The 143,452-nt window shown below is 45.0% G+C and overlaps 6 protein-coding genes and 1 long non-coding RNA gene across 10 annotated transcripts in view; 2 read left to right on the top strand and 5 right to left on the bottom strand.

Moving 5' to 3' along the window:
* Positions 1-8,000, bottom strand: part of ABCG4 (ATP binding cassette subfamily G member 4) — a 24,059-nt gene extending 16,059 nt beyond the window's left edge. The window contains exons 1-2 of the mRNA XM_032780647.2: positions 7,452-8,000; positions 4,955-5,180 (exon numbers count right to left, since the gene is read on the bottom strand). Coding sequence (XP_032636538.1) covers positions 4,955-5,171 — 217 coding nt within the window. The 5' untranslated portion in view covers positions 5,172-5,180; positions 7,452-8,000. The remainder of the gene's footprint in view (positions 1-4,954; positions 5,181-7,451) is intronic.
* An 8,496-nt stretch (positions 8,001-16,496) lies between these two features.
* On the bottom strand, positions 16,497-21,155 carry LOC116824974 (seizure protein 6-like). 2 transcript variants are annotated; one of them, XM_032780662.2, is made up of 5 exons: positions 20,754-21,155; positions 19,656-20,108; positions 19,309-19,476; positions 18,560-18,763; positions 16,497-17,753 (listed from the first exon to the last, which is right to left on the bottom strand). In XM_032780662.2, exons 3-5 carry the CDS (start codon positions 19,439-19,441, stop codon positions 17,740-17,742), a joined length of 351 nt encoding a protein of 116 aa, XP_032636553.1. In that variant the 5' UTR covers positions 19,442-19,476; positions 19,656-20,108; positions 20,754-21,155; the 3' UTR covers positions 16,497-17,739. The 2 variants fall into 2 exon arrangements, with proteins under 2 accessions (XP_032636553.1, XP_074929685.1); XM_075073584.1 differs by lacking the exons at positions 19,656-20,108; positions 20,754-21,155 and having other exon boundaries at positions 19,309-19,655.
* A 6,223-nt stretch (positions 21,156-27,378) lies between these two features.
* On the bottom strand, positions 27,379-35,598 carry HINFP (histone H4 transcription factor). 2 transcript variants are annotated; one of them, XM_032780669.2, is made up of 10 exons: positions 35,532-35,598; positions 34,778-34,957; positions 33,718-33,944; positions 33,208-33,319; positions 32,352-32,504; positions 31,450-31,527; positions 31,227-31,347; positions 30,887-31,025; positions 29,336-29,460; positions 27,379-28,688 (listed from the first exon to the last, which is right to left on the bottom strand). In XM_032780669.2, the coding sequence occupies exons 2-10, from the start codon at positions 34,938-34,940 to the stop codon at positions 28,166-28,168; spliced, it is 1,641 nt and encodes a 546-aa protein (XP_032636560.1). In that variant the 5' UTR covers positions 34,941-34,957; positions 35,532-35,598; the 3' UTR covers positions 27,379-28,165. The 2 variants fall into 2 exon arrangements, with proteins under 2 accessions (XP_032636560.1, XP_032636565.1); XM_032780674.2 differs by having other exon boundaries at positions 35,547-35,584.
* On the top strand, positions 34,939-64,451 carry POU2AF2 (POU class 2 homeobox associating factor 2). Its single transcript, XM_075073441.1, has 6 exons — positions 34,939-35,080; positions 36,699-36,938; positions 49,857-49,966; positions 61,231-61,273; positions 63,033-63,325; positions 64,050-64,451. The coding sequence occupies exons 1-6, from the start codon at positions 34,939-34,941 to the stop codon at positions 64,449-64,451; spliced, it is 1,230 nt and encodes a 409-aa protein (XP_074929542.1).
* A 5,698-nt stretch (positions 64,452-70,149) lies between these two features.
* Positions 70,150-73,598, bottom strand: LOC116825099 (uncharacterized). The gene is made up of 2 exons (XR_004373766.2): positions 72,998-73,598; positions 70,150-71,578 (listed from the first exon to the last, which is right to left on the bottom strand). It is a non-coding gene; the product is annotated as an uncharacterized LOC116825099 (long non-coding RNA).
* An 8,419-nt stretch (positions 73,599-82,017) lies between these two features.
* Positions 82,018-84,685, top strand: POU2AF3 (POU class 2 homeobox associating factor 3). Its single transcript, XM_032780690.2, has 3 exons — positions 82,018-82,308; positions 82,605-82,834; positions 84,124-84,685. The coding sequence occupies exons 1-3, from the start codon at positions 82,284-82,286 to the stop codon at positions 84,460-84,462; spliced, it is 594 nt and encodes a 197-aa protein (XP_032636581.1). The 5' UTR covers positions 82,018-82,283; the 3' UTR covers positions 84,463-84,685.
* A 7,335-nt stretch (positions 84,686-92,020) lies between these two features.
* On the bottom strand, positions 92,021-137,133 carry POU2AF1 (POU class 2 homeobox associating factor 1). 2 transcript variants are annotated; one of them, XM_032780702.2, is made up of 12 exons: positions 137,020-137,113; positions 119,381-119,508; positions 118,232-118,274; positions 117,864-118,135; positions 116,010-116,281; positions 111,686-111,791; positions 111,094-111,240; positions 106,109-106,160; positions 104,620-104,789; positions 102,507-102,623; positions 95,797-95,961; positions 92,021-94,707 (listed from the first exon to the last, which is right to left on the bottom strand). In XM_032780702.2, exons 1-12 carry the CDS (start codon positions 137,033-137,035, stop codon positions 94,636-94,638), a joined length of 1,560 nt encoding a protein of 519 aa, XP_032636593.1. In that variant the 5' UTR covers positions 137,036-137,113; the 3' UTR covers positions 92,021-94,635. The 2 variants fall into 2 exon arrangements, with proteins under 2 accessions (XP_032636593.1, XP_032636604.1); XM_032780713.2 differs by lacking the exons at positions 92,021-94,707; positions 95,797-95,961; positions 102,507-102,623; ... (2 more) ...; positions 111,094-111,240; positions 111,686-111,791 and having other exon boundaries at positions 113,942-116,281; positions 137,020-137,133.
* Between the last annotated feature and the right edge of the window lie 6,319 nt (positions 137,134-143,452).

Genomic DNA, 143,452 nt, shown 5'->3' on the forward strand with positions numbered 1-143,452 from the left:
TTGAGCAGGGGATGAGGCTCCATCCCCGTCACCCCTGAATCTCATGCTGAGTTTGGCGAAGAGCTGTCTCAGCTCTGCATGGGAACCTGAAGCCTCCACCTTAGCAGGCAGGGGTCAGGACTCCTGGGTTCTATCTCCGGCTCTGCCACTGGTCTACTGGGTGACTTTTGGCAAGTCTCCGTGCCCCAATTTCCCCTGCTTTAGACGGGGAAATAACGATGCTTGGTAAACAGACACATGCAGAAGCCATGTGGGCACCTGTCCACAGCCATGGGCACGTTGTTTGTATGAGTGTAGGGCCAGGAGCTCCGGGATGGAGCAGGAATCCATTGTGCTAGGCGTGGTACGAACACAGAATAAAGACAGTCCCTGCCCCAAAGAGCTTCCAATCAGAGTAATTCACTGGGGAGAAGGATCCTGAGCAGCCCTTTTTGAAAGGGACCAGGTACAGTATTTACCGTGGCTGGGATACACCCTGGAGCCCCTCAGTCCGGAGAGAGCCTCATTGACTCCAGCAGAGTTTTGCCTGAATAAAGAGCTAGAAACTGAGCCTGCCACCCATTGGAGCCAGAGGGACTACTTGCCTGAGTAAAGGTTGCTCATGGGAGCAAGGATCAGGCCCTGAGAAAGGCCTAACACTGTTGCCTGCTATTCTCCCACTGCTGGGTGATGGGGAGAACTCCCAGCTGATGCCAGCCCTTCCTGCCCCAGCAGAGTGGAGTGGGCTCTAGGGGAGTCAATGCAAACAGCAGGAAAGGGGCTGATCCCAGAGATACCCAGCCTGGCCTGGAGAGATGCAGAGTGACCTCACCATTATGTCTGGGACATTTAGGTTGACATCACCATTACGGGATATGCAGGGTGATAGCATCAGTATAGCAGGGGGCTAGGGTGACGTCCCGTTGCTAATAGGTGGATGACTACGCCCAGCTCATTGTTTCTGGCAGGGCTGGAAGAATTCATTCCACCTAATTCTGAACCCGCCGGAAGGAGCTGGGCGTGGATGTTTGACTCAGGCCATATGAGTCCAGAATAGATTCTGCTTAGGAGACACAGTAGGAAAAGGGAACAGACAGGAGATGGGAAAAGTCCTGATGCAATGAAACGGTTTATAGACTGTGCATACAGCCCCCATGCATACCAGTGCCAGCAACTCTGGAGGAGAGATGGGGCTCTGTCCATAACGTGGGGCACAAGCTGCATTAGTCAAGGAGAACGTATGGGGCACAGTGCAGTGAGACCCACAAGACCTGGGCCTTAGTCCTGGCCATTGACTCCCTGGGTGGCCTGGGGCAAGTCACTTGCCCTCGCTGTGCCTCAGTTTCTCCAACTGTAAAAGGGGGAATAATTATACTTGGTAAATAGACACACGCAGAAGCCATGTGGACAGATGCCCACAGCCATGGGCAAACTTTGGACCCGAAAGGCCAAATTCTACAACTTCCTAGAGGCCACGGTGGGAGGGTCTGTCTTGGGGAGATGAAGCACTCCTCAGTTTCTCTGCACAGGCTGGAATGTGGCTCATTTACAGCTGAGGACCCAGGCACCCTGAGCTTCTGCCCAGATGGGTGCATTACTGGCTGAAAGAGCTGCATAGAACCACAGCCAGCTAAGACTAGCCAGGCTGCTTCTGGTCTGGCCGGGGGACGCTCCCTTTGTCTCACCCGGTAGAGGTGATATCGATGAGCCTCACCAGAGTAGCAGTTCAAGTCTCCCTTCAGACAGAAGGGTTGTATCCACCCCAAATCCAGCCTTTGATGGGGGACCCGCCCCGATCTCTGCCCTACCAAGACCTGGTCCTTCTCCAGCTGCAGTCAACCTCCTATTAAAACCTGGGACCCGCTAGTCAGGGCTGGTGCAAGAATGTTTCATGGCCTAGACCCACCTTGCGCGCCCCCTCCTCGGCAGCTCCCCTCCTCCGCCCTGAGGCAACCCCCCTGCAGCATCTCCCCACCCCCACCCTTCTCCCTGAGGCACCCCCGCCGCCCCAGCTCACCCTTGCTCCGCGCATGAGCACCTCGAGCACGCCGTCGCTGCTTCACTTCTCCTGCCTCCCAGGCTTGTGGTGCCTAAGCTGATTGGCGCTGCAAGCCTGGGAGGCAGGAGAAGTTGAAGCAGCCATGGTGTGCTCGGGGAGGAAGCGGGGCAAGGGTGAGCTGGGGTGGGGAGTTCCCTTGCGTGCCGCCCCCGCCCCCTTACTTGCTGCAGGCGGCCCTCCCCGCACTCCCCTGCCCCAGCTCCCTCCGCCTAAATGCCGGCAGTAACCGGGGCAGCCGAAGATCTGGCCGCCACCATCGCTGCCGAAGAAAATGGCGCCCCTCAAATGTCAGTGCCCTAGGTGACCGCCTAGGTCACCTAAATGGTTGCACCGGCCCTGCCGCTAGTAATGTCACCCCCAAAGCACATTCCACCCAATCCTGCTCTTTCGGCAGCTGCTGTGATGTTCAGCTACCTCCTGCCGCAACCAAACCCAGGGCTCTAAAAGTGTCTTTCTTCACCCCTCCAGGAGCAGCTTCTCTTCTGCCTCCTGGAGCCATTTGATTGGCATCCCATTAATAAGGGGAGCTAATTAAAGGAGACTACCACCTACTGGCTGCCATCAGCCTCCCCCGGCTCTCTGGGGGCCCCCCCGAGTTACACACATGAAACAGAGATGCCACCAACGCATAGTTTGGTAGGAGCCGTCCTCAAAGGGCCTGAGGAGTGGGACAGTGGTGGGAACAGGAAACTAACCGCCCCCGCGCACCAACTCTCCTCTCAGCCTGCTCATGCTCTGATCTGACACATCAATCAAGGGCTTTCAAGTGCCATTTAACCCACTCACCAGGATGACACGTCTGTAGCAGCTTCCTACAGAACCAGTCTCTTGGAGGGGATCTGAAGCCCTGAGTGCTCTGTTGTCCCTGAGATTCTGGCCATGTTGGGTCATTACACAGGAGATGTCCAGTGCGGGCAATTCCATTCTGCCTCCCTAAATCCTGCCCAGGGGTTTCACTGGATTCTCCTTCACGCCTCTCCTCAACTGTTGTGTGGTATAACTGGGTGCTTTTTAACAGCTGCTGCATCCCGCCTCAGAGGTGGCTGCATTTCAGTAGTGGGTAAATAACCCCTGCAAAGTGCTTTCGGACTGAGGATGAAAGTCACCATATCAGAAAGAGGCTGGAGCAAGACCCTGGAGGCAAACTCCTCCCAACAGCCAGATTCCATGGCTTGAGCACACCCTTCTGCCATGGGCAGGGAAGGTAGATACCGGAGAAGAGGTTACTGCAGTTTATACAGCCACAGAAAGTGACACGACTTCCTCCCCTTCAAGCTCCTGTCTGGTGGTTTGCACTACACTCTATCAAACTACAGCCCCACATGAATGCTCAAAATAGCAGCAGCGGGGAAAGGCCTGTCACTCCACTCCCCACAGATGGGCTGGGCTGGCACAGAGAAAGACTTCTTGTTGTTATTCATTTTTTGTATTGGCCCAGTCCCGGCCCAGGACCCAACTGCGAGGGCCATTGTACAAACACAGAACAGAAAGACGGTCCCTGCCCGAGGTGGGGGAATCTCCACAGTCCCAGGGTTTTAGCAGAGACTTCCATAAGAGCCATGTGACCGGAACCCCACATGACCCTTTGGAAACATGCCCCCAGGGGTTCATTTAAATATAGATTTTGATATCACAGCTGGAGAGTCAAATTCAGCAACATTCACCGGCTGTGCATGGATCCTACTGCGCAAGGGCTGGAAGTGTGATGCCTGGCTTTGGCATCCTGACCTTGCTGTGCCAACTTCTTGTAATTTACCTGTTATCTCCCCCTTCTCCTGGCCACAAGCACATCCTACAACTGAAACGCGCCAGCACAGACAACCTCAGCAGCCTTGGAAGAGACTCCACACCCTCTCCCTCCAGGCGGTGCCAGAGATGTCTGGGACGTTGATTTCTGACACGAAGAACCACCAAAAGTAGAAAATCATCACCTATGGGAGCAGGGAACTGATGCTTTCAACACACACCTCCGCCCCAAGACATGGCAAACTCCACAGGATTACAAACTCAGCCATTCCTGATGGGCCCTTGCTCCCCTCCTCACCACCTTTGGTTGAGGGGCCAACGTGTCAGTTGGAGCACTGAAGGGTGGTTCGATCTTGTCTTCTGGCCATCTTGAGTGATGGGTGCTAGGATCGGCAATCAGCTCCCTGTTCCTATTCCAACCTCTCCTCCCCACCTCGCTAGCCCCAGCTCATCAGATCCCCAATGGCTGCAGAATTCAGGGAGCACCCTGACTCCACACACCTCCCCTGGTGGCTGCCAACCCGCTGTAGGAGCCAACTCAAAATCACTGCTCTTATTTTAAACACCCTTGCATGGGCTCGCTCCCACTGCATCCCCAGGATTTGTCTTCTTTTTCCTCCCCTCCCACCTGTCATCCATTTCTGTCTCTGGTGGCTACTGGCACCTCTTTGATTCCTTAAGCAAGCACTGCACTTGCATTAAACACAGAGAAGAGTTTCCAGGAAAGAAGAGACCTAAACCACCATCTAACCAACTCAGAGCCAGAGACCTTTGCTTCTGCAGCACAGGATTGTCCCCATGCTCAGCCACGGATGCAGCATAGAACATTAGTTCCAACAAAGCACTGGGTATTTTTTCCTCTCCCTCGCATGATCTACCCAATAGGAAAACAAGCAACCCACAAGGGCCTCTATGCTAGCTCATACAGACCACAGTTAACCCTTCAGCTACCAGATCAAAACAGTGCAAAACGCATATCCTAACAGTCCCTTTGCCTCTGCAGCTCCTGCCACCTGTGTCTCATCAAGACTCTGACTCACTTGATTTCTTTTCAACTCTCTCCCCTTCTGGCTGGATCTCTCCATTCCCTGGCCCCAGGAACACAACTGCCATGAAAGATATTACACTCACAGGACCATTGTGCCCTCCCCAGGGGCTGCCATGCCCTACCTCTCTTTCTCCACCAGGAGCCCTCACGGACGGAGTAGGACAGGTCAACGAACTCGATGTCCACGGCGGAACGCTTGGGCAGGTGCGAGAACCGCTGCGCCTCTGTGATGTGATTCTCCACTTTCTTCAAGAGAGGTGCGTCCTGGGAGCCAGCATTGCACACAGAGTCCTCCAAGGCGATGGAAACGCAGGTTGGGTCGATCCCCTTCTCAGCCATGGCGGCGCTCTGGAGAGGGACACCACACATGTCCACCATGGAGACAGACAGTGGCCAGTTCATCGGAGCTTGTTCTATGCTGAGCAGCCAGAAACTCCTGCCTCGAGGCGCCCTGGCTGGGAAAAAGCTGGGACTGCCCCGGGGTTATTCCTACATTGCCTCCTGCTGGGATGCAGGGGCTGGAGTCGCTGGAAGCTCCCCTGCAGCCAACTCCCATTCTACTCCTGCTAGAACAGGGCAGCTTGTCTTGGTTTTGACCAGTTGCCATGTGGTCTCTGCCTCCCCATTAAATGTTGCAGCAGCTATTAGCATCCGTGGATCAGTGGAGATTCCCAGGGGAGCTATTTGGTGTTGCTGAGTATTAATACCTTGGGCATAGGTGTGCACTGGGGTGTAGGTGTGCTTGACATGGATAATAGCCCCTTCATACCCAACCTGGAGGTGCAAACCCCTTCCAAGGCAGAGGAGAATTCAGGGGCTGATCCCATTGAAGCTATCCATGATGCTGCTCCCTTGAAGGGCTTTAGCTACAGTCTGGAGGGGAACCTCTCCCCTGTCGCCACACCCCAGTGCTGATGTAGCTCAGCCAGGTCCCAGGGAGCCGGGGGCAGACAGCCACTGATCAGCTGGGATGTCAATAATTCATGGAGCTCTGGCCATGGCTGAATCTGATGGCCAGGCCTAGTTCTCAGGCTGAGACAGCAGAGCAGGGAGCAGCAAGTTGCCCTGTGCCCCCCCGCATCCCTCCTGCTCCCCTCCTAGGCTTTCTCCCTCCTCCACACCAAGTGGGGAGCAGGGAGCAAGATCCACTCCCCAGTACCCATCCTGCTGCATCCTCACTGGGCAGGGGCAGGGATAGACTAGAGGGGATGGAGGGAGTCAGAGGAGGGATTCAGGGGCATCCCCTGTAAATCCAGCTAGGATACTTACTCAGGGAGCCTCCCAAGCTTCCAATCTGCTCCTGCCATTGGCAGGGAGCTGCTGATGTCCAAGGGGAAACCCCCGTCCTGTCTGGTAAGGGAGCAGTGGGTTGGGATGACAGACAAAGCCATGGCATTGCAATGCATCGCAATTCTTGGGGCAAAAGGCTCCCCGCCCCCATCCGTCCTGGGATAAACCAGCCTGACCCCATCCAGTCATCTGCCTCAGTCCAGTAGATCTCACGGGATCCTGGGTTGGTCTCAGCAGTCGGAGCAGCTCAGACAGGGGTGACAAGCAGGGCGCTAGGTCAGTGCTGGGGTAGCAGACCTGCATGGGAAGAGCTGCCACAGGAGGCGCTCTTCCCTACGAGCCAATCGGCCCCCGCATGTGCTGGGCTGCGGAAGGTGCCCAGGAGAACCTGGCTTTGTTCACGCTCCCCTGGCACTTTTCAGATGAGCAGCAGGTGCCCTCGTCAAAGTCTAACTGGTGTCACCCCAGCAGTAACGGGTACACCAGCCTCCTTTGCTCCCCACCCTACCCTGCAGTGCCATGTTGTCATGTGCTGGGCAGTAGGGGGTGGGCTCCACCCCAGAGCAGGCTGCAAGGAGCTGGGGTTCATGGTGGAGGTAGGCCAGGGAAGTGGGGGACACTGTTAGCACTGCCCAGGTCCCTGCACCTGGCCGCAGGAGAGCCTCAAATGGGGCAGGCCTGCCAGGGCCCTGCTGCTGGGGGAAGGGGGGAGCTGAGCCTGCAGGAGAGCAGCCAAGGCCCTCGCCCCCGCTTCCCCAAGCGTGGGGCACTAATGCCTCCTTAACCTATATTTCCCTGGGCTGCAGCCTTCAGCCACCTCCTGGCTGGAGCTGTGGGCCCGCTGGGAAATCCCGGCAGCGCATCCTTGGCAGGGCCGCTCCCCGATGCAGACAGAGCCCTTGCAGGGCTGGCAAAGCGCCCCCCTCCCCACAACTGGGAGACGGGCTCTTGGCTCGCCGGGCCCAGCGCCCCAACATGCCCAGGCGCCCCCTCCTCGCCCGGGTGGGGGGACTGCCGGAACTAGAGCATGCAAGGCAAAGTTTGGGCCAACCAGAGTCTTCGGGGGTCACCTTGACACCTCCGTGGCTCCTCGCAGGGACCGAGACACCCCCCGCCCGCATCTTTCCGACCTCACTCCCCACCCCTGGGGCGCAGATGTGCCAGGAATAGTCCTCAGCGCCCCCCCGCCCTGTCCAAACTGCAGCAACATTGATCCCCACCCCACCCATCCCCCGGTGTGTCTGGGCCGGGGCGCGGTGCTCCTGGGGGGCTTTGCAGACTGACGGCCGGGGAATAAAGGCGGGGGTGGGGGGACTTTGCAACACTCACCTTAGCGCGTTACGGGAGCCCCGCTGCTGCTCCTTGCAGAGGCGACGGATCTAGCGCCCCGCGCCGCCAGCATGTGGCAGCGTGTCTCCGTGCAAACGCCCTCACCTTCGCCTTTGCAGACAAAGAGGCGATGTCTCCTGCCTGCGGTGGCCGCGGCTCGGGGAGGGAGCGGTAGGCGCGGGCGCCCGGGCTGAACGTGCACCCTGGGAGAGGCCGGCGCAATGAGGAGGCTGCCAGGTTACTGCAGGCACCAGCCTCCCATCACATCTGCAGCTTCCCGGGGATGTGCACGTTACCCGCTGCAAGCAATCAGCCCCCAGCTGCCTGGCTTCCCCATTGTCTAGCAGGTGGGGCTGGCTGGGCTGCTTTCTCACCCAGGCAGCCGGCTAGGAACCCAGCTGCCTCCATCCATCCCTTGGGTCCTTTCCAGCAGGATCCCAGCTTCTGCGGAATGCCAGAACCAGGAGGCTGGGCTTTCCAGGCAGGTCTTGCTTCCCCAGCCAACACATCACCCTCTCTTAAAGGGGCAGTAACCCAAGCGCTGTCTAGTCCAGGTCCCTAAAGGTAAAGGCACCCCAGGGCACCTACTCCTGCAGGCCTGGGCCTGCTGTTCATCCCTGCTGGCCCACTCCCAAACAATCCCCCCTCCAGCTCTGAATGGCATGGCTGGCTCTGCTGCAGTGGCCACGGGCTGCGTTACTGACAGAACGCAGCAGCTAGACAGCACGGTTTGTACCCAGCCCCTCCAAGAAACAGGGGCCCAGTTCTCTGGAGGCTGGAGAACATGGAGTGCTGCACCCACCGCTCTGGCATCAACTGAAATTTTCTAAAGGCCGTTCCCTATAGGGATGCGCCCCTGGGATACCCACATTGCCCACTGGCTGCCAACAGAGGACAGCTACCAGCTTGGCTGTGAGGAGTTACTGGGTGTAATTAATGAGAAGTGCAACATTCAAACAGATTCTGAGGTTGATTCCTCACAAAATTCCTGCTCTATATGGACGCAAGCACAGACCCTTTGGCAAATGGCTGTTTCCATTCAGGAGAGCCCAAGGGTTGGGACAACTGTAGGAGGACTGTGTGGGAACCCTAAAATAAACCAGGGTGAGCCCCTGGGGAATGAAGTGTGTCAGCAGAGCTGTGCAGAGAGAGTAGCAGGGATTCTGCAGATTGGTGCACCAGGAAGGTGGTGGGGGCATGTCCTAGGACGGGAATACCTGGGGTCAGGAATATGTATCAGCAGAGCTGTGGTGAAGTGATGGGGGTAGAGGAGCTGAGGGATGGGGGCTGCAGGTCAGGACTGAGGTGCCTCAGCCAGGCTGTGGTGGGGTGTCTTGGAATAGAGGAATCTCACTCTCTATTCAGGCCCCCATCAATGTGGTATCAGAGCCCTGGAGTTCCTCACCAGAGCTCACGCAGCACCGGCACCTCTCTGCCTGGCTCCTGCCATCGCTGTTAGTCACACATATCACCCACAACATTTCTTAAAGCATGGAAGACATATGGAAATGAGCGGCATTAATGAGGATATTAATTAGAAAACCATCTGCTGAGTCGTGGAGTCCTTTCCTGCTGCCACAGCTAGTCATGGGGAGGGTGGGAGACAGCTGGAGACTGTGACTATGTGCCCATGGGTTGGACCAAACTCAGACTGGGAATCAGTCAGACTGAGAGTCAAGCACAAGCCATGTGTAATGGCAGGGGAGCCAGCTGCTGCCAGGGGCAGTAGTGAGGGATGGTTAAACGAGTACAGATGTCTCCAAGCTGGGCATTAGAAAGGCCAGGGAGCTGTGAATACCCCAGTGAGGGGACTTGTTTATACACAGAACAAGGCTCAGTGTGGTGAATTCTTCATTCGTTTAAGGTACGAAAATAATCAAGTTATCTTGTGGGTTTACACAAGCGCCAGAAGGGAGTTAAGTGCTTCAAATCCCATTGAAAGTCAGTGGGACCTGGGGGTGGGGGAAGTGAAGTTTCCAAAAGCTCCTAAATGACTTGAGTGCTGCTGACTTTCACTCTGACGGGCTCCCAAGTCACTTAGGCCCAGATTCACAAAGGTATTTAGGCTCCTAACTTCCACTGAAATCAATGCATGCTAGGAGCTGGGCCTTAGGCAAATCCTACCCTGGGTGCCTAACTCCCTTAGGTACCTTGGTCTATACCCAGCCTAAGACATTCCTGGGTTTGTGCGCTGGAGCCATTGAATGTTCCATGTAAGCTCACAAGCCGATTCTACGTTCTGGATGGTTTGTGTCATTTTTCTTTAACAGTAGAAGTTCAACAATTCTGGGTTTGCGTTTTGCAGAAACCACTGCCTGGCCTGTCCATCCCTTGGCTTCACTCCTGCCCTGTCAGTAGCGCTGGAAAGGGGATCCCCTCTCGTGGGCATTCCCATGTGTGAGATGAGCTTGGTGGAGTCTCAGTCCAGTCCCTAGGACGTAAGTGTCTACAGCTGAGAAATTAGCCCCCTTTCCAGCAGCTTCAGGAGTGAATAGGCTGCGGAAACTGAACTCCCCTTGGGCTAATAACACGTCTTGCCAAACTTCGGTTTTTGGGGCAGGGACTGTCTCTCATTCTGTCTATACAGCACCTAACACAATGGGGCTCTGAGCCTGGCTGGAGCCTTCGATTGCTACCACAATACAAATGATTAATAATACCTTGAGGCAGGACTGAAACGCACAGGTGAGCCGGTGGCAGAGCAGCTTGCCCAGCTGCCCATGTGGTGTGGACGAGCAGAGGATTCAGTCCCTTGGGCTGTGGCCATTTCACAAGAGGGTCCCCACTGCTGTGCTCCTGGGTGGAGCTCCCCCAGCACTGAACTCACACACATTCTGACATCACCCCACAAAACTCATCCCACCTTAGAGCCATTACTTGCTGCGGCTTGTGGGAACGGAGCTAGTCAGGAGCCATAACGCTAGCTCTGTTATTAATTTGCAGGGCAGTAGGACCTAGAGGCCCCAGCTGAGATCAGGGCCCCCTTGTGTTAGGCACTGTACAGACAGAGGAGTCTAAACAGCCCCTGCCCTGCAGGGGGGGACAGTCTGGTCTCTTTGTTGGGGAAGTGGGACCATGACTCCTAGTTAGGATCCTGCCTGCTGGCTTGGCTGTAAGAAAGAAGCTCTCTAGGCTGGGCTTTGAGCCTAGTGTTGCATTGGACACTGTGGCTTTGGTACAGCCATATGGGAAGTAAGGGGACATAGCTGTTCACAGAGGTGTGAGCCTATCGCAGTGGCTGTACTCCGAAGGGTCTGACAACAGGAACTCTCTCCCCCATCCTGGCTAAGGGATAACCTGTCCTGGTGGGTGTTGGACTGGAGTTGTGGGTGACCCATGGACCTAGCGTAGGATTAGATTGTATCCTGGGTCAGGGAGTACATCCATTGGTCTGTTAACCGTGTACCTCCTCGGGCATCTGCCGCCAGCCATGGTTAATAGCTTGTGAAACAGAGAATGGCACAAAACTCCATGCTGTATGGTGCCATAGGTGAGAATCTGTGTGCTCCTTCTGACCCTTGCATACTTGAGGTTTGGCCGTGAAGCAAAAGATCTATGCACCCTGTTTAGCGCACGTGGCACTTATGTTTTATTGAAATGGTGATTAAAATTTGCCAAGCCCTGAGTAAATCCTACTTGCAGCATGTCACTCGGTATGGGATTTTTGGAAGCACCTAAATGACTCAGGAGCACAAGTCCTAGGGACTTTCTCTGGGACTAGTGCTCTTAGGTCATTTCAGTGCTTTTGAAAACCTCACCCTCTGTGACCTCCTGCAGCAGTGGGTTCCACAGGTTGAGTATAATCATACAGAAAGAGAACACTACCTAATGGGAATGGAAGAATGGAATGATATTTCCTTTCACTGGCTCTCAGTTTAGTGCTATTAAATTGCAGCATGTGATTCCTTGTGCCTATATAATAAAATAATCATGTTTAATAATTGTTACTAGTTGTACTGCAGTAGCATCTTGGAGTCAGGTCCTGGATCAGGGACACTCTGCACAGCCGCAGAACACATAAGACCTTCTATAGTCCGTACTATCCCCATCAGGGCTCTGGAAACTGGGACAGAATGCAGAAGCTCCCCTAGGAGGTTTTTAAATTAGTGGTAGTGCTGGAAAATCACTGTGATCTTGCTGTAAACATAATTTTAATTACGCTTACAGCATGTGTGCCTCCAATTCCCTTTGCCTCTCTCTCTCTGCTGAGAGAATAATCCATTGCCTCGTCCTTTGTATTTCCAGGGCTGGAGTGGAGATAGGGTTACCCTGAGCTCTAGGAAGATTCCCGTGGGGAGCAAGAGGCTGCTTCCTGCTGGAGCCAACATAATGCGAATGGAGAGGAACCTGTGTGGCTAAAAGCCTTCACCACCCGCTTGAGCTGCTGAATATTTATTCCTACTGGCAATGAAAGGAGAGAAGAAATCTAGGCAGCTCACAGTGATTCTCCGCCTGGATGAGAAGCGCTTGTGGCAGGGGGTTGTGTTTGTGCTGCCTGCAGTCTATAAAATAGCTCATGTGGTCAGATGATGGATGTTATACAAAGGGCTTAGGCAATAGTGGCCTGTCCATCAACCCAACCCACTGCTTAGCTGGCCCCAGCTCACGTAGGAGCAGCAGTGAGGGCCACAGCGCCCACCAGCTAAACTCAGCTTATTGCTGGTCTGTTGGGATGGGGGATTGGCATAAGGTCTATGCCCTGGATGGATGTTAGGGCACAAACAGCACATGTAATTGCTCACCACAGCCCTGCCCCCAGCCCCACATTGACTACACGGCTCCTGAGCTGATCAGGTCTCTCCCTGCAGCAAGGGGACCAGAGGGGAAGAAGCTCTTGGCTCTGGCTTTGGCCCATAGGCTGCAGGGCTGGCCCTGTATCAGGTTCAGTGGATCCTTGAAGCACAGATTGCGTTGGCAGATGGGCATCTCTCCCTGCCCTGAGCTGAGGGAGAAGGTGCTGGTGCGATCAGGGGAGAGGGATTGGCCCATTTCTTTCCTGCAGAGCCCCAGACAGAGATCTAGGGACCCAAGGGGATTCCCTTTCTCTCACCCCTTCGTTCCTGGCACGATGCTCCTTGCCACAGTCTCACTCTTTCCCCACTCTAGGGGTGCACAGGTTTCATGCCAGGTTACAGATGGATGAGGCCCATCAATTCTCACCCCCTGGGGAGCCAGGCCAGGACTGTTCACAGAACAGCACATACATCTGGGCTTTGGCCAGTCTCGCTTAAATAAGTCCCACAGGCTGTCAGGGTCATTGTCAAGCCCCCTCGCCCTCCCTCCCTGCAGCTCTAACTCCCACTAGTCATTGGGGCCAAGACCTAGCACTGCCTTAGCTCTGGCCTTGGCTCGTTGAGATGCTGTCCAGACACAACAGTGTGTTCTCTGGACCACCTGAGCCCCAAGGGCTGCACCGCAGGCCACGCTGTATTCTCAGAGGGCCTGAGGTTTGCTCAGCCCCAGCCCTGCATACTCCCTTCCCCCATGCTGCAGTCACAGACCCATGTAGTTATGTTCTCCCCCGACCTCGGCCCCTCCAATGTAGTCACTTGTCAGGTGATTTGCTGTAAGAATAGAGCCCCAGGACTGAGCCCTCCTTTGCCAGCCCGGCCTCCCAGCTCGACCAGTTCAGAGAGCTGCTTTTTCCTCTTGGGGACTAGCTCCTCTTCCCGCCCACCCCCCGCCTCCAGCACAGGTCACAACAGGTCCCACCAAGTTGCTCCTCTGTTCAGAGCTCCAGCCCCAGAGCAGATCTGCCCAGTTGCAAGGCTGGGAGCACATACTAAAGTGCCTTGGAAGTAACTAAGTTAGGCAGCTGGAGGACAAGCTCTGTGTGTGTGCCTGTAGCTTTAAATTCTCTACCTGTCACTTGTGCATGCTCACAGCCTCCTCCTCTGGCAGGGAGGATGGGATGCTGCTGCTGCTGCTGCTGCAGTGAGGTTACTTGCAGTCAAACTCCAGCCACTGCTGCTCAGCTCCATTGCCTTGGAAAAACCTGCCATCCTTCCCAGCCCCCTCCCCTTCCTGCAGAGGACTGGGCAGGTGGGGGCAGCACGGGGAGGAGATACTGGGGTGAAAACGACTCCTCGTCACAGCTATTTTCAGAATCACACTGGTTCCCTCCCACCCTCGCCCCCCAGTGTTTGCACATGGCAAACAACGATAAGAACAGAGCTGCTGGTTTTTAAGTCTCCCATGGTGGTGGCAGCTTCTAGGGAGCTGAGGTTCCGCTGGGACGCTGCTGCTGGACTCCTCGGCATTTCCAACAGAGATAAGGGGCTGGTCAGAGCAGCACTGCACAGGCCCAAGCAGCATTGCACAGGCCCAAGAACTTCCCCCAGTGCCTCCTGCATGGACCCCAAGAGCCAGCAGCTGATTGTTGCTCACAGGATGACCATCCTGAGTTCTAGCTCTCTCTTGTAGGTCCTTACCTGTCTCCAGCTCACTAGTATCTGAGCACCTCACACTCTTCAGCATATTGATCCCCTCAATCCCCTCAGCCTGCCATGAGATAGGGCAGCACTCTTTGGGAACAACAAAGGTAAAAGGATTCTAGTTATTATCCACATGGGAAACTGAGGCACAGAGGGATTAAGAGACCTGTGCGAAGTGTCAGTCTGTAGTGGAGCAGGGAATTGAACGCAGGTCTCCTAAGGCCTAGGCTACAGTGCTAGCCACTATCCATCCTTCCTCCCAGTTAAATGGGGCTACTCAATGTTAACAGAGTCTAGTAGGGACCCCACCTCACACTCCGCATGACAAGCTGCTCTCTATTAGGGATTGGGATGAGACCTTGCAGGTTATCGCACGTCTAGCGACCTGGGGCTTTCTTGCACCTGCCTCTAAAGTGCCAGTGGTTGGCTTTGGTTGGAGCTGGGATAGGGAGCTAAATGAACCACAAGTCTCCTGCTTTCTGGCTGGAGAGGATAGTCAACAGGGCTGAAAAACCCTGGAACCCACAGGGTCAAATTCAGCAGCATCCATCCTTTGCCCTTCCCCGCTGGATATACTGAGGTCTGTGCAGCTACTGGAGGCTATGCACTCTCCCCTTTGCAAGGGCGTTAAAGATCCCTACCCTAGTGGCCTAGCTTCCTCCTCCCCCTACACTCGGGGAGGCACTGGCTCCCCCAGAGCTGGCTGCATTTCACAGGGTCTGGATTTCTAAGCAAAGGTGCTGCAAGGAGAATATCTTTTCCCATCTAAATCCTCTTTTCCCCGCAGATGAGCGAGTAGATCATCTCCACTGTAGAGTTGGGGGATCTCCAGCTCCGACAGGGAGGGACTGGTCCAAGGTCACAGCTGGAACCAGTACATTTCTTTTACGCAGGCAGCAGCCCAGGCATAATGGGGGTGCAGCATGCATAGGGCTGAGCAGCATGTGCAGATTTGTTTGGATGGAAGAGTTGGTGCACAGTAGGGCCTGTGGCTGTGGAGAGTCTAGGGAGGGTCTGTTGCCTCCATCTCCTTAAAGAGAAGCCTATTTCCCTCTTTGCAATGCTGCTGCAGAGAGGGATGTAAAAGGACACCTGCCTTTATAGCTAAATCCCATACTGCCCCTTGCAATGAACGGGAGTTCAGCCATCAACTTCCATGGGGTAAAGCACTGACTTTTGGAGAGGGGAAACTGGGTTCAGCATAACCCCCTGTCGCTGCCTAGCTGGGATTTAAACCATCCATCCACTCAGTGGGAGCAGACCCAGCCAGCTGGAGAATCAGGATGGAACAGTAGCTGGGACAGGCCCTCAAGGTGCTGAATTTGACCGCAAGGAGGAGCAGCCATGGATTCGCTGGAGACGGAAGGTGGTAGAGAAGCAGGCTCAGGAAGCTCTGGGTAAACAACAGCCTCCAGTCTCACCTGTGGAGGGACAGAGGAGGGGAATTGAGGTTCCCCTTTAACAAGAGAAGAGCACTGGCGGCTACAGGCACAGCCTTGCACAGTATGTGGGACATGTTCCGTGTGTGAGCCCAGTCACCAGCCCGGCTTCTCTCCTGTTGGCATGGTCCATGACTCTTTGGCCATAGCAACTGCCTTAGCTGCCTTTACTGGCTGAGTTCACCCATCAGCCTGCCCAAAGCTGAAATCAGCTGAGCTAGCAGTGTGGGCACAGAGCATTAACCATCTCCATCAATCAGCCTCATGCCTCCACCAGCTGTAGCAATGAGGAGCTCAGACTCCAGAACCTACTGGAGAGGGGTGAACACGTGAGCTGGGAAGGACGGACAGGAATACCTCAGAGAGGCAGCTGGTGGGTAGCAACATCTAAGAAGGACTAGCACTGTCTGTGTATGTCACCTCCTGGATGCAAGGCGCTACCACTCCCTGAAAGCCTGTGAACCTGCACCCAATGCCCTAGCCCTGAATTCAAGCTCCTGGCTTTGGTCCTGTTAGCTTCACAAATTTAATTCACAGTGAACACAATGTTTGGGAAATACCTAGACGAACAGCAGGCGACAGCCAGGGGAGAGGATGCTGGTTATCCTCATTTGGTGCTGCACACTACTGGCCAAACTGAGAACTGCCACCTTGGTCAGAATGCAGACTGCTCCCTGGCCAGCATGGCTCACACTAGAACTGGCCCAACGTTTTCAGTGGAAACTTTTCCATAAAAATGAATACAGTGTTTTTAACAGTGTCATTTCCAGGGGAAACATTGGCTTCCAATCATCTTTTTTCAGTGTTTCACTGAAAAAAATGACAAAAAAAAATTCACTTTTTGGACCCAAAAAGTTTTGGCCACGACCTGAAAAAAAAAAATTTGTCCCCATTTTTTTGGGACTAGCACTTGCCAAAACCCGAACAATTGGGGAGTGCTGGTTTTTCAATTAAAACTGGCCCTCTCTCTTTGATAGATTTTGTTGAAAACTATCATTTTTTTCATTGGTTTGTTTCATGGGAACAAAATCCTACTTCCCAACCAGCTCTGCCCCCAGCACGAGAGGAGAGATGGGGCTTCTGAACACAGGGACTTAAAGGGGTGGAGTGTGGATGGAAGCCAGAGGGTAAGGAGATGCCTCCAACAACATCACTGAAACACTAATCACCTCTCAACAGATTTATTGGCGCGATGGTCACAGGCTTGAAGCCAGTGGTCAGAGACAAAGCGCCTCGGGCAGAAGCAGCATTTGCCATACACAGCATTTAATCCTCACCTTCCCCATGCCTACCTCACATGTGGCGAGGAGGGAAAACTCCACTGGCTGATCCTTGTGTGTCCCGCAGACCCTCCCCACTTGCTAGGCAAGGGAGAGCATTTGACAGAGGTTTCTGGGTGCCAAGGAGTAGCATGGCACCACAGCAAAGCAGGCAAGGAAGAGGATTCCCTTCAACTGCCTTCCATTGCCCTGTGTCAGAAGAGTAAACAGGTGCCTAATCCCACATTAGGGCAGGACCAACCCTCTCCCCCACCTAGAACAGCTGCTCCCTCTCCCCTCTCACTGTGGGTGGTGCGTTCCCCCTGCTAAAGGGGGCACTTGCAGAACAATTCGCCTTTTTCTACAATTGGCCCCTGACTAAAGCTCCTTTAAGATGAAGGCCTCTGCTCCCTGCTCCTGCCCCTCTGCCTTGAGAGGGACTGGGACTCGCCAGGGGAGGCATGCAGGTGGGAGAGAGGGGCAGTCCCTTTTGGCCAGGTGGTTTGGTTCACTGCACCTGCTGTCAATGTAACCTGCTCAAGCAGACTCCACGTCTGGCCAGAGGCAGCAGGGGAGGCTGCAACAATCGGGTGGTGCTGAGATAGATAATGACGCTCTTCATTCAAAGGATGTTACAGACAGTGAACCCCAACATGCCCCCACACCCAGTGAGGGGTATTATTCATCCTCATTAAGCAGATGGGGAAACTGAGGCAGAGATCGGTGTCATCCTTTGCCTAAGGTCTCAGAGGAGGAAATACAAGTCTGGAGTCCTTGGAACACTTTCTCCCACAGTGTAACCTGCTGCAGAGTAGGGAGATGACTGTATATACCCATGCGCTTGTTCAGAACAAAGCAGGGTGCTAAGGGTTAAGTTATGGGGGAGGCAGTCCTTTCCTCTGCAGATGCTGCACCACAACAAGACAGGCTGGCAAATGGTTCCAGTCCAGGAGACAGACACAATCATGCACTTCCACGAACACATTGCCAAGAGTGTGATAGGAACAGGCGGATGGAGGACTCTGGCCTGATGGGGAGAGAGGCACAGTACGGTAGCCTATTCCGCCGCGAGCATCAGGCTGGCTGTTGCCCCTCCTGGGACGGAGCTCCCCTTCACAGCCGAACAGCTCCCCACGAATCGATCTGCCCCCGATCTCTACCTAGAGGAAGCTGTAACGAGAACACGTTCAGACAATGGGCATCTCTTTCGTGTTAGATTATCCTGACCCTCACCCTCCTACGTGCCCCATGTCAAGCCAAAGGTGCCATGGGAGCACATCTGGACTGGCATGTGACTAGCTTCTGCTCCTTGCCTCCCCTCTACTCCATGGGCCAGAGAAGAGCAACAGAGCGAAATTCACTTTCCTGCTCTGACTGTGGAGCCAACTGCAAAACCAAGTCGCCAATTTCCCAGCTCTTAGCTCAGCTGATGCCAATCGGGAGTAATGCCCGTGCAGCCAGCAGAGTCATTCTGCATTACACAAGACACAAAATGGGCAGAGAGCAGCTTTTTTCATACTGGGATCAGATTACTTAGATACTGCCCTCAGGGATGCTCTGGAAAAGGCATCCCTCTCTGGGGTGGAATCTGGCAACCGATAGCCTGCACCAACAATGCACCAGAGTTTAGGACAAGAGGTGAAGAAAGAAACTTGACTAATCCTGTGGTCACTAGTAGACCAGCCAAACCACACACATGCAGTGTCAGGCATAAAATCCAGGATCTTCAGGACCAAAGAACTACTACAGCTCAAGGAGAATCTCTATGAGGAGCGGCACATTAAGGCTTTTACTCTATAAGGAGTAGCCACTAGGGGGTGACATGATCACACATGCAGAGGAGAGCAGGTCCAATACAGTCCACCCAGCCCAGGGCAGCAATTGTGTTGCAGTAGGATGGGAACAGCAGGGAAGTCCCACCAGGTTGGCCGGGGAGGCGGCTCCCTCCGACTGCTGGATGGGGAGGAGTCACTTACAGCAGGGGACGTAGCAATCGCACTCGCAGAAGTCGCAGCGCGCGAACCAGCGGGTCCAGCCCCACTGCTTGGTGACGCAGTTGGAGATCTTGATGCAGCCGTGGTTGAGGAAGGCCCCGAGGTGAGCCTTGTCCGAGCAGGTGGAGGAGCAGCTGCCCTCTATGTCCCGCTCATTAATCTCAATTCGGCCCCGGAGGCATATCCCTGATGGGGAGAGACAGCAGCTGTTACCCCGGGGCTGCAGGTAGGCCCCGAGAACAGAGCCTGGGAGTTATTAGCATGCGGTTGGGCAAAGCAGTGAGGCTGATGAGGCATCAGGCTGCCAACAGCACCAGCACCCCGGGTTGCAATAACCTGCCCTGCAACCTTTTAGCTCACAGGTCCCCAAGCTGGGCAGACCCAGCACATTCTCCAGAGCTTACGACACCCCCAAGGGAGCACAGTAAAGCACCCCCAGGCTGACATAGGAGAGCGACCCTCCACTCTCCCCCTGCTCCTGACTGCAGAGGGGTAGGGGAGCAGAGGTATTTCCTCCATTAGCCCTCTCCCTGCCACGCATCAGGGATGTCTGAAGAGAGCTCACCCAGTGCAGCCAAACCTGCAGACTACGCCGACTCCCATGTGGAGAACGGGCAAATAAGGGACACTCCAGCCACCACTGGGATGCAGCCCCCTCTGGGGTGGAACATTAGTTCCTCCCAATCCTACCTGCTTTACTGCCCATCGGTGCTACATGGCGCAGTACTCACGGAGGCAGGTGGGTTTAGGTGTCCAGTGGCCATCGGACTGGCAAGCACTGGCCGGGTCCCCCACTAGCAGGAAGCCGGGTCGGCAGCTGTAGCGCACCACAGAGCCCACCCACCAGTCGTTGCCATAGACCATGGAATTGAAGTCTGCCTCTGGCCGCCCACAGTTCACTGAGAAGAGAAAAGTCCCGGGGGACAGTGCAGGTTGGAAGTGTGAAGGTATTGCCACCACCCCAGAGACAAAAGGGGCCCCAGAGAGCAGCATGTCATAGGTACATGCTTGGCATCATTGGGTGCCAAGGGCTGCTGGCATAATTCCACAACCCCAGAAGGATGCCAAGGGAACATACCAGATCAGGGGGAGTGTGTGGGGGGGGAGAGCATGCTGGATCCCGAAGAGATGGCAACAGCATACACTATGGATGACAAGGGTATATAGCTCCTGGGATCCGTGATAGCCAGGGTATCTGCCACAGCCTGGATGACTGCTACCAGTGCTGGTAAACTGCTCTGGATATGTGACATGGAACCTAAATGGATGCTAGGATGCCAGGGGCTGTAGGTAGATGCTCCAGATCCCAGAGAGGATCCATTAGTCCATCTCCTGGATGCCAGGAGGCCGACGATACTGAGATGTTGCAACAAGTCTGTGTCCTGGGGCAGGCTGGGGGGCTGATGCATTAACCTTGTCAGCACCTCATGACGCCAACAGCTGCTGTAATTCCTTGTCAAGGGGCCCCTCAGGAAATGCCCCATACTTCTTGCTCCCCCGATGCCCCCAAAATCCTCCAGGCCAAAGACAGCTTTTGTTGGAGAGAAGAAGGGCTTTTGGGGTCATATATAGAGAGATGTATGTACATGTTTTATGTATATAAAAACTATACACACACAAATATATATATACACACACGCATACAACAAACAGGTTTGAAGTGAACCAAAACCATTGTGTTTTTTAAAAATATCTCATCAAATAATAAAACAATTCATTTCAAATCAACCAAAATGTTTTGGGTTAACTTGACATGGAATTTGTTCATTTCAATTCACCATTTGACATTTCTATCCACCTCCCCTTTACAATTTGTTTTTAAATTGGCTAAATATGAGAACAACATGCCATGTTGAAACAAACAAACAAACAAACAAAGCATTTCAACTTCAAACAAATCTAGATTTTTCCCCGTAGAAGCTATTCATTGAATTCGACTGAAATTTGCAGATTGTTCCAGAGACACACACAAAAAAATCATGTTTTCAGCCAAATTCCCCTTCCTCAGGGGGACTTGGGACAGTAGCTGCTGTACTTGACAGTCTCTGTGTGACTTCCTCACTCACAGCCAGCCACCCCCCCCCCCCCCGCCACCAATTCAGGCATGTTGGAGTCCGCACAGTCCTTCCCCCACCAAGCTCAGCCTCTCCTTGGCTCTCCCCCGGCACTCCTGTACCTCGACAGAAGGATTTGTATCCCAGCCAGCAGCAGCTGCCATTCCCACACTGGCTCCTCTTCAGCTCCTTGTGCTTCCCTCTGCAGCCTCCCATGCAGATGGGGGCCATGCCAGACCAGTATGTGTCCAAGCTTCCTGGAGGGACAGATCAAGGCAGAACAGGGAGAGATGGGCTGGGGCCTCTCTCTTCTCCCAGGTTCTAGGCAGGGCCGGCTCTAGCCATTTCATAGCCCCAAGCACAGCGACGCTGCGGGGAGCGCTCTGCCGCTCGCTAGTCCTGCAGCTCCAGTGGATCTCCTGCAGGCGTGCCTGGGGCTGCTCCACCGAAGCCGCGGGACCAGCGGACCCTCCGCAGGCACACCCGCGGGAGATTCACCGGAGCCACCTGCCACCCTCCCGGCAACCGGCAGAGCGCCCCCCGCTGCATGCTGCCCCAACCACACGCTTGGCATGTTGGGGCCTGGAGCTGGCCCTGGTTCTGGGGCACCCCCACGATTCTGTCCCCCCCGCATCCATTCTCTTTCCCAGCTGGGCCAGGCTCCCTCAAGGCTCAGCAGCAGCACTGAGCCTGCCAGGGTGTGTCTACACTGCAGCTGGTGCAAGCCTCCCAGCTGGGTAGACGGACTCATGTCAGCCAGGCAGACGGACTCATGTCAGCCAGGCTCGAGCGAGCGTGCTAAGAATACCAGTGTGACTTGGCTAGGCGCCAGTGCCTGAGTTCCAGCCAGAGCCGTGACTTCCACCAGCCCTGGGGAAGCCGGTTGGGAGATCAAGCAGGATCCTGCTAGCTGTCACTGCAGCAGGGTCAGCCCCAGACCTTTCTAAGGGCCCCAAGTAGCATTCTGCATTCCTGTGGCCCTTCACAGCCCCACAGACCTTTACAGATGCTAAGGGGCCTCCTGGGGAGCACAGGGCAACTAAAAAGATTAGGGGTTTCAAACAGGTCCATTGAGGAGAGATTAAAGAGGCTAGGACTTTTCACCTTGGAAAAGAGGAGGCTAAGGGGGGATATGATAGAGGTATATAAAATCATGACTGATGTGGAGAAAGTGAATAAGGAAAAGTTATTTACTTGTTCCCATAATACAAGAACTAGGGGCCACTAAATGGAATTAATGGGCAGCAGGTTTAAAATAAACAAAAGGAAGTTCTTCTTCACATAGCGCAGAGTCAAATTGTGGAATCCCTTGTCTGAGGAGGTTGTGAGGCTGGACTATAACAGGGTTTAAAAGAGAACTGGATCAATTCATGGAGGTTAAGTCCATAAATGGCTATTAGCCAGGAAGGGTAAAGAATGGTGTCCCTTGCTTCTGTTTGTCAGAGGGTGGAGATGGATGGCAGGAGAGAGATCACTTGATCGTTACCTGTTAGGTTCACTCCCTCTGGAGCACCTGGTATTGGCCACTGTCGGTAGACAGAATACTGGGCTAGATGGACCTTTGATCTGACCCAGTATGACCGTTCTTATGTTCTTAAGCAGGTATTGGAGGCGATGAGGAGACAGACGCACAGACAAAGGGAACAATTTGCCCAAGGAACAAGGAATCATTGGCAGAGCTGGGGATAGAACCCAGGAGCCCTGGCTCCCATGGCATTTATGGCACATCTGATAGACAGGTCTGAGATCTGACACCCCTCCTCTTTATCCTCTGGAGAGGTGCAGCCCAGACAGCAGCAGCAGCTCAAACTGATCCTGCAAACAGGTCTCAACCCTGCCATGGCATTCCCAATGGCTTTTCTCTGACGCTGCCAACAAGGGACTCTCACTGCAGGTGGCACTTGCATTTCCTGGCTGCAGGAGGGACCCAAAGTGGGACTGGCAAAGTTGCACCCTGAGAATGCTGCAAGGGTCTGGAAGCAGTGAGGGGTGGGAGTATCAGGGCCCTGACGAGACTGCCAACACCAGCAAGTCCAGATCAGCACCAGAACCTCCCACCCAGCTCAGAGCATGCCAGGAAAGAAAAGACGGACCAACTCTTGCCCTCTCCATTGATGGGGAAGCGAAACAGAAAAGAGCACAGAACTCATCTGCCCCCGAGAGGCAGGGATTACTCAAGGCTTCCAGCCTTGCCAGACAAAACCTATGCTGAGGAGTCCGGGACTGACAAGGAGAAATGTCAGGACAGGAATGGAGGATCTTTCCCAGCTCTAGGCAAAGACTGGGGTGGGTCCAGTTACAGTGTGATGCCACCATCAGCTTTGTGCCATGGGAGAAGGGGTGACCTCCCACAGTGCCCTGTGCATGGGCTGTGACTCAAAGGGTGGGATCTGCTTAGAGCATTGCCAGCCTATGGCCCTGCAGCAAAAGGAGGGTGTCTGAGAAAGCACAAACAGCTACCACCCGCTTTCCTTGGTGGATCCCAGCAGGACGAGCTCAGTCTCTGGGCCGGGGACTCCTCTCAGACTGCAGAGCTGCTGCCCTACGACCATAGCAAAGCTGCTCTTCCCCGCAGGGACACCGACCAGGACTGGTTGGATCCCAACACAGCTAGCTCTCTCCCTAGTGGCTCTTGGGCAGCATACTGTGTGTAGCAAACACCTCCTGCTCTGTTACTTACCTTCCTCCTCACCAGAGCCAAACCCAGCCAGCGTGACTAAGACGAGGAATCCCAGCTCCACGGTGCTCATCGCAGACCCAGTCCAGTGCCCTCTCCACACGCTGCCCTGCCCTCCTTCGTTCTTCTAAGGTTCCAGTCCTTCGCCCACTGACCTCAGACTCCAGCTTTCAAAAGACCCCGAGTATTTGCTTTTCCATCTCCCCCTTGCCAGGGGATGCTGCCCCGGTTGACCTAACTGCCAGCAGGGTCTGACTCCGTTCTGACTCAGCCTTCCTATGGAGGAGGGGAACTTCGCTTCTATCTGCTCAGGACAGAGGCACCTTACAGGTCCGGTAGCAAGGGGAGGGCTTGAGAGGGGGGAGCGGGGGACTGGAGGAAGAGGCTTCCTTTAATCCCCATTCTCTCTTCTCTGCAGATAATCCTCTGGCAAAACGATTACCTTTTTGCAGCTTCTGCTGTGGCTGCAGCAATTAAATACCCCTGAAGCCACAATCCCACAGAGGAGCACCAGTAAAGTTTCCAACTGGGCCCTACAATATTTCCTGACCGCACGTTCTATTGGTCTATGCCAGGGACGGGGGGGGGGGGGGGGCACTGCCCATATATCCACCTGTGGAGACCCAGGTTCCTTGACCTATGTAGTGCCATGGAACGGAGCTGGAGACATCCCGGTTCACTGCAGCTTTTGGCACAGATTTGGTTCTGCAAGGTGCCGGCTAGGCTCTGTTGCCTGGAATGCTCTTGCTGCGAAGGCATCCTTGGTATAGCTGATCAGAACCAGGTTACGCCAAGCATGGGACACATCTAGCTGAAAGCCTTTGACCTCTGGGGCATGCACAGGTGCCTCCCTGTCCAGTCTCGTCTCAGCCTGGATGTGAGAGTTGAACCTCTGTGGAGGCACTGTTCTGCTCTCAACAGCCATGAGTGAGCACTCAAGAAAATTAAGAGCCAGCTCCGCAACCTGGAAATCCTCGGGCCATCCAAGCCACGTTTACAGCATGGGCGGGGTAGGCTTCCCCCATGCCTCCTGGCAGCATGTTTCACCCCAGCCTTGCCACTCCACCTCTGTAGGACAGTGTCCAGGGCCCATTCACACCTTTGTCCCCTCTGCAGAGGCTACATGCCAGTTGTGAAGGTGGGTGCAAGCACACGGAGCAGATCTCTGTCGATAAGGAACCAGACTGAGAAACCCATTTGACACAGGCCTCCAAACCACTCAAGGATTTTGATCATGACAGTCTGAACTATTTCCACAGGGCCTGTGTTCCCTGCCCACCTCTGCCAGGGAACGTTTTGTCCAACAGACACTCACTCTCCTTCCCACCTCCCCACTTTTACTTAGGCCTGGTCTACACTCAAAAGTTACATTGGCATAAGTACATCAGACAGAGGTGTGAAGAAACCAAGTCTGACCCGCACAGCTAGGCTGACAAAACCCCAGCGTAGACACAGCTATGTGGATGGAAGAACACTTCCATTGACATGGCTAGCTGTTCAGAGAGGTGGTGTTCCTATATAAGCCAGCTCCTTCCAGTAACATAGGCTCTTTCTATGTTATGGGGTGATGCTGGTATAATCTCCATAGCATGGGCATAGCCTTAGTATGTGAGGGACAAGAAACCAGTGCAAGCTTCTATACTCTGAATAAAGAGCATCCCTTTGGGTGCTGCCCTCCACCACCTCCTGCTGTCAGGACACAACTGTCAATTATGTTCTTACTGAGTTTGTAATTAGAAGGTGAGCAGATGGCTCGGGGTTTAATGTAAAGTGATTTCTCCACTGAAATAACCTGGAGCTCCAGTGGCTTTTGCTTTGCTGAACTACACTAGCAGGGAACGGGAAACGCAGCGGGCACCACGACACAGTGGCTGCTGAGGCCACAATCCCACTGCATTGTTGGAGGATGGTCCATTGAGCCTACACACAGTAATTGTTTCCCTGAGACATAAGCAGAGCAAGATACCTGACTTCTGTGCACCTGCTTCATGAAACCAACTCCCTGGCTCCCGTCAGGGTCCCTTAATTCAGGCCTCTCCCATGAGACAGCAAGAATCCTGCCCCAATTATTGCCACCGGCAAAACCCTAATGGCAGCCAATGGCAGAGCTACTAGGAAAATCCCCCACCGAGCATGCCAGCACTACACGCTGAGCAGGGTCCTGCAACACCTTACTCAGTTTAGGACAGGAAGTGAAGAAAAATCCTGTATCCAGTAGAAACTACAGGGAGGAAAAATGGCACCATGGGATGTTTTAATGAGCACAAGTGCATTATCCAAAAGAGGGGGCCTCCAGGTGAGGCACTTGCTTTATGGGATGAGTATCCAAATCACAGAGGTTTCCTAGAGGTCTCCCATCCAAGCCCTGACACAGGCTGGTCCTGAGCAGAAGGGCAGAGTTACACCAATTCAACTGAAGTTGTGATTTTAAACCATTTAGTTAATCCAGTGCCAAAGAGCACACGGACACTTATTAGGGTTTAAAGCAGGATTCCTGCAGTTTACCTGAAGTCAATTCAGACCATGTTTAAACAAAACCAAAATGCCTCCCTTTAACTGAAATAAGAGCTTCCCACACAGGGGTTTGCCCTGCTTTAACTGAAGCAGTGCTGATGCGCCCACTGACAGTCCCTCAGCCTACGAAGGCCTGTCAGAGCTGGGCAGAGAACAGTAATCCTGCTCAATGGAGGATCCTGACATTTCAAAATGAAAACCCCAAATATGAAAATCCTCCACAAGCTAGAATGACCATTTTCCACCTAGCAAGACAGGAGCCCCAGCTCCATAGCAGCATGCTGGGCTGGCTGGCCCAGAGCCAGGGATCTGGGCTGCTGTGAAGCCCTGAGCTGGGCTCTTAGCTCTTCTAAGCTCCCTGTCAGTCTACCAAGCAGGCAAGTGTCAGCACAAACCAAAACTTTCCAGGGCCCCAGATGCAGCTGGCAGAGGCCATCTCTTCTGCACCCTCAATAACAGGAGGCAGCTCCCCAGTAAGATGAGCTCCATAATACACTGGTTAAGGCGATTACAGCTGTCCTGGGAGAGCGCAAGGTGCCCCTGTTAGCGGGGTCATCTTGGAGCAGGGAAGGTTATTCCAGGATTAGAAAGAAGACAGCACCTCCAAGGGAACTGACCACCACCAGAGCCCGTCTACCAGTCCGAGGGCAGGACAGGGTTTCCCACTGACCTGCACTTTACAGCCACATCACAGTAGGATGGGGTCAGGCTGTCAAGCAAGCAGAACCAACCCAAGCCAGACAATAGCAATCTCCAATGGATCTGCTAAAAACTGATGTTAACCAATGTTTGGCTAGTGCCTTTCATCCAACAACCACCAACTTTAAGTGGGCCTCACTTTGTCCCTCCCTGAAATGGACCCAGCTATGGGCGGAAACACAGCACTATTTGATTCCCCACACCACCACGATATGAAGGAAGACCAGAACTGTGCCCTCCACTGAAATGACAAAGAGGATTAAAGGCTGGGGGGACCATGATTACCCGGGCCAGAGAACTCTTAACGAGCGTGGCATGTCAACACCTCACTGATGAGGACATTGAAATACAGGTAATGACGGCTTGGACTGCAGAAGGGTTGCAGAGTTGTTTCCCAAGTCTACAAACAGAAGTTTAGAACTGAGACCCCTTGGGATCCCAGGAGAGAAAGAGGCCAGCTAGCACAGCTTGGTCTTGTGGTAGAGACTTGCTTGCAAGTCGACAGTGATCCTATGTTAAAGCAAGTAAAGGTCTCTGGGTCAATTGGAATGGCTGAGTCGTCCATGAGCAGGGAAGAAGGCTGGGGGAGTGCTATCTCCAATCGGACGAGACAGCGTGCGTACGGAAAGCTATGAGAGGCACAGAGCAAAAGGAGATTCCAGCAGCATGAAGGTGGCTGTGTGTGTCACTGGACATGCCGCAGTGATGTGGTAAAAGCTCAAGTGTCACTTGCACCCTAGATATTACAAAGATCTGGTCACTAAAATCCCCAACTGCTTGGTCTGATCCCTGCACTAAGGCACGCGGGACCCACATTGATGGGACCATGGCAGACACCACACAGTCGTACCCTGACCTGGCACACAGGACTTTTATTTATTTATTATTATAAAAGCACTTACTTTGCACAGCCAGGAGCCCAGGCCCCATTGTGGGGAATTCCCTGGGCAAGAACTCGAGGGGAGGACAAAGGCCGCACAAAGGTCCCCGAATGCTGAGAAGGGCCCCCCAGCTTACACCAGCTCCCCACCATTCCATGAGGGAGGAGCAACCTGCAAAGGGACAAATGGACCCTTAGGCTGCTCCCCTGCTCAGATCAACCAGGGGATGGGGCAGTGTCAACACTGATAAGGGATCTGTTTGAACGAGCTAGAATATGGACACTCCAGTGTGTTTGAGACAGGGTCAGGGCATCTTGTTCACGCGAGGGCAACGAGATACTGGACAGAATGAGCCTGTTTAAGGCCAAACAGCATCTCAGGAGGCAAGCCAATCCACCTGCAGCTCCAAAGGAGTGGGGGAACACAGCCCAAACCTCTCCCCATGGGACGGAGGGCACTGAATCCCCAGCTTGAATCCCCTTTCTTGCCATGAGAATATGTAAGGCTGCTCCCAGCATCCGCTGACACCTTCCTCTCCCAGGCTGGTGCAAGGGAGATCGACCCCTCTCTCCCACCGGGCGCTGACCAGATGTGCTCAGAATCTTCCCGCGGGCAGCACCAACTGCTCTGGGTCTATAATCAAGGACGTGGAGGGACCCTAGCAGGGTGATGGAGAGTGCTCGTGATTCCATCCCTGCCCTCCCAAGCAGGAGAGACACCTGAATTTCTTGAAGACAAAGTGCAGAGAGGCAGTGCCAGCATCTCACATAATCTGTATCCCCAACTCCTCAGCTGTCTTCTGTAGGCGGTCCATGACATTCTCCTCCGGCTCCACGGCCAGGCCACCGGGCACCGCTGCCTGCTCCTCCGAAGGTGCATTGGCCATGACATAGTACACGGTCTCGTTCTCCCCATGCTCATTAGTCCTGTTCACCACACGGATGATGGGGCCGAGCGGGGCACTGGGCTCTGGGTCTGGTGAGGCCTCAGCTCTCGGGAAGGTGCTTTGCTGAGCTGGGTCAGGGTTGGCAGCAGCATAAACCGATGGTGGCAGTGGGGCTACTTGCGATTCCATGTCAATGGCTTCCTCCAGGGAGGCCTCTGCCGGCGGTTCCAGGATGATCCCCTGCAAGTTGCCCTCACCCTCTGTCAGCACCACGCACTCCGCCGTGCCATCCAGCAACTCGCCCTGTTTCTCCCGGTCCTTCAGCAGCTGCTCAGTCAGCTCCACACTTTCATAGCGCACTAGCTGCAGCCGCATGTAGCCGTCCTCGTGTTCCTTGTACCTGCGTAGGCCAGAGAGAGGGACGGGTGGCAAGGGTTAGAACGGGGCTGGAAGGCAGATGCCTTGTGCAGTTACCAAGGCAGGACTGACTGCTTGAAGTGCTACCCTACATGTTACCGCACCCAACTCCAGGAGATCAGTGGCAGTTGCTACCCCAAAGAGGTCATTTTGCAGCACTGATATTACTATGGGGCAGACACCCCAGCACACAGCACCCAGTGTGTTAACAGGTAGTGCAGTGGGGGAGACGTTGTTAGGGAGGGTAAATCCTTTCAACCCCAGCTGCTGGAGTTTACATCGGATAAGGCATCCTCAAAACGTGATCGGGCTTAGACTGGGGTGACACTCTCTCAGGCTGAGGAGAGCTGGGTCTGGCTGCAGCCAAGCCTGCTACTTCTACAAGCATCCCAGTAGATCCAGCTGCATTCGTGTGGTTGCTGCCCAGCAGCCCTAGTCTCTGATATGCCACTGGAGCCTGCTATCTAGGTATGATACGGCCCCTATCACCCTAGTATCAGAGAACCTAGCACCAACATCCCACCTCCGAGTGACTGTTCCCAGTGAGCCTGCTTGCCAGTCCCCCACTGCCCCCTGTGGCTTGAGAGAGGTAGCAAGCTTTGCACACAGGAGAGGCTGGAGGTCCAGTACCTGAAGCGAGGATGGCCCGAGGGCCACTTGAACTGATGTTTCTTCCTTAGGTGCACAGTGAGGTTGTTCCCACGCGTGAAGCACTTGTCACAGATGTGGCACTTGTACCGGGGCTCCGAGTCACCCTGGGGAGGGAGCGGGAAGAAAGAAAGGATCTAAGTGCCATGGGATTCAAATCCAATCTGCCTTGTGGGAAGCCAGGCTTTCCAACAGGAACACACACCCGACAAGTTTTATAGCAAGTCATTAAGGCAAAGGAGTGGGGGACTAGTAACATTTCTGATGGGCTTGGCATTTCCAATCCACAGGATGGAGGGAATCTCATTACCTAGGAGATCCCGTGCCTGGGCTGCTAGTTGTTTGGGACTGCTTTGCAAAGTGGCCACAGAATCACAGAAATGTCAGACGGGAAGGGACTTCAGTAGGTTATTTAGTTCAGTCCCCTGCACCGAGGCAGGGCTAAGTACTGGAGCCGTACCTACGTCTGTAGGAATACAGGTATTAAAATGCTTGCCCCATGCCAGGGAGCAGCAGAACACACACAGTCAGCCATGCAGGGAGGAACAGGGACAGGCAGACCCCCACCAGTGCTCCCAAGGGATTAGCCAGAAGGCGATACAAACGGACGGCTCATAAAATTAGCACAACTGCCAGGTTAGTGGATAGTGCCCAAGAATGGAAAACTCCTACTCAAACCCCATGAGCCACCAGTTATAGCCAGAAAAAAGCAGGCAAGATGCTAAACACACCACAACGCTTAAATTACTGGGTGTGTATGCCCAGTTCTGGTTAGTGTTCTCTGCGTCTTTAGTGCCTTCACTGCAGGGGCCTGCCACTTGTACTGAACACTAGGTGAGCCTTGACAAACATCTTTGCTAAATGGCCAACACTGAAGAACTGCTGCTCTTCCTGCCCTTGGCCCTGCATTGGAAGGGAGAGCAATTCCCTGTTCCCAGCCAGAGAGCAGAGATCAAAAGAGATCAGACAGCCAGAAGGAAAGTCATGAGAAACCCCTTTTCCTCAGATAACTCGTGTTGTGTCATCCGAGAATCAGAACCCGTTTAGCTATTAGCACTGCAGCAGGTGGACAGAGTGACGGAAAGGACAGAAGAGTCAATTCCTCCAAGAGCTGATGGATACCAAGCATGATCATGGACTGTTCCAAATCTATGTGGGGGTGGGAATGAAGCTAAGATTTGCATTAGGGTTTTATGGTCACCTAGAAGGCTAAGGCAGGCTTGGGAGAAAGATCGGTCGAGTGGAAGTCAGGAGATACGGATTCAATTCCCAGCTCTGCCAGACTCTCTGTATGACTTGGACAAGTCACTTGGTCTCCCTGTGTCTCACTCCCCCATCTGTCTAGCAGGGAGGAGAGTATTCCCTTCCTCTCTCTCTTTATTTAGATTGCAAGCTTTTCAGTGTAGGGCTCATCTCTCACGACATATGTGTGCAGCACCTAGCACCCTGGGCCGCAACCTTGCTTGAGGCTTCTCAACATTATTGCATTATGAACAGTGGGAACAGCAGCAGATCCCCTGGTTCCCTCCTCACCTCGTGGACTTTCCTGTAGTGCAGTTTGATGGAGCAGAGGGAACGCGCAGTGAAGCTGCAGGCTTCGAACTCGCAGCGATAGGCTGGCTCTTTGCTGTGAGTGTCCAGGTGCTTCCTCAAATCAATGAGATTTTTACAACTGAAAGAAAAGAACATGGGAATGAAGCCAAATGTGTGAGAGACCCCTATTCTATTTTCCTCTCCTGCTCATCAATGCTTCTCTCCCACCCCTAGCCCCTGACAGCCCAGCCACCCTCCCTTCCCCCCACACAGACCCAGGCCCCACCTCTGAAGGCCAGACCCACTCCACCTTAGGGAAGTACAATTGCAGGGACCCCACCTGTAGTCACAGTAGTCACACTTGAAGGGTCGCTCCTCGCTGTGCCGGAAGCGGATGTGGTTGCGCAGGGAGGAGGGCAGTGGGCAGGTCATGTCGCACAAGGGGCACTTGTAGTGGTTTACTGCTCGAGAGAAACGAGAGGGAAGCCCATCACCATGGAGTGGGGAGAGGGAACGCACTTGCCAGAGCGACGGCTGGAAGAGAGAGAAGGGCCTTTACTCACCATGGTTCCTCATGTGATCACGCAGCAGCCTCTCAGTAGCAAACCTCTTGGAGCAGTGGGAGCACTGAAACCTCTGCTCTGTAACATTGGGGAAAGGTGCGGGGAGAGAGAAGGGAGTGCACAAAGGGGGAGGGGAAGGACAGAAAGAACAAAGCAGAGAATATAGCACAGATAGCAACACACAGGACAAAGTGGGTTAGTTATATCGGAGCCAAGAGCCCTTTCTCCTCATTCACAGCCATTGATGCTGCCCCTGGGTAGAGAGCCACTGTCTTGCCTTCCAGTGAACACAGTTCTCCCAATGCTACCACTGCATGACTCAGGAAGCAACCCCAGAAGCAATTCTACTGCCTTCAAGGATGATCACAACACAAGTCTAACCAGGAATGAGACACATGGGAGCTGGGAACGTACAGGGAGAGCTGGGAATGTACAAGGGGCCCCTGCAGGGAGCTGAGGGGAGACCAGCAACTCCTCTCACTTTTACATACAGGCCCAGCCTGAAGTGGAGAATGCACAGCACAGTACTGACTCCAGCACCCAGCACGGCACAAAGGAGCTCAAGGAGATTTTAAATCAATCTATCACTGGCACAAGGGCCTGAGTGACAGCCCAAGACATTAGTCCCATGTCCACAGAACAAGAAAGGCACTAGATACAGCAAGACAAACCTCCCCCGTGCTGCCCCACTCCTGCCTGAGAGGGGAGTTCAGTCTCAATGGCCTATTCAAGCCACTGGTCTCTCTGGTGAGCCTGAGAGCCAATCAGTGCCAACACTCATAGTGGTCATGCCCTGCTAATGCCTTGCTACTAGAACAGAGAGAGCTGCTGACAAATCAAATGACTCGGCTAGAAGCAACAGGGCAGATCAGTGACAATCCCACCCCCGCTCAGGCGCTTACGATCCAGGGCGGTCTGCCGGCGGATGTGGTCAAAGAACTTGGTGTTGTTGGAGAACATCCCGCCACAGGTAGGACAGGCCACTACCTTCTCCTGTGTGTGGCTGCGCAGGTGTTCCCGCAGCTTACAGCGCCCTTTGAAGGTGCAGTCACACTCTGAACGTAAAAGGCAGAGACAATGGTTAGCTCCTTGGCAAAGGACCTGACAGCTCCAAGAAAATTTCAGTAGCACAGGCAGAGTAAAATGCCTTGCTGCCCCCAATGGGGAGCCAGGCCAGGCATGCTGCAGATAGGTAGAAGACTGGATACAGGCCTACATACAGCATAGATCTGTCATTCCACAGGACACATGAGCAGCTGAGATGATCATGGCCACGTGAAAGACAGCAGTTATTGTTAAAGTTAAACCAGCACTTCCCCCTTGCTGTTCTGTTCAGAGGCCTTGATACCATCTATTAAATTCCTCAGCTGGAATCACCAGGTATTAAGCCCGCCATGGGGACTAAGAAGCCAGAGTCCCAGGTTATATTCCTCACTCTTACACTGACACACCATGAGTACCCAGCAAGTTGCCTTTGCATTTTGATTTCTGTAACCATCCAGTGGGGAAATGGGTGAGGCAAGGCTCAGCTCAATAGTGTTTAGCAAGCCCTTTGAGAACCTCAGTGGAAAGGTGCTACAGATGTGCAAAGCCTTGCTGTTTGTCAGCTGCTGCTCCCCCGCCCCCGGAGAACTTTCAAGTTCTCACATGTGCAGGGACTGTGTTTTGTTCCGTGTTTGTACAGCACCAAGCACAATGAGGTCCTGGTCCATGACTCGGGTTCTTAAGTGCTACAGTAACATAAATAAAATCAAATACCTTTCCAGCCACAAAAGACCACATGGTTCTCCTTCCCAGCTGCCTTGTATTCTGAACAGAAGCTGTGATCCTCCACATGCCGGTAGAACCATTCAGGGTTATCAAAAGATCTCTGTTGTGGGGAGACAAAGCCAGAAGAACATGGGTCAGCACATGCATGCTAGCAGTTCTGGTACAGTTCAACTTCGACAGACCGTTCTCCCTCCCCTCCCTTGGGGCAAAGACAGAAAGCACCATCAGGGCATTCAAACTGGTTGCAGTGCTCATAATGCTGAGACCATCTCCCTACCCTAGAACCGAGACTTTGTTGGCTTGAACCACGTAAGGCCCTGTCTGTGCTCCAACTTGAACTGGGCTGAGTCCTCAAGGGTTACATCAGATTGACAGCGACTCTCCCAGTTCCTGGGCATTCACTGTGAGAGAATAAGTCCCCCTTTTTTCCTGCTCCCACCTGACTGCGCACCCACAGACAGGAGTTAGGAAGGCTGATCCCCTCTCTGTTGCTCTCACCTCACAATACTCCCACAGACACAGGAAGTTTTCCTGGATCTCAGGAATGATGTTGCGGCTCTGGAAGTCCAGCTGACAGTGGCTCACGTCTGACTGGCTCTGCAAGGCCTGCAGCCCCCACTGCTTCAGCTTAGTGTGGTAACAGTGGAAGTAAACATGGCGGACCAGGTCTGCTGAGCTCTCTGGAGAGCAGAAGCCACATTCCTGCCACAGACAAGTGTATTCTTCTGCAACACAAATAGGAAACATAGTTACTGACAAATCTGTAGAAAATGAGCGTCTCCCTGTTAAAGCTTAAGTCCCCACAAGCAAGAAAAGATGGAAGCTTTCTTCATAGCCTTCCCTCCCTACAGCTGGTGGGACCACGTACTTATGGTGAGAGGAGAACTCTCATCTTCCTATTTCTTCAGTTCTGGACTCTGGCTTATGATCCACTACAAAAGCAGCCAAGACCCTGCACTCAAGACAGTGAATATAAACATCAACTATTTACAAAAACACATCTCCTTAGCTCTGATAATAGCTCAGGTGTTCACAGATCCCAGTCCTGTGCTCACAATGCTAGACTATGTATCACCCTTTAAAAATATATAGTTAATGCTGCTAAGCATCTCATTGAGCAGATGTAATTCAATAGATGTAACTGAAGTCATGTAATGAAGAAGATTATAATGTAAGAGTTTGCTATTGTCCCTTAATTCTACAGACAATGAAGGATTGCTGTGTCAGGTAAGGGAGAACAAAACCTTCCAGGTTCTTGACACAAAGCTGTCCTGCACCACAGCCTTGAATCACGACCAGACACTCTAAGAGGTCAACTGACAGCAGAGTGCATTAGATCCATTGGAAAGTTTATTTTCTTACCAGAATGCAGAACACGTTATCACCAGTGGACACTATGTCATTACCCTCACTGGGAAATTCACTACTGAAATTTCTCCACGTCTACCAGGAGTGGTTCATAATAATGAAGGGAGCTTGATGACCCGCCTGATGGCTCTTCCAACCCAAGAGTCCAATTTTAAAGTTACAGTTTTTAATTGCACTCAGTGTCCCTTACCAAGAGGGTTCATCTCATCCCTATGTTCCCCACGAAGATGAAGCTGCAAATGCTCCGACACATGATCGCAAAACTCCTCCATCTTAGAGGCCACATAGGCGCACATCTCCCATTCACACTGAAGCACCAACTTTTCCTTATTGCCGGCCTTTCCAGGAGGCATGGTCCGACCTTTAGGCACTGAAAGATGTTACGAAGACACAAAATGTTTCTCACGCCATTCAGCCACCAAGAAAACCACCACCACCAAAGAAGATGCCCTCTACAAAGCCATGGGGCTTCCTAGATGCAGCGTAGATTATGGTACTATAACGAGAGTAGATCTATAACTGCTGTGAGGGGGAAATAACCACAACACAACGTTGTATTTTGCACACAGCCCCTCCCCGCAGGGAGAATCGGGGGGGGGGGGAGGGGTTGTGACGAGCCACATCAAGAACAAGATGCAACCCAAGTAGGAGCCCCAGGAAAACCCAGGACCCGCCACTCCCGCGAGCGGAAAATGAGGCTAAGGCAGCAGACACCAGCGTCCCGAGCGGGCCGCCAGGCGCCTGCCGCTGGAACCGGAGCGCCGGGGGCGCCGTGTGGACGCAAACCTGCTGCAGGTGGCAATGGCCGGATCGGACCCGGGGGGCGCGGCTCCCCCAGCCGCAGGAGAGGGGACCTGGGGACAGCGACCCCGAGACCGGAGATGAGCCGAGGCCGGGGGGGGTCCGGCAGGGCCTGTCCGCGGAGGGCGGGGGGAGAGAACGACCCGATCCCGCGTTACCGGCGGCTCCTCGCGCCAGTACCTGCCTCGCTCCGTACCCGCCGAGTGGGTGGGGGGGAGCCCACAGCCACCTAAAGGCCGGCCGCCTTCGCAGCCAATGGCAGCGCCGCCTCCCAGCCCGGCAGCCAATCCTAGCGAGGGGAGGGCGCGCGGGGCGTCGGGCGGGAAGGCCTCGGCCGGAAACGCCCCCCGCCAGGGCGGGACACGAAGGTTCCGGCTGCTTGTCAACACGGAAGTGCCCCGAGTTTGGCACCGGAAGCGGAAATAAGCAACGGAGACCTCGTTTTTTGGGTGTATAAGGGAAACCTTTAAATCTCCGTTTTGACCTTTGACCCCGACAGAGGTCGGTAAACTCAGTGGCTGCGACCACCTCTCGTTTGACCTTTGAACTCTGACCTATTAGTCTGTCCATGACCTTCTGAGCCCTGTGGGCCAGGAGCTGTCTTTGAGCCCTGCCGCTTGACTCCTGACCTTTGACCTTCTGAGCTGGGGCTTCAGTGGCCCTTTGACCTTCCCAGGAGCCAAGGGCAGGGCCGTAAGAGCAGTCACTGGAGGCAGAAGACACCAGCCGCTGGCAAGTGGCTGGGGGTGAGACCCAATCACTAGTTGCCACTTCTCCTCCAGCACCAAGCCCCGTCACCCCTCCTGGCACAAGGTGCAACCCGTGCAGGGATCTGTCTCTGACCCCAGTATAAACTCACATCAGTGACCCTAATGTGCCAATGACCCTTTACTCATTCTAGACCTATAGTACTAGGGCTGTCACTGCTGCAAACGCTCTACACATCACATTAACATACATACACTAATGAACACAAAATCTGCACACACTACAAATACACACAATGCTCATCAGGGGCGCCTCTACATATTTTGTCTCCCCAAGCACAGCAGGCAGGCTGTCTTCGGCAGCTTGCCTGCGGGAGGTCCTCGGTCCCGCGGACTGGACGGCCCGCCTGTGAGAGGTCCGCCAAAGCCGCGGGACCAGCGGACCCTCCGCAGACAAGCCACCAAAGACAACCTGCCTGCCACCCTTGCGGCAACTGGCAGAGCACCCCCCATGGCTTGCCACCCGAGGCACACGCTTGGCGTGCTGGTGCCTGGAGCCGCCTCTGCTGCTCATCACTTAAACATACATGCATTTTTAATAAGGAGCAAAACACTTTAAGAAAGAGGTGGAAAAACTGGAGAGAGTCCAGAGGACAGCAACTAACATGACAAAAGGTTTAGAAAACCTGACCTCTGAGGAAAGGTTAAAAAATCTGGCCCTGTGGAGTTTTCAGAAAAGAAGACTGCAGGAGGATCAAATAACAGACTTCAACTACATAAAGTGTTGTTACAGAGAGGATGGTGATCTATTGCTCTTCATGTCCACTAAAGGAAAGACAAAAAGTAATGGGCTTAATCTGCAGCAAAATGGATTAAGGTTACATATTAGGAACATTTTTCTAACTATAAGGATAGTTAAACACTGGAATAAGTTACCAAGAGAGGTTGTAGAGTCCCCATCATTGGAGGTTTTTTAGGACAGGTTGGACAATGCCTGTTAGGGATGTTCTAGATATATTTGGTCCTGCTTTAGTGCATGAGGATGGACTAGATGACTTCACTGAAGGTCCATTCCAGTCCTACATTTCTACGATTCTAGGCCCAAATCCTCAAAAGGGATTTAGGCATCTAGCTCACATTGAAATCAATGGGAATTAGGCATCTGAATGCCTCTGACGATCTGGGCCTAAAGCCTTAACGTCAGGTTAGGAAATAATATGACCTAGTCCTCATCCTCAGGAACTCTCTCATTCTCTGGGACCGATTTATGATTTATCCTTAGTGAACCTCATGGTCACTGCTTCTATTTTATCATGATTATTCAGATATAAATACACCTTTGGGCCAGAGGAGCAGGGCAGTGGGTAAGCCTCTGAAACTTACTGAATACTATTTTTATCCCCAAAATGTTAATATTTCTTATTGGGTTCATCTTTAATGTTGAATCGTGAAGGCCCATGTGAAAATTCATGCAAATAACACTAGGCAAATAAGAGGCAGAAGTTCTGAGTCAATCAATCCAAATAGTGATCCTGCTGTGAAAACAGATACACACCACCAGGACTTTGAAACGTTCCTGCAGTATCGTATTTGAGAACAATGCTTTCTATTCTTCCTGTGATGTGCATGTGTAACCTGGATTATAAATAATGAGGCAAAAAAGGTTATAACGTGTTTCTTTGGCATTCTACAATGTGTATTACATTTATTATCAGCATCTTCTATTAAAGGGCATTACAAACTGCTGTGGGCCATAATTTGAAGAACCCTTCCCCTCCCCCTTTCTCTCTCTTTGAAAAGTCCATCTAACTACTGGTGTTTTCTACCCCCTATCTGCCGCTGAATAAGGAATTCAGGATCAGGATTTTAATGTTCAATGTCATTTTTGTTAAGAAATAATATCAATGCCAGTAGCCCAGTATTTTTAGGAGTAACAACGAACAGGTGTCTACACCTACAATGGAAAGATACATATTATTGAAGGAAACATGTCTGTTGCAAACTTTCTTAAGAAAAGAAACAGTGTTAAAAATTTTTCTTGGTGGGGGAGGTATGTGGTTGGGGACAAATTGTATGTTTCATCTCTTATGCAGGTTTTTCAAGTGTTTTGCTTCCACTTGAACATTGTGGTTACTTGTTTGCTTATATATAGGACTCGAGCCAGCAAAGCCCTTGAAAAGTATTGATTTCAATAGGGCTACCCATCAGCTCTTAGTTAAGCATGTTCTTAAGTACGTTGCTGGACTGAGGGCTTATTTATATCACATCTCACAATCAGTATACCTGCCTCTCAGGGTTGTTGTATGGATTGATTAATAGGTGTAAAACAGTTTGAAGATATTAAAAGTAATGCAAGGGACCCAAACGTGTATGCATATACTTAACTTTAGGCACACTTTAGTAGTCGCTTTGGGGCCCAAGCATTGAGTATATCATGAGATTTCATGCAGTAGCTCTTTTCCCTCTGTGTAACTTGACAAAATGTGAAATCCTGCAATATATTATAACTGAAATTTACAGTTGGTTACCATGGTAAACAGGGCAAATATTGTCCTTTGTTGTATAAACAAGTAAACCCCTCTCATCCCAGAAGGCTACAATCAAATTACTGGCAGCTGGAGTTCACCGTTAAACACAGCAAATTAACTGTTTTATTATCCATTAACTTTATGCTGCATGTGTCACGCTATCTGGAGTGGCTCACAACTGTGATTGCCTACCTCAGACTGCCAGAAAACAAGGGCAGACACCCCAGACTGGTGGTATGTTTTATAATTAGATTTCACCAAGTCAGTAACAGATGTGAACTTTTGGAGCATTATACCAATCTTACCATGGAGTCATAGACCCTTAGATTCTCTAGCCTATCTTGCCACTCTAACAAACTGGACTTTGTGATAAAAGGTGACTTAAATCTAAAATCACACCACATCAGGTTTCTCCCAGTTCCAGGAGGCCAGCCACTTACCCCAGCTCAGTTGATACTCCACATCTTATACCAAAGACCACGGTGGCAACCAAATTCATAGTAAACTGACTAAAGATTTATTAGCTAAGAAAAAAGGATGAGTTATTGAGAAATTAAAGCAGGTAAAATATAACAACAGGTGAATCACAATTTGTGACATCAAAGGGTAGCAGTGGTGTAATAAACAGAATTTCCCCAAAGTCTTTCAGGGCTACCCAGCATAACTCTGGAGATCTCCATCTTCTCATTCAGTAATTCTGCCCTGTTAGAATCCAAACAGTCCAGAGATGAAGGATCTTTCTTTGGATCCATTCTTATATCTTCTCACAGAAGACGAGCTGACAGTCTCTCTACCAACATGGACTTTTCCTTTGATGACGATAAGTGAGGAATGCACTTAGTCTTTTCACACACAATGGCCGTTCTGATAAAGTCCATCATCAGCATTCCACCAGGCTTCTTTGATGCCTGATGAGTTATTTAGTTACAGGGGTATTTACCCTGTAATGTTTGCTATTACATTAGAACAGGAACAGAGAGTGAAAACATTGAATGTAACATCCCTTTCGTATTATGACCTTTAAACACCCAAAACATTAATTACTTTGATCTATACTAATCCATGAGTGAAATGACTTGAAAACACTCTAGCATGATGTGGTCAGCCAGTGTCATGGCATGTTGCAAAATAATGTTATTTAACAATAAACAGCAAAAATGCTCTCCATTTAACAATGGGTTTAAATCAAAATTTGAATTAGGGAAATAAACACTGAAATACATCTATTAGGCTAGTACTTTGTGTTAGTAATTAGGAGTATGATTATTAGAAAGGTTTGTTTTGGGGCAGGCAAATAGAATATAAAAATCAAACAGGATGGTATAAGGCGTGTAATATGACCTACTGGTCCTGTTATGGTTATAGGGCAGTACTCAATTGGCTGTATATCTGTTTCCTATTATGGATCCTGATCCTGAAAATGAAATAAATGGAAGATGTGTGCATAAAACCCCTACACTGCACTGAAAATCTCAGTCTCATGTTTTGGGAAGGCAGGTGTGTGAGAAGAACTGGGGTCTGTAGTAAGAAGCATATTGGTTGGGTTTTGATTTCATCTTTGGTTCATTATTTGCTTGACTTGGCATGAGGAGCAGCTGCAGGTTCAAATGTTTTTTTAACATAATTATTTTTAATTGCTAGGAAAGACACTTAGGCCTGGTCTACACTTGAGGTGGGGAGGGGAGGAAATCAGTCTAAGTTACGCAGCTTCAGCTATGTGAATAACGTAGCTGAAGTCCACGTACTTAGATCTATTTACGGTGGTGTCTTCACTGCTGTAGGTTGACTGTTGACGCTCTCCCATTGACTCCGCCTGTGCTTCTTGCTCCGGTGAAGTACTGGAGTCGATGGGAAAGCACTCAGTGGTCAATTTATCACTAGACGCGATAAATCGACTCCTGCTAGATCGATCACTCCGGAGGTAAGTGTAGACATCCTCCTACAGTCAATAGATCCTTCTGAAACTATATGGAGCAATCTTGGCTCCACTGAAGTCAATAACAAAACTGTCATGGGCTTCAATGGGGCCAGAATTTCACCTATATCTTTTAGATCTAAAGAAATCAAGCAAACAAGCAGGCATAAGAGGTGGAAGCAAACAGAGTTAGTGACGAGCTCTGACAATAGGTAAGCAGGTAGAAAGCTGACACTACTGCTTAGTATGCAAAAATGTATTCCTTTTACTGTGACCTAATACTCACCTCCCAAGCTTTATTGGGTCCTTGTTATTTCTTGACACAAACCTTGATTGTGAGCTCTCCGGGGCAGGGGCTGACTTTTACTACATACTTTCCTGCTAAACTCTGTTTTTTTCTTCCTTGTCCTCCCACCCATCTCCACTCTGTTGGTCTCTTCTGTTACATCTGGTCTGACTCCTAACCTATCAACTCTCTGTCTCGGGCAGCACTGTCTGTTTTGTCACATGGATGCACAGTGCCTGGCACAATGGTGCTCTGATCCCTGACTGCAACCTCTGAGCCCTAGTGTGATATAAACAACAGTGGCTTACACAGAAGTGAGTTTGAAGGAGGAAAGAAATGCAGTATATCTTTAGTAAAAGCTCCAAGCATAAGAAGCCTGTGGATGTGGAGGAAGGGTGTGGTTGAAATAAGAATCTTCCATGGCGTGGAGGAAGAAGAGATCAGTCAGCAATTACAAATTCAACAGAGAGGTCATATCTCAGACTTTTCCATTCGTGAAGTTGGCTCTGTGTTTTTATCACCACTCCTCTCTGGTCAGACTTCTGTCTTCTTGCATTATATGGCCAGACATACACTCTAAGTGATGTAGATTCAATACGTCAGGAAGGGAGTTGCAATCTTCTGTTGTTTCAGCTTCCCATGAGCTGCTTTTCTTTCTCTTGACATGCCTGACAGGAGCAACCTTTGCCAGCAGCTGCTCTCCCCTTACCCCTCTGAGAACAAATGATGGATGGAAAAATAAAAGCCCTCCTCCAATAATGCTGCCAGGGGAGTTACAAAGAGGAATGGATTTGGACTGGCAGACCCTTGAGCCGTCAACAGACTCCAGAAGAAATGAACTATTTGATTATGAAGAATGTACTGGCACTATTTCACATAGGTAAATTTAGTGTCTACTTATGCAGGACATAGTATGTTGAGCAACAACCTACTGTTCTTGTAAACAAAATACTACAGACCTTGTCCCTCTTACTGCACCTTTCCTCCTACATACTTCCATGTTGAGGCGAGTAGTGTCACACAATAATGATCTCCCAACTGATCATCAGGGCAAGTTTCTGAATCAAGGTATAAGCTACAACATTTGAAAAAGAAACAGTAAATAGAGTTGACGTTGCCTCTTGGTTCACAAAGAGCAGAAATGCAGAATTCATCAGAGTGCATTGCTATCTGCAAGGAGTCTAATACTATCCACCTAGAGACAGTGACAACAGTGCATTAGTAGAATGGAAGCTTCTTGCATGCTAGTAGAGAACAAGCCAAGGTCATTTACTAGGGAGCTATGAAAAGAGCATCTAGCAGGAAGGACTTAATATGGATTGGTAAAGACACATGGATATTCATCTCCGGTCCATATTGTTATTGACTGAAAGGTGTAACCATCTTTGATACTCTTTGTGAAGCTGGTTGGTGATCTTAGTCCACTCCACCAGACCCAATCCAGTGCCCACTGCAGTTCATGGAGAGTATCCCATAGATTTCTTTTACATTTTTTTTAACATCTGACCTTGATTGTGAGCTCCCTAGAACAGGGATTGTTGTTTTCTTACTTGTGTGTACAGTGCCTAGCAAAATAATGCCCTGATCCTAGGCTGGGGTACTGTGCTAAAAGTAATATGGCATTTTCCTTAGCACAGTTTCTCTGGCCAAGTCCCTTTTCCTCTCTGCTATATGGAGACTGCTGATCACTGCATGACTTATAGGTTTTTCATTTTAAATAACTTTTCCTCTATCAACACATGAAATTCCGTTTTCACCCATTCAATGTCTTTTTAATCAAGAGAAAAAAGCTTTGAGAATTATCTGCACTGACCATGCAAATTGCAGTGAAACAGACAGTGGAAGATTTGCATTTAAACAAATCCTAAACAAGCTATTTCAGAGACATCATTAAATTGTAAAAAATACATTTCCGTCAGGCTCAAAGAGAACTTTATTAGCAGAGAATGAGCATTGACTTCATTCTCAATTGGAAAGCTCCTGACGGTTCATTTTCAGAAATCTTGCAGAGTCTGAAAGGGGGAAATTCACAGCAGCATTCAGAATGGAAACTGGTGAGTTTCATTGTCAAAATTTTCCAAAATATAAAATGTATATCTCACCGATGGTTAATTGAAGTATCAATGGTAAAAAACAGGAGAATGGGCACATTATGTGTTGTCTGAACTGAAGCAGAAAGGCAAAGAAACGATTATGCCTTTAAATCGCTGTTTGGTATTTTCAATATTTCAGTATTTTAGCAATATTAACTAATATTTTCAGCCTTCTCTAAATACAATTTAGGATGCTTACTTAAATCATAATGCACTTTTTCAGAACTTACTGGAAAATGGTAATAAATTCTGGTTTTCTCCTCTCTGTGCTGCCAGTTATTTCAGATTTTTAATATCTCAGTGTCAGATCTAGCACAGGGTCAGATCTGGTAGTCTTTAAGGTGCCACCACCTTGTTTTATTTGTGGTTACAGACTAACAGGGCTACCTCCTGATACTTGAGATCTAGCACACTGCCTCACTGAACTCAATGAGACGGATTATGTGAATTGAGGCTATATAGGTGAGAAAAAGTTCCAGCACTGGGCCCTTATTTTGTAGCTGATAAATTAGATAGGCTCTGACCCTGCAACGATTTAAGTACTTGTGTAACTTTACATACGTAAGAAGACCAATTGACTTCAATAGGACTACTACTCATCTGAGTAAAATTAAGCATGTGCATAAGTGTTTGCAAGGTCTTACTTTGTAAATAGAATCACTACTTTAAAAGAATCTTCCAGTATAACATTCATGTGCTTTGCTTCAGTGGGTCAGGGTTAGAGCTAGGTAAACAGGTTCACTTAAATAAGAATCGGTATGAAAATTGGCTTACTCCTTGAACTGAAATTAATCCATCCCAGACTAGAATTCCTTTGATTTTTACAGGAAATACAGTGAAATCAGCCCAGTCCCATCTGAGATATTGTCTATGAAAAGACAATAGTAAAGACAAAATATAAACATTTATATGTATATACGGACATGGGATCTCACACATTTACCAAAGGAACTGACGATAGAAGTCAATCAGTTAATGAAATTCTGGAATATTTGACTATAGAGTCTGTAAGTAATAATTGTTGTCTCTTTTTCAGGATGTGGAATTGGGGTAACGTATTATGGAAAGGGGTTCACAGTATAAGGCTTGGGTTCGCATGGGTCCTTCTAAAGCAAATGTACTGTTGTATGAGAAACACCATCTAAATTAGCCACACACTGATGACTCAGAGAAAGCAAGCTAATACCCAGAGCCCTGCAAATCTGCAGATATTCACTTTATAGCCACAGACCATGTTTGTGGATCAGATGTGGATACAAATTTTGTATCCGCACAGGGCTCATCTAATACCTAGTTCTTACATAGTGCTTTACACCAATAGCTCTCAAAGAACTTAATAATAATAATAATAATAATTAATAACTAGCTCTTCTTATCTGTAGATCTCAGTGTGCTTTACAAAGGACGTAAACATCATTTTACAGATGGGTAACAGAGGCACAGAGGGGAAGTGACTCACCCAAGGTCACCCAGCAGGCCAGTGGCTGAACCAGGAATAGAACCCACGTGTCCTGAATCTGAATCCAATGCTCTACACACTAGGAAACACTGCCTCTCCACAGTGGTACTGAACTATATTAACTTCACAATGATGAGTCAGTGTCATTATCGCTATTTGACAGATGAGGAAAACAAAATGCAGAAAGGTAAAGTAACTTCCTTAAGGTCACATGATTAGTTAGCGTCTAGCCAGGAACAGAACCTACAAAATCCCAGACCAGAACCCCAGCCATGCGGTTATGCTACCTTCCACTATATCACACAACAGTCCCATTCAGCTGCCCCTGCAACACAGCTCATTTATTCCCCCACCCGATTGAATCTTTGGCCAATTTCTTTTGCGTTAAAAGTTTGTAATGTGCTTTCTTGACCTCTTACAGGTCAAGTTTCATCAGTACATAGAAAGACAGACCCATCACGGTCAGAGTGTGTGATCTAGTGACTATTCTGGCAGTGACTCTGCCACTGACATGTTGCATAACTTCAGTCTAGTCATTTCACCTCCCTGTGCTTCAGTTCCCCCCTGCCCTGCCCCCCGTAAAATGGGATTCATTATGCTTACCCATCTTTGCAAGCCATTTTGAGATCCTGAGATGACGGCAGTGCATAGGTGCAAAGCAGAAGTGGCATTATAATACAGACAAAAGAATCATTTGACTGCAGAAGTCCACCAGGTCCTGCATCCAATTCTAGAACACTGATAATTGCTTTAAAGGTATTTAGAAATCTGTTTATAGAATTGTTTGGATTTAAGATCTGCTTTAATGCACATTTGCCCTAATGGCACAAGATTAGACCATCATTGCAATTTATGTATATGGCGCAGTTTGAGGATCAGTTTTTCATGCTGGCTTTGTGTTGTTAAACAAGTTTTATGATACTGTCCCACCTAGCTTTATCTATTTGGTGTACCTGGAGCCTGAGATTGACACTCTGTAGGGCCCGAGGCCCATTTACACAGCTCTGATAGTGTACAAGGTTCACTGCCGGACAGGTGTAAAGAGGACTTTGTGTAAATAAGAATCAGGTTCCAAGTCTTCTGTTGTATTTTGGCCTCATTTATTTAACACCCTAGATGCAATATTATGTGTGGTTTAAAGAATGGCAGAAATTAGACATGGCAAAGACTGAACAGTTAGAAAATTGGGGGAGAAGGGGAGGTAGGGATCCTGCAGAAAATTTAAGGTTTTTGTCCAAAAAAACCCACAAAACAAACAAACAAACAAGAATTTTGGGCCAAGAACCATTCAGTTTTGGAGTTTGTTTTCTGATGAAAAATCAAAAATATTCAAGGAAAGAAGACATTTTTCACAAAAAAAGACATGTCAAGATATGCCTATACTATGCTATTTGGGCACTTCTATTAGAATTATTTTATTAATACAAAATCGTTAATTTAACATTTAGAGGCATATTTATAGAGGTGGAAAACTTTAAGTGCAAGTACTGTTATGTAGATATTGTCCACTTTTGCTGTATTGCCTTGGCATATGTGATCTGTAGTGTGGATACATCATATGCATCAGCTGTTTTATTTTAAAGCTAGACAACTGAAAAATGTAAAATTAAATATTTAAACTTCCTAAAAATACCCCTAAGCAATCAGTTTTAGATGTATACACACAGACATGCATGTAAAATTTTGCTTGCTTGTTTGTTTTTTTAGCAAACTTTGTTTTCATAGCTTCTTGATTAGAAGCCCAAACATACTTTCATTAGAACTAAGACACTTTAGAAATTATTTGCAAATGAAATAATGATGCCTAGGCTCAGAATTTGTGCTGAGCCCAGATCTTGGCCAGGGCCACAGACACTACTCGAATAAAAATAAATCATCACAATAATACAAGCAATGCCCTGTCAAAGAGAATTTTAGACACTCTGTGACCTATGACCAACATAAAGACCTTACACCATGAAAGCCTCAAATTTCACCCTATGTAAGTTTCTATGAGTTTAAATACACCTGTGAATAACAATACTGTAGGTATTAAAATGATAAGTGAGCCAGAATGATGAAAAGCATAGATGTAGCAAGATAAATCAAAATTTTAAAGAGATCAGATACTTCCCCTTTGGTACGTTTGTGTTTGCTTTCTGTCCGGAAACACAGATCTTTTTGTTTTCCAAAGGATTAATTCAAACATCAACTTCCCATTTGTAACATTTGAATAAAAGCCTTTTTTTAAAACTCCTCACTGCTTTCCACAGGTGTGAGCTCTTTATATGGACAGACTCCAATGGAGAGGATAAAAGAGTCAGCTTCATCATTGTACCATGTATCACTGGGCTCATTTACAGTCAAAACACCCAAACAAATGGAAAGTTTTGCAGAGATGTACTGAGGGAAAACCAAACAGATATGCCTCTCCAAAAGTCAGAGAGAGTGAAATTCCCTCCTGTGCAGGCTTCACTGGGACTTAAGTGTTGCCTAGTGGATAGATCACTGGGCTGGGACTCAAGTCCTGGGTTCTAGTCTTAGCTCTGGCACTGGCCTTCTGAGCAACCCTGGGCAAGTCATTTTGCTTCCTTGTGCCTCAGTTTCCCCATCTGTAAAATTGAGCTAATGTAGTTCCCTGCTTTGTAAAGCTCTCTGAGACCCACTGCTGAAAAGTACTATATAACAATGAGGTATTATTAATTTATTATTATTATTAAGTGGTTCATAGGCCTTGCATTGGCTCCGCACAAGGGCGAATTTCATCCTTCAAGAACAGCTTTCCTCAGCTTAACCCAGAGTCTCTGAATATCTTACCACTTCCACCTGGTTTCAGTTCCTTTGAAGAACAGACTATTTTTTACCCAGTCAACTTGCTGTTTCATCTTGATCTGTTCAAGGGAAATGTTTGGTTCAGATTAAAACAAGGAATTAAGTACAAAGGTCTTGCTTGAAATTATTTGCTTTTCTAACCAATCAGATATGCTGGGCCAAGTTACAACCTGCCAATCGAAAGAATAACATAATATAAAAGGCTAAATTCTCTGCAGCTGCAAATTGGTGTTGCTCCCTTGACTTTAATTAACAGGTGTGTTGTAAACAAGACATGAGAACTCATTCTTCCGCTCTACTCTGCGCTGGTTAGGCCTCAACTGGAGTATTGTGTCCAGTTCTGGGCACCGCATTTCAAGAAAGATGTGGAGAAATTGGAGAGGGTCCAGAGAAGAGCAACAAGAATGATTAAAGGTCTTGAGAACATGACCTATGAAGGAAGGCTGAAAGAATTGGGTTTATTTAGTTTGGAAAAGAGAAGACTGAGAGGGGACATGATAGCAGTTTTCAGGTATCTAAAAGGGTGTCATCAGGAGGAGGGAGAAAACTTGTTCACCTTAGCCTCTAATGATAGAACAAGAAGCAATGGGCTTAAACTGCAGCAAGGGAGATTTAGGTTGGACATTAGGAAAAAGTTCCTAACTGTCAGGGTAGTTAAACACTGGAATGAATTGCCTAGGGAGGTTGTGGAATCTCCATCTCTGGAGATATTTAAGAGTAGGTTAGATAAATGTCTATCAGGGATGGTCTAGACAGTATTTGGTCCTGCCATGAGGGCAGGGGACAGGACTCGATGACCTCTCGAGGTCCCTTCCAGTCCTAGAGTCTATGAATCTATGAATCTTAATGGAGTTGCATGGATTTACACCAATGGGAAATCTGGCCCATAATTTATTTCTTTTAGGTTTATAGAACAATAAAAAATGCCCATACATAAACCTCTGAGTGCACCAAACACTTCAACTTAAACATTCAAATGGTGACAACCCAAATATGAATGAACTCAACTAGCTGATAAATCAAAGCAGCAAAAATGCCCCGTTAGCCCCAGCCCCAGAGACACATTCTCAGCCTCCCCACAAAACCCTGTCAAACAAATGCCTTTTGCAACATGCCCAGAAGGTCATCAAGTTTTGAACCAATGAGGGTGGGGAACAAGTGCCAGAGTCCTGGGACCCTCACAAACCCCTCCACCCCTGCGAATCATACTACTTAGCTCTCAGCTAGCATGTTTGATCTTTCTTTTGCAAAGCACTTCACAAAGAAAGGTCATTTTCACCATCCGCATTTTAGGGATACTGATGCACATGGAGGGACATGGGCATGAATTGCCCATGGTCATCCAGCAGGGCAGTAGCAGAGCTCAAAATTGAATCCAGGTCACCCAAGTCCCAGTCCAGTACCCCATCAACTATAATATGCCTGAGGCCTCTCTCAGGTACACAGAACTCACATCCAGTGTTGGTTTGGGTTTTTTTTTAAATGAACTAATAATAGAATCTTAAATATATACCAAACAAACCATCTTTTTCATTATGCAAGGCAGCATACTGCACAGCATAGACTTCTACCCCTTGAGCCAAAGGAGTAACACTTAACTGGTAGCAGTAATAGGCTGTTATCCGCTAGTGGACCCACCACTAGAGAGGGATACAGTACCCACTCTGCCAATGGGGGTTATGCTTTTTAGATATTAGTTACTATTAACTGATGTTATCAAGATCTTTAAATTATCTGGATTTTGTTGAATGTAAATGACAGTCATTCATTGTAAGAAGATAGTAAAAATTTAGTTAAAACACTGGTGAGTGTTAGCAAAAAATGAGGTTATTACCTCTTTAATATATCTGTCTCCTTTTTTTGTCTCATTATTCTGTAATTCCATTGTGATTTGGGCTAGTGATTTCAAACGTGTTTTAATCTGTTTTGGTGGATAGGGTCTGAAATCAACTTCAGGGCAGAATTAGTATGATTGAGGCAACTCTTGAGATTACCATATGATTTATAATTTAAAAAACCAACCTTAAACCCTTTTACAGATAGGTAACATTTTGTGAGTGGTACTAACAAAGATGCATCAGAAAATTACATGAGGATATGGAAAAAACGCAGGTTGTTGCCCCTTGAAAACCCCACATCCTCTATATATGAAGGCTGCAAAAATGACAGATGGAAATTAATGAGCTCTCCATATGTAGCAGCTGCAGAACAAAGTCCATGCCGACTCCTCTGATGGCAGATTCTCTCTGACATTGAGCGACAAGGCTAAGACTAGCGGTCTGAGCACAAGACTAGGAGACAGGAACTTCTTGACCTCTCAAACAGCCCATCCCTAGGGAACAACTCTTTGTTTTAATGGAATTTGCAACAGAGAGAATTAGTCTTCCCCACTGCACGGGGGCCATCATCCCGCCCAGTAACTTCTTAATGAACAAGACCATAAGGCAGGGACTGTTTTTTTGGTCTGTGTTTGTACAGTCCCTAGCACAGTGGAGTCCTGAGCCACAAGTGGGATTCCTAAGCACTATCACAATACAAATAATCTTTGAGGCATACATCCCATCTTGATTTAAAGACACTTGGCAATTTGACTATCCATACCTCGGTAAGCGATTCCATTTATTCTACTTACCGGCTGAATTCTACTCAAACATGCTCCCTTTGTTTAGTTCCTACAGATTACGGCAAACGAGTTTACCAAGGAGTGAGAGTAAAACACACAGTCAAAGATCTCCTTGCCGAAAAACGATCGAGACAGACCAGTGGCTCCCGATTCAGCGTAAGTTGTGTTTTAAACAGAAATGTCATTGTACAGAATCCTCTTGCTTTAAGAGGATTTGCACTGAGCACAATGTACCTGCAACACCGAAGTCTTCACGAAGTTTTGTCCTTAGGCAGCCATCTTGGTATAGGAGTTTAAAACAAAGGATTAAGAGCCAGGAAGATCTTTCAGGAGTCTAATGTAAGATGAGCTACTGTGGGAGGTCAGAAACCACTATCATCAGGGCAAAAAGCAGGAATATTTGTGCAGTTAGGGTCGGATCCAAAGATGTCAATGAAACCCTGAGAGATTTAAATCCCAGGAGGCACAAATCTCACCCACTTTAACTCAACTGATAACACTAAATTTCCAGTGCCTTTCACAAACTTTATATTATGGCCTTCAAAGACAGATTAATGTACCATCATCTATGTCGGACCAAATCGATTTGGTAAAAATGAATGTCCTACCCTAAATGTTATATTCCCTGCGAGTCGTGTGTGGGTGTGAGTGTGTGCTTTATATTCCTGGAAAGAGATAGAGAATCAGCTTGCTGAGGATCCAAAGGCAGAAAACAAAAAAGGGGCATTAACTTTCCCAATGGAAATTCTATAACTGGGTAGCTGTAATGCAATAGGCTTGGAAATTGCTGAATTTTACAGAAACAGAATAGCCTCACATGACAAAACATTGACACAACCTATTTCTCTTCTTTTACCCTTCCGAACCTGATTTATGGCAGACACTTGGTTCCCTTGGGAAGTCAGGGAACATCCTATGCTAGGGACCACTCTGTTCTGTTCTATACTATGCTATATATGTTTTTATACCATGCTTATCTGAGCACCTTCCAGCAGTGCATTGAGCAACATGATTACACAGCTGTCAGGTGTGGTTTGTTCTCTCATCCTCTCCCAAGAAGGAAAAGCATGTGGAAAAGTGTTTTGTTTTGGTTGGCTGGTTGTTGTTTTTACATATCCCTTTTGCTATATGTTTATATACTAGAGAGGGTAAGGTCAAAGAAATGCACCTTGCATTTGGACTGGAAAGTGGCGAGGTTTGTGATAGTCTTTAGTTTCTGGGGCAGTCGTCAGGCTTGGACCGCCCCCGGAGAAAGTTTTGTCTCCCGCACTCTGCAGCTACTGAAAAAGGTAACCTAATCGCTTGGTACAGTGCCAGAATTCTCACTGACTTCCTGGATATGCAGCCGTCATCTCCCAGGATGGGATGCTAATCGTAAAAGATAAGGTAGCAAAGAACTGCTGACCACTGGAGATATTGAACAGCTTCGAATTTAAATCTCCCCTTTTGGAATTTCCGTATCTACGTCCAAGTTAGACATGTCATACGTATGCACTAAAAGATTTCCAACAGAGATGACCTGCTTGAGTTGCCTTAAAGCATTTTCTGAAAATCAGACCCTTTTAAGGTGTCCCACATTGGGCACCCAAAAACAGAAGCTCATTGGTCACTTCTGATAATCTTGGCTATACTTACTAAAGGAGAAGCTCTACAAATCAGGGAAGGACTAATTAGAAGAAACAGCAACTCTGTCTTAACCCAACTAACCTCCTGTTTCTTCTGAATAACTTCTTAGTGGAGATTCAGTCACTAGTGTCTACCTCATATTTTATACCCCTGAACTTGAGCTCTTCAAATTCTTCCTGAGGGTTATCTGTGGCAGAAAGCACTTGAAGACCCCTTTGAAGGTAAAGTTCAGTGGCTCTGGGCCAATTTGCCACAGCTGAGCACCTGACCCTAAGTAATCTGTAACACAGGCAAATGCAGCACCTCTTGCTGCAAAGACTTTTCCAATTTTCTTCCATTTTAAGCCAAATGAATTCAGAGCTATACTTAAGATGCTCCAAATGTGATCATCAATCACTGTCACTCATGCATTCTTTATGGAGCTGCCATTATATATGCTGATTAGACATGGGCATGGATCCATTATGTCATGCACTGCAAGTCAGCAATATGCTCCAGGGGAGATTCTCCATTCAGACACAATGTGTTTGTGCCAGTTTAACGCCACTGACTTCAGCAGTTACACGGAGATAAAACCAGCATCAGACCCTTAGTGTTTAACCCTTTAGAATACACGCTGGGAATCATCCCATGCAACCAAGTCCCTGGCACTAATTTAAGCTGATGTAACACAGTGTCAGGCTACATTTCGCCTTTCTTAATTCTATCCAGTTACTCTTAGTTATACCCATCTTCAGAACCCCAAATAATTGCCTTGGAGTTTAGAGTCTTGGAATAGTTGGACTTTATATTTTTCAGATAGCTCCTGCCCTCCCAAAGATACACACTTAGGCTGAGATTTTGAAAAATGATTAATTCCCATTGGGTAAAGTCCTGGCCTCACAGAACTCAATGACAGTTTTGCCATTGCCTTCCGTGGATCCAGGATTTCACCCAACGTGCCCAAAGCTCCTTGAGTCACTTTGCACATCTTAGCCTAGCTAGTCTCTTAGCCACACAAATTTAATCTCATTTTCATGTTTCACCATAAGTCACATCATCCAGCCTCTGATAAATTTTGTTTCTTTTTTCTGAACTACCAGAAAGACACCGACAACTTGGAGATGACACAGTCTCCAGAACAGGACACAGTATTCCAGCTGTCATCACATCTGATATGATGACTGTGTTGCTAAACTGTTCCCTGGAGGCATTTGCTATTTGTTATTACGGTTATGTGACTGGTCACCTTAGTCAAGTAGCATTATTTCTCATCTCTGACTGCTGGGTATAATTTGACAGATCAGGATGGTACTGTATTATCAAATCACTGAGCCTTTGATTTTCTCAGGGTACGATGGAAGCAGTTTGTGGAACTGGGAGCAGAATGAGAAATGTTTTAGAGCATTTGAAACTTTTTTCCTTTCCAGGCCATTTGAGTCAGGTTTTCACTGTTAGCAAATCTAGGCAGCAAACAGATTTTAAATTAATTTTCTCTCTGTCACATTTGCATCCATTAGCTGCATGTGGCAAAAAACAGTGAAACAAAAATTCAGCTCATAAATTACTTAAAATAAGAATTTGCCACACAAAACATACCAGCTTATAAGACTTGACATAAAGGGTCACAATGTGTAAGAGCAGGCACACCTTGGTGCATACCTGACTTGCATAAGTGCATTGGGCACATGCACTTTTGTGCATGCCTAACTCATGCAATGGCTTTTGTGCAGGCCTGACTTGTGCAAAGGCACGAACGCTTTGAAAAAAAACCTGAAACGTCAGACAATGATTCAAGACGGTCATGCTTTAGCCACTCTTCACTCTGGAATACACAGATGCCCCCTACTCAGTACTTAGAGGCTATGGCGGTGGGTATTCTAGGAAGCTCTATTCTAGATAGATAGGCCAGATTGTAAATGTTTCCTCCCGCCTTATTTGCCATGTTTGTTTTGTATGCAAAAGCGGAAGAGTTTTTGTGTATGTAACTAATACAAAATTACTCCATAGCTAGCTCCTTACAATAAAAGTTATGGAGGTGGGAAAACTTCCTTATTTGCTGGGACAATTCTCTGATTGGTTTGGAAAAGAATTGCTGTGAGAAGAGATAAATAGATAACATAATGTAATATTACAGAGTCTGAGTGAACAGCAGGTGAGTGAGCACGATAATGTATATTTATGATGCGGTGTAATTACATTGCACCCTTTGCATGGATCTGATCTCTGCTCAGAAATCAGTAAACCCTTCCTTAGCCAACGAAAGCTCATGGTCCCAGATGTGTCCTCCCAGGCTGGCCTGATGATTGTCAGAAAGGTTGGCTAATGGTCTGTTGAGTGACATTAAAACTGTCACCCTTCTGCAAGAATAAGTCTTTTATTCTCCAAATGATATAAAATAAATTTGCATTGTGATGATATACAGGGGATTTGCATTTTGATTTCCCACGAATTGCGGCGCCATGTTACCATTTCCTCTGATCTATCTGGGCATCTGGGAAGGAGGCAGAGAGAGCAAGTGTTCCTCTCTGGGGAAAAAACGGCGGACATCTAGTAAATAAATACCACCTAGTTCTTATATAGCACTTTTCATCCATAGATCTCAAAGTGCTTTACAAAGACAAGTCAGTATCATAGTCTTCATTTTACAGATGGAAAAACTGAGGCACAGTGAGGTAAAATGACTTGCCTAAGGTCACACAGCAGGCCAGTGGCAGAGCCATGAATAGAATTCAGGTCTTCTGAGTCTTAGTCCAGAACTCTATCACTAGACAACACGGCCTCCCATGATACATGTTCTCGCTACCCAAAGATGGATCTCCACAAAGGACAGACCCTCTAGCAGAGATTTGCTAAATACTAGGGCTGGCTGAAGTTTTTTTATCAAAATGTTTAAATGAAAAAAAATATCCACCAAAATTGTATATTTCAGTTGAATTTTTCTGGTTTTTCAACAAACCTCATGAAAAAAAACAGATAAAAATGTACAGTTTTAAGTCTGAAAAACAGTTCTAGGTATTTTTGTTGTGAAAAAACAAATTCATGAGAAATTCACGGATAGAAAAAAAACAACTCCCCCCATCATGCTTTTTAAAATTTCTTGGAAAAACTAGTTGGCATTTTTGACAGCTCCACTAAGGGTGAGAAGGGCCTTGCAGCTCTGTTGAATTCTGCTGAGGGTTTTATGAACAGTGAGCTGACCTGCCTCGTTAGCAGGACAACCAGATCCTGTGCAGGAGAAAGCATCATCACTATTATTGTTATTGAATTAGGCTCCAATCCTGCAACTGGATCCATGTGGTTGGATCTACTGAAATCAATGAAGGCCCACGGATCAACCCATGCAGATATATTTGCATAACCAAGGTGCGACTGTTTATTATCTGTTTGGGATCCTCCTTTCACACACACATACCCCACCACTCCACTCTCCCCTCAGTGGATGGAGTGTGTCTTGTTTCATAATGCAAGCAAGCCATGCTGCTGAATAATGATGGTAAACGGAAATAACAGCATTGCTCTATGCACTTTCTTTTGCAGCTCACAGGAAGCATTGCCTAGTAATGTAAATCAATGGAGAACAGAGCCCATACCAAGATTATTAATTGCTTTACAAACTATAGCCCCAGAGTTGTTAAACAGACTCACTGATCTATACTAACTCCTGCTGTGTGAAAGATACAGTTATCATAATCCTGCAGTGCTGAAAAGAAATAATGCAGGGAGGAAATAGACTAATGGGTTTGAAATAATCTGAGCCACACACCACTTGATAAGGAAACACAGAATGAAATCCAAAGTTTAAGCCCAGGCAAATGTCAGTGTCTGTTCTGATTAATTGCCAGGGAGAATATGCTACAATGCCCATTCCAAGAAAGTTAACATCCAAAACCAGGTTAAGCAATTGGTGCTATTTGCCAGCTCTCTGGAGCCATCAACGAGATCAGTCTGCTGAGATGATGTGCAGCATATGGAATTACAGCTCAGATGGGGATTTTAAACTATAAAAATAAAAAAATCTGTAGGGCTCACATATGCCAATATTCCAAGGTGTTTTACATTAAAGACCAGAGGACTAATATGTACTAATCCCACCTGCCCCAAGAGACCCGCTCTCTCCACAGGATACTGCCCTAAAGGGGATAAATCCAAGCCCTCAGGTATCCCCCACATCATAGAAAAGTCAGCACATTCTCTATCAGAGTCCCTTTCTCTGGGAACTCTGTCCCCACCCCTCAAGGTCTGACAAAGCGCACATTTGCTGACTTCCCAAGCACTCTGCAAAGCTGCCACTGATGCAGGGCTGAGGCACTGGAGAGTGGGAGAGAACTTCTGCCTGGGAGGAAGGGGTATTAAACTGCATAGGTCACATGACTGGGGCTTAACTAATAAGAGGGCCAGGTGGGAAGCAGAAGTGCAGTAACGCTAATCCAATTATCTTATTGGCTGTATAAGGGCACCTTGAGCTTTGGCTGGGCATGCTGCTATGGAGTTTCTTTTAAATCAAGATCATAGGAATGACTGAATATCTCAGCCCAGGCAGGTAGAAAAGTAACAGAGGGTATCAGCAAGCTGAATATTTTCAGCGTGTTACGGTTCCTGGTGCTCATACTAAATGTCTAAATGTTCATCCCACTAAGCGTTTACTCAAATGCCTTTGTAAGATGGCATTTTTAAGTTTTAAACTACTTGCTGTGGGTGGTCTAATGACAGCCCAGTGCAGTTTAAAGCAACTGATTTAAAGCTTAGCAGACGTCTCTCTGACCTTAAATTACAAGGTGCTTGTTTATTAATGTAGAAACATTTTTTTCTTATGTACAAGAGGACAAAACAGTCATTTGATTGTTACATTTTCACTAAACAAGGGTGAAATGAGCGGGAGACTGGGGCCACAGGCCTCCACCTTGGCCCCATACCAGATGATGGATGGGCAGCCTCGGTCAAATTTAAGTTAGTGGTGGTGTGGCTCCATACGCTGAATTGCAACACAACTGACTCAAATGTGACCTGCCCACCCCTTCATGATGGAGGGGAGGTAGGCCAAATTTGTGTGAGTGGCGTTGTGACTTGGGACATGCGGTCACAACGCTACCCAAATTTGAAGCAGCCAAACAGGTAACTTGGGCCCCTCCTTAGCAAAATTCTGGTTGCATTCCTGGTAACAAACCCTACCATGGGGTTTTGAATCAGTTGGTTTTCAATCTGGGTCCTATGGTACAAAAGACGGGACTGCTATAACGTGAGTTAAAGGAGTTTCTGGCAGACTGCTGTTTGCACCATAAAACTTGACCGCATTGTCTAAAATGCAAGAACTCAGTAAACCTGGAACTAACTCTTGGATTACAAAGAAGTTTCCTGCCTGCCAAAAAATACATACCATCCAGAGTCAGGCACCTGTTGAACTGAAGGAGATAACGCAAGACTTCAGCTAGTGGTCAGGGCAGCAATCCGAGAGGGTTTTGAGGCAAATGTGTATGTTTAATAGCACCCTAGCTTGGTGCTGAAGGCTAGGCTGTAACTACATGAGTGACTGTGCGCATTTGCTGACTAGTGACTCAGACATGCTTGTCCTAGCCCCACAGGATCGGTGTTTGTTCCGTGCAACACAGTAGAGGAGCAGGGGGCAGTTAAGAGTCACAAAAAAATTACAACTATCCCTGCCTCTCTCTGTCTCTCTTCTCCCAGCCCCTGGCTAGCCCTTAGTTCCTTCCAAGTGCTGTCTCTACAGCACCTCGGTTTCTCCCCTACTGTTACTGCCTCTTTCCCAGTCTGATGAAAAGGTATCCCTCATTTTTGGGGCTAGAACTCTCCCGAAATTGATGCTAGTCTCTCCATTTCATTTGCCAACTGGGCCTTTAGCCTTCAGCTCACTCTTACTCACATGAGTAATCTTTCCTCATATGAGCAGTCTCAGTAAACTCTGTAGGACTATATCAGAACAAACAAGAATTTGTAGACTGACTCAGACCAGAGCTCTATCTTCTCTCCTGCAGTGGCTGGTACCAGCTGCTTTAGAGGAAGGTGCCAGAAACTCTGCATAACCTGACCCCATGGAAGGTTTCTGCCTCTGCCCTCAATAGCTCCATGTTAGTTTAAGCCTGTAGCAGGAGGCTTTATATCCTAGAGAAAGATTACTCAGGGTATGTACATGCAGAAAGAAAGATATCTGAATAAGATTTGCATGGTCAAGTTCTAACCTAGTACAATATAGTATGTTCTCTTTGACAAAGCTCATCAGGATTCACTGGCCAGGATTTTCACAAGTGGCTAGTGATCTGGGATGCCCAGCCAGACCCCCTTTAGGGGGGCTGATTTTCACAGGTGGGTGCTCCACACTTAGTGAAAATCCAGAGCCTTTAAAGGGGCAGAAATTGGGCCCCTCAGAAACTGACAGAGCTAAAATCATTTCTCTCTTTTTGACATCCTAGCCATTGCTTTTACTTTGTGATTTCAAGTATTTTATGTCTACAACGAGCAACACCCCAGATTGACTAAGTAGGAACAGTAAAAGGAGGGGGGAAAAAGCAAATGATTCACTTCCTTTCTATGTTTTCAATATATTCCCCAAAGCAGCTCTGAACAAGTAGGGTAAATTCTGTAAAATACTACACCATGAAACTGCCACAGTATTCCTGCCTGTGGAATACTTTCCTCAAACCTCTTATCATCTTTGGAGGAGCCCATAGGCAGCTGTGAACTTACCGTGTTAGCTAAAGGAAGTCTTAACACTGGCAAATTTAATTCAAATATAAACCTCTAAATTTGGTTGCCTGACATGGCAGGAACCTCCTGTTTGCTCTATGCAAACTGGAAATTGTATACTGCACCGCCTTACAGGTCAAAAGCAGTGGAATAGTTAAAATCTCTCTTGGTGGGGTTGGCTTTTGTTTTGTTTTAAATAGGGTTTAGAAGTTTGGAGAAAGACCTCAATACAAAATATTTGTGTCAGTGCTCACAACAACATGCATCTGAGCTTTGCCATATAGAGAAAGCTGCCTGTTACGTGTTATGCAGAAATCTGCTCGTGCACTTGTAGTAGCAGCATTTATATAATGCACTGGAGGTAATCTGAAACAGAGAGCTGAGGTATAAAATATTATTCAGAGCTTGCTTGACCTCTGCTGAAGTTCAAGTGCCAGATGATATATTTTTAACATTGTGTACCAACTGCGCTGAAGGAGTAGTAGTTAGGTGTTCAGAGGTGCCACTCACTTCATTTGCAAAGAGAGTCCAAGCAGGTGGCCCAGTTCAGAACCTCAGGGAAATGAATGGAGAACTCTGTCAGACCGAAGGTCCATCTAGCCCAGTAGCCAGTCTTCTGACAGTGGCCAGTGCCAGATGCTTCAGAGGGAATGAACAGAACAGGGATGTTGAGTGATCCATCCCATCATCCAGTCCCAGCTTCTGGCAGTTGGAGGTTTAGGGATACCTGGAGCATGAGTCAAACAATTCTCATATGGGCCATATTTTATGGAAACGCAAGACTAAGAAAATGCAGCTTCCTAAACTCAGAAATGACAGTAGAAATGGCTATGAGCAAGGTATATTTACTGCTAATTTGACCATAGGAATTGGAATTGGAATTCCAAGGAGGCAAGATCCCCCTGGAGCATAGTGATCCAGAGCTAATAGAATGGCTAACTCTCTCAGTTGGATGATAAAACTGGTATTCAGTATTTTGCTTTCTATGTTCATTGAAAACTCATGGCCAGCATAACAAACAAACAAACGTTTAGTGAAAAACAAAAATAACTGTTGCAAAATTTTCTCATTCTAGAGTGCATTTGAGTCAATATTTTACCTGTTCTTTGAAAAACTAAAACATGTATTTAAAAAGAAGCATTGGCCCTGCATGTGAGTACCCAGTTCATGGGTCAGATTCTCTGCCCACTTAAGTCATCTCATGCTCTGTGACTGGAGCTGGAGAGGAGCTCCTGACTGCAATGCACAGAGCTTGGCCACCCATTTGTTCTCCTCTGCCCACTTTTGTGCAAGAGGGGACTGTGCAGGCCTGCGTTAATTGGATGGTTACATGCTTAACAGACTGCTACCTTGGTTGATTTTTAACGGAATTCATACACACACAGGCCCCAACCCTGTAGTCAGATCCCTGTCGGATGATCCCTGCACTCATATGGAACCCCGCTGGGACTCTGCACAGGTGTAAGAATTCATCCGTGTGGATCCAATTACAGTATCAGGACTCTCATGTCATCAATCCTGTGGCTTTTCACAACCTACTGTTTAATCTGCCACAGTTTATACTCCTTCTTCCACCCGCCCCCTTTACTTCCATTTGCTAGTATTGGTGCCTGTTAATTTTGTCTCAGCTGAAACAATAAAACCGTGGAAAACCAACCAGGCTCACAGTGCAAGCACTATAGATGGCTGATCTGCTAATGACTTCCATAGAAGGCATGTATGATTAGAATACACAATGGAAACTCTGCTACAGAGCCATAAATATTCCCCTCTATTCATCATGCAGGACAACACCGAGTGCATGTGCAGTCACTCACCTTCAGAGATCATCGGTGTGGTTTGAATTCCAGACCCTTAGTCCCAAAGCACAGATCGGTTGGGTCCCAGTCCTACAAATTTGCCCGAATTGTGACCTCAGCTGTGAGAAGCGAGTGAAAGTTCATAAAGTGTCATAATAACCAATGATGATAAAAGTTGATGGGAAAAGTTACAAAAGGGAGACAGACTGAATTAGTGCAAACAGAAAGGCCTCCTGATATAATTCAAGGACTGTTTTAAGATCATGCTTGGTAAATGAGACAAAATCAGACCAAAAAATCAATGAACCATATTGGTGTGCCAGAAATTAGGTCTACTGATGGACAAAATGATGATAGGACAGGCTATTCTGCCCATCACTCCCTTTTGGAATCCTTAAAGAAAGACTTTGGGGAGAAAAAACTGGCTACCAGCGTAAGCTTCAACATTATGGCTGCCACCCTCACTGTCTTCTGGGACCATGGCCCTACATCATCCTGATCCTGAGAGATGTTCTGCGCAGACTGGACCACAGAGATGGACCCTGATGACACTGCTACCTCCACCAGCTCCAGCTAAATCCTGAACTTTATTTAAAACTGTTTAATGTTGGACAGTGACTAGGACATGTTAACAACTCTGACTTTTTAGGCTCCTTTATTCCATCTAAATTAATACAACAGACCTCCACCCCTTGAGTTAAATGAACAACTCCATTAGCTGGTAGCAGTAGTAGGTTGTTATCCACTAGCAGACCAGCCACTAGAGGGGGACTTGACACACACTTGGCCAGTCCGGTACACATATAGAGCCTGGCTTTCCTTTGTACTCCCCACAGAGAGTAATTTACACCTGTGCAGAGTAGGCATGAAATGCTAGAAATCAGAACAATTTATACCCTCTTTCTACTGGTATATATGACTGTGCATGGTGCAGGGCTATGGAGTATCAGGCACAATTTTTTACACAGAGGATCCTGGACACTGAATCACTTGGGGCTGACTCTCACATGAAGGCCACTTTACACCACTCCGACTGTGTAAAGGACCTTTAGAGTAAACGAGCATCAAGCCCAGTTATCTTGATTTTCCTGTCATTATCAGCATTTGTCTGAGTGCTCTGAAATCTCTTCATAGCCTCCATCTGCTATTACTTTCTCTCTCCAGAGCTTGCAATCTTGTGCCTAATTGCTTCTTATTCATAGCTTCACTAAGATTCCACAACTACATCAAAATGATGCAAAACCCACTTCCAAGCTACACATTTACGCTCTGGATTGCAGAAGAAAATACTTTCAAAATCTCTTTATTTTTTAGGGCAGTGCCAGCACCTCCCCGTCTCCATTTGTCCAAATGTCAGGTGAGTATTTTCACTAAATCATACATGACTTTAGTGTCGGCAATCCAGTGCCATTTCTGTCTCATTCTTGAAAATACTACCACAAAGAACTATGGTGGTGCCACCCAACACTCAGAGAGGAGAGCCACTGAAGGGTTAACTAGAAAGGTATCCTAATGACATTAAATCCCTTCTCTGAAGCCCCAAGGAAAGGGAGACCATGTGAACCAACTCTGAGAGGGGAAGGACAGTCCTGTAGTTAAGGCACTGGATTGAAACTCAGGAGAATCAGGTTCAGTTTCTGGCTGTACCAGACTCCTTATATGACCTTAGACAACTCACTTAAATTGCTCTGTGCCTCAATTTCCCTTCTGTAAAATGGGGAAAATGCTACTTCCTTTGTCCTTCTTTTCTAGTTACACTGCAAGCTGTTTGAGGCAGCGGATGTCTCTCACGCTTAGTGGTATTGGCCCTCTTGGAAGACAGGATACTGGGCTAGATGGACCATTGGTCTGACCTAATCTGGCTGTTCTTATGTTTGTATGATGCCTAGCACAATGGGGCTCTGATCTCAGCTGGGGCCTCTAGGTGCTATTGTGATATGCTGGGATGCACTCTGCACACGTTATTACAGAAGCAGAGACGCAAGCACATTTGCCTAAGGGAGATACTTTCCTAGTGCTAATGGCCCAGAAGGAACCAGCAGTGCTGCTGAGAGATGCCTCCTGAGAGTGGACATGGGGTTGCTGCTAATGTACAGCCTCACACAGCTCCACATTGTAGTAGCAATCGCGGTTTCCCATTGGGCTGTGCAGGAAAGGTGCAAAAGATGGTATGGTTCATTTCAGCAGGGTGTGGTAAATGGATGGATGGGAGCTGGTGGGCAGATGGTTAACCTCCCACCTCCCACACACAAGGTATGAGAGGGGAACAGAAAGGGAAGGAAATGTGGGGGAAGGGAAGAGGCCAAAACAGTTAGTCCCCAGCCCATGGGCAGAGCAGTTCAGTGCAGAGCATCCCAACAAAGGCCCTAGTTCAGAAAAACATCATTTACTTTGCTGAACAGAGGTTGACCTAAACATATGTGTTTGTGCTTTGCTGAATTGCCCACTGCTGGGTTTGCTGAGGTTTAATTGGTACCTGAATTGGGCTTACCTGAGTTTATGGGAGACTGGTTTCTGGATCTTCAACAAGAGTTAGCCAAGTTCTGGTACAACACACACCAAGACTGAGAGAAAGGGGAAGGCCATGCTGTCATTTGGGTTGATAGTTTTGTAGTTTCATAGAGTTTAAGGCCAGAAGGGACCATTAGTCTGATCTGTATATCGCAGGCCATTACATTTCACTCAGTTGAGCCCCATAATTCAGGATAGACTAAAGCATTTTAGTCCTAGGAGACTAAACTGGTTTGTGCCACAGGCAGAGAACAGGAGAAACTGCGGTGTGACCAGTGCCTGAGCTCCCTGCAATGGCAGGTAAATGATTAGGTGAGATCTTCCAGGATGATCCTAGCTTGTGATCTGTGCCCCAGGCTGCAGAGGAAGGCAAAAAAAACCCAGGCACCCTGTAATGACCATGCAGGTAAAAACCTGCCATGCAGGGACATTTGTTTAACGACAGGATTCTCTCCTGCCCTGGGAAGTGGGGCAGATGTTTGTTACAGACAGAGAGGAGAGTTGTGTGGTTTTCAGCTCTGTTGATTTGCCCAATGAATTTTGACTCAGTGGATGGTGACTTTGACATGACCTTTCATTGGTATGACTTCCATCTTTCTCGCCAGCAGGCTCCACTGCCATGTCTGGTTACTATGGAGTTAGAAGATCGTTCATGTCTGATTTGGATTTCCACAACACTAAGCCACTTTCAAATGATGTTTATGCTTCATCCCTGGGGGCAAAGTCCTTTCCGTGTGACTCCTCTGCCATTCAAGGGTACCCGCCGCTACTGGACCCCTATTTCACTGAGGACTATCGCAGTGCTGCCGTAACACCCAGCACCAGCTCCCTTTTCAGCACCTCCTCGCTGCCCCCTCTCCTGCCACCCTTCCCCAATGACTCAGCACATTACTTAATAGTGAGTCTGTGCACTGCTTTGAATTTGGTATCCAGGGTTAAATGGTGGGTTGGAGGCCTGGTACTGGAGCAGAGGGAGCCTTGGTCTGATTCATTATGACAATTCCTATGCTGCTGTGTTCCTGTCTCCTTCTGCCTAGTGAAGCCTCCCCCGCTCTCCCGCTGGGATCTGTCAGTTCTGCTTGTGGGTTGGTGGGAGGAGAGTTGATTGGAAGCGTCACAAAGTTCTCCTGCCCCTACCATCCCAAAGAGAAAAAACCAAGCTCAGTCCCACACCCACAGCTCCTGCATGGCTTATATGAATCTGTATGCTCCACCCTCCCTCTTCAAACCCCACTGGAATGATAGCCAAGGCACTGATCCAGCCGAGCACTTACGGATATGCTTAATTTCAATTGACTCCACTGGGACCACTTGGGGGCTTACAGTTAAAGTGCTTTGCTGGATCAGGGCCTAAGACAATCAAGTCTGATCTGGAACTGGGTGCAATGTAGTTTACTCATGCCATAAATTCTGGCTCTGATTTCCTTAATCACTTTTTACACACTCCTGCTAGTGCCATAGGGCAATACAGAGCTGGCTATGTGGGGCCTAGGTTAGAAAGCAAGAATGGCTTAGCTTGGTAATCTCAAGAGCTAGAAGACCCTGTAGATTAGGTGTTTGTGTCTTTTTGCTCTGGAACATGGCATTATTCTCAACGATCTCCCTCACCCTCTTTCCAACAGAGAGACTCCTGGGAGCAGGGCATGCCTGACAGCCTCAACCAATCAGATGCCGTGTGCTCCGATTCCCTACAGACCTTGCCCACAACTACCAGCTGCCTCACCTCTCACGAAACTGGAACCACTTCCCAGTATAGAAGCTCAAGCTGGAGTTCTGCCATCCCAGGAGCCCAGTCCTACCCTTTGCATGCTTTTGAAGATGTGCACTACATACCCAGTTATCCTGCCACCTCGTCCTATTCCTTTTCACCATTTATGACTGCAGCAAATGACCTACCTCCCAAGATGCTCCACCTCTCATCAGAGGAACCCTTAGATACAACCTCCCTTCACGACAACTCCTCTTGGGCAAAAGAAGATGGGAGTCCAGTCTGGGGGACATATGAATGCCGAAGAACTTATTGAGGAAAGCTCACAGTGGGTGACAAATTAGAATTAACCTTCACCCAGACAGCTGAATTGATTGTAGGATATTTCCCAATAGTCAATCATGGAAAACTGAGAACAGTGATAACACATTTGGAGGCAAAAATGCTAAGAAGAATTTCAGACAAAGGAAATATTCATTTCTAAAATCAGCACATTACTTAATGTTCTGTTTAACAATGTAATTGTTAGGGTTACTGTGTAGCTTGTAGACAACGGTCTCAGTCCAATGCCCAGGGACAGTCAATTTAAAAAGTCCAACGACTTCAGTGGTCTTTAGATCAGTCCCAGTTTGGAAAACAACCTTAGGAAACAGGACCTCATCTTTTTAGTTGCTGATAAACTGTGTCTATTTAAACAACCTTAGAAGATTTCTACAAAGTGATTCTACAGAAAGATAGAAAAGTTATGGAGGGGAAGGATGGAAGCCTTTTCAAATAATTTAAGTTCTGTACAGTGATATCTTACTATCTACCACATACATGTAAATTCCAAATGCCAATGTTATGTAAATATGGGATTGTCCTAGGGTGATAGTTATCGATGGGATAGTAAATAGATAGTGAACTTGGACAGACAGCAAACCAGGCAATGACAAATAAACTTCTGTAACCTGAAATCAGCCATAGTGGATTGCTTCAAGGACAATTATGATTGCAGTATATGAGTGCTTATCTGTTACAGTGGTTTTCATACCCAAATAATTACTATTTGTTATTATTCATTGTGTGTGTGTAATGCTCCAAACAGCTCCAAGCCCCCCTTGTGCTATGCAAATACATAGTAAGTGACAGTCCCTGCCCAAAGAGCTTGTAATCTAAAACCCAGATCCTGCAAAGACTTAACTTTAAACGGATAAAGGGTCCCATTGATGTGTAAATGGTCCCACTGATTTCAAAGGCACTGCTCCTGGGTGCAGAGGTCTGCCTGCATGGATTCAGTTGCAGGTTGAGGGCCAATGTTTTCCCCAAAGCCATTCTAAGTCAGAGCTGTATGGGTATTTCTTGAAGCATAGAGGAAGAGGTGTGTGCATATAAATTATACGATCGTATTTTGAAGGCCCATAATTTTACACCCTAACCCTGTTTTTTTTCCTAATGGCAAGGTCCGTTAAACTCAAAATATCCCTTTATTATTATCTGCATTGTGATACCATCTAACAGTCCCACCCAATATCAGAGCCCCGCTACGCTAGGTGCTGTACGAACACATAGTGACAGATAATCCCTGTCTCAGAGATCTTAAAATCTAGACAAGGGATACAAATGGTAGGAGGAAAAACTAAGCACAGATGGGAAAGCCTGTTGATTTCACTGGGAATGAGGTATCTAAATACTGCTGAGGATCTGGGCCAAAATGACATCCCTAAGATCTTACAGCAGGATACTGGCAGAACCAGGAACAGAGCCCAGGTCTCCGTATCGCAGGCCAGTGTCCTGTCCACTGGATCATACTATCCCTTTAGCCAAGAAGACACTTAATTACTATTTCTTTTTCTCATGTGATGACAATTCAACAGCCCAGATCTCACAAGCAGCCCTACAACAGCCAGCCAGAAGGAGTGGGGCAGGGGAGCAGCATGCAATGGATAAACCATTGTAAGGAAACAAATTGTAGTTTCATGCTTCCAAAGAGATTATAGAAACAGAAGTGAAAAAATACATTTTTAAACTGATTACAAAGTACCTCGGCTGAGTCCCTTTAAAAAGTTTTTCAGAACTTTAAACAATGTGTGTTCATGTGTCACTATTCGCACCCTTGCAAAGAGCCTTGTGAGGTGAAAAAGATATGTGTGCGCCAGGAGCTCTGTGTGGCCACTAGAGGGAGCTCTTCACACACATATGGAACTAGGCCTGTCCCTTTTGTCTGCACAAAGCACATCCATTCTGATGTTTCTAGTTAACTTCTTTGTGTTAGTAGCAACTTTGTTTCCAGAGCCTCTGCTGCTTTCTCCTTTCATGAGGAATGCTCCCTTAGTGTGGCAGCAGGAAAGACGCAAAATCTTAGTTTAGGAGACATCGGATATGGCATCATGGGCTAAATCCTCAGGTCTGTCTGAATTATGCTCAGCACAATGCCTGAGGAGTGTGGGGGAGAGAAGATGGTTTAAGTCATATTTGCACCCTCTCCCCTCACCGATTAGATCCTGGGGGCAGCCAGGGGCATCACGGCTGCTCTAATCTCCACTGGCTGGTAACACCAATCCAGGGGTTGTTACACAGTCAGTGGGATCCCAGCCACACCTTCTCTTGTCCCTACTATGCACTGAACCCAGAGGGGATGGGACCGTGAAGAGGTTGTGTAGAGGCAACTTTACCAGCCAGGGATTCCTTTGCAATGGGGGACTATCCACGTGGCAGCAATGGCAAAGGGTCCAAGACGGAACTGAGGATTTGGCCCACACAATCGGTGACCATTTCAGCAGCTTATTAGAAATCAGTTATGAGCACACCAGGGAGCTCTCCCCATTCTGGCTGCTCACACATTTCAATCACGCACTGAGAAATCATGGCCCCTAAAGGTGTGTAGAGCATTCTCAAGGATTTCTCCAAACCTCCTAAGGGAGAGGGAGGTTTCTTCCCTGACTGACCACAGGAACAGAGACCTCTCTGCCTTTTACAATTTGCTGCATAACCACAAATGGCTAGTTTAAAAATTCAAAGCCTCTGGTACTGTGTTCCAGTGCTGGGTCAGACCAAAGGTCCATCTAGCCCAGTATCCTGTCTTCCGACAGTGGCAATGCCAGGTGCCCCAGAGGGAATGAACAGACCAGGTAATCATCAAGTGATCCATCCCCTGTTGCCTATTCCCAGCTTCTGGCAAACAGAGGCTAGGGACACCATCCCTGTCCATCCTGGCTAATAGCCATTGGGAACTACAATAAACCTTTAAGGGAGCCCAGACCCAAGAATGCAGCTATTACTCTATTACTGGGAGGTGTTGGGCACTGCCCTCCTTTAATATCTGGCCCCAATGACACATGCAGAGCATGTTAGAAAGTGTCCTCAATAATTAGGTATTTTGAAATGCTCAGTAGCTCTGTCAGGTCTCTACTCAAGCTACACATGACAATTCAGAATGCAAACTGGTGACCAATCATCTTAATGCCCAGCAATGCCCCTAAAGCATGAGAGTTTATTAGGTACCCCTCTGCAGCCTTTAGGTGCTCCTACGGTAAGAAAGGGTAAACTGGAGCATCTTTCTTGGTACCATTCATTATTTTTAAGGTTGGCTTGTCATGGCAAAAAAAAAAAAAAGGAAAACTCACAAATTTAGATGGGGAAACAGGGGGGTCCTGCTATGTGGAAGAAACTACCCTTTCATTTGCAGTAATTATTTAAACCCGTCTAACAATAAAACTCCGAGTTTTAAAAAAAATCTCTGCTGAGGGCCAAGTCTTTCCTCTGTGAAAGCCCTCCAAGCTGTGATGCTGTTCACTGCCCTTCTCCAGGCAGGTCCTATCTCTGACCTTCCTTTGAGTGAAAGCTTGTTTTTGTCCCCGCTGCAACCCACTGACTCTAGTGTCTACCCAGTGGGAGTATCCCTTACAGCAGGACAGGTTTGGGCAGAGGCCCTGTATGCGGCTGCTGTAGTTTTGAAGGCCACCCCTAGCACCAGCGCATATCGTGGCCTGGCCTCACAAAGCCCTGCCACGTTTGTGGCCCTGGTCCCACTTCACAGGGCATCACCTGCCCAGGTGGCACCCAGCTGTCCGGGCTCGGCCTGAAAGCGGGGCTCTTTGTTCCAGGGCCAGAAGCTCGCACGTGGCTGGCCAAGTTTTATTTTACAAGGGGCCTGGCCCACCCTTCTGCAGCCGGGTGGGGCTGCCCTGGCCGCAGCTCTAGTGGCTCAAATTCCCTCCTGGAACTTCCTGATTCTCCAGCCCTGTTCAGACCTGTTTGGAAACAACCCTCCCCCGCCTCTCCAGGCTTTGGTGGCGCGTAAACTCCCTGCCCTGCCCTGTCCCCCCGGCTCCAATTCGCCTGCGGGTTACTTTGGGCTGGTGCCACTTTTCTCCTGGCCGGGCCCCTCTACTCACGCGAGTCGGGGAGGGAGCGCCGCGCCTGCCTCCCGCCACCCCCAGTGAAACGGGCTGAGCAGCTGGGTTAACGCGCGGCAGATTTCCACGAGCCCAGGTGCAGATTCTGCCCACCCCGCGGGTCACTCACAGCCTATGCTGCCTCCGGTTCGAGCTGGGGAGAAAGCAATACACCCCCGGGCTTGGGGGAACGCCTCGCACCGCCAAAGCCCCCGGCTAACGGGCCACGTGGGGGTGGTTTTGCCTCCCTGCCGTGCAAGGGACTAGCTCCTGCTCCAGCCATTTTATAACCTCCCATTAAAACCTCGGTCAATTTCCCGTGCGAGGCAAGCGAACAAAAGCCGGGCCCAGCAGCTGGGCCCCTTGCCACGAGCCTTGAGTTGTAACAGCCGGCTACGTGCCAGGGGGGGAGGTGGCCCGGTGCTAGCCAGCTGCAGGGGCTGTGCTAACGCTGATTACAAAGCGCCACCCGGAAAAGTGGGAAATCGCCAGGGAGGTGGCCCCTGGCCACGGAGGGGACTGGTGGAAATATGGCAACAAAAGAGCCTTCGCATCCCGCCAGCACCGAGCTGCCCCCTGAAATTCTGTCACCCAGCTTCCAGCCACGCTCATCCCAGCGCCTTCACTTAGCAGCAGCCAGGATGTGCCATCAGTTCTCACGCCCGCCCCATGCGCAGGGAGGGCAGCATAGGCTGACCCCGACAGACTCTGGAACTGCGAGGTACACTCCAGCCATATATTAGCTCGCCTCCCATCTTAAAGTATGTGCCCGTGTTTCAAATCAATACACACTGAACTTCCATGTTGCTAAACCTCTATATTCGCGACCTATTTTGGCTGCCAGGCGAAATAATCAGTATTTGTATTTGATGTAGCGATGTGCTGTTTCAAAGGAATTAAAAATGACACCAAGGTTGCTTTGCATTAGCTATACCCCTCTTACCTGCGTCTGAAAAATCACCTGGTGATGCTACATTAGCAGCAACCACCTTAAATGCTTCGAAAAGAAAAGGAGGCACAGACCCTCTTTTACACGGCTCACTCCATTAAGTTTTAAAAGGATAGTGAGTATTTGATCAGCTGCTCTTGCATGGAAAACAGAAAATAGGCGTGTTGAAGAGTGGAAGCCATTCTAAATCTGGACTCAAAGGCTCAAATCCTCAAAGAAATCAATAGAAATTAGGAGCCTAAATATCTTTGAGGATCTGGGCCATACAAAGTAACACCAGAACATTTGGTTTTCCTTGTTAGGATAAGGTCCTTTTTTCTTAAGACTCATAAACCAATTAGTATTTGATCTTGGCAACTTTCATGAGCAGTTGCCTACATTTTCCAGTTGCAGAAAGTAAATCTAACTACAGACTTATTGGAGCATTTTCCAAGGTAAACCCCCTTGGAAGATAAACAGGATTCTCCCATGCCTCTAGCTATCTACAATGTATATCTCAAGCCAAGTAGAAGCCAATGTCACAGCTGGAGGAAAAGAGATTTCCTAACTTTTAAAACTAAGTCCCATTAGTGGAAATCTGCCCGTTTCTGCAGGAGGATTTATACTGGATATGAAAACATACCCAATTTAGGTGGTATCTAGTATTCCTTTCACAAAATATCCAGCTTCAAGTGTCTCTTAAAGCAGAGCGTATTGTTGTTGTTTTATTCATCAACCGCGAAATTGATGAGTGTACATCATGGTGAAAAGCAGATATAAAACAGAATTATTAATATGGGGACATTATTAGAGGAGTTCTGTTTTATACTTTTAACGGAGTTAGGGGCTTTCTTTCCTGTTATTCTGCTCCAGTATTTGCCCCAACAAAAGTAATCACTTTTTGCATGAAAATGTTTCAGGGCTGGAACAAGGACATTTCTGAGACCACCTCGGTGCCACTCCCTAACACAAATCAAGTATATTTGTTGAACTTGAGAAGAAAAAGAGTAACAATAGCTAAATTAAACTGCTGGTAGATGATTAACAGCCTACCCTGCTTTCTGCTTTAAGCAGCTATTCCTGGTGGAGGGTAGTAACTGCAGGGCATAGGGAATGTTTACATACAGCGTAAAAAAATTGGGATTCTATACTGATTGTCCAACGTTGGCCAAAAGCAAGTCAAGCTACCCTTGCTAGAGCTAAATTGGCTGTCCATGCAAGGATCCTCACACAGGTCAATTTGGGGGAATCTAATCTGAAAGAGGCCACTTTATGGAATACGTGTGAAGATCATGAACTGGGGAAAATACAAATAAGATCCAACGAACGGCACAAACGGAGGATGAGGGAGGGGAACAGAATGAAATAAAAGCTCACTTTGGTCAGTAATAGCTATTCTGGTGCCCCAGACAGAGTCTTTATTATGCCACGCCCACCAACTGCCATTTTGCTCCAAAAATCCTCAAATTTACCCTTAAAATGTGAAAAATTGTGCAAAAATCACCTTGTGCCCTTGCAGCAAGTCCTTTGCAGCTGGCAAGTGAAATATGAGCGAATTGGGGCCAACTGTGTGTATCTGAGATGAAAATACTGACCAGGTTTCGGGGCATCTGCTTTGTTTGTGGAAAGGTGGATAAAATGTTCAAAATGTCCCAAAAGCAAGGAGTGGGGAAGGCCCCCCCACCAAATCTTATTCCCCAAGACCCTCTGCTACATGGGGATGTGCTGGGTTTCACAAAAAGATAGCCCATTTTGTTAAGCCTTTGAATATTCAAATTGAAAGTATCGCGCAATCATTGATTGTCAAATCATTGGTTTCTAGAGGTTTTAAATACTTGGCATTAGGGGAGAAAAACTCAAACTTATATCTGTAGGTATAAAACATTAATATTGTTGGTCTCCACCTGGAATTTTCACAGTGGTCTTGGGTATTCTTTTTTTACATTTTAAAATTCTTGTTTTTTGTTCCCTTTTCCCCCAGCATCTAGGAGCCCAGGTGATTGATTCTTCTGCTGCAACATAAGCTGTTATAAAAGTTGCTTCTTCTTTCAGGTCAGAATGTCCGGTAAGTTCAGTTTAAACCTTTTCTTCATGAATTTGGGGGGTGTTTAAATTATCCTCCATTTTTGGTCATTTTACCTTCAAAATGGGAAGGGGGGAGAGAAAGAAAAAGTTAGTATTTGTATAATGCAAAGTGCAACCAAATCAGTGTTTTTAAGTGGATAGAAAGGAAACTGATCATATGCAATACACATTATATGTAGAATAATACACACACCCAGCGCAAGAGACAGGGAAAAAGCAAACGTGTTCGGTGCACAGGAATGCAGGGGCTCTAAATAACCATTGTTAAAAGTATTTCAGCCTTTTAAAAAAATGCTGCTAATCCCTAACGTGCTTTGCAAATTCGGTGCTTTTAGCCAGTGCTCCGGGGAGCGCTCGCGCTCAGGGGCTGCAGATTTCAGGGTCAACCTGCCCAATCGCGGGTGCAGTTTAAGACTTCAGGCAACGTAACTCGGCGCTGCCAGGTGATTAGTTGTGGATTTTAATATTCAGGGACTATCTGACCCGAGTGGGACTCGGAAGGCCCAGGAGGAGATGCTGCACACGCAAGGAGAGATCACCCCTTTAGGGCTGTTGAAAAGAGGAAACGTGCCTCCTGCACTAGATCCACAATTGGGGACCCCCCTCCCCCCGAAGTGACCTGATGCCACGTCCGCTGTGACTAGAAGTGGCGCTGCCGGGCAGCAAACTCCCCGCGGGCCATGAGGGTGTCAGGTGGGGCGGATTCCCCCCAACTCCAGCCCCCTCCCCCGCGCAATCCCCAAGCCCCCTCCCCAGATATCTGCGCCGAGCTCACGCTGGCTCTGCGCCCGCCCCTTAGAGGCCAGCAGCTCGTTATCGGGCCTGCGCACCTGGGGAAAACAGGCTCAGATCGCCGGGGGCTAATCCTGGGGAGATGGCGGACAGCCTGGGCCCAGGGAGGTCCCAGACTGATGAGGGGTGGGGGGCAACCCCCGTGTTCACCTCCGGCAGGTGTGGGGCCAGGCTCCCGCGCCAGGCTGCGGGGGGATTAGGGGAGCCGGGGTCCGTGCAGCACAGGGCGGGGCGCACGGGATACAGAACTGCGGAGGGGCCCCCTCCTGGTCCGGGTGGTGGTGGGCGCAGGGGGCCCGGTGCCCCGGCGCAAAGGACGCGGAACCGGGCAGCCCGGGGGTGCGGGACCTGCCCCAGTCCCCAATCAGAACTACTCACAGAGCCGGGCTTTCCCGGCCAAGGTGCTGCGGAGGGGATCCCAGACCCCAAGCGGGGATCCGCCGCCTCCGGAAGGTGCCCGGCTGCGCCGCAGCGGCCTCCAGCTCCGCGCCGTGCCCGGGAGTGGAGCTGGCTGGGGGCCGCAGGCAGCTGCGCACGGGGCCCTGCGCATCCCAGTCCTGGCGCGCCCCCCTGCAGCTCCCCCCTGGGCTCGAGCTCCCACCCCGGGGCGCCCTGCGCAGCCGTTTGCCGCCCCCCATCTCCCCGGGGCGCCCTGCCTGCGGGGCTCCTTGCGCACCTCACCCCGGCCGCCGCCTGGGAGGAACTTGGGATCCGTGGGCGACCCCCCGAGCCCGACCGGGATGCAGCCACGGGGCCCAGCTAGCTTGCCGGAGGTGGCCGAGCCAGCCCTTCGGCGGAGGGTGCCTGCAACGCAGCCCTGTGGGAGCCCCAGTCCCGTGCCTCCCACACTGTCACCTGCCGAACCGCATTGAACCCTAGCTCAGCGCTCAGCCCGGGGAGGCAGGGGAAGGACCGGCCTGGCTTGAGGCTCGGACAGGCTCTGCCCTCTCCAGGCAAATGGATGCTGAGGTTTGCCAGGAAGGTTAAATGAAGCAGGTGCAGACCGCAGGCAGTGTGGAGTGAGGCGTCAGTCCTGGGCTGCTGACATGGGGACCTGTCACATCTCCACTTAGCCCAGGCCAGACCCTGCCCCTCTGTTGGCGTGACCCCGAGCCTGCTGAAGTGGATTTTGGCCCAGGCCATGTCACTATTGTTCTTTGCCACCGGTTAAAGGGAATAGTTCCTATGTTTTTAGTTAGACTGGTCAGTGGAGGACCCTGATCCAGAAAACCTTTGTTCAGGTGGATAATTGTACTATCTATGCTGGGAAGATGCAACATCCAAAAACTTTAGCGTGGACGAGGCCAGTCCTGTTAGTTGGTTGTCTGGGAGTAACCACGACTGGTTAAACAGGGCAGGCCCCAACTCTCCTAGCTGCCTTCTTATTTAACACATTTCCTAAGGTGACACATTTTCCCATTGTAGATAAGGCTAAGGAGACCTTTGCATGCATAAATCAAAGCACGTTTGCTGGCTCAGGGCCTGAGATGTCAGCCCTCCCAACAGAGGCTTGGAGCAGAGGGCTCATGTTATATGTTTCTCACCCTCAGATTCAAGGAAACATCATTTGCAGTTTTCAGAAATAAAATGGAACGAGCGGCATAAATAATCCCCTGAGAGCTGAGTATGCAGCTCAGTAGAACCCCTTCCTCTGGATTCCACACTGATTGGTCTGTAGTCTACAATGAGGGGCAAGGACAGTTAACACCAGACACCACATTCAAGACAATGTGACTACGTATGGCAGGCTGTCATTAAAGAGGCCTGTGGCACTAAGAGACACTATCTGCACTAGGATAGGGACGGGCTCCACTGTCAGTCTAGCACCCCTGGCAGAGCAGGAGTGAAAGGTGGCAAGTGCCAGTGGTGGATCAATGTATACACTCTGCCTATGTCACAGCAAAGGAGAGGCTGAAAGTTGCTGTTAGGGGACCAAACAGGCAATAGATGGGTATATTATAAATACTTGTGCATAGCTAGGTAATTGCTCCCCATGGGATTGTTCTATTACCCCTCCAAGCAAGGACCAGCTAACATTGCAGGGTCTCCAAAGGCAGAATATTAGCTGTGAACCTGATCCTGCAATCATAAGTGTTCCCATTGCAGGCAAAAGGAGTAGAAGCTGGATCCTGCAATCAGATCTGTGTGCATGGATCTCTGTGCAGAGCTTCAGTGCCAGGTCTGATAGCAGGACTGGGGCCACGCGAATAACCATTTGCAATATTCAATCGCAGGTTGACAGTGTGTTTGTCTGTTTTACTGAGGCTCTGCAGGATCATTTCAGAGAGAAATATACCAAGTACAAAATGAAGCAATTCTAAAAACTGAACTAAACTACAATGGGTGTTAAATATTTCTTCCAGCAGTAGTATCAGGGGTGGTTTCTTGTCAATAGGCAAATTCTTAACTACTCCAAATACAAAGTTCTGACTAAGCTAGTGAGTGGCAATTGTTTTTGCTGATTGATGGAGGCCCACATGCATGTCTGAAACAAGCTGGAGTTGTAGAGAATGACTCCTCTCATTAAAGAAAGAAGGAAAATGGGGTCTCACAGAGAGTGATTCTTCAAAGCGCAATCATTTTATTCGTAGTATTGTTTAGTCCTATAAAAGAATAACCACCCACATATTTGCATTGTTTTTATTCCTGTTCTTAACATGGTGGATGAACTCGGTACCCATGTCTGTTTCCTGGACTGAAAACTTTAGGATATTGTAGAGATTCAAATTAATTTGACGGTATGGTCCAGCAGACAAGGCTGGGAATTAGAGTGCCTGGGGGTCTATTTTTCATTCTGCCACTGACTTACTATGTGATTTTATGCAAGTTGCTTAGGCCCTGATCCTGCAAATACTTACATACATGCTTAACTTTGACGGAAATCAGTGGGAGTATTCGCAATATTAAAAGTTAAGCATGTGTGTAAGTGTTTGCAAGACTGGGGTCTTAATATCTCGCTGCCTTAGTCTTCCCATTAGTAAAGTGGAGATAATTGTACTTGTCTTCCTCTTTAAGTGTTCTCTGAATTTCAGGTGAAGAGCTAAGTAAAATTTATTTCTTCAGACTTTGTTACTAAGAAAAAAGAAACTCTTACAGAAGAAGAAAACTTGGTCACAATTATATTTATTATATATTAAGGGTACATTTGCAAATAGTCTACAAAATGTTAGTAAATGTTACAAGCATATTACAATCATGAAATGGGTATAAGTCATGGTTACAAGGGACGTATGGCATTCTGTAATAACTGACTAACCATTTATTAAAACATCTATTCATAATTTATAAATTCTTTACAAACTCTTTGTAAATATACCCTTTATATAAAGTATGACCCAGAACAGACTGAATTTACTTTTTTATATTTTAAATATTACCACTCTAAAGTGCCTGCTTTCCTGTTCTCAACCATGCAATCTTATTTTTAACTCACTCTTTCAGGAAAATCCAAGGTGTATCAAGGTGTTCGAGTAAAGATCACTGTGAAAGAGTTATTGCAGCAGAGGAGAGCACGACAAGCAGCAACTGATGCCACTGTAAGGACAAAAATACTAGCTTCTTCCATGTTGTAATTTAAGAATAAGAAACTATTTCTCTTAATCTCTCTTCCATCGATTTCATGAACTCAGAGCCATGGGAGCAGACGCTGCTGACACAGGCAAAACTGAGAGCTTGTCTTCAAGGGGAAATTGACCAATTTAGCTATTCCAGAATAACTCCTCCAACTGGATGCTCTATTCTGGAACAAAAATTACTTTGTTCCAGACTAGTTACTCTGCTCGCTTTTATTCCAGAAGCCAGTACCCCGGTCTTCACGAGAAAGATATTCTGGAATAGCCCAATTATACTGGAACAGCAGCTCTGGAATAACACTGCTGGTCAATTTCCCTTATGTAGACAAGGCTTGACAGACAGGCCTGCTCAGAATCTCTGTGCAGCAGCAGGGGAAAATGTATGTTCTATCTGACTCAAACAAAGCCCTTGTCGCCTGCTTTGAGGACCCTCCCATGTAAAGCTCTGTGTTGTACTGAGGCTCCCAACATGTTCTCCCCTCCAAGAGGCAGCTCTCAGAGCCCAAAAGAACGTCATTCCCACCCCCTGCCCCCCAAAAAACCCACCTCAAAGGCCTTCCATTGTTCAGTGGCTCCTTCAGTCATCAGTCAGGGCATAAAGGCACCAGCTCCACACAGCTTCCAGTTTCTGCTGGCCCCTGGGGAGGGTGCACAACCAAATCCTCCCAGGGCTGAATGTCCTGGCATCATACTGCTCCTAACCCCTGCTGGCCTAGGAAGGAGGGTCTTAGCTTGGATCCCCAAGGGCTGGAAGCTAGCTCCAATACCGGTTGAAATCAATGCGAGTCTTTCCATTGACTTCAATGGACTTTGGATCAGGGCTCAAAAACAGTGGTTCCATAGAACTCTCAGGCACTGGTGGCCTCAGAGCAAAAGGCTAAGCTCAGCTCTTGCCAGGTGTGCTGGATCCATGCCAAGGAATGAGCTCTGATCCCCAGCGCATTGTTCTGCCACTGCAGCAGCTATTATCCTGTGCAGAGGGAATTTCCCCGTGAAATGAATTTTCCCAGGGGGCAAAACTCAAGAGTTTATTTTCTTTCTTGATATGGAAGAATCAGCAAGAATCTGTAGCGTCATTAGAATCAGCTACTGTACCAGAGAGCTGGAGGGGAGCAAATTTGTTACCACTCTTCAGAAAAGGCATGAGGGGTGATCCTGGTAATTAGCAGAGCAGTGCACCTAACATCATTATCAAATGAATCAAAGTAAACAATAATTAAATCTGAAATTACAAAACACAACACAGACATACCAGCCTGGCTTCTGTGAAGGAATATCACAGCTGTGTAATCTGTTGTAATTCTGAATGGGTTAGCAAAACTGTGCCTGCAGGAGAACTGGAGAACATCATGTATATGCTAATCATATAATCCTTTCACAAAGTGCCTCACAAGCGATTAGTCACCCTGGGGTGAAAGGCAAAGTGCTGTCAGGGGTTAGAAACTAGCCAGCAGACATGAACAGGGGAAAATGGTGAATTTTCAACATGACCAAAGGTTAACATTGAGTGTCCAATGTTCTATACCAGGACTGATGTTTATCGATGATCTAGACAAGGGGTGAACAGTGTGGTAGCCAAATTTGTAACTGACATAAAATTGGTTACGTTACTGAACACTGGAGGTTACGGTGAGGAATTTCACAGGGACCTAGCCAAGCTTGGTGAATGAGCAACAGGCTGGCAGCTGAAGTTCAAGTTGCCTGATCCATAGACTCTTAGACTCTAGGACTGGAAGGGACCTCGAGAGGTCATCAAGTCCAGTCCCCTGCCCTCATGGCAGGACCAAATACTGTCTAGACCATCCCTGATAGACATTTATCTAACCTACTCTTAAATATCTCCAGAGATGGAGATTCCACAACCTCCCTAGGCAATTTATTCCAGTGTTTAACTACCCTGACAGTTAGGAACTTTTTCCTAATGTCCAACCTAAATCTCCCTTGCTGCAGTTTAAGCCCATTGCTTCTTGTTCTATCATTAGAGGCTAAGGTGAACAAGTTTTCTCCCTCCTCCTGATGACACCCTTTTAGATACCTGAAAACTGCTATCATGTCCCCTCTCAGTCTTCTCTTTTCCAAACTAAATAAACCCAATTCTTTCAGCCTTCCTTCATAGGTCATGTTCTCAAGACCTTTAATCATTCTTGTTGCTCTTCTCTGGACCCTCTCCAATTTCTCCACATCTTTCTTGAAATGCGGTGCCCAGAACTGGACACAATACTCCAGTTGAGGCCTAACCAGCGCAGAGTAGAGTGGAAAAACGACTTCTCGTGTCTTGTTTACAACACACCTGTTTATGCATCCCAGAATCACATCTGCTTTTTTTGCAACAGTATCACACTGTTGACTCATATTTAGCTTGTGGTCCACTATGACTGCAAGGTAGTTGCTGGTGCCCTGTTTTAATGTGCATGCATCCTCTACCTTTGTTGTCTCAAGGGGATAATTTTCTCCTTTAACATTTTTCTTTTCAGTTTGTTAAGGCTGGTAACAATGGAAATGTCGATTCTTATCTCTTAACCTGTACTAAAAAACCCTAGAAGGTGTTTGAAAATTTGGGATTTTTATAATGGGTAATGCAACTTTGTTAAGGTTTAAAAATAAAAAAAAAGAAAAGAAAGAAAAACCCAGAGGTGTATTTCCTTTTGTCTTGAAAGAAAGTTAGAAAGTGAGTATGAGCAAAACCATTTAAATAGGGCTTAATCCCACTCCCATTTCAATAAATGAAAACACTTTACTGGTGCAGGATAAGGCCCTTAATGCAGGACACTCTGGCTGCAATCCAGTAAAGCACTTAAGTATGTGAATAAGCCCACTGCGTGCTTGAAGCTATGCACATGCTTCAACGTTTCGTGGAATCAGGGCCTTTAATGCGTTTCAGTACAACCAGGCCAAACCCATAACTATTTGGAGAGAAGGAAAGTTGTTAACGAGATCTATATACTGATGCGGAGTTGACCCACACAGAACAGTCCACTTCTCTTGTAAGTGAGCCCTCTAGCTCAGGCTGCCCTGTGTTTTTGCATAAAGAGGTTGGTAAATCATTACTGCTTCCTGGTTCATGACATTACAGCCTGGATGGTTTTCAGATTTAATCTCCCACCTCCTGCTCTCTGCAGCGGTTGATTGCACAAGAAGCTGAGCAGACTGCAACCTGCAACCACAAATAAAGAGGCTTGGTGAATGGAGCCCTCTAGCACTGAAATGCTGCAGTATGCTTGTCTCTTAAGTATAAAGTCACCCCTTCCTTCTTCCTCTAATGGCTAAGTACTTACATACTCTATAAATGTTCCAGCTGGGTGTTAAGAGGCTGGACTGAACTAGTCTGTATTTGCTATTCACTCAATGTTTACACTATGATTGTTCCATCCACTAAGGAGACTCAAAGCTGGTGGTGCAGGAGATTAGCTTTGTGCTTAACAGAATTTATACTGGTTATTATTTATTTGCGTCATGGAGGCCCCAGGGATCAGTGTCCCATTGTGTTAGGTGCTGTACACACATGTAATGCCAAGCTAGACTTTAAAGCATTCTGCAGGACAGAACCTGCACGTTAACTAAACCCACTTTACTGGGAAGGTTACATATTGTGTCTGTATAGACAAAACAGAGAATAGCAACCTTGCCAACTCTTCCAGAACTGTCAGGATTCAAATAATGTTTTTTTTCCTCCCACAGAGAATAATTACAGTTTAAGTGTTAAATAACTGGGCAAATGTTAGGAAGTTCTTGATAGGGAAACCAGCCACACTCTAACTCAGGAACATTTTGAATGCAAGAACTGAAGCTCTGGTCAGCCTAAGTTAAAACCATCTGATCAGAAGAAGCCCCAGTCTGAATAGCTAGAGTGACGCCCCATTGAAGGAGATGGCAAACCTCACTTTGTTTTCAGTGCAGCCAGGATTTCACCCGTAATGTCTGAGGAGATTTTCTAATAGGCTTATTGATTTGTAAGTTTCAGTTTACAAAGCTTCAGAGAAAACAATATCATCAGTTTTCTTATAAGCGTTGCAGTCTTAGAGTAATCGCACCTGTAGATTGCAATGTGAAGTGTGCAATAGAACAATTCAGTCTGGTGCGCATGTGTGGTGCTACACAGGGTAAGCCACACTACATTTTTTTGTTGTGTTTTAAACGCCTTAGCTAACACGGTTGTAAATTGTTCCTACTAGTGTTCCTACTCCTAGAGGTTTTTTTTGTGTCATGTCCACACTAGGATTTACAATCCTGCTAATTAACAAGTGTTAAAACATGACTAAAAATTCAAGTATAAACACATCTATGGTGAATTAACAGTAATGGAACAATGGAATGGAATGCACATCAGAGGAGCTACATATTTAACACTAGAACAATTCAGTGCAATGCACATCTACTGTTATCTGGGGTGCACTCTGGAACAATACAGTGTTACACAGATTGAGAGTGTTACATAAATAACAGAACAACTGAATGTAATACAGACACAGGTAATAGAAACAACAATAATTAATGTTTGCATCAGTAAGTTTGAAAAGTAATTGTGGCTCACCTCAATGTTCAGGAAAAAGATCTCCTTTGATCTTTCAAAGCAGAAACACTTGCATTTGCTATTTCCCTTCTGTTCTGTTTTGTCAGGTTTCCCGAGGCAGCAGCGGTGTCCAGTTTCCAGAATGTGTTTCTCCTCCCTGCACAGGTTGGTACAAAGAGCATCCCCCTTCTCCCCTCCCCCCATCTATTCCACCAGTCCAAGTCTTTTTAGCCCTGGATGCAAGGCTTGAGGCAGGCACTACCATTTAATTAGGAATCCAACCAATCAGAACCTGAAAAGGGCTCACGAAATGCAGATGAGGATGCAGTAAGACCAGCAGGGTACATTTTGCCCTCACTAGCAGAAATTTTGTCTTCATATCCATGTAGTTTGCCTTTTCTACCGAGGATCAAAGCTCTAATTAATCGATAACATTTATTACCGTGGTGCCTTTATCAAGATTTCTCTCTCTTAGTACTACCTTTATCTGATTGTCAGATGGGACCAGAATGTCTTAAAGTATTACTTGTCTTTGCTGCTCATCTAGCTTCCAGCAAAGTCAGTTACTCTTTCTCTTTCCCCCCTCTCCCTGCAGAGTTCAGAAGGGGTGTCAGTCTTTTCAACAGAGCTGCATAAACAGGTCCTTCCCGGTTGACACCAATATCCAGGAATTGAGAGAAAAAAAATATTAATTTGGACTTTTCAGATCTTGTTTTCTCTAGATGTTGGTAGCTAAGAGATCCAGAAGGTTTCCCCTTTCATTTGTAAATGTGTGCATGTATACATTGCGCGGACAAGGAAATGCTTAAATAATGAATATTTGGAGTTTAAATTTGCTTATGTTAATATAGAAACTTGAGACACACATAACCTTTTTCAGGCTGGTAAATCTTTCTCTTTCTTTCTTTTGGGTGCATGTTTTTCCCCCCACTGTCCAGTTAAACACTTTGCTCCCAGTCCTGCAAACACTTACGCATGAGAGTAATGTTACACATGCTAGCACTCCCATTGAGATCAACAAGACTGCCTGCATGGGTAAGTGTTTGCAAGATCAGGGCTTTGTTATTAACTGTGTTTGTGAACAGCTGAATTTAGCATGAAATGCAGTCTAGAGGGCCAAATTCTTATTTACACCACTCTGGTAACTGATGCCCAGTACCACAGTACTGAGGTGCAAAGAGGCCTTGGTGTAAGTGAAAATCTGGCCCTAGAGCCTTTTCAACTCCTGCCCTCTTCCAAATGACACCAATTGAACCTAGCTCTGTATCATCTACATACTTGCTAAATTTTTCAGAAGTAATGTAGGGACAACTTTGGTCTCTCTGCTGAGTGTTTTGCCTCTGTCCTTGCTTATGAAGATGAGAAGCTATTTTTGTTTTAATGGAGACGTGCATCCCCGGAACACGGAGTTTAGCAGAGGCTAACGGCAAAACCCAACTGTTAAAATAGCAGCAGCACACCCCTGTGTTACACGCTCTCAAGATTGCTTTGGTTTTACTTTCAGAGTCAGGCTGGGATTTTCAAAGGAGTCTAAGGGAGTTGGATCCCACAATTTTCAAAAGCACTAAGTGACTTAGCGCCTAAGTCCCTATGGGAAACCAAGAGGACTTAGGCTCCCTAGTCATCCAGGCACTTCTGAAAAATCTCCCTGCCAGTCCCTATTGACTTGCAATGGAATTAGGCACCTAACTCACATAGAACCCTTTGGAAAGCTCAGGTTACGTCTTCACTACCGTCCACATCGGCGGGTAGCAATCGATTTCTTGGGGATCGATATATCACATCTCATCTAGACACGATATATCAATCCCTGAATGCACTCCTGTTGACTCCGGAACTCCACCAACATGAACGGCAGTAGCGGAGTCGACATGGGGAGCCACGGATGTGGATCCCATGCCATGAGGATGGTAGGTAACTCGATCTAAGATACTTCGACTTCAGCTACGCTATTCACGTAGCTGAAGTTGCATATCTTAAATCAATTCCCTCCCTCCCCCAGTGTAGACCAGCCCTCAGTCTAATCCTGAAGGGCCTTTCTCAATGTCTAGACTCACTGTGTTCCATGGGACTGGTTGTCACGGAAGATGCTGCTCAGCACAGACAAGGCTATCACAGGCTGACCCAAAGGAAACATGCAACTAGCTTGGCCTCCCTTTGTAAGCACAAGTATTGAACAATCTCTTATCTCCTTTTTTCCTCCTAGCACCTTATTTTGATGAAGAACCTGTCTCTTCTGCCCCCAACTATTTCCAGCCACGGCAGTTTCCAAATTGCATTTCCTGTGAAGAAAACCCAAGTTATTTGGAGCAACTTGTTGATACCTATCTTCAGACAGAGCCGCCCATGGACCCATCCCTGAGTGCTCTACAGGCATCTACCCACTATAACCCAGACACCTTCCAGTCAACCCCTCTCTGCTTTAACCAGAGCCTGGTAAGTTGCGTTCTTTACCGAGCTGGACTGGTGGTGTCTGTAGTTATAGCTTGCACCATCTTGAGAGAAATCATCTAAGCACAACCAGCAAGGAAATCAAGAAAGGAAACAAAATGGGCAAAGTAAAAATCCCCACTCCCTGAGGCTCTGGGCCAGTTTTGAAGACTTAACTGTTTCATGAGCATGATTCATTTCCAACAGTTCCACAGCTGGAGAGGAGAGTCTGGGATTCCATATATAATTGGGGCTTTCTCATGCCATCTCCCACAGGAGCAGAGGATATGAGGAACCAGCTGATCCTGACCTGAGGTTGCAGAATTGAGGAGTGTCGCTTCCAGTACACTGTTCTCCCCTACCTGTATTCCATGGAACCTCTTTAGGGACGGGCCAGGGAACAACCCCAATCCACCCCCCTGGATCCTAAGGGTTAAATTAATGCCACTGACATGTTCATGCTTAGCAAGATAGGAACTGCCAGACTAGGTCAGACCATTGCTCCACTTGGTCCAGTATCCTGTTCTGATAGCTTCTGAGGTAGGTGAAAGAACCCCTGAAGTGGGCAATAATGGAATAACCTGCCCACTACAAAGTTCCTTCCTGACCCTCCTCAGGCAAAGGTTGGCTTATGCGGTGAAGCAGGAGGGTTTAAAACTGCATGTAACTAGCAGTTTAGAAAACAGCTATGTTTATAGCATGATCTGCGTTCTACATGCTCATGGCAGGAGGTTTAAAGGACCAACACCAAATGTAGAGTGCAGTGTTCTCAAATATTCCAGTTAGTCATCAGAAAAAATTGTGGCAAGGCCAGTTACCCCAATGATGTCTTGGTAGAACAGAACTTGGGCACAGCAGCCCCAGTTGAGGGCTATCATCTAGGACTTTTCTCTAGCATGCTCCCTTGTTGAGCACTGAGGCGCCAATCCTGCAGTGACTTGTATCCGGATGGACCCCTCTGTCAGCACAGAAATTCACCGAAGTCACCGGGACTTGAGATGGGTGCAGAGGTCCTTCTGCACAGAGCTCATGGTGGGGGTCAAGGCAGTGCTTCCAGAAGGCCCACACACATTCTGACATCTTGATGAGTTCACAGTCGCTTTGTGAAGCCCATTGATTTCAAAACTCCGGCACTATCAATAGACCAGGGTAACTCCAGAGTGGGGTGTGATGTGGTTGCGCATTCAGGGCCTTGTAATTATGGGTGTATTTTTTCTGGTCTGTGTAATTATTTGAATGCCCATTATTACTGACTTCATTTAACATCACATTTTCTTTTCTCTCCATGTTTATAGGTTCCTGGATCTCCTGCCTCATCTGACCTGTCCAGCCCATTAGACTATAGCTACTCCCCACCTCAGCTGCCTCCTTTTCCTCCACTGAACTACAGCCCTCTTTCTCCTCTAGATACCACGAACTACGGCTACCCTCTAGAGGAACGCTCACATCCACAGTACAGCTGCTCCCCCTCGGCCTGTTACTGCTCATCCTGTGCCTCAGAGCACCTGGATACATTCAGAGTATCAGAGTATTTCCTCTACCCAACTGCAGACTGTATGGACTGTCCTGGCCCCATGGCAATGGCAGATGACTTCTTTAGAAGGGATAGAAACTACGACATCTGCTACAGTTAATGGAGATGATGGTTTTATATATATGTACATACGTATAGGTATCCAAATCAGCTAATGGCCTATGAACTATGCAAAACATCATTGTCTAACACAAAGTTCAGTATACTCTACTCTACTTAGCCTGGTATGCTCCAGGTGTTAATTTAGTCCTCCTGGGTAACAATGTTTTAAGATCCTCAGCATTGCTACGGTTGTCCTGTGTTGTCTTTCATTAGAAAAAACAAACTAGCTTTCAGTGAATGCTTCACTAAACAAGTTTTTGTTACTACAAATAAATAATTTTATACAGATTCCTGGAGCACATTCCTTCCTGTTAAGTTTATAAAAGATTTTTTAGGTTATTCTGAGGAAATCTGATTTTTTTTCTAGCCACCAGGGAGTAGGAGGTGTTCCTTCTGCTATAATCAAAGGTCTTGCTCTTGCAAATACATATTTATGTGAGTAAAGTGAGGCCTTTGCACATGAAGTCAATGGGCCTCCTGGAGTTTGAAAAGTTACTCAATTGTGTAAGTGATTGCAGGATCAGAGGCAAAGTTTTCTCTTCCAATCCATTTCTTATATTTCCCATCTGCTGTGAAGGGTGAGACGATTAGTCAATAAACATCTGCTGTCCTTTTCACAGTACCTCTGTCACATGTCAGAATATACAGGCATCCTTCCAACTCTGAAGTACTCTCCTCCCAGTCTCACCAACTGTCATTGCAACAATTGTTCACTCCCCTTGGTCACACTAATCAAAGACAGACCTTTTCCCAGCTGGTTGCTTTTATCTTAGCTACAGTACATTAGATTTTCTGCACCATTGAAAAATCATGGAATTTCTAAATATCGCAATGGGGACAGGCTCTCAGGAGACATCCACCAGGAATCCTTACCACACAAAATTAGTGCTTTTTCACCTATGTGTAGAGGAAAACGTTTGGCTGGAATTTTCAAAATGAGCCTAAGGAAGTTTTATTGCAGGGTGCATCTACCCTGCAAGTGACGGTGCAGTTATGGAATGAGTAGGCATACCAGGGCTAGCTTTAATCTAGTTAGTCCAAGTAACAATAGTAGTGAAGACATGGTAGTGTGAACAGGCAACATTTCACCTTAGATACTGTACACTGGAGCAACACCTGGCATTTGAGATTTGGACTGCACAAGGAGAAATGCAGACAGATTCTTAGCTGGTGCAAATCAGCAAATTGACTTCAAGAGATGCTGCATGCAGACCCTACATCTCTGTCTGAATTCACTGGAGCTATGTTGATTTACACCACGGAGGAGCTGGCCCATGGTGTTTTATCAAACTGCAGGCTCCCTATGTCACTGTAGAAATGAAATCTCCTTAGGGCAATGCATCTTCCTGAAACATCACAGTCTGCTCAGAACCATTCTTCACTTTAAAGGACAGCCAGCTGAAACAAAAAAGCTGCGCTTTAAGGATGATTTAATCAATCCAAGTGCCAGGGTTTTAAATGAGAAAATTCTCATGTCGGAAACCTCATTATCCCTATGTTCACACCACCTCAGCTCTTTCCTAGCCAGTATCCCTGTGCTCTTTTGATAGAGCAGAAGGAGTAAGATTCACGTTCAATAAATCCTTCAGCCATAAGTGGAATTTAGAAAGGAATGAATAAGCATTTCCCCAGATTAAACCCAAACAATAACAACAAAACAATTTCCATGGACCATTCAAATACATCTTCTCAGATAAGAAAAAACGTGAGTACCAAGTATAACTCGCCACCCCAGGTTCAAGATTAGCCCTCTTCTAAAACCAGCATCTTTTCCTTCACAAGCTATGTATATCGCCTCTTTTCCATCCATTCTATTATCTGTAGTGCTATCAAATTCACAGTCCATTTTGGTCAATTTCACAGTCATAGGATTTCAAAAATCCTAAATTTCATGATTTCAGCTATTTAAATCTTTAATTTCACAGTGGTGTCATTGTAGGGGTTCTGACCCAAAAAGGAGCTGTGTGCTGCTTCTGGCGAGGCGCTGCCTTCAGAGCTGAGTGCCTGGCCAACAGGTGCCACTCTCTGGCCGCCCAGCTCTGAAGACAGCACAGAAGTAAAGGTTGCAATACCATGACCCCCCTAAAATAACCTTGTGACCCCCTGCAACTCCTTTCTTGGTCAGGACCCCCAGTTTGAGAAAAGGTGGTCTCCCCCTGTGAAATCTGTATAGCAGAAGGTAAAAGCACACAAAAGGCCAGATTTCACAGGGAGAGACCAGATTTCAAGGTCCATGATGCGTTTTTCATGGCTATGAATTTGGTAGGGCCCTACTTATCTGAAAGTCTGCCTGCTGTTCAATCATCATCATCCCACTTCCTTTCTCGTCTGTTTCCTTCCTTTGACCCTGCTCTCCTATGAATTCAATCTCCATTCACCTTGCAGCCTCCAGTTCACTCTGTAGGGTCTACTTCCACTCACTGGCTTACCTTCACTGAAGGGTGGGGTCTACAAGCGACCCATTCACTGGATGTTGATAGAACCCTCTCTTTGTGACTGGGGTGACAATTGCATAGAGCATAATGAATCACACAACAATATGATTCTGTAAGCATCCGAAGGCTACGGGTGAGATTTTGCAACAGAAACATGGACCAGATCCTCAGGCTTTGTAAATTGGGATAGCTCAATTGAGTGAAGTGGAATGACTCCAGTTTCCACCAGCTGAGGCTCCAGATCCATTTATATAAACCTCTGATTCCTCTGAAATTTCCACCCCTCTCCCCTAAACTCAGTTCCTTGCATAGCTGGGAAGTGACAGCACATGCTGAAAGCTTCCTGCTAGGTCAATTTGTCCACTGCCAAATTCCTCCTTCCCTCCCACATCTCCATCCAGGGCATCTCCCCACTTTGAACCCCCTCTGCATCAAATCCTCATTCTTACCCTCCAGACTCTACCCCTGCTTTTTTTCTCATCTCCTGCCACTGTCACTCTGCTAGTCCCATTTTCCTTCATTTCCACTGTCTCTTTCTCACAGACTGCTCCCTCCAACACCTGCCTGAAATATCCTGCCTGGCCCTGTTCATCACATCACTTGTCTCTCTATTGACAAATCCTGCTTTTCCCACAGTCTCATTCTGCTATGTCACGTTCTGTTTGATGATGTATGAGCACAATGCTAGTGAATAAATATAACACTTACAGGCACTAATTACTAATATCATAGATATCATGCAAAACAAGCCCATTCCCAATCTCTCACCACCCATCCTGCCCTGTGCCTTGTCATCACTCCCTGCATCATATGTCATATATAACCACCCAGACCTCATACGCCCCTTGGCAGGAACTGTGTCTGTCTTCTCTATAAAGAGAGCCACACACACCTATCACATTAGACAGAAATGTTTAACAATATCACAATAATACATCATGAAACTGGGTCATTATTTGTGATGCAAGTCTGCTGGGGTGGTGGGTAGAAGGGACTGGCATAGAAGCTGGCTCTGCCTGCTTTTTGCCACAGAAGGACATTTGTCTGCTGATCAGCTATGGCCGGAATCCATCCCCTTCACTCTGGCTGAGTGGTGCCCAAGAGATAGAGACAGCCAAACTAGAATCTGGTCCAGGATATCAAAGTCAGGGTTCCTGTAGTAACAGTATTCCAGCCATATTAGTCACACAGGTATATATTTAGCTGTTAATGCAGCAAAGCAAAATTCTAAGTGTGCCCCGGGAAGCAGGGTGAGCTGCAGAACCCGTAACCAAGAATTTCTTGCTGTTTGCATTCTCAGCCTTACCGCAGGGGTATACTGAATATATAGTAGATGAAACAAAGAAAGATTGCCTGCTGGCTCAGTAAAACAATGACCTCTACTGGCAGAGGCTCCAGTGCTCAGTTAACAATGCCATTTGAAACAAGGACCTGCACCGGGGTTGTCAGAGGCATTTCAGAGAGCATTGTATCTGTCTTTCACAGATGGGTAACTGAGCCCCAGAAACATTAAGGCACTGATTAGATATGTGTTTCGTTTTAAGAGCTGAGACCTGAATCCTGATCTCCTTGGTCCAGCATTGCTGTGACCATCATTTCTCTCAAAGAGTTTTATAGATGAGGAATTGAGTCATGGGGACTTGTCCACAGTACAGAACTTTGCTGGTATAGTTATGCTAGCGTAGCTCCTCAGTGGAGACTTGGCATAAGACAACAGAAGAAGTTCTTCCTACTAAAAATCCCCAGCTTTGTTTCCGGCCAATTGAAACAGTTTGTTTCAATGAAATCAAACCAATTTCTACTATTTTACATTATATCCAATTTTTTAAAATTGAAATGAAAGGTCATTGTGAAACAGGAAAACAAAAAGTGTTCCATTCCAATATGGACCTTAGCAAAGCGCTTTTTTCAATTGCTCTTTCAAATTGAACTTCAGCTGAAAACAACATGTTTCCACAAAGTATTTAGCTCCCAATGAATTGGCATTGTCCAACAGAAAAACCAGAAAGGGTGCCTTAACACTCATCTAAGGTAGTGGTTCTCAACTGTTCCAGACTACTGTGCCCTTTTCAGGAATCTGATTTGTCTTATGTACCCCCAAGTTTCAACTCACTTAAAAACCACTTGCTGACAAAATCAGACATAAAAATAGAAACAAATGTCACAGCACACTAATACTGAAAAATAGCCGACTTTATCATTTTTACCATATAATTATAAAAAAATAAATCAATTGAAATATAAACGTTGTACTTACATTTCAGTGTCTGGTATAAACAAGTCATTGTTTGTATGAAATTTTAATTTGTACTGATTTTGCTACTGCTTTTTATGTTGCCTGTTGTAAAACTAGGCAAATATCTAGGTGAGTTGATGTACCCCCTGGAAGACCTCTAGGAACACCCAGAGATACATGTATCCCTGGCTGAGAATGACTGCTCTAGGGCACCCTTATGCTGCCCAAGTGATATAAAGGGGTTTTAATGGAAATAAGAATCAGGTCCTGGATACATAGCTTCGAATGGGTGAAATTCATCCCGTGTGCATGAGGCCCATGGATTACTACAGCTAGGGTTTGACAGCCAGAGAGGCAAGGGGCCCAGTTTTGATTCCTGCTGCTTTGCCGCTTGTGCAAAGTGAATGCATGGGGCACAATCGCTACTCTCCTTTGCATAGCTGTAAACAACTGTGCAAGATAGAGGGCAGCAGGGAACCAGGCCCTAGGTGATCATTAATGGTGTGTTATACTTTGTAGGTCGGATTGCCATTTTCACTAGTGCCCTTTTATTTTGCTCTGCTACCAGTGCAGGCCTTTAAAGTTGATGGAAATTTCAAATAATGTTCACTTTAAGGTCCACTTACCCTCACCAGGTTGGGTCTCTGCTCTCCACACACTGGAGATGTGCTAGAGATGCAACTGAGCCCTCCAGCCAAGTGACAAACAAAACAATCCCTTCTGGGATAGCAACAGGGCAACTAAAAATGTCCCATCAAACAAAGGGTCCTTCTGCCCTTCAGGGGTTTCTCTTCAGCCCACCCTCAGGGCCCTGTTCCCAGCCTCTTCCTGGCTTACCTTGGAAAGTCTTCTAGCTCTGGAACAGAGCATTCAGCCCCCAGGCTGGTTCCCCTGGAATACTGTTCACCGCTCCGTCTGGGCTGTGTTCCTTGCATCCTTCCCCACGCTGGTATGAGGCACCAGCCCCCTGAAGAACTGGGCCTCTGAAGCACCCAGCCTCCTACAACTCAGGGCCTGCCCGCTCCTTCTGTTCCACTCCATTCCACTACAGAGCACCCAGCCTCCTACAGACTCTAGCTCAGGGCCTTCCGTGGGTACGTTCCCATACATTGTGGTCCCAGCTCCCAGACTGAGCTCTCAGTCCTTTTATAAGTTGCAGATGCCCATTAAGCTGTCACCTGACCCTCCTTAGTCCAGTTTCTCAGGCTGGGAAATAGATGATTAATTATGGCAGAGGGGTGGCTGATCTCATCTTTCTTAAAGGAGCCAGTCACCCTATGATGGGTGTAAAGAGGCCTTAGTGTAACTGAGAATTATAGATCCATAGACTAAAAGGCCAGAAGGGACCATTGTGATCATCTAGTCTGACTCTTGTATAACCCAGGCCAGAGAACTGCCCCACAATAATTCCTAGAGCTGATCTTTTAGAAAAAAAGCATCTGCTTGTAAGTTAAGAAAGATTCCAGAGTAGCCAGCACTGTGAAGGGGAAAGTTAGCCCCACAGCTAGTCAAGGATCCGCAGGGATGTGCTCTGCTCTCCCCTCAGAGTCTCAAGAGCCACAGGGTGTGCACGTTCACCCCTCCCTGCTCCCGCAGGGGGCTTATGGAGGAAGAATGATGTGCATCTCTCCAAGATCAATGTGGCAGAGCTGTTGGATGGAACGTGGTGTTGGAGCCCAGATGAACACCAGAGACCTGGCAATCACAGGCCATGTTTCTGTGCCTGTCCTTTACAAATTCAGGGCTCAGAACTGACGCCTTTTTTTTGGTCTTTCATAGACCTTTTGAATAATGCCATCAGTCATGTGTTTCTGCAATTTTGTCTCTTATTTTTTAGTCCAAGCCTAGGACGACAAACATATTACATGTTTTTTTTGTGTTTTGGGTTGGTATGTTTCCAGGTCCTCAAGTCTTTCATTCACTTCAGATGATTCATTCAGTGCAAGTAAAAACTTGCTGATTATTGACCCACATATGGACTGTCTAGTAACATCAGAAAGAAATGACAAAAGGAGACAATTTATCAAAGGTTGCTCCTGGGCTTTTTCAACAATAAGGAATGTAAGCCTTTTTTTTGTTTTTTTGGTGATTTTTTTTTTCAAATTTGTTTAAAGGAAAACACTTTGGGCCAGGTCCCCAGCTGATATAAATTGGCAAAGCACCACTGGAGTCACACTGATTTGCATCAGCTGAGAATTTGGCCAATGTTTATATAATAAATATATATTATATAGTTTGCATATAAAATTGATATTTTATTTTAAGATAACTCCCTTCTTATAAGAATTGAGCCTCAAGCCATTAACAAACCTAATGTATGGACTCCAGTTTCTAACTGCAATGCGCAGATTTAGGTAAGACAAAACCTCATTTATTATGGCTTTCTGCTAATGGACCATTTAGTCCATCAAATAATAGTTCTTTGCTTTCAACTACAGACCATTTGGAGATTTTCCCACAGTGCCAATTCTCCATGCCTTTGTTTAATGATAACAGTGCCTTTTGAGTAACAACCTGTGCTAAGTCAAAGGTAGGAAAGGATAAACCTGGACATATACAGAGGGCTAAATTCTACCATCCTTTCTCACAGCGTGGAGTGCTTTATTGCTTGAACAATTGCATTGAAATCAACAGGAACCTCTTGCAGAGTAAGATGAAATGAGTGAAATTCAGCCCTGTGCAGTCAACAGAAGCCTATGCACTAGTACATAAGTCCTATTTTGAGGGCATAAGCAGGCTTAAATGGTGCACAGGTGTGGTGCTGATTCTTTGCACAGGGGTCATTTTCACCCTAGAAAATGGGGAGACAATTTATACACTCATTAATTCAAGAATGGTTTATTCCATGTATTGTATGGCATCCAATTCATCTCACAAATAAGAATTTCGACATAAAAATCTGTGTGAGTGGTTGCATTAAAGTGTATTAAATGCTCAGTGTTATTCATACAGATTTCTGGTGGTAGCAAGTTAAACAACTGCATTTATTTATTTATTTGCATTTACACATGTGTCACCTATTGAACATTCACACATGCATGCATTCATTCCCACGCTGGAGTTTCTTACAGCATAGCTTCAAAATGAGAAGGCATGTGCTTTGGCTGATTTGTGCCTGAATGTATGCAAATATATGCAAATATACAAGCAACTTTTTTTTTGGTCAGAGAATGTTTGCCCGTATGTAGACCTGATGCAACTGAAAGGAGGTAACCAAGAGGGAGGGAGGGAAAGGTTTGAGGAAGGCTAAGAGTCACAGCAATCTGTAATTACAATACCTATAGCAGAGTTTCTGAAGAGCTTCACTCTAAACCTGCTAAACGTTTGGCTAAATGTTCTTTTTCAGAACTCCTAAGTAACTTATGAGCCTATGTCCCAGTGCAAATCACTAGTGATTCCCAATATAACAGCATCATTCAAGAGGGACACACTGAGCGCTAATGTTCAAAAAGCGAAGGCTGAAAGAGTAACTTTCAGAGATGAATGCTCCAATAGCTAAGCTGCTAAGACTTAAGCTCCTAAGTCACATAGATGCTGCAAAAAAATGAAAATAAAAAAAATAAAATAAAATTATCCTTTACCTTTCTGTTTACGCTTGTTAAGAATTCATTTGTGCTACAATGAGACGATAGTGAGGTACAATCAAGATGCTTTCTAGTCAACTTATTAAATATAATTAATGAAAATTACCATCTGCGATACTGATTGTCAGAATGTCACCTTTACTCCCCCTCATTTCTATCGACTCACGAGAGACATTATTTTCAGTCTACGATTGCATAGCAACTCACAAATCTTTTCATAGAAAGAATCTACTATTATGCACATTCCGCTAAGAATGTTACTATGACTATTCTCCATTCATGCTTTGGGCTTTATTCCTGCAATGAATTCCACTGTACCCACAGTGAATGGGCAGACTGGGGCTTCCCTACATTCTGTTGATTTCCCAATGCCATGTTGGTCCTTTGGGACCCCTGGCAACCCTCAGACTGCTCTAAATTACACCATGGGACTGGAATAATACAGAGTGAGCTGTGGGTTTGATAGAGTACAGGGATGAGTTCATACCACTTTTTCACCCTCCGACACGACCTGTGCCCTGTGTTCCTTGGCTGCAGCTGAGATGAATCTAGCTTCTTGTATTTTAATGCTTTCAAGACCATAATTCCTGCTATGATTGACAGTGTTGTATAGATTATTCTGACAGGAAATATTGAATGAGTATTATGGATGTTGGGCACTATTCTGGGTAATTTTCTCGGTTTAAGTAATTTGTTCTGTAAAGAATAATTTTAATGCATTTTAAATGAAATAGATGCCTGAAAACAAAATCCAACAGGCCTCTCTTCTTCAGAACTTTTGATTTTCTGGGTTACTTTTAGCATCAATTGGGGCACGTGACTGACAGTCTAGGTTTGATGCTGATGATTTTGCCTTTGTGATTAATCTAACTAAACTAATTAAGCAGATTAGATAACATGTCCCCATGATCGCCAGTAATCATTACCTATCTTCTGTAGGACAAAGTGATTTCCTGCACTCTTTTAACTGCATGATTAGAACTTCAAAATCCCATTAGTCATTGCTCATACTGTAGGAGGATAATCCTAAGAGAAGAGAAGAAATCAAATGATCAGCCAGGTCTGTTATTTTTATATACAGGAACTGTTGCTAAATTAAGTTTTCTGAATGCTAAATAGAACATGTGGGTTAGATTCTCAGCTGGTGTAAATTAGTGCAGCTGTATTGACTTCAGTGGAGTTATGCTGACCTACACCACCTGAGGATCTGGTCTGTATTTTTATCCTTGTGAGCATTTGTTTTCCCCCTTAGAGTCAGAAGCATGATACCCAAGCTTTGAAGTGTTCTCATGCAAAATACTGAGGAACAGAACTGATAGTAGCTTCATGGACAAGAGGAATTTTCACTTCAGATGTCTTCGGTTCAGACATACTCTTGGTCACACGGGTGAACTATGACAATGCCATAGACTCATAGACTTTAAGGTCAGAAGGGACCATTATAATCACATACTCTGACCTCCTGCACATGGCAGGCCGCAGAACCTCATCCACTCACTCCTGTAATAGACCCCTAATCTCTGGCTGAGTCACTGAAGTCCTCAGATCATGGCTTAACGACTTCAAGTTACAGAGAATCCACCATTTACACTGGTTTAAATCTGCAAGTGACTCGTATGATGGTGAGCTCAACTTAGTGGCTACTGCATATTTGCACCATACTGTTCATTACTGAAGCCTTTGGTTTTTCATAGATTTTAAGGGCAGAAAGGACAGTTAGAATCTGACCTCCTACACAACAGAGGCCACAGACTTTCACCCAGTGAGCCTTGTCATTGAGCCCAACAACTCATGGCAAAACTAGAGAGTATCTTTTAGCAAGTCGTTCGGTCTCGATTTAAAGACTTCAAGTTTTTCTAAAAGAAGGTGTCTTGTCAGGAAACCAAGGCAAAACCCTGTCCGAATTGGCCGGTGATCTAGGATCTAGCGTTTCGACGGCAGGTAACGAATGCTGACGCAACTCTCCCTTTCTTCAGCAAATGCCTGACCTGCCAAAAAATATAAAGACTTTAAAATATATTGTGTAAAATTGTGGATGGATGCATACATGGCAGATGTATATGATCCCACTGTCAAGTAGAATGTGCTTCAGTAACCTTTTCACACATGAAGGCACTGTAACTTAATTTTCTGTCAGTATTTCTTCTCATAACACAAGAGTTATGTGCTGACAGTTCTCTAAGATCTCCAGAGCATCCATTAATACTTCTGTTATACTCCCTGGCTATGGAATTGCCAAAATAGGCATATGGCTTTTGTGTAGGCATATGCCCATATGCACTCCACCCATGGTGCAGTGGAAACCCAAATTCACTGTAACAGAGGAGAGCCTATCTGGCATAATAGGTAGCCCTATTCACTTGAGAATGGTGGCAGAGGGTTTCTGCATCAGATACAGCAGCAGGGGGAACTGTGCATGTGTGAGAGAGAGGGGATGACCCCTATTGGCTTCAATAGGCCAAGGATTAGGTCCTAACTGTGGGAAGCCACTGTAGCAAGACTAGTTCTTCTTCACTCCGGCTGGAAACAACCACAACAACACTGGAGTTTGAAATTCTTCTTTACTCTTTATGGAGCAGTGATAATTTCTCTCCTCCTCCCCTGTTTAGATAAAACAGAGGAGGAGGGGAACGGGAGAATCCTATTGAAATACTGTATTCAGGCCAAGATTTTCAAAAGTGAATAGTGATTTTCAGTGCCCAACTTGATATACCTTAAAAGAGCCTGATTTTCAGAGGGTGGTTGCTTAGCATTTACTGAAAATCAGGGCCTTTTAAAAGGTCTCAAGTTGAACCCCTGAAGATGGAAGTACCCCAAATCAACAGTCACTTTTAAAAATCTGGGCCTTAATGCCTAGCTGATGGATGGTAATTGCAGGGCATCTGGAGCACAGTGGACCCTCCACTATGAATGGAATGAAGGTCCATTGTTTCAGAGCCTTTCAATCAGGGAATTTCAATAGCAAAATTTCACTATAACCTAATTGTTTCTCTCTATAAAGGTACGTGATGTCTATGTTTAATAGGTAGCTATAAAGTAATAAAAGTTATAAAGTATAAACTGTATGTAATGTTTACCTGATCGCCAGCCTTTCCTGACTGTGCCATGTGAATTGCCTGGTCGTTGTCTAAGTTTCGGATGCTTGGGTCTGCCCCATGGTCCAGGAGCAATTTGATAATTTCTTCCTGATTTTTGTCCTGATAAAGAGCAGCTGCCATGTGCAAAGCTGTGTTACCATGAGCCTAACACAATGAAAAAAATAAACAAAAACCACCTTACAGTCCATTGTTCAACTGTACCTTTCAGTTCCCCACAAATTATTTTCAGTTTTAAAAAGGTACCAAAAAAAATGGAAAACTGTCAATTAGAGATGAAGAGGCCAGAAAATATTGGTTACCTGACGGTATCCCCACTATCTGCTACTTATATATGCCTATTCTAAACACCACAGCTCAATAGACCTGCTACAAAGTTGGAAAAACAGTGCTTCTAAGAGTTGGTGGCTTTTGATACTTAAGAACAGATACCTGGCTGTAGCAGTACCTCAGAGGCCAGCAGAAGACACCTGACTAGCAATGTGCCCAACGAGCCTACAGATTTCTGCAGAACCATATCTTGCTAGGTGGTAGGGGCCGGATTAGCTGTTTGCAAAAAGAGAAGGGCTTAGTCCATATAAAGTGCCTTGTAGAAGGAAGTTGAAGGGCTAAAGAAAAGTCACGTATCAAGAAACTAACTTTACATAGACAAAGTAAAATCTAGTGCCACATGGATGCACTACACACAGTTGTGCGATGGGATGCATCAATTCACGTAGGGTATCATAGCTGAAAATAATGGGCCTGATTCTCATTTGCACTAATGCCTCTTTCCAATGCTCTGACATGCACATTAAGGCCTCCGCCAGAAGAGTGTAAAAGAGCCTTAGTGTAAATGAGGATCAGGAACAATATTTAATGGATTATATTTGGAGCTAACTGACATTGATTTCCTGGCCACTGGGCCTTTCCTGTTTCAAAAAAAGCAAGTTCCAGCCATCTTGCCTGTTACTGCTAGAGCTCTTCCAAATTCCAGATTATGGCATACGTGTCCTCAGTGGAACTTACTGCAAAACACCCAGATAAGAAGTGATCCATCTGGAAAGTGGGCAGTTTTTGAAGGGTTACTGCTGTCCATGTATCTCTATGTAACATTAAGAATATATGCTAGTACTGTATATATAATGGGGCTCAGGTACTGGAGCAGGTGAAAGAAATCATAACTGTCATTGGCCCCAATTCTGGAAACCATACTATTCAGGACAGTATGTAAGTGTGTCCTTAATTTTAAGCATGTGCTTAAGTCTCATGAAAAGCAATGGGATCTAAGAACATGTTTAAGTGCTTTCTTGGGCCCTTCAACATAAGTATTCTTAAAAATGAAAAAAAAATTGTCATTCCTCGCCAGGTCGGTAGGTGGCCTGAGACTGAGTTCTGTAACCGGAGAGGAACTCTATCACAGTTATCAGAAGGGACAGGACAAAAGCTGTAGTGCAGCACAGCCAGAAGAGTCAATAGAATTGGTGTCAAAGGATTAATGAACAAAATATAGATGGCAAGGGATTAATTTATTAAAGATTCTAAGATACTGATAATATATTTAACCAGCCCCATAAGTTTTATTTTTCAAATCATCCTGTATTCATCACAGATGGTGCTCTGTTGAGTTTGTATTATCATTTCCCCTGCTGTGGTTCTAATTCATTTCCCTCTGTTCTATTTATTGATTGATGAAATAACAAATAATACTGCTTAGCTATTACACACTGATATGAGTTGCAGTTATTTTATGAGCCCAGTTGGAAAGGAGATGACATTGAAAGACATGGGACACAAATGATAACCAATTTTAGAAGGAGTGGCTAGTAATTTTTGTTCCACATGCATCACTTATGCAGAAGATACTATGAAACACACCTCTAAATAGCAAACACATATGAAATTCTTAAAAGCTTTTCTTAGGGAAACAAGTTTTTTTACAAGTTCTCAATCAGCAAATCTGTTGTGTCGACTTTACCATCCTATAAAACAAAATGATGGTTACTTAGCTCTTTATATGGCTTTTCAAAAAAAAATGAAACATCTGCGTTTATATGCTGTATCTGTGACAACAGTCTTGAGGCAGAAACATTGGTATCTTCAGAAACCAAGCATTAAGCTAGGCAAACAAGACTATTAATCTTATAAAGCCTGAGCTAACTGTTGTTAAAGCCTTTGCATTCACTGTAATGGAAGTTGGATTAGGGACACTATAGGCTAAATGATGCCCAGTCCTGCTGGGGGAAAAGGGATAGAGAACACAAGAAGCCTTCTCTCCTATTGCACAGAGGCATGATTGTATGGTTTAATGGAGGGAGTATTACTATTCACTTCAATGCACGCAGGATCAAACCTTTGGTGTACAAGAGACTGGTGACTCTAGTGCCAGCTGTGGCACTAGATTACACACACAGGGTGGGGTCGCTGGGGAGAAGACAGGGTCATGCCCTGCAATACTCCCCACCCCTTTGCATTAGCTGGTGGAGCAGGGCTGCTGTACAGAGTAACAACTCGCTGTACCTTGTAAGAAGGTGCACCAGTCATTTCTGCCATGTGCTCTTCCTCAGCATTGCCAGAGGTATTATGCCCATCTCACCAGCACTCCAACTGGGGAGTACTTCAGGGCTGCACCCTCGAGGCACAGTAGGCTCATAATCTCATCCTCCTCCAAACTGTGCTGAGGTTCAGTATTTGCTGCATACTCAGCCCTGGGATGGAGTTCAGGGTCTCCAAGCCCCTCTGCTCTTCCGAGAACTCCTCCAAGATTCCAGGGAAACTGTTAATGTTAATGACTTTGTACTGGGCAGATCACTGAATTTCCACACTGTAGCAGGTAAATAGTCAGACCCATCGAGTCAGGAGATCATCAAAAGTGGCAGCTTTCAGTCAGATTTTACTCAATATCCCAGTGAAGCTGGCATTTGCATACATAGGCATCATCTTGAATCATAGCCTGGATCCCAACAAACAAAGCAACCATGTTAAAAACTTGCCAGTGCATTTCTTCGCTGATCCAAGAGCCACTTACTAGGCCTCTGACTTCCCATCTATCTACCCAGCTACTCCCTCACCTCCCATCCATCCATCCATGGTTAAGACAGAGCCCATTAAATTCAGTAGAAACATTCCCACTTCTTTCACTAAGCTTTGGATCTGGCCTCTGGCCTATAGTATCTGAGTATTCCCTTAAGAAGCCTTGCCCCGGATCTCACTGGCTAGTAAATATTGCAAGGCTATTTCTTTTAGTAAACTGCTAAACATAAATGGGAGATAGTCAGACAGGAATCTAATGGGACTCTCTAGACTCTCACTTGGGTGTTTTAGAAAGAGAATGGAAGGCCTTGACTGCACTGTGGGCCAAAGCCGATGCAGTTGTGAAGAAATAAGAGCAGAAGCTGAACAGCATGCAGAAACTTAAATTAGAGCAAACTGAGGGACAGGTGTGGGCTGAAATTCTTCACATTCTTCAACTACAGGAAAGATAAGAGGACAACGATTTAATCTTTTTTTCTTGGAAATAATGGTTACCAGAGACACAGCAGTGCAGCTGAAGACTCCAGATGATCCTATCAATGTAGAAAGAGCCTACAGGATTATTATCAGGAGACAGTGTCAGATACCAGAACCCCATGGACAAGTTATTGCCCATGCAATGAGACCTAAGAGATAAAGAGAGAATGATGCAAAAAAGACCAGGGTGTTTCAAAAAATTAAGGGTAAGGAAAGAGAGTGTTCTTTACAGATCTTTGTCCTGCCACACAGAGCAAAAGGCACGTGCCATTCCCCGTCAAACAGATCTTTATAAGACGAAACGTGCAAGTGTCACTTGTGCATCCACAAAACTGAGCACCGGGTTAATTGAACTGAATAACATCTTCTCACATGCTGAATCTTGTGGAGAACTGTTAAGTAAACTAGACAAGGAGGATTCTTCAATAAGGCCATGTTAAAAAGTCTGAGGCTGACATGATGGTAGGAAGCCACACTTCAGAGTACTCAACATATGGCAGCGAGCTTCTGCTGTTGGATCTGTGTGTTTATAAGCCCAGTTCCTCAGCTGGGGTAAATGGAGGTATATAATATTTAACTGTACAGCTTTCTCTCAGTCTCTGTATCAAACCATGCTCATTTCTGGACATTAGATGAATAACTCCCTTCCCTCCCTTTCTTCGGAGCTGATGACAGGTGCTGAAAATGTACATTGAGTCTAAACACATCTACCACTAGTGATTTGGTGTTAGGTGTTGTCAAAGATGTCACTCTGTGGGGAGAAATGTTGCAATACTAAGTTCAGCTGGATTGATAATATGCTTGCTGGATGTGAAACATATTAGATAAAAAGGTTTTTTAAAAAAAGGTTGAGATAGCTTGAACAAATTGAGTCAGATCATTGGCTGGCATAAATGGACGTAGCTGTACTGAAGCCTACAGAACGGCACCTGTTTCCACCAGCTGAGGATCTGCCCATTATGTCTAGCTGCTAGGCAAGCTGCTATGAGTAAAAACTCCAGGAAATATGTCCAGGGAATGGGCTCTAGTAAAATATAAATGCCATGAAGTTCGTTCACGATAACCATTGCCCAGAGCCTAGGTTAACTGGCTTAGACTCAGGGAGCTCACACACGGGGGCTAAAAATAGCAGTGTCGATGTTGCCACTTGAGCCAGTGCCCGGGCTCTGAGACCCTCCCACATCGCCAGGTTTCAGCGCCCAGACTCTAGCCCAAGCAGGAACATCTACGCTGCTATTTTTAGTTCTGTAGTGTGAACCTGAGACAACTGACCCAGGCTCTGACTCACTGCCATGGGTGGCTTGGTTTTTTTGCCATGTAGACATCCTCTTAGAGGCTTGGCAACAGAGCAAGCTGTACTAGGCTTATTTCCTTCTATTTCTCCTGAAATGCAACTTTGGGTCACTGCTTTCATCAGCTGCTGTGTGTCACCTTTATCTCCCCTTACGGTTTCCAGGAACTGGAAATGTGCAGTAAAATATTTACATTCTCCAAGCTCAAAGTTACAGCTAGTCGTCACGATGGACAACTTCACTGCTCTGTGACAAAATAGTCACATGGTTCTGGGACTTGCTTCAAGGGTGTAAATAATTTGGAGAGAGAATAATTGTGCTGGTGATCCTTGGAATGAGCCCTAAGCAGCAGGAGTGTTTCCAAGAGCCTGGCTCCGTACGGTGGATGGGACAGGTGATAGGGGAGACCCGTAGACTGACACGCGCTGGATTATACTGCTGACCCACGGCATCGCGTTGGGCCGTGGAACAGCACAATGCATCATTTCAGGCCTCTTTGCTCAACTTGCCACATGATTGAATAATCACTTTTCTTGCCCTTCCCCTTCCTTTCCAACCCCTTCTCTGCTTATCTCCCTCACTGCTTGTGTCAGTTACTCATGGTGTGGGCAAAGATCCATGTCTGAACACTGCTACAGGTACTCGCAATGCAGTATAGACTCGATGCTCCATGTAGAATGTAAGGCCCAGATTTTTAAAGGTATTTTGGCATTGCAGTACTCAGCACTGCAATGCCTAAAAAATGTGGAAGCCTAAATCTCATTTTCAAAGAGGATTTAGGCACTGAGAGCTTAAATCCCATTGACTGTTGATGGGATCTTGGCTCCTAGGGGCCTAAATCCTTTTTGAAAATGAGATTTAGGGTCCTAAATATTTAGGCATTGCAACACCTAGTGCCACGACACCTAAATACCTTTGAATATTCGGGCCGAAGCTTTCTGGGGCAGGGATTGCCATTTTATTGTGTGTGTGTAGGGCACCGATCCCGAATGCAAAACATTCCTGAATACAATCCATGTAGCCAGTACTCGATCCTCCTTTAAATCCCTCTTTAAGGTTTACCTCTGCTGTGATGCTCACAGAAACCTGCCTGCTGTTTATGCCTAAGAAGGTGACAAGCTACAACTGTCCCTCTTCCCCTTCCTTCTCTTTCTACTTCCTGAATTCTACTATCGCCCCTGTTCCTGCCGCCCCACCTTACTCCCAATTTTAAAAAAATAAAACAAAAGATGGAACAAAACACATAACTAACAAAGCAGTGGCACTTCCTCCCCATCTTCCTCTGCTTGTATGTTCTATCCTCACCCCCAGATCCATCACCCGTCGGTATGTTACAGCTTCAACCTCATACCATTGATCTGTTTTGTGTCTTCTAGGCCCTGACTCTGAAAGTACTGAGGAATATGCTTAACTTTTACCACATGGGTAAAAGCCCTTGACTTCAATGGAATTTAAGCATGTGCTTAAAATAGGGCTGCTTTTCCTGAATCAGAGCCTTAGACTGTAGGCAGGGAATATCTCTCATCTTTGTTGATACAGCTCCTAGCACAAGGGAATTCCAAACCCAATCTCGATATGTGAGAGTTACAACATCAATACAAATTATTTTATTTTATTCATGGTCAAAATGTAAAGCTCCATACTCTGTTTCTCACATTAGCTTCCTGCATAATGCCTTCCAGAAAATATTACCTGCGATACATTTTATAAATGCAAACAGGATACACAGGTTCAAGGTAGCTTTGAAAAGTTGCACAGTCCATTGACTTCCTGTGTTTAGTTTGGATAGTTTGCCATATCTGCATGCAAAAATCTTTTCCTGTGAAATCCAATTGTTATATTGCTTTCCAATTAAACATCCCATGTGTTGAGGTTCATGCAAATTAGGCACCAATGCCAGCCCTAACTCACCTTACTGTTGACAAAGTCCTCAGACATGAAAGCATTTAGTTCTAAGAAGTACTTGAGCAGGGAGATGTTCCCATCCTGTACCGTGTAATGAAGTACTGTCTTGTTGCTTTTAACATCCTGTTAGAAAAACAACAACAAAGCGTTTGCAAAAGAGCTTAGCATGTTACATAAGTATGCTGGAGAAGACGAAAGGCTAACTCCTCAACTGGTGTAAATCAGCACTGACTTCTGGAGAATTATGCTGATACAGGATTTGGTCCTGGACACGCAACTATGAAGTAATTGTAGAATAAATTATCTGAAAGCCTCTAAATTCTCAGACAGTATGCCACTGGCCAACATTTCATGATCATGTAGTTGAAAAAGGATAAGGCTCCATATTTCACTTGGTAATATAGTGCCAACACATCTCTGTTCTAATCTCTGTGATATGAATTTACTGCTGCCATCCCATTCATCTTATATATACAAAAACGCCTTCCACAAAACGGTCCTGTAAGAATTACCTCTTTTACCCTGTAATAAGCCTTGTGTACCATGGGAGGAAGAGATGAACGCAGAAAGGAAACTTGAAGGGTTGGGGAATCTCTCTCTCTAATAAAGAATAAAAATGATAATACTAATATCTATCTTTTATATATTAATTGAAATAGGGTTTATGTGAGGTTTAAGTGATGCAAAAATCTTGTGTTGGACTTTTGCACAGGAGTGAATTTTACTCTGTTTTGAGATTGTGAAAAGGAAGATGTTGTAGAAGTTTAATCCATAAAATAATAATAATGATAGAAGAAGAATGCAGCCTTCAAAAGCGTGCCTTTTGCCATAGAACAATCTGGTTAGGAATACTTTAATTGTTTAAGAAATACTGCACATGAAATAGCTGCATCACACACTGCATCACTCACTAAGAAATCCGTGATACTGACTTGATTGGAAAAGTCGATCTTATTGCAACTACATCTCAACTTGTTAGTGACAGGGCATCTTACCACTATCTCAGTCTGCCCCACTTGTATTGCTATTTTTTTAAAGTTTTCAATGTGTGAACTAGAGTTTGTTGAAAAACAGATTGTTGGCTCTGCAACTGTTTTGTTTTCATTGAAATTTTTCTGCCAGCTCTCTCAGGAACATAACGTATAGAGTTTAACAACTAGAACAGACAGAAATCTGACATTCTAGAACTGGATTCCCATTTTGGAGACATCCATCGGATTCCCTAATGCTGCTATGACATTACAGTGTGTGACGGGGCACACGTGCCCTGGACTGGTACTGCAAGAGTTAGCTCTACTCTCTAGGCCAAGAAGGCTCTGTCTCAGCGGGGCCACTGGGCATGCTCCAGCTGTAGACTAGATATAAATGGGAGCACCTTGGCTCATTCAGGGTGGACCGCTGAAGAGGGAGGACATATGTTGGAGCTCCAGCCTGGGAACCGCAGAAGCCCCAGACGGTGGAAGCCAGGGACGCTGAGACTCCAGAGGATGCCCAAGGAGTGTCAGAGCTGCTGGGAGCCGCATTGACCAAAAAGCCCAGAGACCCTGGGGACGCTGCATCAGGAACAAGGTAGGAAGTAGCTCAGGGGCACTAGTTATTGCGCTGTGTAGGGTCAGTGTGTTTCACATGGATTCCCCACTGACGGGCATACTTGCCACTGACAGGGCCCCGAGCTGGGACCCGGTGAAGCAGGAAGGACCCGGGTCCCCCTATTTGGGCATGAGACTCTCGCTCTCCCCAGGTGGCAGCCCTCTCCCCTAAATAGCAGTCAGGCCAAATAGTCCTACTGAAGAGGGCCATTATATAGACTCTGGCCATTGGGCTACGCAGCCCTGAGAGAGGGCAGTTAGACTGATTCTGGCCATTGGGCCATGAAGTCCTGCTGAACAGGGCAGTCCTATTGGTTCTGGCCGCTAGGCCACACAGCCCTGAGAGAGGGCAACCATATTGACTTTTACCCCTAGGCCAAGATATTCCAAGACAAGGGATGGTTGTATAGACTCAGCCACGGGACCATCATTACCCCCATCCCGTCCCAAGAATAGACAGGGAGCACTTGCTCCGCAACACAGTATAATCAGTAATTCAACCACAGAAAACAACAATGTTAACTCCTTACTCGGCTGTGGATGGAGGCTCCCATCTGTACCAGAAGGTGGATACATGATAGCACCTCCTCACTCTGGTACTGAAGTTCTTTTCTCTGTTCCTCGGTTAGTGTAAGGTGACATTGCTGCTCTCGGAACAGGGAATTATGGGACAGAACAGCACAGTGAAGTGGGGTGTGGCCTAAAAAAAATGGAAATAAGGTTAAAACGGTTTCAATAAAGAGGTGATTTAAATAAATGGGAAAATAAATAAATAAGACAACTTTGTCCCCTTTCACCCTGAGTGACTTCACAGTTAGGACAAAAGAGATTTCATGAGAGACACAGGTCTCACATGTACAGGCTGAGGTGCCCCAAAGACACACAGGCCTCCAGGGAGAGGCAAATCACAGAATGGTCCTCTAACACAGATTTAAAATGTTAGTTGCACCAGGTGCTAAAGAGAATCTTTACATATTGAGAAGAGTTAACTCCCTAAGTTGTTCTGGGAGAGCAGGTGGGTGAGGTGGTATCCGAGCTACAACAACACTGCAAACAACAATGTAAGTTGTTCCATTAAGTCAGGGGTCCTTCTTTTGTCTGTTTCATCTATGTGCAGAATCTTCTCTTAAAACTAGATTGTGAGCTCTAGATGTTTATACAGCGCCTAGCACACGAGGGCCTTGATCTGTGACTGGGGACTTTTGGCATTACTGTTGTACAAAAATCAATCAATCAATCAATCATCATCATCATGTCATTTGCACTAGCTCTGAATCTTTGCCTTATTTTCAGCTCTTTTTCCAACTGTTCCCTCTATTCTGAGAGAATTCCAGGAATATTTTTGTGTACAATTAACTCAAAGTAATGAATGGCAAATTGTTTGGGAATACATGAAACGAGATTAGAGACCATAAACCTTAGAACCCATTATATTATATATTATACAGGATTTTGTTATCCATTATGGTTCTAGTTCAGAAAAACATCCCTATTCAGGCAGGGGACATAAGCATGTGCTTATCTTGAAGCATGTGTTTAAGTACGATTAAATTCTATAGCTTAAGTGCTTTCCTGAAACAGAGCCTATGGCACCAACACTCTCCTTGATATTCTTGCACACCCAAAACTCATTGAATTCAAATATCTGGGCCCCAAATATCCATTATAATTATTATTTGCTGTGTTGTTGTAGTCATGTTGGTCCCAGGAACTTCGAGGCACAAGGTGGGTGAGGTAAAAGCTTTTTTTTGACCAGCCTCTGTTGGTGAGAGAGACAAGCTTTCAAGCTTACACAGAGCTCTTCTTCAGGTCAGAAGCATTTGAGCTTGTCTTTTTCTGACCCAAAGAAGAGCGTTGTGTAAGCCTGAAAGCTTCACTCTTTCACCAACAGTGGTTGGTCCAGTAAAAAATATTACCTCACCTGCCTCATCTCTCTATTATAATTATTATTCATTATAATGCCACCATAAAACTCTGCAAAACCAAAATGTGAAAGAGTTAAAACTCAAACTATCTTACCTTCAAAATCCTTCATTTCTAAATCGTACGGGAAACCTAGTGACATAATAACCTAGAGTTGACAAAAGCACAGGAGAATTTAAATTCAACAGAACGCTGTTTAAAGCAAAAACCAGTCAAAGCATCCATAAACATTTGTAACATTTCCAGAGCCAACTGATTGGCAAGAATTTCTGTTGATGGCAGAATACAGATGAATCCAATTATATGTTCATGCACTTAGCCTATGTATTGGAGTTCATGATTGTTTCAAACCTGTCAATTATTTTGTCCCAACTGTAAAACTATGGGTGGTCCTTTAATGCATCTTGTCTGGGAATGTTTTCAAGTATTAAAGATGCCAGCAGTAGGAGAAATAATAGTATTGTGCACTTTTTCTGTTTCTTTATGATGGATAGAGAAGGCCTATTTTATTTTATGCAGGATAAGGGATTTTTTTTTCTGCTTGTTTTTTAATTGGTAATATCAGGAATGTTAAATCTTACCTGCTTTTGCTGGATGTGTGTTGGAGGACGCAGAATTGTGGATTGGGAGTTTTCTCAATCCTTAACTGAAGGGATACGGTAGGGGCTGAATCATTAACAAACATTTTTTTTCCTTTTATTGCATATAAGGTGTTTGTTTTTAAAAATATGTTTAATTCAAATAACTTTAGAGAGTAATAATTATAATAATCTGTACATCAATAGTAACTAAAAGCTATGGGCAGAGATCGGGGCCCTTTCACGCTTAGTGCTGTATGTATGCATAATGGGCTTAATCTTCAGGAAGAGAGATTTACGTTAGATATTAGGAAAAGCTTTCTCGCTATAAGGGCAGTTAAGCTCTGGAACAGGCTTCCAAAGAGAGGTTGGGGAATCCCCATCACTGGAGCTTTTTAAGAACAGGTTGGACAAAAACCTGTCAGGGATGGTTTAGGTTTACCTGGCCCTGCCACAATGCAGGGCAATGCTGACCTGCTCAGCTCCCTTGCAGCCCCACATTTCTATGATTCTATGATAATGGAAAGAAAGTCCTTCCCCCAAAAGGCTTACACAATAAAAGTCACTATTGAGCATGACTGAGTGACCAGTCACAATCACAAATCAGCTAGGTAAATGTCATTTCCCCTCAGATATTGATGATATCACAATCCTATTGGATCACAGAATTTACCAGGAAAAACAGAGTGAAAAGATTGAATTTCTACTGTAAAAAACATGTAGAACACTTTTGTTCCCTTTAATAATAGCTAAGCTTACAGACCTTCTTTATCCATCATAAAGAAGCAAAGAAGGGCATCAACCCATTTTTCCTCTTTGCCAGTTACCTTAACCATCACTTGAACTTTGGTCATTGATGTACTGAACTGTATTGCACAAAGAAAAGCTGAACTATACTGTATATGAGAAATTCAGAGGCATTGGGCTCTGATATTGAACATGCCTGCTAGAGCGAAAGGCAGGATAACTATTGTTCAGTTTCAAACTATTCATTCACTGAGCTGTGACTCCTATCCTGAAAGGCTGCACAAAGCCTATCTATGTGGGTATGTCTATACCAGGGTTCAAACTCAGGCTCAAGCATAACTCCCCTTCCATCAACACACAAATCGTGTTGACCCAGGGTCCCAGGACTCCATTGCGGCAGAGGATCCGAGCCTCAGTCAAGCTGCGATCCTGTTGCTTTGCAGTGTAGATACAGCCCCATGGGATTCATGCCCCAGGAGCCTGCCAAAAGTATTCCACCATCCCGTGGGCTGGTCTTCTTTGTCCTCTGGACACCTACGTTTTGTGGACAGTCAAGGTTTCCCACACTGCACCACGAACTAAGAGCTAGAGTGACCAGATTTTGGGAGCGCACTAGGTAGTCTGGGATATGGGTGGTTGGATTTGGGCCTGCATAATCCAGTGTAGATACCGGATCCCTAGGCTGTATTACTAAAGACCCACTTAAACCCTTAGAACAGATCTCAATATTAATTCTGTTGAGTTCTATTTTAACAGCTATACATTTTATTCAGTACTTCTGTGTCAATGATGGTCAAGTACTTCAGCCTGCTTTCTGCAGTGCACTCTGCACTAGGTTAACAAACAATATAAACTCAGGACTCTTAACCCTTCCTGTAACGTGAATGCATGTGTATTTAGAACGATCTTGGAAACATATACATAACAAGCTGTCTCCACATATTATCATTGACAGTATAACTTCATTTCCTAAAGATCTGTTGACATTGGCAATGCTCATATTGTAAAATTTTCTTGTGCAGCAATATGGCAGGCTGAAGCAAACATGCCTGCTTGTAGTATCTGGGGCAGTATGCAAATTAAACTAATAAAAGCAGTTAAGAATTTCTATGAAAATGAGCATTGTTTGGATTTAATACAGAATGCAACATTTGAAAACATTCAGCTCTTTTTTCCCGAGAGAGGGTGATTTAAAGTGATGCTTCATACAGGGTCTTCATCTAAAATACTAGAAAGTATAACCTTTTCCGTACTTTTGTTGAATAACCTAATTTCCCCATAGTTTAGCATCTTATCTGAGATTTTCAAATATAAATACATATATTGTGATGACTCATTCAGAACCTTTAATACTTAACATACAGGCATGAGACACTAAGTCTTTGATTGAATTTGGCCCCAATTTCAGAGACACCTGGAATCAGTGCCAACTTTACATAATGTGAATGTGATTTATCCAGATAAAATATTGACAAATAGCTCTGAGTTTCCTCCTTATTAATCTCAGTTCATTAAGGAGGAGAAGAAAAGTTCAGAATTTAACCTTAAAAATTCAAGGATTTGCCTATACAGTTTGGGGAACCTGAATATATTTTGCAGCACTTATTTTAAGTGAAAAAGATGCATTTCCATGAAAAAGGATTCCGTAGCTTTTACAAGTGCTCCACAAACATTCTCTTCAGTGGAATCCTTCCAATCATATTCAGCACTTTATGAGGCTGAGTGAAAAGAATGTTGTCTTAAGCACTCTGTAAGTTACATATTAACTTCCTATTTATGAATTAACTTAGGGCTGTGTATAAGGCATGGTTAACCAGTGCTGAAATTCAAACGGACAAAACTAAGGTGATCCTGGTACATTCTTTCATTTACAATGCAGCACTATCATTAGAGGAACAGCCCTACCCTAATCCCATCATTGTGGGTGCCAGAATTTTCTCAGGGAAGCTGCCTACAGTGTCTGCTGGTATGAATAGAAAGCGAAGTAAAGGTTTCTTTAAAGTTTATTAGCAATGTTCCAGATTCCAGTGCACTCACCCATGTTGGGTAGTACCTTGCTCTACGAGAAATCCTGATCAAGTCAGTAGGATTTCTGGCAGAATAAAGCTAGGGTGACCATATTTCCCAAAAGGAAAACAGAACACTCCCAGCCATTCGCCCGAGTCCCCTTCCCCCAACGTCAGGCTGTGGCCTGCTGGAACACTGCCTCCCCCCTCAGCCCCCTGTCCATGGCTGTCATCTCTGCTTGCCTCCCCCTTGCACATTCTTCTGCAGTGCACTCCACCTTTTTGACAAAAGTGGGCGTTTGCCCCTTATGCTCTTGCCAACTGATCGAGTCAGCAAGAGCAAATGTGACAATTGACCACTTCTGCAAAAAAGAAAAAAGAGTCAGGCAGGCTGGGACAGGGCTTAAAAAAGGGACTGTCCCGGCCAACATGGGATATATGGTCCCCCTAAATAAAGCACTATTCAGTGTGAGAAAGTGTATCAGAATCTGGCCATACAAGGAGGCAGGCAGAAACACAGGAAATCATGACTCAGCAGGTGGCCCTCCAAGTTTACTACTATCCTTAATAGAAGACATATTCAACGGTTCAAAGGACAGTCAGGTGTCACTGACTTTCAGTAAGAATCAGAGCAAGGGAGCTGATCAATCTGATGGTAATGGAGCTATGATAATTTACGCCAGCTGAGGGTCTGCCGTGAATGCTTACTTCCTCTTTGTGCCTTTGAAAATACACATCAATAGTTCTTTTCTCTATTTATCATTTTAAAAATATATCTGATTTTGCAAACTGGGTAGGAAGCTAGTCTATGTATCCAGGGACCAAATTCTGCTCTCATTCACAATGATATAAATCTGGAGTAAACTCCGCTGATTTCAGTGGTGTTACTCCAGATTTACACCTGTGTAAATGAAAGCGTAATTTGACCTGACGTGCTCCTATCATTGTTATCTTCTCCCTCCCTGTGATTCCTGCTGTTTGCTACACCCACTTGTTCCATGATGTCTCTTCAGATTGCAAATGCTTCAGGGCAGGAGCTGTCTCTTAGCGTGTTTGTACGGTGCCTAGCACAATAAGGCTCAGATCAGACTGAGGCCCTGGGCACTACTGCACTGCAAATAACAAACAATAACAACAGTAGTATCCCCAGATTTCCTCTCCCAGGTTTGGAGCTAGCACCCACATCATGAGCAGCAAGACAGTGACATGATACAGCCATCTCCTTTGAAGTGAAGGGCTAACATATTAGGTGCAAGTGGCAAAAAAGACTCCTAATAAAGGACTGGAAAGAATGAAATCAAGCCAAAAGATTCATACTTAAGGATATATTTACTTCTGAGATGTTCATTTTAGAAACACGTCTCTCAATCGATTGCTACATTCGCGGCATACAAACAGAGAAGTTAGATAAAAACAAAATACTCTTTCTGGAAGGTTGCAGTGTAACACTATTTCTTACAATCCAGAACCTTCACAAGATGAGAACCAAAAACAGAGAAAGACCATACAGGCTGCTCCTTAAGGCACAGACGCCCAACTCACGCAGCTGGCTTTAGACTGGCTCTTTGCAGACTGACTGCTGCTAGACTCAGATTGCATATTTCATTACAGAGCCCCTTAGCCTGCAAACAGGACCAGGAAACCACTGAGAACTGAAATTTTAGCATGGTTTTCAATACACCATCCCAAATACTGTGATTTCTTTGCACTTCTATATTGTTTGCAATTAAAATAAGAAAGCTGTTTCTACCTGAATGACTTGTGCGTATCCATATGTTGCCGCGAGGTGTAAAGCAGATTGCCCTTTATCGTCCACAGCATTGACATCAGCCCCTGTCAGTATCAAATCATAGACTATGGCTGGTTGTCTGGCAGCTACAGCAACCAACAGGGGAGTCTGAAAATAGCAGCAAAACAAATACAATACAAGACTCCAGCAACAGTGAAATTAATAAAAAAGAAAAGGCTATGGAGGGGGAAATGGGGGAAGAAGGACTCCATGCAGGACCCATGGGATGACTGAGCCCCCGTGTTGTCCAAGGATGCTCCTGATAGAGAGGCATGGAGCTCTTGTCAGTGGCAGTTTTATGAGAAACACAGCGCTCCCTTCTGAGCATAGAAAGAGACAGAAACATGCCTGGATAAGGCCCTTTTATGAAACAGTGAAATAAATCCTGTACTTGTCTCCAGGATGAAATTCACCCTTGTTCCAAAGGCTTACGGCTCATGCATGGGAGATGTGTTTTTCAGTGGGAATGAAGTGATGCTCATGCTGAGTCCTGGCACAGAGGTGAATTAAATGCTGCAATTCTGGTTTGAGCAGGGTACAGTGTATGCATTACCTTTCCTCTGTGCTCCTTGGCATCTAGTCTTCGCAGCTCTCTCATACGCTCTGCAGCTGCCAGGGTGTATTCCCTCATACCTTTAGCTGCATAAATATGTAGAATTCTAAGACAGTAAATAAAGACACTGATCATTGCCTATCCATGAATCATCCTGGAGATTAATTAACAGTTTTACAGTACAGCACTATCTGGTCTGTGATTTTATACTGTGGGTGCTGGACGCTACAGTGAGGGCATATGGTGTGCACCGAGGAGCCATTTATAGGTCTGATCTTGAAAACAGACATAGTGCTTGCTACCATGAGTTAAACCTATTGATTTCAATAGTATGCAGTTTTACTCAATTCTTGCACAGCCTAGCTACAGGCTTTCTTTCAGATGAATGCACTCTACCAGGCCTGAGATTCACCCCTGTGCACTGGGCAGTTCTTAAGTCCTTCTTAATAGAACTACAGTGTTACACTTGCTGTGGTCCAGTAATGTTACAGAATTACATTTTCCCATGTATATGCAGTGGACACATGGGTAACATCTGTGCATCAAGAGTAACAAAGATTCTCTTTTAAATGATTTCATCTCTAGGATAAATCCAGAATTTTATTGTCAAAGTGGCTCTACATGTTTTTCGAAGCTAGTGGCTTGAAGGAAAGAACGTTATGTTGATTCTATTAAATCTACAGGACAATCAAGTTAGAAAATAACAGCAGAAATATTCCTTACAGATTAAGGTTCGTTGGAGCTGAGGTCTCTAATGATGGGGGAAATTCTACACCAGGGGTCGGCAACCTCTGGCATGCAGTTTGCCAGGGATGTGCTGGCCACGGCTTCCCGCCACCCCTATTGGCCTGGGACTGTGAAGCGCGACCAGTGGGAGCCACAATCAGCCGAACTGGCCAACATGGCAGGTAAACAAACTGGCCCAGCCCGTCAGGGGCTTTCCCTGGTAAGCCGCGTGCCAGAGGTTGCCAATCCCTGTCCTACACCTAGGCTGCACTTACTTCTGCAGTTTGGATGAAATTTGAGGTCTTCAACTGGGATTTAAGCTGTACATAATTTTGTGCTGGCCCTGTGAGTAGGGGGAAATTTTACCCTATAAGCGTTAGTACTGTGATGTCAGTCAGCTGGGCATCCTTCTCCTTATTGTTCCATATTTTTCATTTAGAATAATATAATGATGGACAAATGCTTGTTTTCTTAGACAACTCTGTTCTGCCCTACGTAATTGCCTCAAATTTATTGCCTCAGGCCCACAGTCTGCACTCTAGAAAACATGTACAATGTTAACTGGGCATCTGATTTCCAGCCAGCCTTGGTATTAAGTTCAGCCTCACTCACCCTGGCCTTCTGTCTAGATTATTTCTGCCAAAATAAGGACAAATGTGCACGGAATGAAGCTTTGTGGGACCTGGGCCATGTTGGGCAGTATCTAAGCTAAAGCGGATGGACCGCACCCCCGGACATAAAAAAAGAAATATATAAAAGGTGCTGACACATGAATTAACAGTCACAATACCTAGATAGGTTAGAGTTCCTGTAAGCTTGGCCAAATTAATAAAAAAACATACATCTGCTTTCTGAAATGCTGATGCACAGATGTGGAAACAAATCAGCATCCAAAGTGCAGGCAGATAGGTAGAAGCAAATTCTCTGCTGATATAAGTGGATACAGCTCCTCTGACTTCTGGCACTTCAGCCATTTGTACCAGCAGAGAATTTGATCCAGAAAGCATGATCATGGATATCTTTACTACCCTTGCTGGGAGGTGATGTGATCTACTAGATATGACACTGGACTAGGAGTCAGGAGATCTCAATTTTATTCCTGGCTCTGCCACTGACCTGATCTGTGACCTTGGCCAAGTCACTCTGTCTTGTCTACTCAGACTATAAGCTCTTTAGGGTAGGGATTGTCTCCTAGCATGTGTTTGTGCAGTGTCTAGCACAATGTGTCCCCACTCTCAATTGAAGCCTCTCTAGGCCTTACTGTAACATGAATAAATAACAACATGACCGCAGGACCAGTTGCATAAGTAATGACTACTTGAGTGAGGAAGGTTTTGAGCCCTTATTTGACTCATGAGAGTCTCTTTTAGCATAAATTAAATCAACACAAAGCCATGTAATTAATTGCTGCTAATAGTCTCGTAACCATGCTATCAAATTAACATTATTGATTTCCAAGCAGTATGTTTATATTGTGTCAAATGCCATGGGATACCTCTCTGAGTATGAAAAAAACACTCTAGGCATATGAAAGTTACTGTAGATCTTTATTGAAAATTGTTTTTTTTTAATCTAACAGAACAACCCAGAAAGAAATCCATAGACATCACATCATCACTTTATATACAACTGGGAGATTTTACATACAGTGAAATGAAAAAAAAAGTTTCAAATAAATCTTGGCAAACACGGACCTGATTCACAACTGCACCACCCCAGTGTTATGCTGGCATTACTATATTACCAGCATAAAACTGGAATAACACAGTGGTAGATCAAGCCTCATCTAATTAATTTCTTTGCTGGGTTTTTCTGCAAATTTAAGCCACTAATACCAGTAAGTCTAAGCTACTGCAGTTTTCAGACAACATTATGACCATTTGCATGATCTGTTGTTTAAATCCTTTAGATTTGTCAATAGTGAAACCTGCTTTGAAAGTCTTATAGACACTGGACCCGATTTTGCAGTCTTTACTCAGGCAAAAACTGTAAAGTTATTTGGAATATTGCCTGGGTAAAAGGAGTAGTGGGCACCAATTAGTTAACCGATGCAAGGTAACAACGCTTTGAATAACTTCATTCCAAAACTACTTCTAAATGTTACAATCATCTAAGGCTCCTGGGCTTTATGAAGCAGAAAAACCCAGAGAAATTGTGTTCATCATCTAGGAGTCCCTTGTGCATTAAGAAAACAGTTAACAAATGTTAAAAATGGATATGTCCTCACGCAAATACCTTTGTCTGTGGCATGATGCCATGGAACACAGTAGTGATATTTACATTAGCTTTAGAGGGGGCAGTATATGCTATTCATTTGCCAGTGAAGAAAAACAAAATGCAATAATGATGCTGCATATGCCTGTGACTCTAAAAGACTGGAATACAGAGAAACTTTCGGTGTCGATAAGGTACGTTAAAGGTCTCTAATTTGACATGGTCTGTCTCCAGTTTCAGGATTGTTTATCATTGTTGTAAACTGAACTAAGAGAATGAATGACAGTGCGGCCAGTATTGCCACATATCCATCCTAATTTTGGAAGGCCCAGTCTTCTCAACAATCTCCTGACATAGGGCCATATCTTGCAATCCTATTGGGACGAGGTTCTGTCTCAGTGCAATACACAACATCAGGAGGCAGCCATAAAATATGACTCTGCCAGTTTTAAAGGGGAACATTTCACATACTGACTGCTGAAAATGCATCAGTCCAATTGCCTCTCTCACTGAGCTAGAGCTCTGCATGAGGACAAATCTGTACATTTTGCAAGAATGATCAGTAAAATGAAATTAAGAAGCAACTGTACAATTCTTTGCCTAAGTAATTTTGTGTTCCTCTGTGTCTGGTGACCTCTTTTCACACTAGCACATATCTCACCAGTTCTGTTTATATTACTGGTCTTCAGACTGGCTAACAATTGGTGCTACCACAGGGGTAAAAATATTCGTAATCATACAGTGAAATTTTTCAACGGTGTTATCAATTAAAGGACCATCTCATTTCAGGCCCCACACTTAAGCTGGCCTTTTCCAAAAAGATTTATTAAGCACGGGTATTGGGGTAGTTTCCTCTATCTGAACAAAGCAAAGATATAGTTGTGTGACCGTTACACATAGCTCAATAAAATATGGCTTGTAAAGTAAATCCTCAAAGACATCCTTAAGATACGTGTATTCAAATGCTACAGTCAGACACTACAGGGTTAGCAAATATGTTACTAAAAATCCATGTCAGTTTGAGCCCATGTTCCACATACGAAGGTGAAATTTACTCCTTGCAGAGGGCCAGCACAAGAACTATGCACTGAATAATTTCCACTAGGAAGGACTAAAAGCGACTTTAGCAGTACATGAGTCTCATGCTAGTACTGTGTGCATAGGCAAATTTCACCCTGAGCGCAAATATCATATTCGGGGAACTTTAGTGGTGGTTGACAACAAAAAATCTTAAGAAAATAAATAGCCCAAACCTGATTTTCTTGTGCATTCAAAACATTCGTTAATTTCACTTGGCGTTTTGGATGAACAAGAAATGTAGGATCAGGCCCCATATACATTACTTTAAAGCCCTTCAACAGAAAGAGTGTGATTTAAAACATACGTATCATTGTCTTCGTCTTCTAGAAGTAGCTTTTCAATGGGCAGAGTGCTGATCACTCTTCTTGCATCCTCAAGTTCTTGTGGGGCTGGCTCTGGAATTGAAATGGGAAGTGGAACAAACTGTGGCCCAGGAAGCGAGGATGAAGCCGGCTGATACTGCAGGGTAGATGCTGGTAATGCAGAAATGGGCTGAGCCCATGGGAAATAGGTAAGAGGGGATTGCTGGTCTGTCACCTCCAGCTGCGGCATAACAGCTGGAGTGGTGCTTCTTGGCTGTTAAGTACAAAGATATCAGAATAAGGATACTCACTATCACAGTTAAAACATCTTTTCCTGGCTCCATAAAGTTTCATGTTCAGTATGAAAATTTTCACAAGCTCACCAGAAAGAGGGATGCAATTTGGTTAAAACCCCAGCTGCCAGCAAGCCAGCGAGCACAATCTCAAAGTTTTTGCAGTGGTAAATATACTCGTACATATCACATTCTCATCACCTTTCCAGTCTCCCTCCTGCCTTCACTTTTGTAAGCATGCAAGGCATCCTTTCAAGATTATTATAAATTGTATTCTGGACCTGCTATCATAGAATCATAGAATATCAGGGTTGGAAGGAACCTCAGGAGGTCATCTAGTCCAACCCCCTGCTCAAAGCAGGACTAATCCCCAGCTAAATCATCCCCGCCAGGGCTTTGTCAAGCCTGATCTGTGGCTCTCTGATAATGTTTCAACACGGATGGTATGTGTCAGGGTAAGCTGACACGATGCTGAACATGTCCTTGTCTACACTGACCACCAGTCACTCATGGTCAGCATCATGTCAGCTAAGTCAAGGTCATGTTTAAACACCCTAAAATTTCCCAGTGAAAACAAGTTCCCTGGAAGCCTTATTTAAAAAACCCCAAACCACACTCTTACTGAAAAAAACTGCATTGAAATAAACTCAGAAACAGCAGCTGAAACACTCAGATTCTCAAGTGCAGTTTAGTCCTAGCTGTTTGTCCAAACAACAGAGCCTATTGTATATTTGATATCTGATATTCTGCACATCTAGACAGAAGATTATAATTTATGATCCACTCTAATTGAAACTTCATGAGCACCATGAATCAAAGCTGTAGGATTCCTTGTTAAGTTGGAGCTGATGGCAACATGATTTAATTGCTCTGCATTATTTTTCCTGAGCTGCAGACAATAGTCTCCTAAGATAAAATCTGTCCATTGGCCTGATCCAGCTCTCACTGAAGTCTATGGTAGTCTCACCACTGATTTCAATGGGAGCTGGAGAGGGTCTCATGAGAACAATGCAGAATGGTTCATGAGTTAATTAGGTGGTGAGTGCCGGAGGGTTTGAGAAAGCGTGGAACAGGCGAGCTTTGTTAAGAAGATTGGATTCACTCTGACTTCAATATAGTCAAATCTTTTAGTCCCTCTCAAACTACATTGATTCTCAGAACAATCCCCCTAACTTCCAGGCCCAAGCAGAGAATAAATCAGGCCATCACATTAGACAGTTAGGTTACTAACAGGAATTTGTAGCTCACGTAGAAAACCATACGAGAGACTGACACCAAGAAGAGACGGTTGCGTGACCATTATAGAAAGGGTCACTAAGGCATGTTCCTCTATCAATTTCACTTCTCAGGACTGTTCTCCTTGCACATGCAATTATGGCAGAGTAACTACTTCTGATTTTTGAGCATCGCTTGTATAACTTTTTACTGCGGACTTCATCCTTGACAATATAATGTGAGGCCGGAATATCAGGAAATAGACAGTATACATTTAAATACATGTGGCTTCTCTTAGCTCCTATTGGAAAGCAGATTTGCCTTCATTTCTAGGTATCTTTAGCTTACCGCAAAATTGGTGATCAGCGGCTGGGATGCATAAGTCAGAACTGAAGAGGGTCCAACAAGTGTATAACTGGGACACATAGGCTGAACATACATGTCTGCTGTATATGGACAGCTGACTGCTTCATGTGACATATAATCTGGGTAAGTAGTCCACTGGGTTAAGGGCTGTAGGGTAGCAGGAGAAGGCTGAGAGAGCCAACCAGAACATAATGCGCCTTCATCAGTAACTGGCAATGAAGAGGCAGTAACATCCATATCAATGCAAGGCTGGCCTGCAAAATAAGAAGAGAATTGTACCAAATGTCAGCCAAAGCATGGGCTTAAACTGAGCTGATGAACAAATGAAAATAAATGTTTGGAAGCTTTACCAATTGGTGAATAGGACGGAAGTGGCTGATGGGGCAAAACCACCTAGAGAACAAAGAAGAATATTCAGATATCAGTTATTCCAGAAAGATTCAAACTCAGCATATCTTGAGAAACTCTTGCTCAGAGCTGAAGTAGCAATAAATATGTTATCATCCATTGCCTCTTAGGTTTTGCTTGGTTGAAGGTACCATGTGACTGTGTTATACAGGTATGAGAGCAGTTATTGAAAACTATTCCAGGGTGAAATTCATCTCTCTGCAGTGGGTCAGCACAAGGTCCATGCTCCGCTGAAGCTTAAATGGGATTTAAATGATACATGAGACCTTGTGTGGCTCCACTGCTCAGAGTGAATTTCATTGTTCGTGAAGATACAGTCAAACTGCTTCCCTCCAGGAGTTTAAATATCAGAATAAATGGACCTAGCCTAAGTACAGGACATGAGGGGCCAGACAGGTCTTTTGGACAGATTCGGTAGCTTTTAAGATTGCTTTGCATGTTTTGTCTGAAACAGTATATACATAACAGGTAACCTGTATAACAGAGAGTTTTCAGCACACTACAAAATAGGAAATTAGACTCCCTGGGGAAATAGCTCTGCAAAGTTTTAGTGGATTTTTAAAAAGCAGAGATTTCTGTATCCCAGATGATACAAAGTACATCTGCATAAGGCAACTATCCTAAATCCTGTGACTTATTTTGCTGATTTTGGTATTTTAAGCTGGGATTTTCAAAGAATCCTAAAGGAGATAGGTGCCCAAATCCCACTGAAAGCCAATGGGAGTTGGACACCTAACTCTCTCCTTTGATAACTTCAGCATTGCTGAGTTTCATGGTCTTGAATGAGCTGATTATGTTAGTGTAACCTGCTGTCTTGATAAATGAGCACTAGAAAGATATGTGATCTAAGCACTGGACTAGGCAGCACTCTACTGAGTTTTAGTCCTGGTTCTGAAACTAAACTCATTTGTGGCCTTGAGCAAGTCACTTAACTTCTCTGCCTCCTTTTGTACCTAAGGGCTTGATCTTGCAAGATACTGAGTTCTTTCTACTTCCATTAAAATCGATGGGAGCACATGATGGAGACAGGCTGGGTGCCTATTCAGTCAGAAAGGAAGAGCTTTCCTCATGCATTTTGTGTTTTTTCTTACCGTTGTCGCTGCAGCTGCATTAACACTATGAATGTTCCCACGTTTCCTCTTCAGTAGCTCCTTCACTGGTTCTTTGACACGGACACCTTGATAGGGTCGTGGCTGCTGCTGATGCTCTGAAGCAGAAGCTGAGAAATATAGTTTGGTGACATTTATTTTCTGTCACCCCCATACCAGTGCAAGGCCATAATTGCCATCTAGGAAAAGCCTTTCTTTGCAGATTGCCCTGTCAATATGACTCTCCTTGCCTCCTAGAACAGGTTCTCCTGTGCTCAGAGTTAATGCTGCTCCTTGAAACTAGAAAAGTGCAGATTGCCTCCAGACTTGTGTTCCTTATGTGTCATATACATAACACTGGCAATGCATTCATTCTCCAGCAACTCATGGAACAGAAGCCTTGGGATTGCCCCTCAGCATAGCATCAGGGCAAGCTAAAATGAAATGAGCAGGTCTGCATGCAGAACACCCATTTGGCCACAATCACCTGCAGAGATGCCAGAGGACTGGGCCCAATATTTGTACAGTTTAAAGAAAATTATTTTAAAAATATATGTATGAAAAACGTAGGCAGAATACTGCAGACTTGGCGGTAAAGCCAGACCCAGCTATTACTCCCTCGCCCCCCAAAACAAAACCTCCACCCCCTTGCCCCAAGACTAGGATTGTTAGTAATCTGAGCAGTCTGGTGTGTTAAATCAGATTCACCGTACAGTGAACGGATTCTATTAAATAAATAAACTGCGATATCAGTCCACTCATATTTAAAGCCAGTGAGGACATGGTTACTCATGAAAAGTGACCACCATCATATAGTACAATATGCCCTACCTTAAATATCAACCATTTTTGCAGAATTATGCTGTGTTCATTAAAGGTATGGATATTAGCAAAACTCTGGCACTATTTCTTTTTCATATATATAGGCACACACATATAAACAAACAATGAGAAAGTACCAACAGAGTTCTAGGCATTTTACAGACAGGTCTGAAGACAAAGCCCCTGCCCTGAAGAGTTTACACTCTAAGTAGATAAAATACAAACACAGGAATGGAATGGGAAGTAACAAAAAGCTGTGATTCATAAAATGATCTATAAATCTCATGTAATAAAGACTGGACCCTTAACTATGATCTACTTTTCTCATAATCTGAAATATTGGTTTCTTCAGGTACCGAGTGGGTATAGCACGCAAAAGATGATTTATTTTACTGGACCCGCTGCTCCTCTCACTTGCATTATGCTTACACATTATGTTTAATCCCATTGACTGCAAGGGAGCTATTTCAGAGAAAGTGCAAGAGAGGAATCAGGCCCACCGTGTTCAACTTTCAAAAAGATTTGGGTCTCATGGTGGATAACCACTGAACAGGATCTCCCACTGTAAGACTGTGGCCAAAAGGGCTAATGCAATCCTGGGATGCATAAACAGGAGAATCTCAAACAAGAGTAAAAAGGTTATTTTACCTCTGTATTTGGCACTGGAGCGACTGCCGCTGGAATGCTATGTCCTGTTCTGGCGCCCAACATTGAAGAAGCATGAGAAATTGAAGAAAGCTCAGAGAAGAGCTATGAGAATGATTACAAGATTAGAAAACCTGCCTTATAGTAATAGACTCAAGGAGACCTATCTATTTCGTTTAACAAGAGAAGGTTAAGGGTGACTTGATTACAAAGTACCCACACAGGGAACAAGTCTTTAATAATGGGTTCTTCAAAGAGAAAAGTATAACATGATCCAATGGCTGGAAACTCAAGCTAGACACATTTAGGTTGGAAATAAAAAGAGTAGGTTTTTAATGGTGAGAATAATTAATCACTGGAACAATTTGCCTAGGGTTGTGGTATATTCTCCATGACTGACCATTTTTAGATCAAGATTGGATGTTTTTCTGAAAGATATGGAATTATGCTGGGGAAGTTCTATGGCCTGTTATACAGGAAGTCAGATGATCATAATGGTCCTTTCTGGCCTTAGAATCTATGAAAATATACAATAGGCATAATCTACATGATTCCAGGAATGTCACTCTGTGTCTCTCTGAAGTCTAGAACAGGGGTTCTCAAACTGTAGGTCAGGACCCCAAAGTGGGTCATGACCCCATTTTAATGGGGTCACCACGGCTGGTGTTAGACTTACTGGGTTCCAGGGCTGAAGCCTGAGCTCCACCACACAGGGCCAAAGCTTCAGCCCTGAGTGGGTGGGCTAAGCTTACATGCACGCTGCCCAGCGCAGAAGCTCTGGGGCAGTTTTGCCCCCTCCCCCCAGCCCAGAAGTAAGTGACAATGCCATTTGAGAACTCCTGGCCTGGAACATCTGTTGAGTCAGCATGAAGCAGTGGAAAGAGCTACAAGTATGATAAAGAGCTCTTTTTGTTCAGAATATCACCAGGTTGGATCATCCCTGGGTTTCACAGTCTGTTTCTTTCCACTTTTTTAAGTTCTCAGCCATTTTGACTTTGTGAATTACACCCATGCGGTGTATAGCCATAGGAAGACATGTATCTATGCCATACCAAGAGCCTGAAGTCACTGTAATAACAGGATGAACACAAGCAATCACTACTCTCATTCTGCAGCTAATTTACATGCACAATGTCATTGACTGTACAAAGGAGACTGCACAGATGGTGGATTATTTGGCCCAAAAGTCTTGCCCATGCGCTCAGCGGTTGTTCGCACAAATCAACACAAATCTTTCAGCACCCCCCCGGACACAAATCAACACAACCAGACGCATAACCATACAACCAACACACATCATATCCCCAAGGCCACATAGCCCCTCCCAGCAGCACACACCCCTCATTCACCACCTGTACAAATCCACACAACTCTCCCAGCACAACATAACCATCTGCACCATATCCCCCCAAATCACTCTGAACCTAGAATGTCTGTTGAGACAGTGTGAAGTGATGGACATAACTACAAGTATGGTTGAGATCTCTTTTGTATTAGAATATCACCAGGTTCAGTCATCATTGGGATTTTGCAAATTTTAAACTTTGCAGCTGTTTTCAACTTTTTACATCCATGACTTTACAAATTAGATGGCTTTTAGCTACTAGTATCCTATTATATATCTCATTCATAGCTATATAATCTATAGCTATTTATTAAACAATAAAATTCCTGTTTTATATAGAACTATATAATCTAGTTATAGCCTATAACTATAATTTTATTGTTTATCTAATAGATAGATATAGATTATAGTTATAATCTAGTTATAGCCTATATAGTTCTATATATAGATATAGCCAAAATATAGAATAGGAATATGTTATACCTATTGTTGCATATACACTGCAAACACAGGCCCCAATTCAGGAAAGCATCCTAGTTCAGAAACACATTTAAACAAATTCTTCAGTGGAAGCATATGCTTACATGCTATCCTGCATTGGGGTCACACTCAGTTCTAAATCAAGTTTTGTGTATTTCCTTCCAAGGAGGTTTAAAAATTGGTTAGCAGGAGCATGAGATATGGCAGCTAACTGGTTCCACAATTCATTTACTTTAACAGTGTTTTTCTTTTGAACATTCCTGCTTCTCAATACACTCCTTTGATTTTTCTTGCTTTGCAGCCAATTATCATAGTGACAGATCCCAGGGCTTAAGCCAATAAACTCCTAAGATCCACTGTGGAAAGCGAAGCTGGCAGCTAGTGAAAATGCCTATCATAGAAGTCTTGTGACATTTTGAGTCACAGGGAAGTACAATACTTCTGTAGCTGATATTATTGAGCCTTATCTTACATGAAGTATCCGGGGCAATTAGTTGCAGAAGGAGACTGTGGTGTATCAAAGCTCAGAAAGCTCTGATCGTTATAAAACCAACGATATCAACACTTTAGCTGCCATACTTTCGCTGAACTTTGATTTGTAAATATACCAGCTGATAAATTCCCATTTCTAAAGAATCTGGCTGGCCCTTCTATTTATTAAGTATAACTAAATATTTCTTGAAACCATATCAAATATTGAAGTTAAAATATAATTAAACTTAGAGATCATTTATTTAGAGATACAACAAATTGTTCATATGATAAAACAAAACTTTCATTATACTTCTATTCATCTCTTCTATATACAAATGGATATAATATTTGGATATTTTAATTCATGTGTGCTACAGAATTCTAAAACATAGATCTACTCTAGATCAGCAGAGTCAATGTCTACATAGGCTATTCATCATTCTTACATTTTTAAGACATTAAAATGGTTCAGCAGTTACAGACATTTTAAATGTTTAATGTTTTTAATACGTTTCCTCCCCCCACGCACACACACACATAGAGATCATCAAGTGATGCTGAGATAGTCATTGTAAATGAAGTTCTCACCATCTAGAAGGCCAGCAAGAGATCTCTGTACTACTTAAACCCTGAAAATAAGGCTTAAATGGGGAGTTAAGTAATGTATAAGCCTTGTGTAGGTCCCCATCCAGAAAATGATATTAGTGGAGCCCACCCTTGGGTGTCCTAGTGAATCTATGCATGATTTACTTTCTTGAAAAGTGCTGTAATTGGATAGTTGTATCAAGAGTATCTAGCTATCAGTTGCTTACAAGTAAAAAAAAAACAATAGATGGTGAAAACTTGATTTGCTCTAAGGTCTCACATCCCTTAAAAGATAATATCATATCATAAACCCTGTTAAAATACGGTTATATTTTTGCTTATCCAAAATAAATAACATATTTTAATTTATATTTCTCTTAACCCGTTGCTTCCTTTGGACACCATGTTGTGAATAAGTATGTGTTTCATTATATGGGTTTGGGTATGGGTCCAGGGTCAGAGTCTCAGCTCAAGTTCTGAAACAGCATTGAATTCAAAGGAATTATACCAATTTACACCTGCTAAGAATCTTGTCTCTCTAATAAATTTAACTGTATTTCCCTCAGTGGTTTGAGCACTGGCCTGCTAAACCCAGGGTTGTGAGTTCAATCCTTGAGGGGGCCATTTAGGGATTGGGGGCAAACAGACAAACAAAAAACCCGTCAGGGACAGCACTTGGTCCTGCTTGTGAAGGCAGGGGACTGGACTCAGTGACCTTTCAAGGTCCCTTCCAATCCTATGAGATGTGTATATCTCCATATATTACTGTTATTACCCTATCAGTCCTAAGGAGAATCGGAAAAGCCCAGATTCTGGCTGGTGTAAATTGCTCTAGCTGCACTGACTTGAATGGATCCACTGTATTGTAACAAATCCTGCCGAGCTTGACAGCAAGGTAATGCATATTATGGATCCATGGCAGGTGCTTTTCAATTTCAAAATGTCGCAACTTTTTCAATGATTTAGCTTTTGTAAAGCTACCTAAATAAAGGCATTGCAAATTAATGCCAAGCAATATTTTTGTAAATATCTAAGCTTGTTATAGAAACATATTCAAGCCTTACTCATGTCTCTTGTTTACCCTCCTGTAAGTTATTAATGTCCTACCTTTTTTTTTAAGGAAATCTAATCCAACTGTTGCATTTCAGTGTGAATATTAATTGCCTAGTTATAAAGCGCTTAATCATGGAATGCTGAAAGGCCCTTACAAATAGTGATGGTACCAGACACAGCTATAAACGTGTTTAAAATGTTCCCTTTATTCTTAACTGGAGACTAAGACCCAAATTCTGATCTCATTTACATCAGTTTACTACTGGTGTAAATGCAGCCACTCCCTGATTTCAACTGGCATAACTGAGAAGACACTCAGACTATAATTTTCTGTTGATACAGCTTTATTAGCCTTAGTACTAATGAAAGTGCCTAGGATTCCCACTTAAGGATCAGAACCTGACTCTAACAAAGAAGAGAGTCCTGGCCCCTGACAACTGAGGAATCGGTAGCTATAACCTGAAGAACTATCTGAATATTAAACAATATATTTGAAATTAAGAGCATTAAAATAGCACTTTCTGTTTTATATAGTTCATTTACATATGCAATGATATTATTTTGTACTTTAATGAATTTTAATTACATGCCAGACTCTGCTACCACTGTTCATGCTGGGTGAAATCTTGGCTCCATTGAAGTCAGTGGGAGCATCATGGATTTCAGTTGAGCCAGGATTTCACCCCTTGAGGAACTCCACTGATTTTAGTGGATCTACTTGCAAAGTAGGTTAATACGCAGTTTGAGTAAGAGTGGCACTATCTGACCCCAATCTTTTTGGGGTTTTGAGGGGGGTGAGGTGGAAGGGGGAAGACGACATTTACTGTAAAAGCTGATAAATATACCTATTCACAGTTTCCTGTGTCAGCAACCAAAAACCTGAAAAAATATAACAAAGTCTGCAGAACATATTTCAGTTCCCCCAGAGCTGAAACAAAAATAATGTTAGTGCAGCTGCTTTTCCACTAGTCAAGTATATACCATGTCTGATCTTTATAGAAGTACCCACAGAAAAATGACTTTCTGCTTTGGTGAACAGTTCACTGTAGAGAGCAAAAAAATCTGATCATTACAAATTAAAAGTGACATGAGGAATAATGACATTCCCCAAATTCAGGTAAGTTCCTGATTCAAACAAACCTAGGCACTTCATTCGTCACCTTTTGGTGAAAGGTTTATCTTGAAACAAATGTTCCCAATTGTACAATGTTCAGACAAAGCAGCATTTTAGTTGGTTGCTCATGACGTGCTGTAAATGAATAAAGACACACACGAACAAATTCTTTTAAAACAAATAAAAATACTTCACTAAAGTGGCAACAAGATGAGTGCAAACAATGAGCCAGATTCACTATGTGTTCCAGCTGCTTTGCACAACTCGTGTAATGAAAACAGCCATAAATCTGGCTTATACAGGTACTGAAGCCAGGTTTGCAGCTGCTTTTTGTGGTCAGAGCAGTGCAAACCAGCTATGGTCAATCCAGAGCCCAGTAAAATCAATGGGAACCTTTCGATGGCTGAACAGCTTTGCATGATTTCTGAATGTAAAAATTTCAGTTCATTGCAATTCTCCATAGCCTGTTCTTATACCAGCTACTATGAAACTACTGTGTGTTGTATATTAGGGCTCCTTTCATCAAAATTATTACTCACGATTTTGTTGAACATTTTAATGCTGACAAACACCCAACACACACAAAGATCCCAGGGTTCTGGGCTGTCACTCAAAATGATTGACTGTTACTTCAGGCTCAGTTTATGAGAACATTTACCAAACCCACTAACCCTGCTGGATCTTTGCACAGACTGACAATAGAAAACAATGATAATACTGTTTTACTACAGATTTCTGAAGAATCTTCCCAGACTGGTTTCCAAAAGAATAACAATTGAGCACCTTGAAGTCAGTGCAAAGATTCACATTGATTTTAATGGACTTGGATCAGGTTCTTATTGCAGCCTAATATGAGCTCATAGTTACAGGTAACATATTTATCTCTTCTCTACCTATTCCTCTCCTTTTTGGACTTATACTTGGGGGAGAACAGATCTGGCTCTAGTGTGAGTCTTGGCACTGAAGTCAGCAGGACTCTTGCCAATGAGTTCATTCGAATCAGGATCAGGCCTTAGATCATGGGGTTACAGGTGCTCAGAGAACATACTGTGCAAGAAAGCTTGGCATAGAAGGGAGAAATGCTGAGTAGATTAATAGCTCAAGCAGCGATATTGTAAAATTCTGGGCTTCAGTTCCTTTGGCTCCCTGTCCTTTGGAATCTTTATCTCAGGTATGTCCATAGCTCCTAGCACCACATTATCGAAGTGCTGAATAAGAGCTCATAAAACTTGCCTTTGAATAAGAGCCAAGTTAACTCTGCAGTGAAAACATATCCTATGATTTGTCTATGCCATAGTACCAGCGAGAGGTTTTCTGTGCAGTCACTTCTGCTTCTTAACAATCTACAAATGCTAAACGCTAACATGCATATTGGTGCTTTGAAACCAGCACTGAGAACTGAATTTTTTAAATTATTTTTTCTTAAGAATTAAAACAAAACTCATTTTCCAGCATCCTGTCTCTAATCAGTCCCGAGCTGTGAAGGCAATTAATGAGAAACAGCTGCATAAAAATTGCAAGGGTCAAAAGCATGAAAAGTTTTAGCTCTCTGAATTTCAGACTAATATTATTGCCCTGCACACACATTACTCAGTACAATTTCCCATCAAGCCAATTTCCACTTTGAAATATACTGCATGCCTGACTGCAACAGCAAATGACACACTTCTCACAGTTTCAGAAGATTTAGTGTTTCTTTACTCACACTCTGGTATATGACAAGCTTATCAATTTATCAAAGCAACTAATGTAAATATTTTTCTTCTTTTCTGTTGCCTCTCCAATATAATCAAAAAACTACAGAGAAATACAATGGCAATCTTTTTTTTATTTGCAGTAATACAGAAGAGCAAACAATAACTGAATAACCAAAAATTCCAGGCTTTCAAGTAACAGGCTAGTCTGAGTTTTTGGCTTGAATCTTGAAAACGGCATTGCACAAGGCAGGCTGCTGACACCTTTATTCTACACTGTGAACTTTAATTTTTTAAAAGAAATCACTCTTAGCCTTGGATACACAACTTTTATGCTCTGTCTGCAATCACAGTCTGCTTACAATAATATAATGATGCCTCTTTAGAAGTATTTAAGTAATGGGGTAAATACTGTATAGTGTATATAATGGGGTAAACAAGTGTCAGACTTGTTCACGTCCACACTTTATGTTGATTTTGGATATTGAATCCTTTTACATATTTTTAAAAATACTATTAGTTATTCAAACTAGAAATACTATTTTTGTATTTGTTGCTGCTTTGGGTTTCATATACTTTTAACTATTTAACTGTTAACTATTTCTGTCAGAGTTGAATTTTTTCCCCCTGAGTTATCAATATTTTGTTTTGCAATGTATCTAGTTTAACAAAAGGCCATACTGTTCCAGTGGAACTCAGGGAAAAGACTTTTACACGGATAAAAATATCTCTCCAAAAAGTTAAACAACTAGGCAGGTGACCCCTTTAACGGGCTTTATTTAATCAACTCCTCTTGTATTTAAATAAAGTCTTCCTAACCCTGCACAATTACTGACCAATAAGGACCTGGTGTTTAAGGCACTGGACTTGGATTCTGGAGATCCAGCTTCAAATCCCAGCTGTGCTACAAACGGCTTGTGTGATGCTGAGCAAGTCAACAAAGGCCAGATTTTCAAAAGATATTTACATGACTAAAGATGCAAATAGGTGACTAGTGAGATTTTCAAAGCTATCAAAGCAGGTTAGGCACCTAATGCCCGTTGGTTTCAGTGGGTGCCTACCTGCATCTTTAGACCCCTTTGAATGAATATATAGTAATAATAATAAATGGAACATCAGCTAAAGAGAAGATAAAGTCCATCAGGTCCCCTCCACAATGTAGCTGTCAGCCTGGGCGTGAGATGGTGTCAAGACAATTCCCTTGCGGTGATGGGACAATATCACCCCTCTGGTGAACCCCGAGCCAATTAGCCAAGTTTCTACCCAGGTGTACTTTAGGGGGTAAAAATTCTATGGCCCATCCTCATTCTTCTATCTTCTTGGTCAGCGGGTCTGTGGTGTTACTGGAACCCCAGAAATGCAGTAATCTTTACAAGCTGCGAGAGGCACTAGGGAGAACAGGCATCCTCGCAGGGCCACTCAGGAAGGAGTTCAGTGAGTTAAACTCCCCTCCCTTCTCCTCTCAGGGGTTTCATGAGTGTCTTCTTCTGCCTCATGATCTGCCAGGAATATTCAGGAGTTGGGAACTAATAAGCACCCTGCACTCTTTGCTCCCAAAATCAGAGAGGATCAGGATTTACTCCTTTGAGACTGCTATAGAAGAACTAGGCAGGGTATTTAGCCAGTGTCAAGTTCTTTACACAGTTCCAAGCCAGATTCTTCAAAGGAAGGTGTAAACCCTCATGATGTGCTGGGCTGATGGGAGATTTTCTGACTGGCCTCAACAAACAACATCCGGCTCCTTCGTTGACGTGCTACTAAGTAACAGATAACAGGCAGGAATATCCCCGCTGCATTGTACTGACCAACAGAACTGTGTGATGTCATCTGATAAATCATGAATTCACTCAGAAGATAACTCATCTGTGTTGCATTTGATTATCCGTTGATTTATGGTCCCGTCAGTGGGTTTTCTGTCCAAATTCGACATTTCTGCTTCTCCTGGAATGCTCAGATAATGTGACTATCACAGCTGCAGCTCTGCATGTTGCAACCTGTCTGAAGGAGTCAACAAGAAGCACTCTGCGCATCTGACACATTGTAGCTTTCCCATGAAGCATTACTATTATTTTTGTAAGTAATGCTGACAATTAGAGCTGGATAGGAGTGGATTATACCATGGACTGTTTGCCACATTATGGGCGGATACTTCAATAAAAATGTAGTTGAATGCAAAGTGCTAAGCAAACATCTGGGCAGAGTGTTTGCTCTACAATCAAAAAATCTTGAGTGAGAGCGAAGGAACCAGAGTGCTGGTTCATTGCACAGTATAAGGAAAGCAGCAGAGAATCCTGTAGCACCTTATAGACTAACAGACGTTTTGGATCATGAGCTTTCGTGGGTGAATACCCACTTCGTCAGAATAAGGAAGTATAAGGAAACAAACGTTGGAGACTTCTGAGCAGAATTAGCACTCTAAATCAACAGACCACACATCTGACCTACCTTAAAAGCAACAATGTACTTATGGACAGTTTTTTGGTTGGATCTCATTCTGATCTCTTTGGTGTAAATCAGGAGTAACTAGTGAAGCTGATGGAGTTATATTAGTGTAAAGCCAGTGTAAGTGATACCAGAATCATGGCCAATCATAGAATCACAGAAATGTTGGTCTGGAAGGGACCTCAAGAAGTCATCAAGCCCAGACCCCTATGCTGTGGCAGGACCAAGTAAACCTAGACTATCACTGACAGGTGTTTGTCCAACTTGTTTTTAAAAGCTTCTGATGATGAGGACTCCATGACCTCCCTTAGAAGCCTGTTCCAGAACTTAGCTACCCTTAGAGTTAGAAAGTTTTTCCTAATATCTACCCTAAATCTCCCTTGCCGCAAATTTAGCCCATTACGTCTTGTTTACCTTGAGTGGAGATGGAGAACAATTGACCACCAAAGTCTTTCAAAGAGCCTTTAACATATTTGAAAACTGTTATCAGGCACCCCCCAACCCCGGCCTTCTTTTTTTTCATAAGTTAACATGCCCAGTTTTTTTTAACCTTTTCTCATAGGTCAGGTTTTCTGAACCTTTTATCATTTTTGTTGCTCTCCTCTGCACTCTCTCTCCCATTTATCCACATATTTCCTCAAGTGTGGTGCCCAGAATTGGATAGACTGCTCCAGTTGGCACCTTCCCAGTGCCGAGCAGAGTGGGACAATTACCTCCTGTGTCTAACACTACAGTTAATAAACCCCAGAACCATATTAGCCTTTTCATGTAGCTACAGCACAGTGATGACTCTTATTCAGTTTGTGGTCCACTATAACCCCCAGATCCTTTTCAGCGGTACTACCACCTAGCCAGCTATTCCCCATTTTGTACTTGTGCATTTGACTTTTCCTTCCTAAGTGAAGCACTTTACACTTGTCTTTACTGAATTTCATCTTGCTGAATTCAGACCAATTCTCCAAATTTTCAAGGTCATTTTGAATTGTTAACCTGTCCTCCAAAGTGCTTGCAACCCATCCCAGCTTGGTGTCATCTACCATATCCTGGGGTTTTTTTGTTGTTGTTATTTTAATTAAGTGATTACAGGCACTGTGAAGATTGGTAAGAACTAAATTTGGCCTATTCAAGATGGGCCTTGGATTCTAGAGGGTGTACATATCACTGTTTCCTATCTGCTCTGGTCTGCTGCATTCTAGTGAATATTCTGAATACTCTAATTTGCAAGAATCCTGCATGGTGATTACATTTAACTTGGATACAAGAAAGATGATGCAGACTAACAAAAGTAATCTTAACTTTTCTTTTACACTGATAGAGTCTGAGGCTACAGAAAACTCTGAAGAGATTTAGGATGCAATTTGTAGAGCTTGTTGAAGAGGTCTGCTGTTGTAATTGCTGCAGAGGGCAGCAACATCATGCATGAGGATATAAAAGGTCTAAGCCAATGCATGTTGAAGTCAATGGGAATTGGTAAAAAGTGAGTGCAATTTTTCAGAACATTGGAGCTGATATTACAGATGGGGGAACTGAGATACACAAATGGGAAGAGATTTACACATAGGTCTCACCCTCCCAACCTAATCCCTAGCTACAGCCCATAATATTATTTCTATTTTAGTAAAATAAGTTTTCCATTTAATCTCTGATGTGGTCATTCACAGAGCCTGACACCTGGTTTGAGAAGCATGATGTGCTTGATTCTTGTGCTATCCACCTTTCCCAGAGCGGTGTTACCAAAACTAAGACTCACAAGATGCAACACATTTTAGTTTCAGCTTTCAGTATCATTATTTGATACTTTCAGAAAGGGTGCTAAAAACCTCACATCTGTTGTGGTGTGCAGCAAGGGCTTTACATGATTTAAAAGCCATTCTGGTGGAGGCAAGATTGTCAAAGAGGCAAAGTGGAGTCGGGCATACAATCAATAGTACTTACGTTACTTAGGAGCCTAAGCAGTCAGTGGAACATAGTGTCTTAAATCACATAAGTGCTTTTGAAATTCTTAACTTGTGTGCATAAATACCATTTCATTTCACTTGGAGTCGAGTGCCTAATTTTCTCAGGCATCTTTGAAAATCTCACCCTTAAATCAAAGAAGTTATTTGAGATGGTCAAAAAATGTCATCAAAATTTCAAATGTTTGAAAAATGTCAACCAGCTCTATAAACTATTCACACAGAAATCAATTGCATGAAAGGCATGTTCATTTGGTCATAAAAATCATGTATCATTTCAAACGCATGTAACAAAATGGTATTTGGTGCTGTGTTTTTAGAAACTTGTCGTTGCCATTAATAAACAAAAAATAGTTGCAATGGGGGCTGGATTCCATTAAATAAAACCCTTCAAAGATGTGGGAAGCCTGTAGCAATCATTTATCTTCTGCCATGGGTGGGGGCATGGCCTAGGGTCTGACTTTCATACTAAGATGCATGGCTTAAAGAGTCTTTGCAGGACTGATACACTGAGGTCCCAATCCTGAAAAGATTTTTTTCCCATGCAGAGTGCAGTGACGTCAAGGAAACTACTCCCAGTGCACAAACTTCAGCACATGTCTTTGGAGGATCAAGGTTTGACTGTAAGCTGTTTTGGGCATGGTTAATTATTTTCTATATGTTTATACTGTGCCTCGCAGGAAGGACTCCTGACTGGATTGAGGCCTCTCTCTATGGTGCTACTGTGATATAAACAGTAATAATGAGCAAATTCCCTCCAATCAGGCTATGAGCATTCAAATCTGACATCTTGTATCATTCTTGCAGTCTCTTCTAATCAGGATGGGAATCATACTGTTCTAATGGTGCTTCCTGTTATCTTGAAGATCTTTTCAATCTAAACTGAGACTTCCCACCTTCCCTGTAAAACGCTGCAGTAGTTGTGCAGAATTCTGTTTGAGTTTTCTTCCACCCTGGTATATAGAATCATAAAATCATGAGTGGTGTGGAGAAAGTGAATAAGGAAAAGTTATTTACTTGTTCCTATAATATAAGAACTAGAGACCACCAAATGAAATTAATGGGCAGCAGGTTTAAAACAAATAAAAGGAAGTTTTTCTTCACTCAACGCACAATCAACTTGTGGAACTCTTTGCCTGAGGAGATTGTGAAGGCTAGGACTATAACAAGGTTTACAAGAGAACTGGATAAATTCATGGAGGTTAAGTCCACTAATGTCTATTAGCCAGGATGGGTAAGGAATGGTGTCCCTAGCCTCTGTTTGTCAGAGGGTGGTGATGGATGGCAGAAGAGAGATCACTCGATCATTACCTGTTATGTTCACTCCCTCTGGGGCACCTGGCATTGGCCACTGTCGGTAGACAGGACACTGGCCTGGATGGACCTTTGGTCTGACCCAATACAGCCATTCTTATGTTCTTATGTTCTTACGGGCTGAACAAACATTTATGTTTCTGACCTAAACATACTAAGTGACATTTCAACATAAAGCCTTTCACCTGATTTGCAAATCCAACTTGACAGTACTCTCCATTCAGGTGACCACTTTGGACAGCTTTAATACAAAAAAGGCTGAGTCACCCCATTTAGTGACATCCACTTGTAACTCTTTGCAGTCAGCTTTTGACTTAACTATCATATTCATTTATGTGTCTGATAATTCTATTCTTTACCATAGTTTCAACCAAGTTGCCAGATACTGAAGTTAGGCTTACCAGCCTATAATTTCCAGGATCACCTCTGGATCCCCTTTTTTAAAAATCAGTGTTACATTAGGTATCCACCTGTCATCCAGTACAAGGGTGATTTAAGCAATAGGTTATATACCACAGTTAGTAGTTCCACAATTTCATGATTCCTTCAGTACTTTTGGGTGAATACTGTCAGATCCTGGTGACATATTACTGTTTAATTTATCAATTTGTTCCAAAACCTCCTCTAATGACACCTCAATCTGGGACAGTTCCTTAAATTTGTCACCTAAAAGAAAGGCTTAGGTGTGGGAATCTTCCTCATATCCTCTGCACTGAAGTCTGATGCAAAGAATTCATTTAACTTCTCTGCAATGGCCTGGTCTTCCTTGAGTGCTCCTTTAGCATCTTGATCATCCAATGGCCTCCCAGATCATTTGGCGGGCTTCTTGCTTCTGATGTACTTTCAAAAATTGTTAGTTTTTGTGTCTTTAGATAGTCGCTCTTCAAATTCTTTCTTTGCCTGCCTTATTATCTTTTTACAGTTGATTTGCCAGAGTTTATGTTCTTTTCTATTTTTCTCAGTAGGATTTGACTTCCAATTTTTAAAGAATGCTTTCTTGCTTCTAACTGCTTCATTTACTCTGCTGTTTAGCATTTTAGCAATGATGGCATTTTAGCAATGGTGGCATTTTTTTGGTTCTCTTCCTTTTTTTTTTATTTGGGGTAAATAGTTTGAGCCTCTATTATGGTGTTTTCAAATAGTCTCCAAGCAGTTTGGAGGCATTTCACCCTTGTGACTATTCCTTTTAGTTTCCATTTAACATAGCTTCCTCATTTTTGTGTCATTCCCCTTTTTGAAATTAAATGCTCCTGTGGTGAATTTCTTTGGCATTTTCCCCCTACAATGATGTTAAAATGTATTACATTATGGTTGCTATTACCAAGCAGGTCAACTATATTCGCCGCTTGGATCAGAACCTGTGTATCACTTAGGACTAAATGAATAATTGCCTCTCCCCTTGTGGATTTCAGGACATGCTGCTCCCATAACCAGTTATTTATGGTATCTAGAAATTTTATCTCTGCATCCCTTCATAAGGTGACATATATCCACGTCTCCAGAGTGCCAATCTAGTGCTATAAGCACTTGATCATCCTTCCTCTCAACACAGGAAGCTAAAGCAATTAGCTATTTATCACAATGACTTAGGAAAAAAAGGCCTTACATTCAGTAAGAGTGTTGTAATGGTTTTAATATCTAGAAAGTATTTATTTAGATGTAAATAAAAATAAAAAATGACACAAGGTCTAGCACCCTAACATGTAATTAATCATATAATAAAACATCACTACCAAAAATAATAATTTCAAACATGAACTCAACCAGTCAGCCACCTACAAAAATCTCCTTGTTGCTCCTTCATTGTTCTAAGACACATACCCTCAACTCTGCCCCAAAACCTTCTTGAGCAGATGTCAAACAGAACTACAATATCTCCACTGCCCACTGTTTACCTGGTGTAAAAAACCTCTCCACTGAGGAAGGCAGTTGCTGTATCTCATGATATGCTTTGAAATGTCCAATAAGAATTGCTATAACAGATTCTTGCATTGAGAACTGGAGGGGTGCCCTGTGGATGAAGTGACAGGAAGGTATTGCACAAGAGTTGCAGTGTTTTGAAATGGGATTCGTATAGTTACATTGTGGAGACAAACAACCCCTAGTACTGCAGCCTGGTTGCTCACAACATAGGCCTGTAATTCCTATTCATCTTTAAAGAAGCTGTGGATGTATCAAGGGAAGAACACACCCTAGCAATATTCAGTATGACTATCGTTCTAACTCTACCAAAGACAACAAACTTCGATCATGTGTCTCTGTCCTTGCAGCTGAAATCTAAGATTCACAGATTTCTTAGCTACTAGATTATATTTGACTCTGATCTTACTGCAATTTGTTTTAGATTGCTGATTCTATATAATATGCACTATTGATTCTGAAAAGAGAAAAAGATAATGAGAAGAAAAATGTTACTATCGTGCTACCATAGTCTACTACCTTTCATGTTGCAATACAAAATCAAAGTACATGAAAAAAATAGCTGGAGCTTGTTGCTATTTGATTCTCCAGTCCATAATATAACTTTGAAAATCCACATTTTTACCAAAAGGAAAAAATGACTATGCAATTCTCAAACAAAACAAACAAACACAGGAAAAATATTTAAATCTGTTACAAAGAAAATATGATTTAACTGTTGATTATCTCCAAATAATAGGTACAGATAAAACTGATCTTTGTCTACTCTTTGATCTCTAACATAATGGAAAAGAAGGTTCATCTGTGTTCCATGTTAGTCAACTCACTGGAAAATATTTAAGAAATTAACCCTTTCCATTCAGGTATGTTGTGCTATAGGTTAAGTGAACAGTGTAGTGAAAGGTAAAGGATGTTACTATGGTTGCAAAAACAAACATCATCTAGAGAAATATGCCTGGAGGCAATAAAAGAATTAAAAGAAACAATACAAATTTCTACATGTATTAGAGAAAGAACTAAACTATTTGAGGAAAGATGGGCCCAAATAGAACAAAATGATTTAAAAAAACCACGGATATAACAATATGTATATATATGGTAACTTACAGCCCATACTTACTCAGCTCTGCTCTGTTTCTTATCTTTTATATCTGTCACTCTCTCTTTGAATACTTGTGTAAGAGGTTAACTCAGACAGTCAACGATTATGTTTATCTTTAATAAAAAGTTAGTAACTAAAGGTCAGATCCTCAACTGGTGTAAATCAGCATAGCTCCATTGGAATGCCAATAGCTCCATTTGCAATGAAGTTATGCTGCTTTACACTTGCTGAGGATATGACCCTAAACACATCACTCAGAAGCCGAGATGTAAAGGAAGTTGAAATACTCCTTTGACTGCCCAATATCATGTTTGGTAAAAGTCATCTCCACATAAAGTCAGATACAAAAATAAGATTGAGAGTAGCCTTCATTTTTAAAAATGAAAACTCTGGCAACTAACCCCTGTAACCTTTGACATAATACCTTGCATCCTGTAACTGTTTTTATGAATCAGTCGCCATTTGATTCAAAGTGATTAATGCCAACAAAGCAGTGATGTTGTCTTGTGTTAATATCCATGCTGGAAAATTAGTATCACACATTTAGTAATTGTCTCTCCTAAACCAGGCACCTCTCAGTACGTGGATATAGTAAAATCTCCCGTGCTATTCTAATACTCACTTAGAGCTATTATTCAGGTGATCTTCATATATCTACTGTAGTTATGAAAAACAAAGGCAATCAGAACTCACTTACATTTTTGCCAGTGCATATTCTGTGGCAGAACGGAGTCTTTTCTCTTTGAAGAAGATAGTGTGGCTTTTTAATCGCTAACTGTGTTTTTACTTCTTTACAAGTGATGTGATAACTGACTGTCAGAATGTTTCCTTCAGCTTTTTAAAAGCCCTAGGTTCCCGCTGAGCAACGTGATGTCATCACATCCTCCAACCACAGATACTTTATATTTTCCTTTGCTATGTTTTGTTCTTCACTACATTATGCAGTTTCTCCAAGGCTAGAGTGCGCTGGAAGATATTATGCATAAAAGACACATTACATCACCTAAACATTTTTAAACAAACATTAAGGTCCGGAACCTATAGTCAGTAAGAGTTTTGCCTGAGCAACGTCTGCAGGATTGGCCCATAAGATTCTAAAGCTGAAACACACAAGCATCTTTTAATATGTTTTTTTTTTTTGTTGCTCTGTTGTGTTTAGAGGAGCATATGTATGGCCAGACTTCAGCTGGTCTAAATCTGCATGGTTCCACTGACTTCAACAGAGCTGCATGGTTTACGCCAGAGGAGGATCTGGCCCTTTAGCGCTCAACTGTTTTAAAATACAAGCCTGAGCTCAGTGTTTTCTCCTGCCTTCCGAGAATCAACTCCCTAGGGTCACTAAATCTGAACTCATGAGGAAACACCTGTAAACACTTCAAGCCTCATTAAACGACGACATCCTCCATTTAAAAAAGAAACCCTGTTTTTTCTGTTTTGTTTTTGTTGAAATACATCATTTCCTATTAAAAAAGAGATGGCCACAGAAATGAGTTACTGATGACCCTAAGTGAGTTGGGGTCCTGAAATCTAGTCTGGGGTTCAATCCTGGAATGTGATGCATGAGCTCAATGGAATTTAAGGAAGGTGGGCACCTCACAGAATCAGGACCCTATTTTGTACCATTTTACAAGTGTATAATTGGTTTTAAATTTAACAAGAAAAGAGAATTAAATCACACACAGACTATAAGTTAATATATGTCTATCTCTTTAAAACATTTTCTCTAAGACCTTTCAGTATCAAAAAAAAATAAAGAATATCTGCTTAATGCAGAAATAGGATTCACCACGTCTGCTGTCTCTGAGAGTCCTGATGGTATTATTTAGCCACATTTTGCATAGTTATATTAGTGTTCACTTGTAGTCATGCAGTGTAATATCCTCTTTACTGTTAGTGCTTAGTAACAGTAGGCATTCAGTTAGCTAACACTGTATAGATACCATGTAAGATAGGGCCTGGTCCAAAGCTCATTGAAGTCAATGAAAAACAACGAGGAGTTGTTAGAGACTAACACATTTATTTGGGCATAAGCTTTTGTGGGCTAAAAACCACTTCATCAGATGCATGTAGTGGAAAATACAGTAGGCAGATATATATACACAGTCCATGAAAAGATGGGAGTCTTTCTCTAAATTTCAATGGGGTTTTGATTAGGTCCATAGTAAGAAAAATTCCCATTCTCTGTTATGTTTCTGTTACTAAAAAAAGTAGGCAATTTCCCCCTTCAGCTAATGGAATTTTGTAGATCATTGTAACAGCACTTAACTCTGTAATATGCATCAAAATATACGTTGACAACAACAGTAACCACTTTCTTAACAAGTCAGGCAATTTAAAAATGTGGGACAGATTGTTCCCGCACGAGCCAACAGAAGTTCTGTTTAATATCCGATGGTATAATATGGTCTCAGGAAGTTGCAAGGAGAAGTCAGCTGCAGTTTTGCTTGACTAAGGAACCGGTCCGAACAACAGTAAAAAAAATCAGAGTATGGTACTTTAAGAAACATATTCTTGACCAGTCCTTCTAAAGAAATTGCATTCTGATATTGAAAGACCGCTTTAAATGTCATGGTAAATAAAGTTCATATGCAGGTCACTTTCAAGGAGTAAATCAAGGAGTATATATGGCCCAAATTTTCAAAAGTATGCACTTAAGATGTCCATGCACATTTGCACACACCCAAGTTATTCATGCAAAATCTATTGTGCATGACTGATTCTGAGATTTGCACAGTCTTATGTGCCTATGCAACTTGCACAAGTATAGTGGACAATACATATGTGCAAATTATATATATTATGTACTCACACAAAGTTCATTTATAGATACAGACACAGATATAATCTAATTTTAAAATCTCATTGAACTAAATCACCCAAAGTTAAATGTTTTAAAAACATCTTTATATCAATACTTTAAATATCTGAAATTGTACTGTTAAAGACTTGTTGTAGTAAATATCTAAAATGAGGAAGTTGCAAAGGGCATGTTATCCACAGATAAAAACAGCCCAAACTATTTTGGTGTTTGATAGTCAGTCATCCATTTCCATGTTTTAAAACACAGTTATAAGATAAGCCTTTGGTGTATTACCAAAGAGCCACTCCTCAAAACACAGCTTCACACATTTTAACAGAGAATTTATTTTAGTTTGATGGAAAAATACATTACGAAGCAAAATAAAGCGTCTGCCAGTTTACTGCTCTTAATAATTATAGCTTTGTTTCATGTTGAATATTTTACCCAGTGTTTGATATAGAGTGGGCTTGGATAAGAACTAGTTAACTGACCAGATAAAATTAAAGTAATACAGATTGCATGAGGGAAGCAACCAGAAAATATGGCAAAGGTTACATCTTCCGAATTAACGGAGGACATGTGCCTACTGTTACCTACTCAAGTTCACAGCAGCAATGACCCTGAAGGCACTGGTCATTTCTTTTGGATGCACAACTTGCTCTCTTGAGCCATGCCTTTGTCTGATCAAGTTAAGACTACTGCAGTGAGCTCCACATGGAGCCACACCTTAAAATCACCCAAAAAATTTGAGTTGGTGGCTCACTTGCAAAGTGGAGTTTCTCATTCTGCTGATGGGTATCTCTTTGCGTCACATATCTAGAGACTGAAAGGTTTACAAGCAACACAGTATTTAGATATTATAGCCACAACGCAGCCCAAACAATAACCAAACGCATATATTAGATTAATAATGTATCATCTACAGTGCAAGAATACCACTTTCCAATGGGCTGAGAAAATTGCATTCTTCCACAGCATATTTAATTGCTCAGTGCACTCCAAGAACCTACCACAGGCTTGCAATAAGCTCCACCTGGGCAGTTCCTTGCACCTGTTCAGAGCCTTATTGACTTCAGTGGGGCTCTGCATGGGCCCAAGGATACAACTACACAGATCTGATATGCCTCAGCGTCAAAGATCCCAGCCAAAGGTGTACAGAGGAAGTACCTGAGTGCACAGAGAATGCTATGGTGCAGTGGAATAACGGGGAGAGAAGAAGGATGTACACCCACTGTCTGGAAGTTCCATTTGCCAAGACACAAAGTCTTTGATATGACCAGGACTCCAATATTTCATTGCTAGGTCTGTGGACAACACAAGAACAATGTCAGTGCTTTGCCAAAATTAGTTCTGAATGGCTGGACTGTGATCCCACAAAACTTCATGCAGTATCCCCAATTCTAAAATTACCACTATGCCAATGATTTTTAAATAAATTTAAAAAAAATCATATAAGCAGGATAAAATGACTTGACAGGAGGCAGCTTTGCAGTGATCTCAGACAAAACACATCAGGAAATATGTACCCAGAGCCTAGACTCCTGCTAGACTGCTACTGCAACAGGTGCCAAGAAGAGAGAAAAACAAGAGGAACTAAAAAACCAGAGCTGTACATACTGCACCAGTGCAGAAGTTAGCAAAACAGGCTTGTGAAAATGTTGGCTAGCCAAACATTATAGAAACACAGGGATATGCTATGTTCAGCTTTTGTTATGTCCTTTGAACTGAGCGTATTCCAAAGATGAAGATGTAAAGGCAAAATCATGCTTTAATTATTGTCATATTCTCTGGAAGACAACTGAGTTCATTAATCCATTTCTGAAAGAAAATTGCCAGTGTTTTTGAGAGATGTCCAGGTTTTTTAAATCACATCAGCGTGAGCCCTCTAACCCAGAAGTACTGTGCAAAAAGTATGAATGCAAAAATAGTAGTTTAAGATTTCAGAAAGTCTTGTGGGCTAAAAAACGCAAACAGCTGCCTCCTAGGGTCTGATAACTAATGTAATAAAGGAATACCTACTTATTAGGTTGGGTGAGTATTTTAAGGATTGCTACACTTCTGAAAGGTCATTTCACATACTTCTTTTCATCAATCATATGGGAAGATTGAAGAAATGACTAATTGAGCCTACTGTGAACAAAATAAATGCAGAAATCTGACTGAACAATAATAGGCATTTCAGTCGGCATATTCTATTATTTATGTGTCTATTATTTCTCTTACTGTAGCACCTATATGCTTTGTACATAATACCGTAAGAGACAACCCAGGCTCCAGAGAGCTTGTAATCAAAATAGACTGCACCCATTTAATAGAAGCGGAATCAAAGCATAGAGAAATGAAGCAAACCCAGACTTCTGGAATCCCAGACCAGAGCCACCAGGCAATCCTCCCTCTCAGTCACCTTGTGCAGATGTATGCAAAGTCACCAGAGCCAATGGAGCCTCACAGACAGGTGAAGGGAAATCTGGTTCACCAGTAGCCAAGAGCTATTGTGAGTATACAAAGGTGGGGGAACAGTTTAAAGAGGTGAACTGGACAGTTCTTTACAAGTCTTATTTCACACAGGGCCCAGCAAAATCTAAGGCAGGCCCTGACTAGGATTCCTGCATTACTAGGTGGAGACAACGCAGCAGCCAGAATCGTAGTGTGAAGGGCACAACATAGCAGCCCCTCCTGTCTCTTATAGTTAATTTGGTTCATGGTATTTGCACTGTGGAGAAAGAATGCTTTCCCAAACAGGAGCTATCAACCTCCCAAAATTGCTCTTTTCCTGGAAACAAAGCAAAGGTCTAATTCTTGCAGGAACACGATCAAACCATTGTTCAGAGCAATCTGAAACACAAGGCTGGCTGTCAGGAAGTTTAAAGTGCTAAGTGACTTTTCATGCTACATTAAGTGACAGTTTAACACATAATACTGGCAAGTTCCCAAACATTTGTACAAGCATTTAAAGCAAAATATTACTTAAAACAAAAATCTAAAATGAAATCGTCCTGTTTCAGCAGAAGCCTGGTGCTGGGAAAGTTAATACCGTGCATCAGTCAAGGTAGGAGCCAGATCATCACATCCAATTAGATACATTTGCTGTGCAGGGAGACAGAGCCTTGTTCTGAGAGAGCTGTAATAAATCTCATGATGACTGTCCCGATAATGGCAGAATTTACTGTGCGCTGAACTCCATGCCTGCTATGAGAAATGTGAGAGGGTGACAAAAGCAAATGTCATGGTACGCTTGCCAGAAAGGGGACCTAGAAATGGAGGAAAAGTCTCACATACCATCCAACCTACATACAGCAGAAAGAAAAAGAAGACCAAATTCTGCAGCCCCTATTCAGTCAATATTCCCATTGTTTTCCTTGGAAGATTTGCCTGCAAAGGGACCAGTTGAGGATTGCAGATTTTAGCTAAGAAAGAATAAAAAACTGCCAGCCCTCCCCCACTCTCTATTTTTTCTTCTAACTACAACCAAGGCCCACTGCACTATGCACTGCACAAACACACAGTATGACAGCCCCTGCCCCAAAGACTTCACATTCTACATGGGCAAGACAGACAAAGGAAATATTATTATCCCCATTTTAAGATGGGGAACGGAGGCACAGGGAAATCAGGTGACTTACTCAAGGTCACATAAGAAAGCTGTAGCAGTTAGAAACTGGAGCCTGATCTCTGGAGTCCCAGTCCAGTGCTTCAACCACAAAGTCACCCCTTCTTTTCCTGATTTATATCATATTCTGTCTTGCTTGCATTTTTACATCTATGATGCATTTTAGCACACAGCTTGTGTGAAAAACTCTATAAAGACCTATAGTATTGTACAACATCTCATTCATCCATTGTACTCTCTGAAACAATCAGTTCTGATTTACACTCTAGCTTTCATGACTAACAAATGACACATGCAAAGTCTATGTCTATTCAGCTCCAGGGTCCAGATCCTCAGCTGGTGTAAATTAACATAGTTCTACTGACCTCAATGGATCTACACCAGTTGAGGATCTGAGCCCAGAAGTTTAGGTAGTATCAGCTCCAATGTTGCTGCATACCAGCACACGTGGAGAGTGCCACTTTGGAGTTCTTTGCACTGCAAACACATTTTATATTGACAGAAGGGGGCTCTTTCCCATACAATTTAGGATGAGATTACTCATTGGTGAGCTTATGCTCACACAAGGAACCTTGCCTTTACTAATAAGCCCCCTAAGGCAAGGAGACCCATCACAACCCCATTAGCCCCCTTATACTGGATAACATGAAACACTGCAGGGCTGCCCCACCAACCTGCTTGAGATGAGACTATTTCCCAGCACCTGTAAAAGGTTCCCAT

The sequence above is a fragment of the Chelonoidis abingdonii genome, chromosome 18, assembly GCF_003597395.2.
Source record: "Chelonoidis abingdonii isolate Lonesome George chromosome 18, CheloAbing_2.0, whole genome shotgun sequence".
NCBI classification, from domain to species: domain Eukaryota; kingdom Metazoa; phylum Chordata; order Testudines; family Testudinidae; genus Chelonoidis; species Chelonoidis abingdonii.

Bases quoted from the DNA above. Each gene is read 5' to 3' on its own strand.
- LOC116824974 (XM_075073584.1), bottom strand. From the start codon at position 19,570: ATGCTGCTCTCTGGGGCCCCTTTTGTCTCTGGGGTGGTGGCAATACCT. The intron at 18,764-19,308 runs GTGAGTACTGCG...TCTCCCCATCAG, and splicing joins ACCTAAACCCACCTGCCTCC to GGATATGCCTCCGGGGCCGA.
- POU2AF2 (XM_075073441.1), top strand. From the start codon at position 34,939: ATGGTCCGACCTTTAGGCACTGAAAGATGTTACGAAGACACAAAATGT. The intron at 36,939-49,856 runs GTAATGGGCTTA...CCCTTTGTTTAG, and splicing joins CACTAAAGGAAAGACAAAAA to TTCCTACAGATTACGGCAAA. The intron at 61,274-63,032 runs GTGAGTATTTTC...CTTTCTCGCCAG, and splicing joins TCCATTTGTCCAAATGTCAG to CAGGCTCCACTGCCATGTCT.
- HINFP (XM_032780669.2), bottom strand. From the start codon at position 34,940: ATGCCTCCTGGAAAGGCCGGCAATAAGGAAAAGTTGGTGCTTCAGTGT. The intron at 31,026-31,226 runs GTGGGGTCCCTG...CTTTTCTTTCAG, and splicing joins TGTGACTACTGTGACTACAG to TTGTAAAAATCTCATTGATT. The intron at 29,461-30,886 runs GTGAGGAGGGAA...CTCCCTCCCCAG, and splicing joins ACTACAGGAAAGTCCACGAG to GGTGACTCGGAGCCCCGGTA.
- POU2AF3 (XM_032780690.2), top strand. From the start codon at position 82,284: ATGTGGATCCCATGCCATGAGGATG. The intron at 82,309-82,604 runs GTAGGTAACTCG...TTTTCCTCCTAG, and splicing joins GATCCCATGCCATGAGGATG to CACCTTATTTTGATGAAGAA. The intron at 82,835-84,123 runs GTAAGTTGCGTT...CCATGTTTATAG, and splicing joins TCTGCTTTAACCAGAGCCTG to GTTCCTGGATCTCCTGCCTC.
- POU2AF1 (XM_032780702.2), bottom strand. The intron at 111,792-116,009 runs GTATGTTTTAAA...TTACTGTCTTAG, and splicing joins GAAGACGAAGACAATGATAC to AATTCTACATATTTATGCAG. The intron at 106,161-111,093 runs GTAGAAACAGCT...TGTCAACTCTAG, and splicing joins GATACGCACAAGTCATTCAG to GTTATTATGTCACTAGGTTT.